A 105,273-nucleotide genomic window follows, 5' to 3' on the forward strand; every position below is an offset into this window, starting at 1 on the left:
CGAGTTTCACTAGGATTAAGTTAAATGAAATTTATCTTGATTTTGGGTGGGAAATGTTCAGTTTCCGATATACGGACAATTCGGGTTACGGATCGTTCTCGGGAACCTAACCATTCCGTAACCCGGGGACTGCCCGTGTAGGGTTGCGCGATGACGTCAACGCGTTCGAAAAGAAAGATCGACGTCGTGACGTCACCGCGGCATACGCACATCGCGGTGACGTCAGCCCGCGCACAGAATAACAACAAGAAGCGGTGTAAAATGGCGAAAGCGGGCGCTGTGATCCTGTTCGCCGTCTTCGCGAACGCGGCATTCGTTGGCGTCAGCGCAGAGGTGAGAACGCGTGAGAGGTCAGTCGTTAAAATGGATAATCATCAGCCTTGGTTTGTTTTATTTGTTTCCCTCCTCGCCCCCGCGCTGAAATGCGCTGCCGCGTACCGTTGGACCGGTTGCGGCCTAGCGAGACCACGCTCTGGCCTGAAATGTCGGCCGGGGTTGAGGGCGACCTTAGCCGGTTAAGAGCACGGAGGCACCGGGCTTTGAGGTGGTAGTTTTTTTTACCTTTTAAAATGTTGCAATTTACCGTTTAAACAATTGCGTGGTTTAAAAAAACCCCCCACTTATTAGGATTCTAACTACGCGTGCAATGTGGTATTTGCGTGGATGTGTCACTGTGTGTGTGCGTGATTTTGGGAGCGGTGGTTAGCGCTGCGCTACGAACCCGGCGACCCGAGTTCGATTCCTGCTCGTGGCCAACACCGCTGACGATTGTCTGAACCGGTCCTGGGCCTCCCCTAGGTCGACTCGGCCTCAAATGAGAAACCTGGTGTGGTGCGTCAAAACATCACTGGGGAGACAAAGGCGGCCGGGTGTGGTGCTGGCCACCCTCCCCCCTCGAGTTTGTGCCGGCCTTCATAGGTGCTCGCTAACAGCACTTGCCCCAACAGTCTGTTACAGGCTATACTGGGGGTGGGGTGAGGGGGTCTTGGTTCGTTGATGAGCGTTAAAGGATTCTACATCTCGTGCCGAAAAGCGTCAACAATGCGCCCTTGCCATCCTCGCCTCGTGCCGCAAAGCCAAGCAGGCGCTGGGTTCTTCGCAGGCTTCGTGGAGGATGCTCTGCCTGCTGTGCCTTGTACCTCGATGCCGCCCACCTGATGCTATTGCTTCATCAATCCACCCCCACTGACAGGCATTGGTATGGGTTTAAGAAAAAAAAACAATCTCTCACGGCATCAGAAGGTCTTCTCGTCCAGCAGTGAATTATGAAAGGGGATGCGGCGGCATGTGCGTGTGTTGGTGTACTGCGGGTTCTGCTCAAGCGCAATGTGCAGTGCCCGCTACGCGTTTGGTGATGTGCGCGATTCGTGTTACCGGTTGGCCATTATTTAACCATGGGGAGTGTGCACTTGTGAGATTGTCTCCTCCTTTAATCAGGCGAGTGCCCAGCCACGTTCAATTGTCTCTTGAATCTAATATTAAAGTCCTCGATTAAAACTCGCCGGAGCACATTGAGATCCTGCGTGTGGCGTTATTAACGCCCGCTACTCAACCGGCTGAGAATACATTGCAATCTTAGTGTGTTTTTTAATTCGCGTTATTTGATTGACTGGGTGGGATCACGTTGAGTTTTTGTGTTCTCTTGTGATTCATCATTCGATTTTCTTTATTATAGCCGGGTGAGTGGCATAAAGCATAGCTATCGTCGAATAATGTGTTGGTGTTATTCATGTAACCAGGTAAGATTATATTAAAATGCATTATCTTCCAGAGTTGACATCTTTATATAACCGTCTAAGAGTTTTGATGTCGTGGTCTATTGAACTGAGAGTACACGAGCAGGTCCTCATCATCATCGGCCATGGCAATCAACAGTTGGATGAACGCCTCCCCACCACGATCCTCGGAATAAATTTCCAACGAAGCGCCTGCACACAACTGATTTGACCACTCCATCTCCTCGGTGATCTTGCTCTTAGGAATCGTTCCATCCTTGGCTGTCACCGCAATTGCTTCCGAATAAATGTTCCTACTTTATTTAACCAGGTGGGCAGGTCATTGAAATTCATGAAGCTCTTACGTTGATTGACAACTTTTATTTAACCACGTGAGAAGAGCGATTTGAGATTGATTTCTGAAATCAATGGCATCCTCAATTTAATCAGAGGTATGAACCCACGCAAACTCACTCACGTGTTGTGATTGATAGCATATTAAACAGGTGAGAGGCATATGGAGATTTATCTCAATAATTTGTGGAAATAATTGGTGTGCTTTAACCAGGTAAGAGCCCAACGAGCGTCGATGTGCTCTGATATCACTGGGTGAAGACTTCATTGAGATATAAACTTAAGTAATAAATTTTTTCTCATCTCTTCGATGATTGATGACCATTATTTAACTCGATGAGAAGCCGTTATTAGTTCTGTTATGTCGTCCGTGTCCTTTGAGTTGAATTATCTCCAGGATGAATAACGGCACATTGAGATTCATTATCTCAAAAAATATTTACTTTACTTGACCATGAGACCCCATCTGGATTCGTATTTTTGCGATTGAGGTCTATTTTGTAAACAGGTGAAAGGTCATTGAGGTTAATTGTCTCTGCTGATTGAAGTCATTGATTTAGCCAGGTGAGAGATTATTGAGAAGCATTACCTCTCGTGATTCACGTCCTGCATTCAGCAATGTGAGAGGGCATTCTCTGTCTGTCGTGATATTATTTCTACAGCGTAATCACTTTTTGGGAAACTGCGGGCTTGGGCAGGACACGTCGTTAGAAGGGATGATGCGCCAGCAGGCGAGAACAATGACGGAGTGGCAGCGAAGAGAGGCAACGATGCCCCCAGGGGTGTTGTGGCGATGGAGCGATGAAATCAGCTGTTGTGTGCGGTTGCTTGGTGGGATCTCACATCACAGGGCCCCATGGCTCTCGCCTCGGGGAGCCTTCATCAAGCAGTGGATTCATCATGGCTGGTGGCCAGGAGATGTGGACTACCTCGCCTGGTACACGAGAGGTCGTGGGTTCGATCCCCACCCTGACGCCTGCTGCTGTATATTTGGAGTTTGCGTGTCTCTCTCTCTCTCATCATCATCACGGTGGCCAGGAGATGTTCATTACCTCGTCTGGTACGCAGGAGGTCGTGGGTTCGATCCTGACCCTGACGCCTGCTGCGTATATTTGGAGTTTTTTTTCCGGGTCATGTTTTTCCCTCCGCATTTAGAATCAACATGCGCTTATAGTGTTTGACTGATGTAAATTTCCGCACAATAAGCCATTTCGTTGAGCTATCATTTATAGCCAGGTTGATTCTCAAAAGAGCTATAAATCTCAGTATGTTTTAATTGGTAAATGAAAAAAAAAATTTTGTTAAAATGTTAGAACCTATTAAGAGTCAGTAGCTTTTAAATGAGTGATGGTTTTTTAGGCAGGTAATAATCCATCATCTCTTAAATAATTATAATCGGCATCCTTAATTTAACCATGCATAAGCCAATTGAGATCCATTGTCCCTTTTGCAAGCAAGGTCTGTGCAAACCCTTGATAGTGGCATAAATTGAATTCTCTCTGGTAGCTTGCAACGACTATTGTGTGCCAATGATGATGTCACATGCTCTTTAACAGCCTCATCACATCAGACTCAACAGCTGTGAACTGCGCAAATTGCCAAAATGGTTCGCTGTGTAATACTGTGCCCTCTTAATATTTTTCACGCAATGCATTGAAGTGCAAATCCTTGTTGGGCATCGTCTTAGTCCATCATCGTTGCTTTGCATTGGATAAAATGAGTCCTGTCACCAGCGAGGTCGCCATAAATGCACCCAATCTCATCAGATCTCAGACGGCAAACGGGGTTGAACCTGGTTAAGTGTGTACGTATGTCAACCCTGCTCATCGGAAGTACGGGTTGAATGTCCACCAGAGCTTGGCAAGTGTTGTAGGCTGCGAGCTTGATTGGAAGTGGTGAGAGTCTTGAGTGTTTTCCCCTCGTATGCATGGGTGTTCTTCGGCCTCGTCAAGTCTGGAAATGTATTGGGTGGATGACCACCAGTAAACATACCCGGTGTCGTAGGCGTGGGCCTGTGAGCTGATCCGAGATGGTGATCGGAGATGGCAGTCCAGCAACGAGTTTGGTCCACAGATAGATTTAGTGCACTCGCTACTGTGAGTCTGTGGATTAAATTTATCTATGGAGCTTTGAACATCGCCCCCGCCTCGTGTGTGTGGCCAGTTTCCTCCCACATGGAGCCAAACGCTCATTCATGACGTTTATCAAACGTCACAATGCTGGACTCTCTTGAGAACGAGTTTTGCGACTTAATTGGAATATATAATCAGCCTAATACTTATTATTATTACTATGAGTCTTATATAATACTTGCCATCCGATGGAAAGGCCAGCCACGTCACGTTCCCGTGACCAGCGCAGCGTTGTCAACATTGGCGCTCACGAGACTACATTTGATGACAACACTTGGAAGTGTTTGGATAAACTTGACCCACCACGGTTAATGATTACAATTTCCATTGCTGGCTCGGGATCAGCAGTGGAAAGTCAATGACACCCTGAGGTCATTCGTGGGGCATGGCGACACTGAAAAGCCTTGTTTTTTTTGCGCGTATTCATAATGCTTACGATCACATCAACTGGAATACGCCCGGTCTCATCATCGCAACAGCTCAGCAGGTTTGAGCCGCGATAGTACTTGGGATGAGCGACCACCGTACCAAAAAAAACAGAGTATTGGCTGCTGCAGGTCTCTGTTGTCAGCAGGGGATAGTGCAGAAAACAATCATTCTATTGTATCTCTTGTCCCAGCAGTGGGTTGACAGGCTGACTATACATGTAGTGGTGTACGTGCGTACGTCACCGCGTGCCTGTATTACGTATTACGCGATTGCTTTCAAATGATTTAGGTCTGTAGGAAGTTGTGCAAGTGCGTTTGTCTGCTCATTTCATGTCATGCACTTACAGGGGGCTTCAGGGTTCCTGCAATTATTCGCGAAAACAGCATTCTGTGCCAGACATGGGCTTTAGTGTGAAAATGTGTCAGCGTGTAGCCCTAATCAAATTAAGCATTATAATAAGAGAGAATACTTTGGCCCTCCTAGCTATTGAAAGTGCGCTGGGCGTTTGTTGTGGTCAGGTATGGTCAAATAATCGCCCTCTACCTGCATGGGGTTGTGAGGCCCTCGTCCATAGTGACAAAAGGGTTCAACCTGAAGGTCGTGAGTTCAAATCCCAGTTAAGGATCGGCTCAGCCCATCATCCATTCCTCCTGGATGTGTAAAATTAGAACCGCTTTGTGGGATTTCAGCAGTCGTTCTCTTATGGAGAGGCTGGTCCCTGACACGGTAATGTGTAATTTCTTCTTCTGGCTGCTTTGAGCAGGGAAACACTGACATTGATTGTGGGATGATGATGATGATAATGGTGACATTAATCAATGTGATGATGAAAATGGTTGTAAAGATTGCAGCTGATTTGATCTTGTTGATTGTGATGGTAATACCATTACTAGTGGTGGTAAGAATGATAATGCTTGTCATGTTCATGATGAAATATTTTACATTTACATGACGACAATATACATGAATGTGATGATGATAATTGTTAATAAATTAATGATGCTGATTATGAAGGCGATGGGAATGATGCAATGATGATAAAAATGGTAGGGGTTTAAAAATGATTGTATAACGTACACTGACATGATATTGACTGACGTGAAATTATGATGCTGATAATGGTAATCGTGATGCTAATTTAATGATGATTTCACTCTTGTTGTTGTTGTTACAGAGCAATGCTCAAATCAACGTGCTGGTGCAATCGCTCAACCAGTCCCGGCAGTTTGAGGTGAGACCACTCTTCATTGCGTTTCATTAACACTGGCACAGTTGGTGTGACACACTCTTCATCCACCTCCATCCCAATTAGCCAGCCACCACCCACAGGCACACGGCAAAGCAGAACAAAAATACCAAGGTGCCTCTGCTCTGCCTTCTAGACTGATGGGGGCAAGTGGTGTTAGTGTGCGTCTATTAAGTCTGGTCGAGCACGTTGGTTAGGGGTTGTGGTGTGGCCAGCAACACAACAACAATAACCACCAACAACAATAACCACAGTTGCGTGAGCTACAGGAGGCTTGAGCTGCTCGAGATGGGGATATTTGTTTTGACGATTGCTCCCAATGACTGTCACAGACACAGAACCACAGACCACTAATTCCTTGGTTCAAGCTGCCGAGTGTCTCTCTCAACCCTTTGCCGTTCCGATGACGTACGTGCACATCATAAAACTGAAACCGGAAGAAAAATCAAATAACTTTAATCGGTGCCGAGGCTCCCACAAGGCCATGCGGGAGGGCGTGTGGCACAGTTTGGCACCGGCTATCGTAGAATGGCCGCGGTCGTGTCGCTTCGGTCCTCCGTGGTGAGTGGCGTCTTAAAAAACAACGGCGCTACTATGCTTCTTGCACAGGTCTGAGAACAGGAAAGGAGTTGAGCGATTTGTAACGGCCAGGTCAGAGCCTCTAAGCCACTGGGGGACATTGCTCATTCTCATGATGACAGGCTCCATTTTATACAAAAAAAGTATATGTAGATTGACCACTACCAGTGTATGACTACTGGTCTATTGCTGTAGTCAGAAGGTTGTAGATTCAAATCCAAGTCGATGATGAAGTTGATCTATCATTCATACGTGATAATGAAAATAACTTTCAGCCCTTTGTCAATACATTGCTGAGTAAAGGCCTTCCCATGCTGTGGGAATTAAACTCGGGCTACTAGGGTTGGGGGGTGCTAACCACTGCAGCACCACTCCCTCAATCATTCCTTGGGGGTAGAAAAATATAGTACCACAATACACAGTGGGGATTGTCTTGACAAGTTATAGATTAAACAAACTTCAAGTCTGCTTCCATCCCTACTCATTTTTATTTGTTGCTCCGTAGTGAAAATTCAATATTCCTATAGCAGAGGACACGATATCAACAAAAAACCCTCGCTGACTTCCTGAAAACGGGCGCCTCCTCATATCCAACCTAAAAGGACGATGACGATGATGATTTTGAACAGCACGATGAAGGTGACGGGGTATCTTGAGTCCCCAACCAGGATTTGTCTTCTCTGCCGATTGTGAGTCAAGCTCTTTCAACTCAATCACTGTCTGGGCTGAACATTTTTTCATCACATTTGAAAAAGAAAAAAAAGGCTTCTCACGTGTTTTTGTTCCCGCAAGTCACTTAATCCAGTCAGCGTTGGTACTTGGCAGCGCCCGAGCGAACCCACTCACGTGGGGCTGTCAACTCGTTTTGAAACGTTAATACCGAATTTAAAAAATATAATTGCAGATGTATTTATTTTTCCCCCCCACCACTTGGGGCTGAGAGACAACACCTGGGGCTGTGAGGCACGTACAAAGACAAAGATCCCCCATATGGCCTTAACAGACTGTTGGGGCAAGTGCTATTAGTGAGTAGCACCGATGATGACCGGCAAGGCACACGAGGGGGTGGGTGGCCAGCACTGCACCCGGCCGCCTTTGTCTACTTCGTGGTGACGTTTACTCGTTGAAGGCCGAGTCGACCTAGGAGAGGGCCAGGACTGGTTCAGATAATCATCACTGGTGTTGGCCACAAGCGCGGCGCGCTAACCGCTACACTACCGCTCCCCACGGAGGCACACGCACGCACACGTGCATATCGCAGCTCGGAATAAGAATAGACGATGAGAAAACGGCTCCCGTTCAGCAGTGGAATGCACTTAAATATTGTCCTTGGCACAGTCAATTTGTGTCCATTAGTGTAGTTCATTGGTTATAAATTAGCAGGACATCTCATGGTGTTGGCTCACAGTGTTATGCTGAGTTTATTTACGTGTGGGGAATACCTCTTTGTGTGTGTTTGCATCTTTGTGGGTGGCCAGAAAGCCTTAGCAGCCTCCTTTAACTTGCAAACAAAAGTTTGATCCCGTTAACGGTCACTCGGTGAATGACCGAAGCGTGCAATCAGGTCGTAAGTAAGGATGTTGTTCCCAATATTTGGATTAAATCGATCAAAAAGTTTCCCGGCTTTAAAATTTCAGATAATGCAAATTTTGTATTGCTTCTGATCGAAACGGAAATGTGATGTCACGGGAAGCAATTCCACTCGAATGATGTCACTTTTTGTGCTCTTCTTGCTGATAGTTCAAGTTCATATATTAGGTATAGCCCTGTGAGCCATTCGGCTCTTGAATTGGGTGCAACCGCAACAAACAAAAAACAAAAACATGAACAAGAAAACATCTTAAAGTGACTATGTGACTAAGTGCAAACAGAAATTCCAAGAAAAGACAGCAAAATATTGCAGAAAAAGCACCGTACACCAACACTGTGTGCAAAATAGAGGAGTCACATGGCCATCACAGTTGTTCGCACGAAGATGTTCTAAACGATGGCGCAGCGAAACGTTTCAATCTCAAACTCATCCCTCGTGTAGAGAGCTTTTTATTTTTTGCGAATGCAATTTGATTCCTATCGTGCTACCAGCATCCGGTCCCGAGAAGAGGTGTTTATGTAGCAGAGCAGTGCATCACCCAAGGTTGGCGATTCACTGGAGGAAGGTGATATCACGGGAGTACTCCTCGGACCCTTTTATCCACACTTTTCATTTGGCCCATAGTAAAATACTATTTTTAGAACTTGAATTTTGCCAGGTTAACGCTTTCCCGTTCCGAAGGCGTACGTGCGCACGTACCCGCATTCGAACCCAGGCTCTCAGTAGTGCTCTCTCCGAGACTGTAATCGCTCAGCCACTTGGCCACCTCTGTACCGTTGGCTGAAAGGACCCCGTGATGTCATTAGCTAGTTTAACGAGAGAACATTGTGTGTGACTGGTGGCAGATTGTAAAATTTTGCAGCAAATTTGTAAACGGAGAACGATGGCGCAGCGGTTCACGCACTCCGCGATAAACCCAACAGCCCAAATTGGATTCCCAACCGTGACAAACATCAGCGAGGAATTATATCGAAACCATTTCCTTAACGAAGGGGGCTTCGTTAATATAGGCACTTGTGCATCATTCTTATGTCATCTGGCCGGCGGGCGCCAGTGGTCAGAGCACTCGACTCGCAATCCGAAGGTCAAAAGTTCAATTCCTGCTCGGACCCAGCTCTGCCCGACATCATAATTTTCCTTTATTTCTCATCTCTTTGATCTTGTGGGCTGTTGAGGCGTAACCATTGCCAACAACCGGATGTCTCAAACTTCTGCTCTGCCCTTTGCTTCATCTTTCAATTGCGAGACCGCTTCCATCCCATCCGGCGTTTGATGTCTGACGTCCATTTAGATTGTGGCCTTTCTCTTCCCCTGCCACCTCCCAAGTGTTGCCTGCGATCACCAGCCCTCCACACCCGCCTTCCATTCATCCCAAATATCAGCAGGCCTTGATTATTTATCTCTGTGAACGCAATTTTATTCCTATTGTGCTACCAGCATCCGTTCCCGAGAAGAGGTGTTTATTTATCAGAGCAGTGCATCACCCAACGTTTGCGATTCCCTGGAGGAAGGTGATATCACGGGAGTACTCCTCAGATCCTTTCAATTGTCGTCTTCTCTACACTTTTCATGTGGCCCATAGTAAAATACAATTTTATAACTCGAATTTTGCCAGGTTAGGCATGGACTAGCCCCCACCATAGGAACGTGGACTTGTCACAGCTGGAACAGGGCTGCTTAACGTAAGATGGCTCCATTCGAGCAGGGAGTCGGGACGAGACGCCGGTTTCGCTCGTTGCAGGCCCAGTGGACGCACGCGTGATTTCATCAGGGACTCGAGTACAGTAGTTCCCCGGTTAACGTTTCTAATCCGCTTTACACGAAAACTACTGTTCACCGAAATATCTGTTAATCGAATCTAGGAATTAGCTGTAAAACGCATTAATTCGTTCCAAGACCATTTGATACGTAGGCACTTGCGACAGATTATTCATGATAACGTTTTTTTTGGATTAGATCGCATAAATATAAATGTATCGTGAACCCACCACTACCCGACAGAACCCAATTTAGTGAGGTTTGTCACATTAACGGAATGTGCCAATCGGTTACCGATTCAACACACCGGTGTGTGTTGGAGAGTAAATCCACAACATTTACAATTTTAGTACCGTGTCATTTCGCTGGTAATTGCATCCAACGACACAGTACTCGAATTGTAAATGTTGTGGATTTACTCTCCAACACAGCGGTGGGCTGAAGTCGTCACTAATTGGCGCGCGTTGTTTACGTGACAAACCTTGTTGTAAGCGGCTGTGTCGGGTGTTGACAGGTTAACGACACGTTGATATTCACACGATCTAACCCAGATAAAAAACGTTCGAAAACGATCGTGAGTTGACCTGTTTGACCCCTAAAAAATAGTTTCTAACATTTAAACACTCATTAATAATAAATGAACATTACAAGAACATACTGACGTATTAATATTAATAGAAACATCGTTAAATAATTAATAAATAGAGCATAACAGTTACTGTCTTGGGCTAAGAAGTTGGCTGGCTTAATGGGGTTGCAGGATACATTGAGGTAGGAGAAGATGTATTTTTGGAAGGAGCGTCTCCATCCATTCGAACCTCTGGAGGTCCAGAACTGCTGGCTCCAGATGTCGATGGCTCCAATCTTGGCCTCTTTCTCAAGAAACCGTCAAGATTTGTCTGCTGTGCCTCCTTCGCTCCTCTCCATTCACAACTTTTTGAAGGAGGGCATAAATTGGCGTCGCTGATTGGCTGAGGGATTGGCCGAAATTGGCGACCCGCGTGCATAACGTAAACATTCCATTAGACAAAATGTTATCGTCAGTCGAAACCATGGGGGTTCCTATGGGAGGCGAAACGTTGACCGACAAACCATTAACCGATGTCACTCGTTAACCGAGGGACTACTGTACATTGAAGGACTTAGCAGAGCCAGCGGTGAATGTTCCAGAGATTGAATAACGGCAGCGGGGAGAAGGAAGAGGGAGGCCACAGGAGCGTCACGAGAATTTCAGTCTCGCTTCTAAAATTGGCTCTGAAAGTGCAGTTAAATTGCTCGCTCCGTCCTGGGAGTCTAAATTGTCAAAACTCAGGCTCAAGCGAGCGTGGGCTCACGTGCGCTGAGCCAAACGTTGACATTTTTACATTCTGCCAGCGGTCTTCAGCATTGCGACAAACACCAGCGTACCTTTTACAACATAACGATCACCAAGGTCATCATTGCTATCATCAACTCCCCACGAGAACATGTTAATCACCACTCTGGCCATAACGACAACGTGTTATCACCACTGCTATCATCTTCACCACTGAAAGCAGACTGGCCCTTTTCTTTGTGCACAAGGTAAGGTCTTTATTCCACGGCACGGGTCCACACTCTGGTTCTCGCTCTCTCCCGCAACGTCCCGAACTCCGCCTCCCGCTCCCTCTTTTTAACCTCCTCCTGGCTCTGCACTTCCTCGCCCTCCGTCTCCACCAATCATCCCTCTCTTACCCTCACCTGGCCTAACCGTCTCACCTGACGCTCACCCAACCCTCCAGCTCTTTTCCATTTTGAACATTCCGACCAATCCTTTTGCCGCCCGTGCCCTAACCGATGGGAGCGTGGAGTGTTTGCTCCGCCCTTCTTGATTACTCTGGTCCCAGGGATCGTGTGGGACAATCACCACACCACAACAATGCGGCAAAAAGCCATTGTCATGCTGCAATGTTATGCTTCCAAGCCTCTGCTCCCCATCTTCACCAATCCATACCAGCCTGGCGCACCGTGGGAAAATAACCCCCCGAGGCCCTCATCCAGAATTAGGGCTGTGTGCACCGCTCTCCAAAGTGTTATTCGGGTTGCACCACACTACTACGTGTTGAATTGCGCAATGCCCGACGTTTTGCCCCACGTGCTGGGAGCCTCTTCAAGATCCGTGTCTATGTGTGTACATCCCCGTGCAGCATCTGAGAACGGCACTTCTGGCTCCAGAACGCACGCAAGCATAATGAGCTCAGTGTCTTCTCGTGACAAATTACAGCGGTAAATATTTGAGCCGGTCCCGAGCCTCGCCGCGGTCGACCCAACCTTAAATGAGTACCTGGAGCGGGGTGTATAAACATCGGCGCACGGGGGAGACAAAGGCAGCAAAGGTGTGGTGTTACCACCCGCCCACGAGTGTGTCCCGTCGGCCTTCATGGGCGCTTGCTCGCAACGCTTGGCCCAACAATCTGTTAACAACGGACCTTTACCGGGGGGGATCTTTGTGTGTTTGTGTGTGCGCGCGCGCAGGTTCGTTTGGACGTGACGGTGAGCGAGGGTAAAGTCTCTGTGAACACGCATCCCGTGGGCAGCAATGTGGTGACTCGTGTGGATTGCCAGGCTGACGTGGGTATGCACGCGCACGCGCACACTCTGTGTGTGCTGAGACACCGCACTGAAGGTCGCAACGTCTCTCTTGCTGCTTATTTCCCTCGCACTTGCTCCACTTGAATTCCCTCTCCATCATCATCATCTCTTCTCCAAAGCTTCACGTTTTGGGTCTTTGGGGCTCTGCTCAGCAAATTGGTTTCACAAAACACATGCAGGCAAAGGTCCCCATGTAGCCTTCAACAGACGGTTGGGGCAAATGTATGTGCGTCTGCAAGTGGTGTTTTATGTATGTGTGTGTATTTTATCCTCTAAATATGTATGTCTCTGCTAGAGGATCTGTATGTTATAGTGTATTACATTATCCGTATGTGGGTGTCTTGTGCGAGAGGATCTTTGTGTTCTAGTTTATTACATCGTGTGTGTGTGTCTGTGATAGAGGATCTGCATGTTATAGTGTATTATATCATCTTTGTGTGTGTCTGCGACAAATTTCCAAATGATGGGCCACTTTGTTGAGCTATCATTTGTGGCCAGGTCGCTGTTGAAAAACAAGTTAATACCTCAGTAGGCTTTGTCTGGTAGGATGGGGTGAATTTCGATTTAAAGCTTTCGTGACTGCAGGGATTCATTTTCTTGGTTCTTTCGGTGAAGTCACGTAGAAGGGAAACAATAAATTCTCACGACGTTTCGACTGCAACACAAGCAATCATCATCAGGTGTGATTGCTTGTGTTGCAGTCGAAACGTCGTGAGAATTTGATTGTTTTATATTTTTATTATTTTAGTGTTTCCCTTCTACGTGACTTTACCGAAAGAACCAAGAATAGGATGGGGATGGATTAGTTTTATTTGTACGCGTTTGTTTTATTTACCTTTCTTGTACTTTGCACTCCTATCGTGTTTTTGTCCTGTTTGTTGTGACGTTCTTACTCCGTGCCCCGACTGGACATCTGTGAAAAATAACTTTATAGCTTATCGGATTCCTCCAGTATAAATACATCTTCTGATTCTGATTTATGTTATAGCTTATTATATCGTTCGTCTGTGTGTGTGTGTCTGTGTACTAGCGGAGCTGGCCACTGACGGAGTGTCGGTGCTGCAGCAGTGGTCGTCCCCCGTGAGTCTCCGTGTGCTCGTGCTCGAGTCTCCCATCTCGGGGCAGCCAGGCCGGCCGGGCATCGTGGCCCAGCTGCAGGTGACGGACATCGACTCAACGCAGGTGAGACCGTGCGTGCGTGTTTGTGTGCGTGTGTGGTAGAATAGCGGCTAGCGCGCTGCGCTACGAACCCAGCGACCCGGGTTGGATTCTCGCCCATGGCCACCAACATCACTGAGGTATATCTAAACCCGGTCCTGGTCTTCTCCTAGGTCGACTTAGCTTAAAATTAGTACCTGGTCCGGTGTGTAAACATTGCCACTGGGGAGACAAAAGCGGCCGGGCGTGGTGCTGGCCACCCGCTCCCTCGTGTGCCTTGCCGGCCTTCATAGGTGCTCGCTCATAGGACTTGTCTAGCAGTTTGTGAAGGCTACACGGGGGACCTTTGTCTTTGTATGCTCGCTCACTTTCACACTCGCACACATTCACTCACTGGCACCCCGACCCTGTTGCTCGCCTGATGGCGTCGGTCGGAACGCTGTGAGGACACCGCATCTCCTGCACGCGTCTCGACTCGCTCATTGCGGGTGACATCACCACTTTGTGTCACAGAATGACCCCCAGAACGTGACGTTACAGAACTACTTTTGAGTTTCTTACATTGACCGCTTTATCCACACGGGGTTGCCTTTCTATTGATTTCCAACGAAGGTTCGGAGTGTGAATTTCACGAGCTCTGTGTCTATCTGCGTCTTATTTGTCGGTCTAAAATAGGGGGGCACTTTCCCTGGCAAAAAAACACGAATTTTTTTCAAAGGGTTGCCCACAAACTTTGAAAACAGAAAACAGCGCTAAAAGGGCACAGACACCTACGGCACACTGCCTAACACACCGGGGAAAGGTGCGTGTGAGTATGTGGTGTGTGTGTGTGCATGCGTGGTGTGTTTACAAACCATGCCACCTGGGTCTGTCCCGTGACTTCCTGTTAACGAGCCTTCGACAATTCACGTGGCCTCAAAGTGCACCTGGCCTGGCACAAGCGCAGTGGTGACGTCACCGCCACTTAGTGGCAAATGGTGGCTGTTGTCGCGTGTGCAGTGGTTAGCGCACTGTGTTACTAACCTGGCGATCCGAGTTCGATTCCCACTTACGGCCATCACCAGTGACGAATATCTGAACCGTAAATTAACAACTCGTGGAATTTCCCTTAAGCCTAAATTAATAGTCTTAGACCAGTGGCATATTGTTATTCTTGGAAATGTTTATTACAAGTCACGTGCTTAAACCAAACAAATATGTGCTCCGGTTAATGCGAAATCCACGTGATCACCCTACAGTCCAGGAGTTGCCATATCTTTACAACAGTCGGCGGAGTTTCATTGACGTTGATTGATGTTGATTGATGTGGCTCTGCTGTCCACATAGTGGGCCGAGTCTTCTGCGTGGGAGCAGCAAAGTTGTTATCATAGAGCACGCTCATTGAGCGGTCGATCGTGAGTATTTGTTTTAAATCGAAAGGTTAACAATCGAAATCGTCAGTTGTCCTTTAAAAACACACACAAATTTACACCCTATGTTTGGCAAAGAGATCCGCGTATTTTTTTCGCGCGAGGAAACTGAAGTGCCCGGAGAAACCCGCCACACGTCGTGCTACATTCCATCTCGCCATCATCCGGCTGGCTGCGTTTATTTTTTATTTTTACGCTTTTAGATGTTTTATCCACCAGACTCGGTATGCATACAGATTTCCACGTCCCCTCTCGAGAGATGTCGCCTTCATTTATTAACGCGCCCGAGTTGGCGAACGGCAATGGGAATGAGTCAAGCGCCCCCCCACGAATTAAATTGCTTCCCCCATGAGCCATATGAAGGCTGGGAATTTAATACATTTGATCTTTTCCCTCTTTCCATTCTCGCGTGAAAAAAATAAATGCACGTCCCCCCCCCCCGACCGCGAAGCTGCCGTGATACAATAGCGAGCAGCGTGCTGAACTTGCGATCCGGTGTTCACCGATTCGATTCGATCTTCCGCCGAGGCAGTTTAAACAACGGGGGGTGAGTTTCTTAAATCTCTCCCCGCCACTGTTCGCCCAGCCGTGCGCAGTCGCCCTGCGTTTTACGCGGGTTTACGTGACGCGATTTGTTGAAATGGCGCGTTAGGTTATTTTACGCTTGTTTTTTTTGTTATGCGCGCGCTGTCATCGAAGCGACGGGCTCCAGCGTCGTGGGGCTGCGGTGTTACAGAATGCACTGCGAGCTCATCGTTAGTCGGGGCAGCAAGTTGAGTGGTGACGCTGCCTCAGGTGCAGCAGCAGTACGACAACCACCACAAGGCGCCGACAGCAGCACCAGTCCGCATCTCCTTCTCGCGCGCCATTCGCAAGATCTTGTCTTGTGCACGCATCTTGCTTGACGTGTTTAAAAAGCTTCTCGTTTTCCCAAATTGTTTTTTTAAATAGGCTGTTACTTTATTTAATATATGTATGGTAGTATTGTAAATATAATATGTTACCGTAATCAGTGAAATACGTAGGCGTAAGAGTAAGGTTCGATAGCTCTCCCTAACCCCAAGCATTTCCTTTATTTATTATGGGGAAAATTACATTTTATTTCACGCGATTTTGAGTTACGCGCCGTTTTTCAAGAAGACCTCCCGCGTAAAACGAGAGGTGGTCGTATAACTGGGTACCCCGCGGAGAGTTGATCGGCAGCTCACGGGTGGTGGGGTCAAGCGTGGGTGCATCTGGCCAGCATTGGAAGAATAGACATTTATATTCTTTGGGTCTTTCGGAAGTAGAGATTTTATTATGAGAGGCTATCTGGAACTTACGTGGTCAGCGGTGACCACAGCGAGCGACTGCAGGGATCCACCTTCGCCTACTCTCCTCCCGTTTTATATTCGCACCTCTGGGTGTGCGGCAGCGGCTGCTGCCGAGATTGTGATTCGATTGCGTTCACGTGCAGCAGGCGGTTTGTGCGGTGAATAGCCCAACCAACAATAGATATCCGTGGTAATTTATATGGATGCCTTAATCCCCCCCCCTCTCTGGTCTTTATTTGGCACGTTTTGTTCATCATCATCGTCGTTTAGTTGTCATTGTTGTCATCATCATTGTCGTCGTAGTTGTCATTGTTGTTATCGCTGTTGTTGGTGCGGGACCCAGGTGAGTTGGTTCCGGGCGCTGAGTTCGCTCTTGCACGTTCCCTGCCCCAGGCACGCTCTAGTTGGCACACACAAGACAAAGATAAAGATCCCCCGTATAGCCTTCACAGACTGTAGGGGCAAGTGCTGTTAGCGAGCACCTATGAAGGCCAGAACGGTACACGAGGGGGTGGGTGGCCAGCACCACGCCCGACCGCCTTTGTCTCCCTAGCGGCGATGTTTACACACCGCACCAGGTACTCATTTGAGGCTGAGTCGACCTAGGGGAGGCCCAGGACCGGTTCAGATAATCGTCACTGGTGTTTGCCGTGAGCGGGAATCGAACCCGGGTCGCCAGGTTCGTAGTGCAGCGCGCTAACCACTACACTACCGCTCCCCGTGTTGGCACACACACACGCGCACACACACACACACGCATGTACGTACGTACGGCCGCCTAAACAGGCACGGAACAATCTCGCGGATACGCTGAAAATGTGCTGCCAGTCTCGACTTACCTTACACCCTTTCATGAATACTCGTGCAACATTTACAACCGATGCAGCTGGAGAAACATTCCGTCTGAAGCGGCAGCGTGCACCACTTATCTGTGTGTTTGGCTGCGTGTGATTATGCGTGTCGCCCTGGCTGGCTGTCTCGTAAACGTTTGGCATTCTATGAACGTGCACTGCATGAGCCGTGTGTATTATGAACGTGTGAGTGTGTGTACAACGTGCACTGCTTGAGTCGTGTGTATTATGAACGTGTGTGTGTGTACAACGTGCACTGCATGAGTCGTGTGTATTATGAACGTGTGTGTGTGTACAACGTGCACTGCTTGAGTCGTGTGTATTATGAACGTGTGAGTGTGTGTACAACGTGCACTGCATGAGTCGTGTGTATTATGAACGTGTGTGTGTGTACAACGTGCACTGCTTGAGTCGTGTGTATTATGAACGTGTGTGTGTGTACAACGTGCACTGCATGAGTCGTGTGTATTATGAACGTGTGAGTGTGTGTACAACGTGCACTGCTTGAGTCGTGTGTATTATGAACGTGTGAGTGTGTGTACAACGTGCACTGCATGAGTCGTGTGTATTATGAACGTGTGTGTGTGTACAACGTGCACTGCTTGAGTCGTGTGTATTATGAACGTGTGAGTGTGTGTACAACGTGCACTGCATGAGTCGTGTGTATTATGAACGTGTGTGTGTGTACAACGTGCACTGCTTGAGTCGTGTGTATTATGAACGTGTGTGTGTGTACAACGTGCACTGCTTGAGCCGTGTGTATTATGAACGTGTGAGTGTGTGTACAACGTGCACTGCTTGAGTCGTGTGTATTATGAATGTGTGTGTGTGTACAACGTGCACTGCTTGAGTCGTGTGTATTATGAACGTGTGAGTGTGTACAACGTGCACTGCTTGAGTCGTGTGTATTATGAACGTGTGTGTGTGTGTGTACAACGTGCACTGCATGAGTCGTGTGTATTATGAACGTGTGAGTGTGTGTACAACGTGCACTGCTTGAGTCGTGTGTATTATGAACGTGTGTGTGTGTGTGTACAACGTGCACTGCATGAGTCGTGTGTATTATGAACGTGTGAGTGTGTGTACAACGTGCACTGCTTGAGTCGTGTGTATTATGAACGTGTGAGTGTGTGTACAACGTGCACTGCTTGAGTCGTGTGTATTATGAACGTGTGTGTGTGTGTACAACGTGCACTGCATGAGTCGTGTGTATTATGAACGTGTGAGTGTGTGTACAACGCGCACTGCTTGAGTCGTGTGTATTATGAACGTGTGAGTGTGTACAACGTGCACTGCTTGAGTTGTGTGTATTATGAATGTGTGTGTGTGTGTGTACAACGTGCACTGCTTGAGTCGTGTGTATTATGAACGTGTGTGTGTACAACGTGCACTGCTTGAGTCGTGTGTATTATGAACGTGTGTGTGTGTACAACGTGCACTGCTTGAGTCGTGTGTATTATGAACGTGTGTGTGTACAACGTGCACTGCTTGAGTCGTGTGTATTATGAACGTGTGAGTGTGTGTATACAACGTGTCACTGCGGTTTTTTTTGCGACGCGTGTCACTTGACACCCTTGTCAGTAACGAGATGATCCATCTCAAAGGATTATTATTATCCAAGTGAAATATTTGATGACAGAAAGCCACTTGGCCCTTGATCAGCATTTTATTCTAGTTTATTTCTAAAGAGTCTTGAGATGCAATTGCATTTAGATGCTGTGCACACACAAAGACACAAATCCCTCGTTCAGCCTGAACACACTGTTGGGTCAAGTGCTGTTAGCGAGCACCGATGAAGGCCGGCACGGCGCACCAGGGGGTGGGTGGCCAGCACCACGCCCAGCTTCCTTTGTCTCCCGAGTCGTGGTGTTTACACGCTGCACCAGGTACTCATTTGAGGATGAGTCGACCTAGGGGAAGCCCAGGACCGGTTCAAATAATCGTCACTTGTGTTGGCCGTGAGCGGGAATCGAACTTGGGTCGCCGGGTTCGTAGCGCAGTGTGCTAACTGCTACACGACTGCTCTCCTACGTGTGTGTATACACGTATACACTGACATTGCTGTTGTTAGTAAGCTGTGCCCGCACCTGAGCGATCAGTTGCGCAATCATTAGCCCTCAATCACTGCTCGACCAGGGCTCTAAGTGTCCTGGGACATGCAGTGTCTTTGTGCTGTTCGCCTTTTGGCGTTCTCTGGTCTGACACTGGTGCTGAGACTTGACCATCAAGAAGGCTGCTGCTGTCTCTCGTGTAGACCAATCAGTTTCAAAGACAACGCATAACATGATTATTATTGTCAGAGCATGTTTGTTTGCGTGTTTTGCCACACGTATGTGTGGTTAATGCAGACTTCATGCCTTGCAAAATGTATCTATTGGGTGTGTGAACATTTTAACACCTGTGTTATTGCCCGAAAGGGTAAAACCCATTTTTATTTTTTCATCTTTTTTGATACCGACAAAAAGGTCCCACAAATACAACTTATTCACAGCCTGCCACTGCTCTGTCACACGTCTGAGCGAGTAATCGCGAAACGAGGAAATTAAACCGACCGATCAGCCTCCTTCACGAGTGCAACACGACGTGGGGGACGAATGAAATCCGTCGCTACAGATCGCCAAGCAGACTCGGTACTCAAACACGGAGTCCGGTTCCGTTGCACGACTGCGGCCAACCGGTTGCAGAGAGAGATGTCCCTACACTTGCAACTCGGGTTGCATGCAACCAAGTTGGTCAGAGGGTGGTAGACTCGACTCGATGGATGGGATCGTGATGCGAGGGTTTCTAAGTTGAGGTTCCTGCCAAAGATGGGTGTCTCCCTCCCTCCCCGCCGCGTCGCCCAGGTGACCCAGGCGTTGGTGCCGATGCTGGAGGTGACGTTTGGAATGTCGCAGAACGAAGTGCGGCGCGCAACGTGGAGCGTGCCCATGGAGGAGAGTATGCTGTACAGCATGCCACGTGACGCGGACACCTACGGCACACTGCCCAACACGCCGGGGAAAGGTGCGTGCGAGTATGCGGTGTGCGAGCATGTGTGGTGTGCGTGCATGTGTGGTGTGCGTGCATGTGTGGTGTGCGTGCAAACCCACAGTGCCTGGGTCTGTCCCGTGACCTGTCGGCGAGCCTTGGACACTTCACGTGGCCTCAAAGTATGTATGTAGAACTTATTTCGCATTGTACGTAGAGAAACGTGCTAATCAGAGGTGCGGGGGAAGGACAACAAACTGAAGTGCACCTGAGTTTAACACGTCGGCTTTCACGACCAATCTTATCCATAATAGAGGTTTTTGGGTTAAAAGTACAGCACCTGGCCTGGCACAAGCGCCATGGTGTCTTGAGGCCGGGTGTCAGAATCGGTGTCTTGAGACTGGGTGATAAGATCAGTGTCTTGAGATGGAGTTTCAGGATCAGTGTCTTTAAAGTCTGCTCCAGACCGCCGGTCTCTCTGTATTTAAACGTACAACGTAATATTTTCACATCACCATAAATAGTCAACGGTTTAAAGTGGTGACATTTCTAATTTGATGCAGTATCGCTGTTACCGGACCGCTGAAAGAAAATGTTGACTCCAGTACGAATCTCACAAGGTTGATGCAAAATCCCGGATTAACTGTAACGACAGCAGCAAACGAAGGCAGGTGATGTGAATTAAGATTTATGAGATGATTTGTGCACTACCTTAGCCATTTGCCACGGTAGGAAGAGTCACGGCTGATTAACAGAAACACACAATCTACTGCATTACATTATTTAAACATCAAGCACCTCACCATGTTTCCATGTTTTTATGCTACGGAGGATTTGCAAAAAAGGCATACACATCGTTTAATTCAATGGAGTGGTGACTGTACGGGTGTTTTAACAAAGATTTAATTGCCTGTAAGGGGTGTGTTGATTTAAATGACATGTCTGAGATCAAACGGTGAGTTTTCTGAGCATTAGGGTGGCATGTCAATAGAAGAGTGTGTGTGCTGCAAATTTATCTCAAACATTTCGAACACAATTAGTGTGAATGCATGCACACTGCAGGTTGCACTTTGAATGTTGAAACATGGACTCCTTGAGCCGAGTCTCAAGACACTGAGCCTCGAACCAGGTCTGGAGACACCGACCCTGAGACCTGGTCTCAAGACACCGACCCTGAGACCCGGTCTCAAGATGCTGATCCTGACACCCAGTCTCAAGTCACCGACCCTGAGACCCGGTCTCAACACACCGACCCTGACACCCGGTCTCAAGATGCTGATCCTGACACCCGGTCTCAAGTCACCGACCCTGAGACCCGGTCTCAACACACCGACCCTGACACCCGGTCTCAACACACCGACCCTGACACCCGGTCTCAACACACCGACCCTGACACCCGGTCTCAACACACCGACCCTGACACCCAGTCTGGAGACACCGACCCTGAGACCCGGTCTCAAGACACTGACCCTGAGACCCGGTCTCAACACACCGACCCTGAGACCCGGTCTCAAGATGCTGATCCTGAGACCAGTCTCAAGACACCGACCCTGACACCCAGTCTCAAGATGCTGATCCTGAGACCCGGTCTCAAGACACCGACCCTGAGACCCAGTCTCAAGACACCGACCCTGAGACCCGGTCTCAAGATGCTGATCCTGAGACCTGGTCTCAAGACACCGACCCTGAGACCCGATCTCAACACACCGACCCTGAGACCCGGTCTCAACACACCGACCCTGAGACCCGGTCTCAAGATGCTGATCCTGAGACCTGGTCTCAAGACACCGACCCTGAGACCCGATCTCAACACACCGACCCTGAGACCCGGTCTCAACACACCGACCCTGAGACCTGGTCTCAAGATACTGATCTTGAGACCCGGTCTCAACACACCGACCCTGAGACCCGGTCTCAACACACCGACCCTGAGACCCGGTCTCAAGATACTGATCCTGAGACCCGGTCTCAACACACCGACCCTGAGACCCGGTCTCAAGACACTGATCCTGAGACCCGGTCTCAAGATGCTGATCCTGAGACCCGGTCTCAAGACACTGATCCTGAGACCCGGTCTCAGGACACCGACCCTGACACCCGGTCTCAAGATGCTGATCCTGAGACCCGGTTTCAAGATGCTGATCCTGAGACCCGGTCTCAAGACACCGACCGTTACACCCAGTCTCAAGACACCGACCCTGACACACGGTCTCAAGACACCGACCCTGAGACCCGGTCTCAAGATGCTGATCCTGAGACCCGGTCTCAAGATACCGACCCGGACACCGTTCCTCTGTCTCTCATCCTTCCGTAATCAAGATTCTACTTTTGTTTGTTACGCACATGGTGCCGATTGCCGGACTTGGTACAGCTGATGGAGCGGTTTTCCGGCGATGGCCGGATTACATGTACGCATGTATGTACGTTGAACTTCTTTTGCACCGTACGTAGCCAAACCCCGTGCTAATCGGAGGTGCGTGCCGGTTTCGCCGGATCGGCCCCCGGGACCGCCGGATAAATATCGGAAGCCGGGCTAAATCGACGACGGTCTACTGTGGCTCCATCGGAATCCGTGACAATTCCGCAGAACTCGGCTGCGCGTGTGCTGGGCGGCGTCACGTTGTAACTCGGGGCCCACCCTGCGCTGAAACGTAACGGAGAACTCCCCCCCCCAACCCTCGCGTGCAGAGCTGCCCGCGGGACCCCTGCAGACGACCAGCCACTACCCGATGGGTCAAGCAGAGACCACTCTGGAGGAAGCGGCCGCTCCGGGGAAGCTCCCGGAGACGCCGCTGCGCGCCGAGCCTCCTTCCTCATACAAGGTGAGAGGGGCAGGGGGGTGCGGGGGGGTGGGGGGGGGGGCGGGCAGTGCACGCAGTCCATTCCGTAAAAAAAAAATATTGGGGTTAGATCATGAAAATATGTATGTGGTCGTTATAAACCCACCACCCTCCCGACACAGCCAGTTAGTAAGGTTTGTCACTTTAACAAAACATGCCAATTCGTTACGGGAAGTGTGTTGGAGAGTATCCCCACAAAGGTTTACTATTCGAGTACGACACACACCCCGGAGTGCTGAACTAGTAACGAATTGGCACGTTTTGTTTCCGTGACAAACCTTACTAATTGGCTGTGTCGGGTGATGGTGGGTGTAACAGCAATTTATATTTACGCGATCTAACCAAAAAAACTTCTTATTATGCATCATTATCGATGATATTGATAATATTGGTCGCGAACTGACGCAGTTCACTAGCAGTTTCGGGCGCCCGTCTTCAGTGCAGTTCGTACGTTCTCTCTCCCCCCCCCCCCCACCCCGATTCTACTCAGGCTTCCTGTGGGTTCTCTCCGGTTGCCTCTCCTAGCTATAAAAATCACGTACAATGAAACTGGTACTGGCCCAAGCCTTCCAAATGCTGAAAAATTGCCTGCAAATTGCTAAATTGGCATCACGCATGGCAGCAGCAGCTGCAGCATCAACCCCGGCTTCGTGAACTTGGAATTACCCTCCTGAAATAGTCTTGAGATTCGGTGAGGTTTTGATGTGCCAGCGATTTGAGTTGCTGTGCCAGGATGTGTGTGTGTGGTTGTATACATATAGCTGGACATGTATAGTTGTGTCTGTGTAGTGTTGTGGGGAGCAGTACTGTAGTGGTGAGTTCGATGATCGCTCACGACCAGATATTTGAAGCCGTCCTGGGCCTCCCTTATGTCAACTCGACCTTAAAATGACCACCTGCTACGGTGTGTACAAACATCAGCACGAGGTGAGACAAAGATGGCGAGGCGTGGTGTTGCAATGCTCTTCTTGCCTACATAGGTGCTCGTTAAAAGCACTTGCCCAAAAGTATGTTAAGGTTATACGTGGGGAGGGGGGCGGAGGGGATCTTTGTCTTTTTTAACGAGTTGAATGTGTCACTGTGTATGCGTGGTGCAGTGGTTATCGTGCTGCGCTACGGACCCAAAGACCTGGGGTCGATTCCCGCTCACGGCTAACACCAGTGACGATTATCTGAACCAGTCCGGTGCCTCCCCTAGGTTGACTCAGCATCTAATGAGTATCTGGTGCGGTGTGTAAACATCGCCACTGGGGAGAAAGGCTGCCGGGCGTGGTGCTGGCCACCCACCCCCTCGTGTGCTGTGCCGGCCTTCACAGGTGCTGTCCCAACAGTCTGTTAAGGCTCTAAGGGGGGGGGGGGAGGGGAATCTTTATCTTTTGCGTGTGTGTGCGTGTGTGTGTGTTTCAGCTAGGTGCTCGCTAACAGCACTTTCCCCTACAGTCTGTTAAGGCTATACGGGGGAACTTTATCTTTTTCTTTGTGTTCCAGCTGGTGTGTCAGCGGGCCGAGATGCTGCGCCAGGAGGTGTGCCGCCTGTGGAGGAGCCTGTGGCAGCAGGCCTTGCCGCTGGTGTGCGGCGCGGCGCTGCTCGTGGTGGTGGGGGCGCTGGGCGGCACCGTCATCGTGCTCGGCCTCCGCGTGCTGTGCCCGCACGCGCACGACAGCAAGTACGCACGCACGGCGGAGCGCACGCTCGTGTGCAAGCACACGTACATAGCGATGTACACATAGCGACGTGTACTACACGCGCATACGACACTCGGCCACTTGTACGACACACAGCAATGCGTGAAGCATGCTCCCACTTTGATCTTTGTAAAAGACAGTGAGGTGCGGATTGCGGTCGCGTTGCCAGCGAGCAGAGTGGAAAGTTGCTCGCCGCTTCCCATCGATAACCGGGTGTGGATCTTCGGCGGACATCCAGTCGGCGAGGCCTTCGCCGTCCGCCTGGCCTCCTGCATAGCCCCACCCCCACCTAGTACGGTGGCTGTTAAAGTCACCAACGTATCGGGCAGGGATTGGTGCACATTGGTGAGCGCTGGCTGTGGCCATTTGTAATTTGGGGCTTTGTACACGTTGGTGATGTGCAGCTCCCCTTGTCTTGATGCTGGTGGTGTAGGTGGCTTCTTTGTCAGTTGGCGGGAAGGCGTAGAACTCTGCGATTGAGTTATTCGCGTGTCTATGGCCAAGCCGTGCTTTGGGTGGTAGTGGCTCATCGTCAGGTTGTTATCCGTGGCTGTGATAGCGACTGGCACATACGGGACATCCAAGACGCGGGTTTCTTGTAGCGTCAGGACACCGATACTGCTGCTGCGTGGGTTTTCATCACGTCGGTCAGATACTCGCCCTGCACACGGGAGTGTCCCTCAATGTTCAGTGGACAAAGGGCCGTTGGCGTGGCCTAGTGTTGTTGTTGCTCTGGAGACCGATGGTCCATGTTGATGGTGGTGGTGTTGATGGTGGTGATGGTGGTAGTGGGTCTGTGTTGTTACTCTGGAGACCGGGAGATCGATGGTCCATGTTGATGGTGGTGGTGTTGATGGCGGTGTTGGTGGTAGTGGGTGTGTGTTGTTGCTTTGGAGACCGGGAGATCGATGGTCCATGTTTGGTCGCCGCATTGATGGCAGTTGTCGTGATTTCTCACTTTACAGAGTGGGACCGTGATACATCCGCACAGTGACATGTATAGATTAGCGCACACAAGCACGCACGCACACACATGCACAAAGGCACACACGCACACACGGAGTAACACAGAGGTGCGTACGTCTCCAGCGGGCCCCCCCCCACCCCCGCATCGTCACGCCTGTGTGTCTCCACGTGTCTCTGCGTGTCCCAGGTTCGACTCGAAGGCGTTTTACGTGGACAACCTCCAGATGGACTTCCAGCCGCTCATCGTCGACAAGAAAGGGACACCTTGCTAGGAAGATGGGGGGAGCGCACTTTAACCCCCGAGCTGATTTCAGTGAAACCTCCCCACCACCCCCACCACTCCCCACCACCCCCACCACTCCCCCCACCCCTTGTTACTTACGCGGCCATAAGCTGCCAGCTGTCCCTCCCCCCCCATCATTGCGCGCGAGTTCTCCATGCCCCTCCCGGTTGTCCGTCTCTTCTGTCTCGCTCGCACTCTCTCGGTTTTCCTTTGAGAGCCACGCTCCTCGTCGAGAGTGGAAGTAACGATGCTGGCTCGCTGTGTATCGGAACGGTTGTGCTGTGTAACAAGAGTGATAACGATGATGATATTGACGATAATGTTTCCTTTCCTTGCGTTCAACATTGAGTCCATAGACTATGAATCCATTAGGAATTCCTAGGGCTTGTGCTCTTGATGCCTGAGGCTCGTAGAGCCAGATTATTGCAGGTTTATGGTTCATTGTTCATTACTAGGATGTAGTCTTGGGCTAGTTTTTAGAATGGATTCTTAGGGCTCCATGCTAATACCTGAGGCTCGTAGAGACGCACTAAGGTACTGCTTGGATTGTTAGGCATCACTGATTATTCCTAAGGCTCACATGGCCAGCTTTAGGATCCATTGTTAACCACTGAAATTCACAGAGCCAGGCTTCAGGACCTTTAGGGTTCTTAGAATAAAGCATTCATACCTAATACTCACCGACATAGAATAATGCACTTTAAAAGATTCTTACGGACCATTGGTAACTGCTGATATTCACACTCACAAATGAGGACACAACGAAGGCACACGTAGGGGTGGGTTTTTTTGCACGCTTATTCCTGAGGCTCGATGGAGCCAGACGAAGGCATCCATCCCCCTGAGGGTTCAAATCGGAGGAGTTCCCCTCTGCGAAGTTTTTTTCTTTTCTTCAGCCAACGCCGGTGGCTGTCACTTGCCACACCGGGGGGCGCGCGACGCGGTCAGATTGTGCAGCCTGGGGCTTTCCATTTGGCGTTGCCGCGGCCGCCGAAATAACATTGATTGCCGTTGTGGCAGGCGTTCCACCACCCCGTGGAGCGGAATTCTCCCCGAAACGCACGCCCAATCTCGTTCACGTCTCTCTAAACTGGTCGTTGTCGGTGGGGACGGGTGGGGCCGCCTTGGGATTGCCAGGGGTTGTTGCCGTCGTCGCGAGGGCCGCGACAACGGCGGGGGGAGGGTGGCCAGGAGATGGCAGCACAGCAACGGGTGCGGTCCACAGAATGAGGTCTGGCCCACTGCCTCGATTCAGTGTTGCGAGATTGAATCCACCCTCACGGAGCCTTTGAAGGGTCACCTGCCTCGTGCGGGTTGCTGGGTTTCTCCGGCTGCTCCGGGGCTTTCCTCCCAAGTGAAGCCAGAAACGATTCATCGTGCAGCTGGCCAGACATACCAGATTCACAGGACCCTCGCCGCTAAATGATTCTCGAGGCGCTGTGAGATGTTTTTTCCTGGGTAAATAAACTGGCATTATCCTTATTATAAAAATCTGCTTACTGTGAATATCAAATTACCGGCCCCTGTGATTGTCATGAACCTGGTCAGACCGTCTTAACCCAACACGGCCGTCATCCCAGCAGCACGCAGCCACTCTCGCAGCCACTCCCGCAGCGCATCGCACGACGCAGACTCTGCACTGGCTCCCTCCTCACGGTGCACACCGCACGTTGAGGTCACCGTCGCATCGGGTGCCACGGTGGCTAGGAGATTTCGATTTAAAGCTTTCGTGACTGCAGGGATTCATCTTCTTGGTTCTTTCGGTAAAGTCACGTAGATGGGAAATAATACAATAATAAAAATAAAACATAATAAAAACGTCGTGAGAATTATTTTATTCTGTTTTCTTTTCATTATTTTATTATTTCCCTTCTACGTGACTTTACTGAAATAACCAAGAAGATGGCTAGGATATGTTAACGACCTCGCCTGGTATACAGCAGGTCGTGGGTTCCATCCCGACCCGTGATGCCTGCTGCTGTATATTTGGAGTTTGTGGTGTCTCTCTTCCCTGTGGGTCGCGTGGATTTTTTTCCGGGTCCTTCGGCTTTTCCCTCCGCATTTAGAATCAACGTGCGTTCAGAGTATTTGTTTGCGTTAAATTTCCACGCGATAAGCCACTTTGTTGAGCTATCATTTGTGATAGAGCTCAGTGCGGCCTTACCCGGTAAAACTAAAATAGTTTTGGTGCAGCGCACCAGAGTGCCGGTGCCGGTCTGTGTCTCGCAGCAACAAGGGGCCTGGGTTCGAATCCCGACCTCTCTGTGTGGCGTTTGTGTGTTCCCTCTCCCCCTGTTTTGCGTGGGTTTCCCCCGGGTCCTCCTGTTTCCTCCCATCGCCAAAATAATCAGACAAGGACATTGCTGCCGGCCAAGAGCAGTCACAGTCACAGGCCCAAACGTGACCTGCACATCGCTCAATTGAGATCGCGCTGCCACATTGCCCCCGACCTGCTGAGAAAGAGTTGAGGCTGGCTGAGGCTTTCATGAACTATTTACAAACTTAACTATTATTTTATTTTTGCAGTTAAGGCCCAAATAAGCTAAATACTCCAAACACACGACGTCGATTCTTAATGTGGAGGGAATAAACCAGAGGACCTGGAGAAAAATTCACGCCTCCACGGGGAGGGAGAGACACGCAAACTTCAAATATACAGCAGCAGGCGTCAGGGTCGGGATCGAACCCACTGCCTGTATACTTGGCGAGGTAGTTAACATCTCCTAGCCACCGTGCATGAGCAAACGTCGCAATATAATGATTTGAGCGCACAGCGGAGGTGAGCGTGCAGCGTGTGTGAATGTGCCGTCTAGAACAAACAAGACCCACAGGGCCTTGTTCTTGGGCCGAGTCCCCTTCGTGACTCGTGGCCGGGAGTCTCCCAGCAGATGTCCCCGTGACCAGGCGGATTGTGCCGCGTGCATCGGCGTGACCCTTCGTGGCCCCGCTGAGGCTGCGATCGCTGCGGTTGCAGAGGTGGGCAGTGATTTTGTTGTGATCTGGCCCTCCCCCCCCCCCCCCCGTTGGTCTCGTCCCCCGTGCAGTCGTTGCTATGGATCTTTCTTTCATGTTTGTTTCGATGGTACGTAAACGCGCGCACGTGAAATCCGATTGCTTTTTTGTGTTTGATGGAAAGGAACCACTCGTTGCGCATGCTTGCGCGCGCACACACGCACACGTATACATGCGCACAGTATAGCCTCAAACAGACTGCTGGGGCAAGTTCTGTTAGCGGGCACGGCACACGAGGTGGTGCTGATGTTTACACACCACACCAGGCTGAGTTGGACTTACGGGGAGGCCCAGGACCGATTCGAATGTTTGCCGCTGTTTTTTTATGTGGTCCTGAGCGGGCATCGAACGCGAGATTTGCCACGTTCGCAGGCGCGCCAGCCGCTGCGCAAACGCACACGCACGTTCACACGCACGCTTACACGTTCACACGCTTACACGTTCACACGCTTACACGTTCACACGCTTACACGTTCACACGCTTACACGTTCACACGTGCGCGCGTGAGAATTATTATAAATCACAGCCCTTGTGTCACTTCACTCCTGCTTGTAGGCGTCCTCCGACACCCCATTGGCAATCATGGGGGGGGGGGGGGTTTTGACCATACTTCACCACGCTGGTCCGTTCGAGTTTAGTTCAGAGCTTATATCCACACACACAAATGAGTACACACAGATTCCCCAATTAGCCTTTTGATGTGTTGGGGGCAAGTGCCGATTGCCACTTTGCATGCACAAGTGTGCCCACGGACAGTATACACACACACAACAAAGCCCCCCCGTATAGCCTTAACAGACTGTTGGGGCAAGTGCTGTTAGCGAGCAGCACCTATGACGACCGCCACGGCACACGAAGGGGTGGGTGAGCAAAACCACGCCCGGCCGCCTTTGTCTCCCCAGTGGCGATGTTTACACACCACACCAATGTACTGATTTGAGGCCGAATCGACCTAGGGGAGGCCCAGGAATGGTTCATGTATTCACCACTGTTATTGATATAAGCAGGAATTGAACTCTGGTCGCCGGCTTTGCAGCGCAGCGCGCTAACCACTACGCCACCGCCCCCCCCCACACGTGTGTAGATACACAACACACAAGCACGCACACACATGTAGATACACAACACACAAGCACGCACACTCTCCTTGGGAGCTAAGATAGGCACCGAGACCCTACTAGCCTTGTGTGTGTCTTGTTTTTATTTTGTTCACCAGAATCACAGCGGTTTGTTTTAATCACCGAAATGTAATTGTTCTATCATCCGTTCACCCAAATTGGGCTTCCAGATGAATTTTGTCCCAGTCGTGGCTGTTTAACAAACGCAAGCCTTGGACCAGTTTGTGATAGCCACACTGCTATCATCATCACCATCATCATCATCCACGATCTTATCTGCTGTTGGATGAGGAGCCTGCCCCCACACAAGCATTCGCCGTGCCGCAGTCTTCACGACGCAACGACCACCGTCGTTCTGCATCGCTGACGATGCGAGCGGATCGTATCGCTTCTCATCGAGGGTGGGGGGGGGGGGCACGTGGTGGTGGGGGGGGGGGCACGTGGTGGGGGGGGGGCACGTGGTGGTGGGGCTTGGGGCAGGGCACTGCTGCCACCTCTGGGCTGCCACTGTTGTTGTGTTCGTCTCGCAGAGTCCACCGCGGCCCAGGAGATGTTTTTGTTTAGGGGGGGGGGGGGGGTTAAAGGCCCCACGCGTCCGTGGTTTGTGTGGCCCGCGTTTGTCACCGGGCGGGTGACTGGGGTGGTCGGCCACGCTCCTGGAGGCGGGTTTCTCTCTTGGCTGTGTTGTACATGAGCCGGACGATGACATTACAACGTGTTACGGTTCGCGCGTAATTGTTCTCAACAACCTAAAACAACAACAATCTCGTTTACTTCTCTCGCCTAAGTGGTGTCTGTGAAAACAAACGGCTGCGGTTTGTTGGGAATTTAAAAAATAACAAATGTAAGTGTCACACCAAACTTCCAAAAGCCAGGGGGGGGGGGGGGGGGGTCCCCTCGTGACGCCACGGAGTTGCGAGGTTTGCGCGTCCACGCGTCGCCCGGATGAAGATTGTCGAGGTGTCGGTGGTGCAACGAGGAGTCGCGTGGTCGTGTTGTGGGACAGGCAGTGAGCGGGCCTTGCCCAGGCGGTGGTTGTCTCTCATCCATGGTCGTCGTTATTATCACCACCATCGTCATCATCGTCATGATCGTCACCACCGTCGTTATCATCCAAATTATTGATACAACACAAGTTCACAACAGGCCAAGCAGCCGATGCTTCCACTTAACACTGCAGGGTCGGAGGAGGCATCGACTCGTCGGGGTTGAGACATTCGGAGAGGGCCTTCAGAGATGATCAGCCAGGGCAGTTCCTCTCCGCTGTGACGATGCGTGGTCCCATTTCACTTGCCTCACCAACATCTCTCTGGACATCACGCTTCGCCGAATCGTCGCCTGTAACTTGTGTTGTACCGTTTTTCTGAGCGAGTAGGTTTATGGGGGGGGGGGGGGGTTATTTGTTTTATCTTGGCACCGAGAAGAAACGAAGCGGCCGCGATTGTGACGAGCACTTGAGTCGCGGCTCCCTGACGAGTCGTCACACGCGGCGGAGACGACGTCTCTCGCAGCAAATCGCTGCGCAGGTGGAGGTGGGGGGGGGTCTCTTGTCTCGCCCGCTCAACTGGTTGCAGAGGCGCGTCCCCCTCCGTTGGAGCGACTCGGTTGCATGCAACCGGTCGCTTGGGTGTGAACCAGGATTGGAGCGTCTCTAAGACACGATGAGCATGTTGTATAATTTGTTTAAGTGAACGATTCTTGAGCAGGCGATCGTGAAACGAATGAGCACGAGTCGGGCTCATTTGGCGTTTTGTTTTTCCGTTTCGTAATTTAAAATTTGCGTTGCGGGAGTCGGATGTTCCACGCGTTGAGGTTGTGTATTTGTTGTTGTTGGTTTATCAATAATGATTGCACTGGGGGGAGGGGGTGGGGGGGACCGGGGTCACGTGATGAGGAGTTAGGCCCCCTTGTGCAACTTCGACAGATGTTAACGATGATGATGGTGATGCCACTCACCGTCGGCTTGCGCGGGCAGTGTTCAGAACAGCTGTTATTTTGGGTTGTCAAAGCCGCCACCACCCGACGCGGCCACTTTATCAAGGGGTTTGTCACGCAAACAGACACGTGCCAATTCGTTACTCGTTCAGCACACCCGGTGTGTCGGAGAGTAAACCCACAACATTTACAACTTGAGTACGACGTTTCGGCACGATCGCCCGATGAAGGCTGGGTGTTGTAATTACCAGAGGAACGTCGTGCTATATTGCACATGTTGTGGGTTAACGCTCCCAAACACGTCGGTGAGTGCTGAACTGGCAACTAATTGGCAGGTTTCGTTTACGTGGCAAACCTTACTGATTGGCTGTGTCGGGTGGTGGTGGGTTAACGACACATTCATGTTTACGCGATAAAACCCAAAGTAACTGTTATTGTGAATATCTCTGGGAGGCTCAACCAGGACACACGGTGGCACTAGAAGCCCCTCCCACCGTCGGTCCCTCCCACACAGACCACGCCCACTCCCACACAGGCCCCGCCCACTCCCACACAGGCCCGCCCACACAGACCACGCCCACTCATTCACAGACCACGCCCACTCACTCAGACCCCCGCCCACTTTCATACAGACCCCGCCCACTCACAGACCCCGCCCACTCCCTCACAGACCCCGCCCACTCCGATACAGACCACGCCCACTCGCTCACAGACCACGCCCACTCCCACAACAGACCACTCCCACAACAGACCACGCCCACTCACAGACCCCTCCCACACAGACCCCGCCCACTCCCTCACAAACCCCGCCCACTCCGATACAGACCACGCCCACTCGCTCACAGACCACTCCCACAACAGACCACGCCCACTCACACACAGGTCCCGCCCACTCACACACAGGCCCCGCCCACTCCCTCACAGACCCCGCCCACCCTCACAGGCCCCGCCCACTCACACAGGCCCCGCCCACTCACACAGGCCCCGCCCCCCGATGGGGGTGTGGAGGCTGGTGGTGGCGCTGTGCTGCAACAGAAGCGGACTGCCGCGGAGTCGCCGATCGTGCAAAATGTTCAGCCAATCAAAAGCGTGTCGCACGACGGCATCCCAACTGAATTGGATGTCTACATCTACGATCGATTGGCAAAGGCATCGATGTGTCGACTTTAACCCACATCGCGATCGACTTTTGAGCACGGCTTGCCGGTTCGAACGGAGCGAGAACCCATACTCGTGGAACCTCGAGAATAATTTATGGGCAAGGTCCACGTCCCCGTCGAGAGACGTCATGCCCCCGTGGGGAGACCCCACTCCCCCGTGGGGAGACACCACTCCCCCCACTCCCCCCCCCTTTGCTTGGCCAACATCGCTGGCGGCTGTGTGCGTGGTGGTGGTGGTGGTGTCCCCCACGGCGCTGTTTTGCTCCCGAGCGCATCGCTGCCAACCCCTTGTTGTTGTGGGTGCCCTCCTACCTTGATGTAAGACCAGCTCAGACCGTAATGTCGGACACCCCGTGGCCCTCATACATCTCAACGTTCATCTCACAAAGTCCCGTCACAAGGGAGAGAAACACAAACAAATAGACACAAACTCGTGTTTTGCCCGCATTGAAACGGCTGTTACTCCGTATGGATCTGCAAACTCCCTGTACAAGAATACGGGGCCAACCGATTGGGTTTACAGCTCTGCTGCTATACACCACGACGATGCACCACGATAAACCTGTCAACTCCTTATCAGTGCCCCAACCTCAGTGCAGACCAATTCAGACCTTAGTGGTCACCCCGTGCCCCTTAGAAATCCCAACGTTCATCCTACAAAGTGATATCACAAGGGAGAAAAACAGACAGTTTTTGTTGATGCCCGTATTGAAACGTCTGTACGCCGTATGGACCTGAAAACTCAATTTCCCTGCACAAGAATACGGGCTAAGCCGTGTGGGTTGACAGGTGTTCTGATGAGACACGTGTCAAATCCGGTCCAGAGTGTTGTTTTGTTGAACCAGGTGTATACAGCATGTGCACAAAATATCACTGACGCCGAGTCGAGAGATGTGGAGCCCTGGCGAACTGGGTCTTGGCCGCGTCCCAACTTTGAGCCAAGTGGCTTCGAGGGAATTCTGAGGGTTCGAGTCCTGGCTCTGGGTGTCTCCTGCAGCCTTGACGGAGCCCCCCCCCCCCCCCGTGGGTTGTGGCAACCGTCCGAATGAATTGTCAGGCACGCGATGGACGACGCGGCAGGGAGTTTCCACAGTGGCCGTGTCGTCTTCACCGAGCCGTGGTTCACTTTTCCGACTTCTGTGAACCGGTCCCCCCTCGCCCTTCAAATGTATTGCTGGAACACGCAAACGCACAAACACGCAACAACAACAACAAAAAACAACCGAGGCGTCGATATTTACACAGCACCCGGTTCTTTAATCATCATTATCCCGAAACTGTGTTTGACACAAAGATGTTTTCCTTTGCGACGTATTAAAATGTATACCTGTGTTATTATCGATGTCCGTGCTGTCGGTGGTTGAGGTGTGTTGGGTGGAGAACAGATCTTGTAGACATTGTTTACAATTCCCTTGGCTACCGCTCCGTTTTCGAACGTCGCTTAGTTTAAATGGGGGGGGGGGGGGGGGGTCAGTTCTTATAAATAGTGGCTCCCTCCTGGAGATGTGAAGACGCGTGGTGAGCATTGGCGCGAGTGAGTTGGGGGGGAGCAATGGGGTAGTGGTTAGCGCTGCGCTGCGCTACGAACCCGGCGACCCGAGTTCGGGTCCCGCTCACGGCCAACACTGGTGACGATTATCTGAACCGGTCCTGGGCCTCCCCTAGGTCGACTCGGCCTCAAATGAGTACCTGGTGCGGTGTGTAAAACATCGCCGCTGGGGAGATAAAGGCGGTCGGGCGTTGTGCTGGCCACCCACACCTCGTGTGCCGTTCCGGCCTTCATAGGTGCTCGCTAACAGCACTTGCCCCAACATTCTGTTAACGCTACACGGGGGATCTTTGTGTGGGTTTGTGTGCGTGCACACGAGACAAATATGTATAATTTGTTCACAAAAACACGCGCGCACACAAGATTACACTTGTTGGCAATATGTATACACGGCGTGCACGCATTACGTGTATACATTTAACACGTGTAAAACACAGCTGCCCGGCGCGCCATCCATCCATCGCCATTCCGACCTCAAAACACTTCTCTTGATTGGCGTGACCAACAAACACCTGGCCACGGTCAACTCTGTACAAAGCACAGGCGGGTTACGTTTGAGTTTAACATCGTTACTCTCAGCCAAAGTGACAAACAAACAAACAAACACGAAACTCGGCGCGACAAATCTCGCGACCCGTCGAGGCTGACGACATCGCCTTCAGTTTGTTTTTGTTCAATTCAAAAAAGCCTCGTTCACGCCGAACAATCTGTCACTGTCACTGCTGCTGCTGCTGTCACGTGGGGCGGTGCCCCCAGCTCCTGCCGCAGCGCAGAGGGTTCGGTCGTGGTGATGATGACCCAGCACTGATTCACTCCACTCGCTCACCGGCAGTCAGTCGCCTCATTATCACTCCTCTAGCGCTACTACCACGGCTACTTTTCCCGTGAAACTCACTCGTTGAGGACTCGGTCGATATCATACGTTTTCTAATCTCATCTACGTTATGTTCAACTACCACACCGCAAGTTGCAACAACGCTCACACATTCATTCGCCCACTCGTTTAGTCACCCACTCATTCACTCACCCACCCACTCATTCACTCACCCACTCGTTTAGTCACCGACTCACTCGACCACACGTTCAGTCATGCACTCACCCACTCATTCACTCGTTGAGTCATCCACTCACCCACTTATTTACTCATCCACTCGTTCAGTCACCCACTCGCCACGCTGCAGATCACCTCGCTTCTCTTTCTGCCCCTTCCCTCACACTGCTTCACTTTGGGATTCCCTCTCTCCGTCATCATCATCATCTCTCTTCCCAAATTATGACATTGCTCAATGCAACTTTGTGCTGATTGCACCTTCACGGCAGCGCGCGCACAGACACGTGGGGAACATCCCGTTCACGCGAGCCCAGGGGCCCATGGGCACAGGCGACGGTGGTGGCGATACAAGATCCGACTGTGGACCCCCCGTCCATTCTCCCAAACTCACTTTTACTGAAATAGCTACGGATGGTTTTTAACCCCGTATACAATAATACGTTGGGCTATAACGATACATATATATTTAGTTTAGTTACCACCATGCATTGGTTTTAGTGGAAGACAGTCTCACATCGACAGTTTTAATATAAATAAAGATGTAAAGGTTACAGTACTCGCAATTAATGTATCGTGCGTCTTGATTTCATGCCGGCCCCATCGCTCCAGGATTCCCTCGAAGGGGGAGTATCACGCCACTGTAAGCCGCTCTAATTGATACGATGGCCAGATGTCTTCATCGGTGCTTGGGCCATGGTTGACCGCAGGCCATTTTAATTAATTAGCACAAAAATCTGAATATTTGTTTTATTTATGTATCTGCTTGATTCGAGACCCCCCCCCCCCCTTGTGCCCCTACTGGACGTCTTTGACAAAGAGCTTTATAGCTTATCGGATTCTTCCAGCATAAATATGATTCGATGCGTCGCATAACGCTGCCACCCCCGCCACCCGCACGGTTGCGCCATGCGGGCACCCTTCCTCCAACCGCGTGCGCCTCCTGCTCTCCGTCGGCTTCTCATTGATCCTGCCGGCCCTGCCACATTCAACAACACCGATGACCGCGGCGGGATGTGGTTCAACAACGTCAGGAAATCAACAAGCGGACATCACTTGCCAAAAGTGATTTTTATATTTTAATCCGGTTGCCGATCAACCTTATCGGGTGTTTTCTGGCAGGAGCAATTTTTCAAGTGAAATTAATAAGTTTACCTGGCCCGGTTTCCACTTCTCGGTGTGGGGGGGGGGGGGGTCTCATCAGTAGGGTTGTGTGTCTCAGCCTCGTGACGAGCCAACGCCGTCACTTTGGCTCGTGCCCCGGGCACCGCGGCCTCGCGTGCGGCAGCGTCGGTGGCGGTGCTCTGCCTGGCACTCGCGCGCCTCACAGCAGCGCGGCAATAGGTTCGAGTGTCCAGTTCATAGTTCAGACCGGTGGTCAATCACCTTTCACTGCAGCCGTACGCCCCTTTGGTTCTCAATCGTTAAAAAAGTAGAATGTTAATAGCTACGTAGGGTTTGATGAAACAAAGTAGTTTTGTCTTCTTGGTTCTTTCGGTAAAGTCACGTAGAATAGAAATAATAAAATAATAAAAAATAAAACATAATAAAATATTTTATTATGTTTTTAAAGCTTTCGTGACTGCAGGGATTCATCTTCTTGGTTCTTTCGGTAAAGTCACGTAGAATGGAAATAATAAAATAATACAAATTAAACACAATTTTTTTATTATGTTTTATTTTTATGATTTTATTAAAACAATAAAATATTTAATGTTTTATTTTGATTATTTTATTATTTCCATTCTACGTGACTTTACCGAAAGAACTAAGAAGATGAATCCCTGCAGTCACGAAAGCTTTAAATTGAAATTTAAGTAGTTTTGCTTACGTGTCCTTGCTTAATTTGTATTGGGATGATTTTACCTTCTAAAAACATTATCGCCGTGTCTCGCACCCCCAGAAAGGTCGTCTCGCGCCCTTAGGGGTGTTGCGTGCACCCCGAGGCTCAGACCCACTGCTTTAGACCGACTGGGCCTCGTCACCAAGCTCGCTGATCCCGCCAGATCTCGCAGACGCTGAGCGGGGCTTGGGCCGGCAACAGCGCTCGAGAATGGACCATCATCACAGGCACCGCGCCGCAGAGGGCCGCTCTGCGGCAGCCAGGCGGTGGGCAGCGTAGAGGGCAGGTGCCGCACGGCCCAATGTTGTACCGCACACCTCCATGTCCCCACGCCGCCGCCCACCCAACCTGCGCTTACCGGTGCGGCGAAGCATGCATTGTTAACAACAACAACAACAAACAACTCGTGGACTGATCCACGGCTGCTGGGTGGACAGAGGCTGGAGGATTTAAGAGACTTGCTGGGTGGACAGAGGCTGGAGGATTTAAGAGACTTGCCCCTGGTTGAACATGCCGCACCCCGGGGAGTTCGATTCGAAGTGGCTATAACCATCGCAGCCGCCCTTCGGGGTACCCGCGGTGCCTCGGAGATGTTAACTACCTCGCCTGGTATGCAGGAGGTTGTAGGTTCGACCCTGACGTCTGTTGTATATTTGGAGTTTGCGTGTTTCTTTCTCTCTCCCCGTGGCCTCGTGGATTTTTCTCCGGGTCCTCCGGGGTTTCCCTCCACATTTATAATCAACATCACGGGTTAGAGTCCTGTATTTGGCTGGAGGACAGAGGACTTCTCCATAAATCTGGCTGTCGCATGATGAAGCTCATTCTAATTACTGGCGAAACGTTGTACTCAGAAGGTCAATGTTGTGGCTTGACTAGTAACGCATTGGTACGTTCTGTTTACGTGACAAACCTTACTAATTGGCTGTGTCGGATGGTGGCGGGTTTAACGACACATTTATATATTTACGCGATCTAACGCAAAACAACTATGATGTATGTATTTGGCTGCTATACATTGTCCACGTGATAAGTCACTTCTCTTGAACTATCATTTGTGATGGGCAGGTCGCTTGTGAAAAGAGCTACAGAGGCTGGGGAAATAAAATAAAAGTTTAGTCTTTTAATTTTGCAAGGTGCGCCGAGAGGAGGAGGATATTGGGGAGGAGCAGCGCCCTCTGGCTGCCCAAACCAAGCCGTGGGCATCTCGTGTCGCGTGCCACCGCGCAGTGCCACCAGGAGCCACCAGGTGGCGATGTCGCCCTCTGTGGCCTGGGGCGATGGCCATCGACCGGGGCACGGTGGCTGAGTCGCACAGGGCGGTTGGGGGAGTTTACTGTGGATGGTCTCAGTTGCTCAGCCAGGTTCACCGATGGCTCTTTGGTTTCGGTCCAGAGGTTTGGGTGTCTCTCGAAGGGGTTCATAGTGGCAGTGTCGTCACAAATATTAAGTCAGCACCGTTGAGATAATGGGATTTGAGCCCTGGGTCTGGGTATCTTATGTCCCTTGCGAGGGGGAGAGGGCTCAATAATGGCTGTGTCAGAAATATAAAAGCGCCTCATTGAGGACATGGGTTCAAGGCCTGGCTATGAGTGTCTCTCTCAAGGCTCCGTAATGGCTGGGTCATAGACGCTGAGCCAGCCCTGCTGGGAGCTCGCTGTTCCCAGTCTTCAGTTTGGGTGTCTCTAGCTCACAATGAACCTCAGCACTGCTGGGAGCTCGCTGTTCCCAGTCTTCAGTTTGGGTGTCTCTAGCTCACAATGAACCTCAGCACTGCTGGGAGCTCGCTGTTCCCAGTCTTCAGTTTGGGTGTCTCTAGCTCACAATGAACCTCAGCACTGCTGGGAGCTTGCTGTTCCCAGTCTTCAGTTTGGGTGTCTCTAGCTCGCAATGAACCTCAGCACTGCTGGGAGATTGCTGTTCCCAGTCTTGAGTTTGGGTGTCTGGCTCACAATGAACCTCAGCCCTGCTGGGAGCTCGCTGTTCCCAGTCTTCAGTTTGGGTGTCTCTGGCTCGCAATGAACCTCAGCACTGCTGGGAGCTTGCTGTTCTCAGTCTTGAGTTTGGGTGTCTCTGGCTCGCAATGAACCTCAGCCCTGCTAAGAGCTTGCTGTTCTCAGTCTTGAGTTTGGGTGTCTCTGGCTCACAATGAACCTCAGCCCTGCTAAGAGCTTGCTGTTCTCAGTCTTGAGTTTGGGTGTCTCTGGCTCGCAGTGAACCTCAGCACTGCTGGGAGCTTGCTGTTCCCAGTCTTGAGTTTGGGTGTCTCTGGCTCACAATGAACCTCAGTACTGATGGGAGCTTGCTGTTCCCAGTCTTGAGTTTGGGTGTCTCTGGCTCACAATGAACCTTAGCACTGCTGGGAGCTTGCTGTTCCCAGTCTTGAGTTTGGGTGTCTCTGGCTCACAATGAACCTTAGCACTGCTGGGAGCTTGCTGTTCTCAGTCTTGAGTTTGGGTGTCTCTGGCTCACAATGAACCTCAGCACTGCTGGGAGCTTGCTGTTCCCAGTCTTGAGTTTGGGTGTCTCTGGCTCACAATGAACCTCAGCACTGCTGGGAGCTTGCTGTTCCCAGTCTTGAGTTTGGGTGTCTCTGGCTCACAATGAACCTTAGCACTGCTGGGAGCTTGCTGTTCCCAGTCTTGAGTTTGGGTGTCTCTGGCTCACAATGAACCTTAGCACTGCTGGGAGCTTGCTGTTCCCAGTCTTGAGTTTGGGTGTCTCTGGCTCACAATGAACCTTAGCACTGCTGGGAGCTTGCTGTTCCCAGTCTTGAGTTTGGGTGTCTCTGGCTCACAATGAACCTTAGCACTGCTGGGAGCTTGCAGTTCCCAGTCTTGAGTTTGGGTGTCTCTGGCTCACAATGAACCTTAGCACTGCTGGGAGCTTGCTGTTCTCAGTCTTGAGTTTGGGTGTCTCTGGCTCACAATGAACCTCAGCACTGCTGGGAGCTTGCTGTTCCCAGTCTTCAGTTTGGGTGTCTCTGGCTCACAATGAACCTCAGCCCTGCTAAGAGCTTGCTGTTCCCAGTCTTGAGTTTGGGTGTCTCTGGTTCGCAATGAACCTCAGCACTGCTGGGAGCTTGCTGTTCCCAGTCATGAGTTTGGCTGTTCCAAGTCTTTAGTTTGGGTCTTCCTCAAAGGGTTCATTAATGGCCGTGTCAGAGGTGCAAAGCCAGCATCTCTTGAGCAACTAGATTCGATTGCCGGTCCCTCTCTGGCTCGCAATGGACCTCAGCACCGGCTTAGGTTCGAGTCCCGGGTCTGGGCATCTCTCTCTCTTTCTCAGAGAGGCTCCTTCATAATCGCCGTCTGTTTATTTCCCTTTGACACGAAGCCCAACACCGCCGGGGGATTCAAATCTCCCGGCCTTGCGACCGACCCGCGATCAGAAGAGCGATCGGTTTGGGGTGGGCGTAAGGTGCACGACAGATAATGAATTCCAGTAATCTCTCATCTGGAGCCCTCCGAACTGAACCACGCGACTGCGAGAGTACACGAAGCAGGTTGCCGTGTGTGGAGTGAGCAGCGTTGATCTAGAGCTCCACACAACTATACACAACAACTGTAGCATGAGTGTGGCCAGTGACGATGCTTGGAGTTTACGTGCAGAGGTCGCCCGCTTGACTTTCATCTCCCGTCGCGGCAATTTAAGCAACCGCGCAAGATTCTCACATCCCCACCCCCCTCACCCCCCACGGGGTCCGCTGTGCACACAGCAGCGTGGGTGGGGAGAAGTGTGGGTCACTCCCACCGACGTATCTTCAGACACCAGGCAGGGCCAGGGTGGAAGAGGAGGCCAAGTGGCAGGTTATGGGCGGGCGGCTTTAGACGCTAACTCGAGCGAGAGGGCCCTTGCCGCCGGCGTGTGCCGTGAGCGGGCCACGTGGCAGGGCCCTTGCCGCCTCTGAGCTCGGCGGCCTGTGAGTGCGCCAGAGTCGTCGTCCCTGGCCCCCGCCCCACCCCCAGTCGTGAAACACCCCGGGGGGTGCGGGGTGGGTTCAACGTCCGTCTGCAGGGCGCGGAGATGTTTCGTTTTTACCCCCCCAACCAAATACTGAGGCCAGTTTAACACGTAGCAGGGCTTTCGCGACCAATATCATCCATAATGTAGGTTTTTTTGGAGGGGGGGGGGGTTAGGTCGCGTAAATCTCAATGTGTCGTTCAACCCGCCACCACCCGACGCAGCCACTTAGTGAGGTGGGAGGTGGGAGGGGTGGGGGTGACGACGCCGAAGAGTGCGGAGGAGGTGGAGGAGCGTCCGTGGACTCGAGAAATTTCACGGAGCCCCCCCCCCCACGCCTCCAGCCCCCCGTGCGTCAAGACTGCCGTGGAGAGCCCGGCAGTTTGCGGCGTGGAGATGGAGCCGGTGACGTGGATCTCGCGTGCTGCGAGCGCACCGTGGATGTGTTGCATCGCAGTGGCAGCCCCTTGCCGGGGGGAGGGGGGGGTCATCCAGCAGTGGATCGTGGGGTGGGGTGGTGGTGGTGGGGTGGTGGGGTGGTGGAGTGGGGTTGTAGAGTGGGGTGGTGGAGTGGGGTGGTGGAGTGGGGTGGTGGGGTGGTGGAGTTGGGTGGTGGGGTGGTGGAGTTGGGTGGTGGGGTGGTGGGGTGGTGGCGTGGTGGAGTGGGGTGGTGGGGTGGTGGAGTGGGGTGGTGGAGTGGTGGAGTGGGGTGGTGGAGTGGAGTGGTGGAGTGGGGTGGTGGGGTGGGTGGTGGGGTGGTGGAGTTGGGTGGTGGAGTGGGGTGGTGGGGTGGTGGAGTGGAGTGGTGGTGGAGTGGGGTGGTGGAGTGGGGTGGTTGGGTGGTGGAGTGGGGTGGAGTGGAGTGGAGTGGTGGGGTGGAGTGGGGTGGAGTGGGGTGGTGGAGTGGTGGGGTGGAGTGGGGTGGGTCTCCACGTCTCTGTCTCTCTGGGGTTCCTCGATGTTTGTCGTGCGAGTTCTTCATTTGATCTGACACGAGTTTATCAAGAGGCGGTCTTCGCCCGGCAAAACTAGTTTTCAAGAAATGTAATACTTCACCTGGTAGGATTTTCTCTTTTACAATTTGTATCTACGATCAAACCACTCACAACTACTCCTAAATCTCTGGTTGTTTCGGTCATGTCACGTAGGTAGAAAATAAAATTAATACAATTAGAAAGAAAAAAACCCCCAAAACTCACGACGTTTCGATCGCAACACCAGCGGTCGTCATCATGTTTTATATCTACGCGACTTTAACGAAAGAACCAAAGAATTAGAATTCCGGCAGTCACGAAAGTTTTAAGTCAAAACTACTCCCAACATTTGGTATTTTTCCGCAACAAAAAAAAAACGCTTAAGTTGTTCACGATTTGATTCAACTTCTTAGTATTGAAGACGTGCCCATCGGAAAAGATTCTGTTTTCTTTATTAGAAAGAACAAAACTAATTAACGTAATACTTTGTGTGGTTCAGCTCCTATCCTTGACCGTTTTAGAGTTCAGACTTGAACATCATAAGAAGCGTATCTTTTTTTCAAAACCGCTTTAATCCGAAATATCTCACAAACAATAAAATATAGAACAGTAGTTCTCGCTTTAAGTTAATTTGCGGGTTAACGCTATATCAAACGAATTAAACCCCCGCAATTTTATACTTTAAAGGTTTCCGAATGACACCTGACACAAACATGTTTATGGGGAACTTAAAATCGAAGTTTGTGGGTTTTAAAATCAATATTCTCAGATGTTCTGATCATTCCTCTCGTGTGTGTCCTACAAGCTACCCATGTAACAAGTACCGGCCTTCTTCTACCTTGTCGGGAAGTGCCCTTAGAGGTTTATTTTCTCTCCAAACGAATGACTCCGGGCACTTCTACGGGGACCGCTGCTGCTGCTGAGCTCACGCGACACGGATCTCACGTGGAAACTAAACATAGCCGGGTAACTGGCTACAGTGGCGAGATTATTTGATGGCACGTTTGTTTAAGCTGTTTAAACCCGTTATCATTCAGATAACTGAATAATTTAAAATGATGGAACTCGACGTTCAACGTTCTAATTCAAAGATTGATATTTAAACGTAAATGTAATGCAGAAAAACACGATATTATACATTGTGATAAGGGTTATCTAACATTTAATGCATGCATACAACGTTACATACATTTATCTGAGTACCGATCTGGACATTAAAATGAAAAACAAAAGTCGTCAGAGAGTGGAGGTGTATACACTGTGTGTGTGTGTACACTGTGTGTGTGTGTACACTGTGTGTGTGTGTACACTGTGTGTGGGTGGAGGAGGGGGGAGGAGGAGGGAGGAGAAGGGGGGGAGAGGAGGAGGGGGAAGAGGGGGGGAAGGAGGGGGACGTTGAGAGGGAGGGGGACGAGGAGGGGGAGGAGGAGGACGAGGAGGGGGAGGAGGAGGGGGGGAAGGAGGAGGAGAAGGGGGGAGGGGGAGGAGCTCCCCGCCCTTGCGTGACCACGTGGCCCGCCGCGAGTCTCCACCACCCACATCATCATCATCATCGCCGCCGCTCACTCCGCTGTTGAATGGCAAACAAGCGAGTGGCAAAAAGTCTCCATCGTCGTCATCGTCACAACAACAACAACCACAACAACAACAACAACAAACTCCACCCCGTCCACCCCTCCCCCCCTGCAACTCCGCAATGGATACAAGCGAGTTTAGCGGCAGCTGTTTGTGATTGGCAAACTTCGCTTCGCTACATCAGCAGCAGCAGCACTCGCATCGGCCCCGCTTACCTGGGACGGCCTTAGCCGCCAACAACAACAACAACCACCAACAACAACAACAACCACCACCAACAACAACAACAACAAGTAAGACGCTTCGTGTGGTCGCTTGTGGGGGTCGTGTTATTTTGTCGTCGTTCTAAATACTGACGCAGAAGGGTCGTTGCCCGAAACGTCGCCGATTACATTTCCTTTCCAGGGCAGTGATGTTGAGTTGCTTTTTACTGTATCGTACTTGGAGTGTATCAGGCGTACACGTGTGTGTGTGTGTACACGTGTGTACGCACACACACACGTGTACACACACACACACGTGTACACGCACACACACACGTGTGTACACACACACGTGTACACACACACGTGTGTACACACACACGTGTGGCGCCCACCCCACAGAGTCAACTCTGCGCCAGTCGAATGCCCTGTGAGAGAGAGACAAAGACGGCCGGGCGTGCTGCGCGAACAGCGCCATGTATGGACACTCTACATGTGCGAACATAATCATATAAACAATGTGATGTGATGTGTCTGCAAATCAAACATGTGTGCATAATGATCTACATATGTATATGTGTGAATATCACCGTACACGTGCATACGTCATTGTATGTGTGTTGGACTTCTTTTGCACCATACGTAGCCAACCGTGATAGGCGTATAAAGACGAACACACGTGTACGACTTTGTACACGTGTGTTTACATACACACAGATACACAAAGATACACACACATACATACACACACATACACACACATACAACAACAACAACCGCCATTCGCCACTAAGTGGCGGTGACGTCACCACGATGCTTGTGCCAGGCCAAGTGCACCTTGAGGCCACGTGAAGTGTCGAACGCCCGCTGGCAGGAGGTCACGGGGCAGACCCAGGTGCCACGGGTCGACTGACCGAGATGACCGAGATGACTGGCTGATGCACCACCTGTGCCCCCTACTGTGCCAACTTGCTGTGCTTTAGCCACCCGGCGCTCCGCTCGTTGTTGTGAGCGTCGCTCCTCCGCCCTCCGTTGTTGTTGGAGGGCGACTGCCTCCAACTGCCCAGTAGCGTCCTTCACGAGCCTCCTCCACTGAGGCCGATCTTGACACCGCTGGTACCAGTCATCGGCAAGTCCACTCAGCTCCACGTCCTCCTGTACCACATCACTCCATCTCTTCTCCAGCCCGTGCCGCGCCCGTCTAGCCCCCTCGATCCGGCCGAACAAAAGCTGTTTGGGCATGCGGTGGCTGGGCATGCGGGCTACATGGCCCAGCCAACGCAGCCTTGCCTGCCGGAGGAGCTCACTGATGGGACTTAGCCCAGATCTTTCAAGGATTTGTGAGCTCCTCACACAATCCAGCCTGGTTAAACCCAGGATGGATCGTAGGCAGGCCAGCCTAAATGTTTCCAACCGGCGAAGATGCTCCACTAGGGGGGTCCACGTTTCGCAAGCGTAGAGAAGGGAGGGAATGACCGTGGCCGAGAAGACCTGAAGCTTCGTGCGGAGCGACAGACCAGGTAGCTTCCACACAGCGTTACGCAACCGATGAAAAGTTAACGCCGCTCGACTGCTTCAGAGTGAGACCTCTGCTGTTAAACTGGAGCCCCGATCATGAGCACGCTGCCCAGGTATGGGGAACTCTCCACTCTCTCCACTACTGCTCCATCAATGATTGGGAGTTGTGGGGGTGGAGTGTCCGATGGTACAAAATACCCAGGCAGGTGCTTAGTTTTGGTGGGGCTGATGGTAAGGCCCCACCTCTTAGTGGCACGCTCCAGTCTCAGCAGCAGCGTCTCCAACTCCTCCTCTGAATGAGCAGCTATTACTAAATCATCGGCATCCATAACGTGCTTGAGCAATAGGGAGCCATCTCTTGATCGCAACTGGGCATCGATCAGCCTCCCATTATATCTGTACCAAATGGAAATTCCCCCGGTACAGCTATTGAAGGCTTCACGAACTACGTGGTCAAAATAGATGTTAAATAATGTGGGAGCCAGATGACATCCCTGTCGCACCCCAAGGTGTACAGGGAAAGGCTCTGACTCCCGTCCACGTAGTTTACCCGGGCCCGCTCACCATCATGAAAGTCCTTAATGATCATGAGCAGAGGGTCAGGGACTCCGAAAGCACGAATAACAAACAAACACACACACACACTAACACACACACAAACAATACAAATACAGACAAACAACACTCACACACACTAACACACTCACACACAACACTAACACACACACACTTGCACAGTGCACACCAGGCTGTTAAAGTATCAAAACGTTCACATGAAAGGTTTTGTTTTACTAATGGGCATTTTTGGTAATCATTACAAATGCAATGTTTAATATCCAAAGCTATTAAAATGGTAAAATGTGGTGCGTAACAATGGAAGCAATTACAATTTAATGTACATTTAAACATGAAAAAAAAAGAATAAAACCTAACAGGCCTAAACTATCTTCAAATGCCATATCTTACAAATGTAAATCTGCAACGTATGCCTCATGTAGTCCCTCCGTCTTGTGCAGTACGTGTGTGTAGATCTCTCTCTGTGTGTGTACTGTGTCAACGTTACATTGTACATGGGTCGAGAAGAGTTGCTATGTACAAGTATTGTAATATTCATTTCTAGAGCTAAGGCGCTCTATGAAGTCAAGATAATATCTACGTGCATTAGCTTACGTGTCTGCGTAATGTTGTGCTCGTTATAAATTACATTATGATTATTATATACAATTCAACTGTATGGATTGTACGTTGAACTTCTTTCGCACCGTACGTAGCCGACCGTGCTAATCGGAGGATGGGTGAGTGTGTGGGTGAGTGACTATGTGAGTGGGTGAGTGACTGTGTGAGTGGGTGAGTGACTATGTGAGTAGGTGAGTGACTGTGTGAGTGGGTGAGTGACTGTGTGTGTGGGTGAGTGACTATGTGAGTAGGTGAGTGACTGTGTGAGTGGGTGAGTGACTGTGTGAGTGGGTGAGTGAGTGGGTGAGTGAATATGTGAGTGGGTGAGTGACTGTGTGAGTGGGTGAGTGACTGTGTGAGTGGGTGAGTGATTGTGTGGTGTCCCGTGGAAGGACAACAAACCTCCTGTTATCCACGAAACAATCACGGATAATCACGGAACAATCACGACACAATCACGGATAATGACGTAGAACTGCCTTGCCCCATCCCACGTAGCCACGGGCAAAGATTGCGGGTGAAGCATTGCGGAGCGCGGCGACGAGGTGGAGTGGCAACGAGGTGGAGGGGTCTGTGTGGAGGCCCGCAGCGACCGCGACGATGCGGCGTGGCGGGTCCCCACAGAGGTGGCGGTCGGGCTGGAGGAGATCGTCGCCACGTTCACGCTGGGGATGGACGATTTGGGGAAAATCTGTAATTTCGATGTTTCTGACAGATATTGCGATTACATTTTTTAAAGTCAAGCTTCTGTTCAATATTCACTGCGTAACAGATTTAAAACGTGTGATGGAGTGATACCACATGATACCATCAACTATGAACAGCTCTATATATTCTAATGCAAGGATGAGAACTTAAAAGATATGAATTGTTTCCAACATGTATTTATTAAAATGTTTTAATTGAAATAGAACAATCAAACATAGAACACTTGTTAAGTTAAATAAAGTGAAAATAATAAAAAATTAAACAATTCCAATAAGAAAGTAATAGGACTTTTCAAATCGCAAAGCATCGCAGCCGTTGCGATTTGCCAGTGGCATCGTTTCAAATTTCGACTTGAAATCGATTCGTCGTTCAGCCGAGTTCACGACGGGCTACGGGACGGAACTCGGCGCTGCTGCGACGGGGGGCGGCTGACCGTCGTCCCCGCCACGCTCCACCCCTACCTCGCGTTGTCCACCACCCCTGCCTCGCGTTGTCCACCACCCCTGCCTCGCGTAGTCCACCACCCCTGCTTCGCGTTGTCCACCACCCCTGCCTCGCGTTGTCCACCACCCCTGCCTCGCGTAGTCCACCACCCCTGCCCTGCGTTGTCCACCGCCACGGGCACCACCACGGGCACTGCGCCCCCCCTCTGCTCTGCGGCAGACGCCTCTCTTGGCGGCTTCGCGACCGCCCGCGTCACCCCTTGGCTCTCTTGCTCGATCCGCACGCGCACAGAGGGTGCTTGAAAAATGTGAACACTTCCATGGGACCATCGTTTTTAATGGAGAAAGAACGGACAGTGCACTGTGGCACGATAACAAGTGGATGTTAAGAGCTTCAGAAAGTCCAAGAGTCTCCGCTCGTTCGCCATCGTTGTCAACGCGTGCCTGGAATCTTCTCCAGGTGGTCTCCAGAGCCCGGAGGCACATTTCTTTGCGCTGCTGTTGCTAATTCTCGGAAGCGTTCACATTGTTTTGAAGCAGCCCCCTGCATAGCACCGTTTGCCCGCGCCTCGTTCGCTCAAACGTTTATCGCTTTGCAACTCGCAGATGGCAGTGAGGTGGTTACTCTCCGAGTGCTTCTTCACCATTCAGTGTTTTGTTGTTTTTGCCTCCCGCTCTCCGGGCGCGTTGGAAAACAGAGCCGCGTCGGTGGCCGAGCGGGAAATCGCCACGCGGGTTCCTTGGAGCGCCACCCGCCCCGGGCGCCCGCGCCGCGCTCCTTCTCGAGCTGCGTGCCGCGGACCCCCTTCCGCGTGCGTGGTCGCGTGCGCTGGAACGCGCTGGAGCGCGTGCGTGGTCGCGTGCGCTGGAGCGCGTGCGGGTTCGCGTGTGCAGAGCACGCTGCTTGCGATTCGCTTTCGCCGTTTCGCGATCCGGAGCTGCCGGTTCTCCCCCCCCCCCCCCCCCCAACAACGTCGCCGTGAGCCACGATCATCCGTCCACCGCCGGACGAAGGCCTCCCCTCCCCCGAGTCGTCCCGTCCGGCTCACTGCCCACGAGCTCGTTCCCCCCCGCTCCCATCTCCCTCCCCCCGCTCCCATCTCCTCCCCACTCCGCTCCCATTTCCACCCCCCCCGCTCCCATCTCCCCCCCCCGCTCCCCGCGCTCTTTGTCCCGCGTGCGTCTGCCGAGCTGCCCGCAAGCTCCGCGCTCCGCGTCTTCCCCTCCCGGCCTCGTCTCCGAGCGCCGACACCGCCCCCCCCCTACCTTCCACAGCGCTGGTTTGCGTGTCGCTTCGGCCGCTCTGCCGTGTCGTGAGAGCAAAGGTGGTGCAGTGAAGACCTTCGCCTCTTCTTTGCCACATTCCCACTGAATGCTGATATTCAGTATGTACGTACGTACACGTGTATAAACACACGTACTTACGTGTGTACGTACGTATGTTGAACTTCTTTGGCACCGTATGTAGCCAAACGTGATAATCGAAGGATGGGTGGAGTGTGTTGATGAGTGACTATGTGAGTGGGTGAGTGACTATGTGAGTGGGTGAGTGGGTGAGTGGCTGTGTGAGTGGGTGAGTGACTTTGTGAGTGGGTGAGTGACTATGTGTGTGGGTGAGTGACTTTGTGACTGGGTGAGTTGCTGTGTGAGTGGGTGAGTGGCTGTGTGAGTGGGTGAGTGACTATGTGAGTGGATGAGTGACTGTATGAGTGACTGTGTGAGTGGGTAAGTGACTATGTGAGTGGGTGAGTGACTATGTGAGTCTGTGTGTGGATGTTGAACTTCTTTCGCACCGTACGTAGCCAGCCGTGCTAATCGGAGGTGCGTGAGTCCCGTCTAACGACTTGCACTCCTGTGCCTCTTCATTTTGGTGCCGGTTCATTTTAATTTGTACCTCCTTACGATGTGTGCACATACATCACGTGCACGACAATGAACCTTCCGTGAAGCTGCTGGCCGTTTGAGTGCAGGTGCATGCAGAGGATGGATGCATCGGGCAAGCAGCTTGGAGTTCGAATGGCATCGATTAGGGAATGGCTGTGGATTTGTGATCAGAATGAGGAGGTAGTGATGGGTGGGATGAGTGGTGTGTAGGGTGGAGGAGGAGGTTGTGATGGGTGGGACGAGTGGTGTGCAGGGTGGAGGAGGAGGTAGTGATGGGTGGGACGAGTGGTGTGCAGGGTGGAGGAGGAGGTAGTGATGGGTGGGACGAGTGGTGTGCAGGGTGCAGGAGGAGGTGGTGATGGGTGGGACGAGTGGTGTGCAGGGTACAGGAGGAGGTTGTGATGAGTGGGACGAGTGGTGTGCAGGGTGGAGGAGGAGGTGGTGATGGGTGGGACGAGTGGTGTGCAGGGTGGAGGAGGAGGGCAGGTGACCGAGATGGGCAATGGAGTGGCGCCCAGAGTTTGGCGACTAAAAGGAAGAGAAGACCTTAAGCCAGGCCGTGGTGGATGGTGGTCGTGTTGCTGAGTGCTTCTTGGAGGTTGGGTGGTGACTTGGTGACGACTACGGGATGGATCTGGCAGAAGCGAGGATGAGAATGATGAGGTGTGATGACATCAGCAGAACTGGGCGCGTGTGTGGGTGTATGTGTGCCATTGTAAGTTTCCGTGTGCGTGTTTACGCGTGCGTGAATCTGCGTGCATGTGAGTGTCTGTGTGTGGTGCAACGTGCACGTAGCCTGGCACAAGCGCCGTGTTGTTCTTCTGGTGCAACAGTTAGCGCGCTGCGCTTTGAACCCGGTGAAAACCAGCGATGATGATCTGAACCGGCCCTGGGCCTCTCCTAGGTCGACTCGGCCTGCAATGAGTGCCTGGCGACATTTTGTAAACATCGCCACTCGGGAGACAAAGGCAGCCGAGTGTGGTGCTGGCCACCCACCCCCTCGTGCGCCGTGCCGGCCTTCACGGGTGCTGCTACTCGCTTAACGGCGCTCGCCCCAGCAGTCTGTTACAGGCTGCACGGGGGGGGGGGGGGGATCTTTGTCTTCGTGTGCGGGATCTGTAAGCGACGAGAAACACCGCAGAACAATCGTGCAGGTTGTAAATCCACGCGTTTCAAACAACGCAAGCAACGCGTTGCGTGGAAAGCACACGGCACGGCCTTCAATGCGAGAGCTGTCATCGGTTGCTTCGGGGGTGGCCCTGGACGAGCTGCTAGCAAGGGGCGTCCCGGGGGGAGGACCGCGGCACTCGGCGCCCCCCGCTGATCCCCAAACCCCGAGCGCAGGTCCAGGCTGGGACTTTTGGGTATACCAGGGAACGTTTTTGCCCCGATGTTCCGTTGAATGCTCTTCAAGCGTCGTTGTTTTAATCAGAGGCAGAATTATTCGGTTTGTCTGTCTGTCCGTCTGTTCAGCCGGTACATTCTCAGGAATGTCGAGAAATGTATAATAATTCATATTCCCTTCGTACGTGCACGGGAATTGAAATAATGACATCTTCGTTATTTTATTTGTATTTTTCCCCTCGAATATTTTGTCCCGGGTCACCATGAAAATAAGTAACCTGCCGCATTTGACTCAAATTAATTCTCATGGTGACCTTCCGCAAGACGACCATGATGCATTTCTCCAGGCACTGCTGATGTTTTTCTGCACAATGCACAAAGGCTGAATGCCCTTACCACGTTTGTGCCTTTGTGTGTATGTGAGACTGTGTGTGTGTGTGTAGTTGTGTATGTGAGACTGTGTGTGTATGTATCTGTGTATGTGAGACTGTGTGTGTGTGTATGTGAGTATTTGTGTATGAGACTGTGTGTATTTGTGTATGTGATACTGTGTGTGTGTATGTGAGACTGTGTGTGTGTGTATTTGTGTGTGTGAGGCTGTGTGTGTGTTTGGGGAACGGTGGCGTATCGATAACGAACCCGGCGACCCCGGATGTGATGATCATCTGAACCGGCCCGGGCCTCCCCTGTGTGGGACCTGGTGCGGCGTGTCAACACGTGGCCACTCGCCAGACACAGGTGGCCTGGCGTGGTGCTCGCCACACCACCCCCTTCGCGTGCCGTGCCGGCCTTCGCTAACAGCACTTGCCCCAGCAGCCTGTTAAGGCTAGACGGGGGATCTTTGTCTTTGTGTGTCTGCATGTGCGTATTGTAGGGAACTAGGGGGGTGGTTAACAAACCCCACGAACCCGGCGACCAGAGTATTGAACTTGAGCCGGTTCTGGGCCTTGCCTACGTCGACTCGGCAGAGTGCCGTGCGTCAAGTCGGCTGCTGCCAGCAGCACTTGCAGTCTTGTGGAGGCGATACGTGGGGGTCTTTGTGTTGCAGTGCATCTTGGCGTGTTTCTTGGAATTACACCGAGAGAGAGAGGAAGCGCGTGGATTAGAGAACGCACGCAAGTTGATAATGACGTCACCGTCGTCATCGTCGTCATCCGCATCGCTGTTGAGGGAAGCGATGAGGCTTGTGCAGGACGCGTCACGCCGAGGAGGGAGACGACGGTGACCGACCGTGGACACGGTCACGGAGCGGCAGCCCGGCCGCAGGGAGCGCGTCTCAGCGGACGGCCGCCCGGGGGGGAGACGGAGCGACGAAATCAGTCCGCGGGCACGCACGTGCCGGGCGGATTGTTATTCAAATCGGTGAAGGCTTTGGGAGACCTTCATTCAGCAGTGGATTGATCATGGCTGATGATGCTGATGTTACTGGCAGTCCTCGACTCACGAACACCCGCGCTCACGAACATCCTCACTTAGGAACACCACCTACACTCACTAACACCACCCACACTCACTAACACCACCCACACTCACTAACACCACCCACACTCACTAACACCACCCACACTCACTAACACCACTCGCACTTGCGAACGCGCGTGCCCCCGTGTGTGTGTGTGCGTGCAGTTGTTGGTGACTCATTGAGCCCCTTACGACAAGCGAGCCAGCATCAGGGCAATTTATGTTATTATGTTTTCTATTTATGTTATTTTATGTTTTCTATTTATGTTACTTTATTTAATGTTTTACTATGCAGTATTTATTACAGGATTGCATGCAAACGTACAATGTTTATACTTGGGAGTTTAACAAGGCTTCCCTTTATTGTTGAACCGTAACAAATGTGTCGTGAACCCAAGGAAGGGACCGCACGGATCCGTGCGGGCGTCAAAAGGGGTCGCAGGCGCAGCCCTGCAAGTGCTCGCTCACGGCACCACTGCCAGAAGGGGCCTCCACTGGAGGTCGCTCTCTAGAGCCACCTCTGGGGGGTGTTCACACTCCCACGCCATGTCCCTCTGGAGGGTGTTCACATCCCACGCCGTGTCCCTCTGGAGGGTGTTCACACTCCCACGCCGTGTCCCTCTGGGGGGTGTTCACACTCCCACGCCATGTCCCTCTGGAGGGTGTTCACATCCCACGCCGTGTCCCTCTGGAGGGTGTTCACACTCCCACGCCGTGTCCCTCTGGAGGGGTTCACACTCCCACGCCGTGTCCCTCTAGAGGGTGTTCACATCCCACGCCGTGTCCCTCTGGAGGGTGTTCACACTCCCACGCCGTGCGGGTGTTCACACTCCCACGCCGTGTCCCTCTGGGGGTTGTTCACACTCCACGCCATGCCCTCTGGAGGGTGTTACATCCCACGCCGGTCCCTTGGAGGGTGTCACACTCCACGCCGGTCCATCTGAGGGGTTCACACTGCCCCGCCGTTGTCCTCTAGAGGGTGTTCACCATTCCCACGCCGTGTCCTCTGGAGGGGTGGTGCAACTCCCAAGCCGTGTCCCTCTGGAGGGGTTCACACTCCAACGCCGTGTCCCTCTAGAGGGGGTTCAACACTCCCCACGCCGTGTTCCCTCTTGGAGGTGTTTCCCACTCCCACGCCGTTGTCCCTCTTGAGGGTGTTCACACTCCCACGCCGTGTCCCTCTAGAGGGTGTTCACACTCCCACGCCGTGTCCCTCTGGAGGGTGTTCACACTCCCACGCCGTGTCCCTCTTGAGGGTGTTCACACTCCCACGCCGTGTCCCTCTTGAGGGTGTTCACACTCCCACGCCGTGCCCCGCGGGAGGTGAGAGGGCCCACGCCGTGCCCCGCCACACGCGACCCGCCCGACCGTCGACCTGTGGTGGTGAACCCCACCACCCGCGCTCGACACGGGAGGCGGCGGCCGCTGCTGATCGGGAGTCGAACCGGCGACCTGCGGATCGCGGGTCCAGCGCGGTGCTCGCGGTCGCAGAGGCAGCGTCTCCCGTGCGCGTGTGTGTGTGGTGTGTGTACGCGTGTGTGTGTGTGTACGCGTGTGTGTGTCTATGTGGGGTGCGTTGGTGTGGCGGTCAGCGCGCCGCGCTACGAACCCGGTGACCCGAGTTGGATTCCCGCTCGCAGCCACCACCGGTGACGATTATCTGAATCGGTCGACTCGGCCTCAGCTGAGTACCTGGTGCGGTGTGTAAACATCGCCACTGGGGAGACAAAGGCGGCCGGGCGTGTAGCTGGCCACCCACCGCCTCGTGTGCCGTGCCGGCCTTCATAGGCGCTCGCTAACAGCACTTGCCCCAACAGTCTGTTAAGGCTATACGGGGGGGGGGGGGTCTTTGTCTTTTGTGTGTGTGGGTCTGTACGTACATGTGCGCGTGTGTGCGTCTGTCTCTCTGTGGCTGCAAGTTGCAATGTGCAGATGTGCGGAAGCTCCTACAGTCGTTACAGGAAGGAAGTTCTGTCTGTGTGTGTTTATGAGTGTGTCTGTGTGTGGGGAGCGGTGGGGCAGCGGTTAGCGCACTGAGATACGAACCCGACGACCCGAGTTTCGATTCCCGCTCACGACCGATAACAGTAGTGAAAATTTGAACTGGTCCCGGGCCTCTCCTAGATCGACTTAGCCTTAAAACGAGTACCTGGTGCCGTGTGTCAGTATCAGCGTTGCTGGCCACCCATCCACCCACCCTCTCGTATACCGTACCGATTTGAGGTGCTGATCATGATCAGCACTTCTGTGTCTGTGTGGGTGGGCTAGGGTTACGGTGAATATTCAGCGGCTCTTGAGTTGAGAAGGCAAGGACGATCTTATTTAACTTGTCATTCCAGTGACTGAAGTGTCGTCGTCGTCGTCATCGGCATCATGAACAGCAATAGGAATAACAACAGCATGATCAGCAGCATCATCATGAGCAGCAGCATCAGCGTCATCATTGACATCATCAGCAGATCCTTCATCACCAGCAGCATCGGCTTCATCGGAACCGCTTTTCGTGTTTAGTTTGTTGTCCTTCCCCCGCACCCCCGATACACGCGGTTGCCTACGTACGGTGCGAAGGAGGATCAACACACGTGCGTACGTCAGTGTCATTTGCAGCAGTGGTGGCATAACAGCCTTTAGCTTCATCATTAACGTAATCATCAGTGGCAACAGCAGTATCAGCAGCAGCATCATCATCAACTCCTCCATTCGTCCCTTGTAAAAATTGGCCTCTGGTGTGGGAATGTGGAATTTCCACCGCATTGGCCTCTAGCTAAGAGACATGAGTCCTCCTCCATCCTGCCTCCACCCTCTTCCTCCATCCTCCTCTCTCCCCCCCTCCTCCCTCCCTCCTCCTCTTCCTCCTCCCCCTCCTCTTCCTCTACGGTCAGGGGAGCTCCTGTGGCCGGCCCTCTCGTGCGGCAGCGATGACCCATGCGGTGTCGCCGGGGTGAGGTGATCAACCACGTGGTTACATCAGGGACGTGGCTTGAATTGACGATGAACGAAATTCGATGAAAGCCGATTGTGTAATTGTTGAGCATTAGTCGGTGGCACATGCATGGCTGAAAAAACTAAGGTTTTAACGACTTTATTCCATCACCATCATGTGATGATGATGGAAATTGTGACATCGGATGGTGGGAGGCTGATAGGGTGGATGTATGGGTCTTTGTGTGAGTCTATGAATCTCTGTGTATGTGGGTCCCTATGTGATTCTATGGATCTCTGTGTTAGTCTGTGGGTCTCTGTGCGAGTCGATCCAGTGCTGCTGGAAATATCGCACTCCCAAGAAGGCTGTAAAAACACAAAGGAACGTACTTGGGGTTTGGTTTTTTTGTGGACAGACAGATACGGGACGGATACCGGACTACAGAGGTGGGGTTGGTCTTCCTGGGGACATTGGGACATTGGGGGCTGTTGGGGCTATTGGGGCTATTGGGCCAAAAGCCCCAATAACTAAACAAATGGGAGTGCAGGTGAACTCTGCGATGCGATGAGAAGTGTGAAGGCTGCTGCTGTGTTTGTTTTGCGAGCGTGGGTGTCCTGGGCTCGGCGGAGAAACAACAACAACAACAAGCGGTAGCGGTGCTACCTCTGCCCACGCCGCTATCGACGCAGCGGCCGAAGTGAACCGGGGTGGCACCGCCCGCAGCTCGTTAATGTCACCGAGATAACGGCGCCAGTGCTGGCAGCGCTGCGGTGCCGTAAACATCTCGGCCGTGGGTGCGTGTACGCGTGTGTGTGTGCGTGTGTGTGTGCGCGTGTGTGTGTGCGTGTGTGTGTGCGTGCAGGAGGGAGGAAGGGCTGGGGGCGCGGTGGCACTTATCGTGCGTGTGTGTTGCACTTCTTTCTCACCGTACGTAGCCGACCGTGCGCGTTCGGTGGCGCAGCGGTTTACGGCGATGGTGAACATCAGTGGCGAGTCTGTGAGTTCGTGTGTGGTGGGGAGCGGTGGCGCATCGGTTTACGGCGATGGTGAACATCAGTGGCGAGTCTGTGAGTTCGTGTGTGGTGGGGAGCGGTGGCGCATCGGTTTACGGCGATGGTGAACATCAGTGGCGAGTCTGTGAGTTCGTGTGTGGTGGGGAGCGGTGGCGCATCGGTTTACGGCGATGGTGAACATCAGTGGCGAGTCTGTGAGTTCGTGTGTGGTGGGGAGCGGTGGCGCATCGGTTTACGGCGATGGTGAACATCAGTGGCGAGTCTGTGAGTTCGTGTGTGGTGGGGAGCGGTGGCGCAGCGGTTTACGGCGATGGTGAACATCAGTGGCGAGTCTGTGAGTTCGTGTGTGGTGGGGAGCGGTGGCGCATCGGTTTACGGCGATGGTGAACATCAGTGGCGAGTCTGTGAGTTCGTGTGTGGTGGGGAGCGGTGGCGCATCGGTTTACGGCGATGGTGAACATCAGTGGCGAGTCTGTGAGTTCGTGTGTGGTGGGGAGCGGTGGCGCATCGGTTTACGGGGATGGTGAACATCAGTGGCGAGTCTGTGAGTTCGTGTGTGGTGGGGAGCGGTGGTGCAGCGGTTTACGGGGATGGTGAACGTCAGTGGTGAGTCTGTGAGTTCGTGTGTGGTGGGGAGCGGTGGTGCAGCGGTTTACGGGGATGGTGAACATCAGTGGTGAGTCTGTGAGTTCGTGTGTGGTGGGGAGCGGTGGCGCAGCGGTTTACGGGGATGGTGAACATCAGTGGCGAGTTTTGTGAGTTAGTGTGTGGTGGGGAGCGGTGGCGCATCGGTTTACGGGGATGGTGAACATCAGTGGCGAGTCTGTGAGTTCGTGTGTGGTGGGGAGTGGTGGCGCATCGGTTTACGGGGATGGTGAACATCAGTGGTGAGTCTGTGAGTTCGTGTGTGGTGGGGAGCGGTGGCGCAGCGGTTTACGGGGATGGTGAACATCAGTGGCGAGTCTGTGAGTTCGTGTGTGGTGGGGAGCGGTGGCGCATCGGTTTACGGGGATGGTGAACATCAGTGGCGAGTCTGTGAGTTCGTGTGTGGTGGGGAGCGGTGGTGCATCGGTTTACGGGGATGGTGAACATCAGTGGCGAGTCTGTGAGTTCGTGTGTGGTGGGGAGCGGTGGTGCATCGGTTTACGGGGATGGTGAACGTCAGTGGTGAGTCTGTGAGTTCGTGTGTGGTGGGGAGCGGTGGCGCAGCGGTTAGCGCGCTGTGCAACGACTCGAGTTCAATTTCCCACTCATAGCCACCACGATCATCATCTGAACTGGTCATGGGCCTCCCCTGGGTCGACTCCTTAATACTTGATGCAAAATAAAACATCTTTGGGGAGACAAAGGCGGCCTGGCGTGGTCCTTGCCACGCCACCCCCTCGTGTGGCGTTCCGGCCTTCACAGGCGCTCGAGAACAGCACTTGCCCCAGCAGTCTTGTTGAGGCTACACGGGGGATCTTTGTCTTTGTACTCTGTGTTACGTGCATTTGTATACACGGTTAGAACCCTTCTTAAAGATGGTCATTGGTCGTTAAGCTTAATCAGTTCCAATATCATCGAAAGTTACCGCTTCTCACCCTAATAATTAGCTTTCTAAGATTTAAACAATGCATATGAATGCGTAAAGATACTAACAACATTATAAGCACGTAATACTAAAACACGGTTAATCAGTGCAATAATTAATATTCACTGTACCTATAACAGCCCGTCGTTAACAGGGGGATGATAGTCTTGGTTGTTTCGGTAAAGTCACGTAGAAAGGAAATAATAAAACAATAAAAATGTAAAACAATAAAACAGGGGAATGGTTGGTAAGCGAGCACATTGGGCTCTATGGATTGATTACACTACACTATTCACTGCATTACTATACACTACTATATGTTACTATACACTACACTACTATACACTACACTATACACTACTATACGTTACACTACTATACGCTACACTACTATACACTATACTACTATACACTACACTACTATACGCTACACTACTATACACTACAGTACTATAAACTGCACTATACACTACACTACTATACACTACACTACTATACACTGCACTATACGCTACACTACTATACGCTACACTACTATACGCTACACTACTACACCACTAAACTACACTATACACTACACTACTATACACTACACTATAAACTACACTACTATACACTACACTACTATACACTACACTACTACACTACACTATACACTACACTATACACTACTCTACTATACACTACACTACTATACACTACACTATACACTACACTACTATACACTACACCACTATACACTACACTATACACTGGGCTCTATGGAGGCCGAGCGATTAGTCGTGATCAAGGGTAGACAGGTGTGTGTGTGTACGCGTGTACAGATAAACACGTACACATTTCTATGTGTTTGCGTGTCCTGTGTATGTAGCCTGTGCACGTGCAGTTGCGTGCGTGCATGTGTTCACGCGCGTGTGTGTTCACACACGCGCGCGCACACATGCGCGCGTGCTCGTGTGTACGTGTGTATGCTTGGGCGTGTGTGCGCATGTGTATGTTTGCGAGTGTGCACCTGTGTGTTTGTGCGTGTGCGCGTGTATATTTGTGCGTGCGTGTATGTATGGTTTCGCGTGTGCGCGTGTGTACGCGCGTGTATGTACGTTTGTACGTGTGTGCGCGTGTATGTATGTTGCGTGCGCGTGTGTGTGTGCCCACACACAAACCCCTAGCCCGCGAAGCGTTTGTAGCGGTCGGACAATTTGAGCCAAATTTGGCTTTCTGAACAGAAATAGCAGCGCAGATGACAGATCTCGGGTTGCGTTCGTGTTGTGCAAGTGAGCGGTGGAGAAAATGTGACTGTTCTCGAATGCAATCTGCCTATTTGCGTTCGTCGTTGTTAAGGCTCCCCTTGCGGTCTGCCGACCGAGCGAGTCGCTTTGTGCAAGTTGTTTTTTATTCCACGGCTGGTTTTTTTCCCCACTCCGTGGAAAAAAAATGAAAAACGACCGGGCCGCGCTTTTATTTTGACGCCGATTTTTTTTTGTTTCAAACGCCGCTGCAGTTTGCTCGCTTTGAGCTTCGAGCGAATCGGCCCCCGGGAGGAAATCTGACAAATTGGCCAAAGGGGAGGTGGGCTGGATTCAATACCTGGCGCAAAAGAAAAAGAATAACCGGAGCTAAAAAGGACTCGCCTTGCGGGCAGTGACGTCGCAACAATCCCGTCGGGTGGTGGAGGGTCCACGAAAAATAATGGTTGGCATTAAAACCACCGCCGCCGCCACCGCTACGTTTCCCAACTCAAACTCAGACACACTCGTTGTAGTTTAACACCTAGTAGCAGTAGTAGGAGGAGGCTTTCGCGACCAATCTCATCCATAATGCAGGATTTTTGGGTTAGAGCGCGTAAATATATAAATGTGTCGTTAAACCCGCCACCGTCCGACACAGCCAATTAGTGAGGTTTGTCACCTTCTTGGTTCTTTCGGTAAAGTCACGTGACTTTACCGAAAGAACCAAGAAGATGAATCCCTGCAGTCACGAAAGCTTTAAATCGAGGTTTGCCACGTCAACAACGCGTGCCAATTCGTTACCGCTTGAGCACCCAGAACAATTCCAGTGCGAATGTTGTGGGTTCACTCTCCAACACACCGGTGTGCTGAACTAGTAACGAATTGGCACGTTCTGTTTACGTGGCAAACCTCACTAATTGTCTGTGCCGGGCAGTGACGGGTTTAATGACACATTTTACATTCACGCCGATTTAACCCGTAACAAAACCTCTCATCGTAGCGACGGCTACAGAAACCTGCGTTTTAAGTTTAAAACCCGCAAGATCTGTAATGTGCGTATTTTGGGTCAAATTGCGTGAGTAAAGTACCAGCGTCGCGAACGTATTGTTGTTGTCGTCGTCATGCGCCCGACGACCCGGCCGCACGAGTGAAGACGTCACGCGAACCAACGTGGCCATCGCAGTGGCGAGCGCATTGGCGGCGCCGCCGCTGCGATGCCGGGGAGCGACCCACCGTGCCGGCAGCGCGGCGGCGCCATCGGGGGGCTCCCGCCGGAGTCGTGCGGCGCCGTCGGGGGGTGGAGGAGGGCCCGACGATACGGCGTGAGCATCGCACTTGTGTGGCCATCAGGGGTGTGTTGTCTACGTTTGTTGTTGTTGTGCGTGTTTTGTTGTGTTTATTGGGGAGCGGTGGTTGTCGCTGTTGGCGCGTCGCTATACGAATCCTGGCGATCCGAGTTCCTTTCTCACGGCCACCAACTACCAGTGGCGATTGTCTGAACCGGTCCTGGGCCTCCCCTAGGTCGACTCAGCCTCAAATGAGTACCCGGTGCGATGTGTGAACATTGCCACTGGGGAGACAAAGGCGGCCGGGCATGGCGCTGGCCACCCACCCCGTCGTGTGCCATCCCGGCCTTCGTAGGTGGTGCTCGCACCGATGAAGGCCGGCACCGCACTTGCCCCGAAGGTCTGTTGAGGCTACGGTGGGGGGGGGGGGAATCTTTGTCTTTGGTGTACGTGCGGTGTGTTGTGACGTGAATCGCATCGATCTCGAGAGCCACACGGTTCAATGTCTGAATCACCGTGGGTGGCAATAGGCGCACGCAGCATGTGAGCACACACTTCCGGCGCCGTGGTGTCGTAATCCGTCCAGATCAAGGCCGACTGAGTCCGCAGGACTCGTACTCACGAGGGTCCTGCACCGGATTGTTTGACCTGTTCCTTTTAAATGGAAACACCCCCCCCAACCCCCGCTGGTATTCCTGATGAACATGAAACAATGCCAAAGGGGCCGGTACCTGGCTAAATACACAGGGGCCGCATTCGTGAAAGACACATGCAATAGCCTGCATGTCCACAAGCGCATGCGTGTGTATCTGTACACGTGTGTGTGCATCTGTACACGTGTGTGTGCATCTGTACACGTGTGTGTGCATCTGTACACGTGTGTGTGCATCTGTACACGTGTGTGTGCATCTGTACGCGTGTGTGCGAATCTGTGACCGTGGTGACGCGGGGAGCGGCGGTGCAGCGGTCGGCGCGCCGCGCTGTGAACCCGCATGTCCGAGTTTGAGCCCCGCTCACGGCCACCAACACCGGTGACCAATATCTGAACCGGTCTTGGGCGTCCACTAGGTCGACTCAGACTAAAACGAGTACCTGCTTTGGTATGTGAACATCGCCACTCGGGAGACAAAGGCGGCCGGGCGTGGTACTGGTCACCCACCCCCTCGTGTGCCACAGCGCCGGCCTTCATAGGCGCTACTCGCTAACAGCATTTGTCCCAACAGTCCGTTAAAGGCTACACGAGAGATATTTATCTTTGTTGTATATGTGTATGTATCGTACACAATACTGCTGGCGTGTGTTTGTGTGTGTATTAACACGCTTGCGCATGTTCTGCCCTTTTATTTGAGTCTAGCAGCTGATAGAACCTGATCAAGGAAGGCATGTGGGAATGTGTGTGTGGGAGGGCTGAGTCATCAGATTAATATCACGGAAAAACTTAGCACTTAAAAAACATTTTTCATTTTAATTCATTTCCCCTCTCCACTTTGTGTACAGGCATGTGTCGAATGCTTGTGTGTGAGCGAGCACGCGTGTTTGTTTTTCCTCTAAGTGCACCTAGCCTGGCACTAAACAACCGCCTTCCATCGCCGCCACTCCTCCAGCGATTGACCCCTTTCACTTTTGTGGGAGTTGATGAACTACGAATTCAGGAAGGCTGGGTTCTCAACCCCTGCCTGTGACTGGTATCGCCACGGCTAATAGGACGGGTTGCATATCTGAACTTGGTCTGGACCTCCACGAGGTTAACTCAGCCCAAAAACGATCATAGCACCCCAAAGGGACATGTCTCATTATCTCGATAGATCTCCAAAGCTAAGCGGGGCTGGCCTGCCTGGTGCTGGATTGGCCAACTGCCTGGGAGAATACCCAAGGATGCTTGGGTTGCGAGCTGGCGCAGGAGATGGCCGGACAAGGAATGGATTCTTGAATCCATCTGTGCGGAGCGTTGAGCGTGACCCCCTTATTCGCGATGCGAGAGTTTGTCCTGGGTCTTGTCGGGGGGCCTCGTGAGAGCTGAGCGCTGAGACTCGCTTGAGGGCTTCCCGGACGAATTAAGGGGACGAGAGTCACGAGATCCGACGCGCCCAAATGGGCTCTCACCTGCTCAAGCAAAGGGACGTCGGCACGCTAAATGTACGTCGAACGTTGCCGGAAGCTCTTACCGTGCGCCTGGCACGAACTCTTTCCACGTGTTGGGCCATTTATTTCTGTGCATTTTTCGTAATCGTTACTTAACCTAACCGGGACCGAGACACGTACAGGCCCGACTTCCTCTTTCAGACGGCGACACGCTTCCCAACACTGTTGAAATCGGAGCGAAATTACGCAGAGAAGTCTCATCGAGCGCAGATGCACATCGAGCGGGGAGACGGCGCCGTCTGTACGGAACTGGCCGAGTCACAGCGGGAACAGGAGAATGGGCCGCGAGCCGAGCACAGGACGCGTGCGCTCCTCTTCACACGCGGGGGGCGGGGTGGCGACACAAAGCATTGCGCTGTCTGCGATTCGTGTGTACCTCCCACGCAATGCTGCCTCGCGGTGAAATTGTGTCGACAAGTGGGCCGCGCGCGTGTGTGTGTTCGTGTGTTCAGTGTGCGGGGAGCGTAGTGTAGCGGGTTGGCGCGCTACGCTACGACCCGGGTTCGATTCCCGCTCACCGCCACCGCCAGTGACGATTATCTGAACCGGTCCGGGGTCTTCCCCTTGGTCGACTCGGCCTCAAATGAGGGCCTGGTGCGGTGTGTAAGCGGGCGGGCGGGCGTGGTGCTGGCCACCCACCCCTGTGTGCCGTGCCGGCCTTCATCGGTGCTCGCTCACAGCACTTGCCCCCACAGTCTATTACAAGCAATGTGTGGGGGGGGGGGGGGGTCTTTGTGTTGTGGAAGTTGAAACTCCCAGTGGGTGACGTCTAAAATGTCCGGATTGTAAGATGAGGAACGTACACGTGTGTGTGTGCGTGGATCTGTACGCGTGTGTGCGTGTGTGCGGGTGTGTGTGCGTGGATCTGTACACGTGTGTGCGTGTGCGGGTGTGTCCGGGTGTGTGCATGTGTATGTACGTGATAGCAGTGTAGCAGTTGGCACACTGCGCTACTGAACCCGGCGACCCGAGTTCAATTACCGCTCACTGCCAACACCAGTAACGATTATCTAAACCGGTCATGGACCTCTCCTAGGTCGACTCAGCCTCAAATGAGTACCTGGTGTGGTGTGTAAGCATCCCCACTAGGGAGACAAAGGCGGCCTGGCGTGGTGCTGGCCACCCCACCCCCTCGTGTGCCGTGCCGGCCTTCATCGGTGCTGCTCTCTAATAGCACTTGCCCCAAACAGTCCGTGAAGGCTAGATGGGGGATCTTTGTTTTGAGATGATGGCAGTGGGTCAGCAGTCACTGAGTCCTGCAGGGACAATTTTTTCCCATCAGTGTCAACAACTCAGCTCCCAGAGGATGCGTTTGTGAATCAATGTCCTAAGACCGGGTCTCAGGATCAGTGTCTGGAGTTGAGACCGGGTCTCATGGTCAGTGTCTAGAGTAGAGACCGGGTCTCAGGGTCTCAGAGTCTAGAGTAGAGACCGGGTCTCAGGGTCTCAGAGTCTAGAGTAGAGACCGGGTCTCAGGGTCAGTGTCTGGAGTAGAGACCGGGTCTCATGGTCAGTGTCTAGAGTAGAGACCGGGTCTCAGGGTCTCAGAGTCTAGAGTAGAGACCGGGTCTCAGGGTCTCAGAGTCTAGAGTAGAGACCGGGTCTCAGGGTCAGTGTCTGGAGTAGAGACCGGGTCTCATGGTCAGTGTCTGTAGTTGAGACCGGGTCTCAGGGTCTCAGAGTCTAGAGTAGAGACCGGGTCTCAGGGTCAGTGTCTGGAGTAGAGACCGGGTCTCATGGTCAGTGTCTGTAGTTGAGACCGGGTCTCAGGGTCTCAGAGTCTAGAGTAGAGACCGGGTCTCAGGGTCAGTGTCTGGAGTAGAGACCGGGTCTCATGGTCAGTGTCTGTAGTTGAGACCGGGTCTCAGGGTCTCAGAGTCTAGAGTAGAGACCGGGTCTCAGGGTCTCAGAGTCTAGAGTAGAGACCGGGTCTCAGGGTCAGTGTCTGGAGTAGAGACCGGGTCTCATGGTCAGTGTCTGTAGTTGAGACCGGGTCTCAGGGTCTCAGAGTCTAGAGTAGAGACCGGGTCTCAGGGTCAGTGTCTGGAGTAGAGACCGGGTCTCATGGTCAGTGTCTGTAGTTGAGACCGGGTCTCAGGGTCTCAGAGTCTAGAGTAGAGACCGGGTCTCATGGTCAGTGTCTGTAGTTGAGACCGGGTCTCAGGGTCTCAGAGTCTAGAGTAGAGACCGGGTCTCAGGGTCTCAGTGTCTAGAGTGGAGACCGGGTCTCAGGGTTAGAGTCTAGAGTAGAGACCGGGTCTCAGGGTCAGTGTCTAGAGTGGAGACCGGGTCTCAGGGTCAGAGTCTAGAGTAGAGACCGGGTCTCAGGGTCAGTGTCTAGAGTGGAGACCGGGTCTCAGGGTCAGAGTCTAGAGTGGAGACTGGGTCTCAGGGTCAGAGTCTAGAGTGGAGACCGGGTCTCAGGGTCAGAGTCTAGAGTAGAGACCGGGTCTCAGGGTCAGAGTCTAGAGTAGAGACCGGGTCTCAGGGTCAGAGTCTAGAGTGGAGACCGGGTCTCAGGGTCAGAGTCTAGAGTAGAGACCGGGTCTCAGGGTCAGAGTCTAGAGTTGAGACCGGGTCTCAGGGTCTCAGTGTCTGGAGTTGAGACCAGGTCTCATGGTCAGTGTCTGGAGTTGGGACGGGGTCTCAGGATCTGTGTCTAGAGATCAACTATCAATCACAGCTTTTAAAAAAATGTACAGCCCTTGGTGAATCTACTGTTGGATGGAGACCTCTCACTCGGCCTGTCAGGGCCGGCGCAGCCTGCAGCTTGGATACCGTGCAGGAGAATGTTTCGATGTGCATGGGGAACTTTGGCGTCACGTGTGTGCAGTCACTCGATGGTCTGCTGCTGGCCACGACGAGAGGGCTTCAGCAGGGAGGGAGTTCATGGCGGTTCTCCTCTTCCTCCTCCTCTTCCTCCTATACAGTTGAATGGGCGCAGACAACAGCGGGTTTACTGTGCGGGCCGTAGTTTGGGTTTCATGGCCACAATCCCACTACGGTGGATCGTCTTTAATGTAACGCTTTAATTGTCTACGCCTATCTCCGTTGGTCTCTGTGGGTTTACTTCATGGGTCCGTAGTTTTGGTTGCATGGCCACAGTTGCACTACTGTGGCTTGTATCTTTAACTTTCCATTTACGGAGGAGATGTGCGCGCAAATGGCCTGGCGGCGATTTATTCATTAATTCGATGGTTTTTTTTTGTGAAAAAAAACTCACCCCCGCTAAAGAGGGCAGCGCAATACTTCAACAGTGTTAATTAAACGAAGGTAGTCCTCCCTATAAAATCAAGACACACGTAAAAAATATATCAACATGAAAAGCTAAAAAGAAAAAACGAGTCTTGTAGAGTTTCCTGAACTGTTTGGTGCTCGGAGCCAATCTGAAGAGAGCTCCACATCTGATGCTCCACACTCGAGAACTGTTCACCATCCCGGAGAACCTCGGCAGGGCCAGTTTCCCCGCGGCGACGTAACTCTCTTTCCTTCGCCGATAGCCGAGAGTCGAGAGCCGAGAGCCGCGCCGCGTGTGTAGCCCGTTAACAGGCTCGTGGAGGTTGTTCGATCATCATCGAGCCGAGACCTGCACCAGCATCGTTCCGTTTTCCTAAGTTTGTACTTTTGACGAACCCTGACTACCAGGGGGGGAGGGGGGGGGGGGGTGCTCGTGATAACTTGAGCACAAAGACGGCGGCGAGGAACGAGGTGAGAGAGAGCAGAGCGGAGCACTGAATTGTGCTCGTCAGCTCTTTCATTGGTGGCACCGCTGTCACGGTCCGAGGAGTTACGGGCCGATAAGGCTTCATGAAATCCAGAAAGGGGTCGTGAGCGTTTTGGACTTCCCCCCCCCCGCCTCCCTGAAGGCGCCTAGACCGTCAGAGAGGGATGGGGAGACCCTGGATCTCGGCATGAGTTGCCCTGTGATCAATACAACAGGAGCTGCTAAGATGTTAAAACACCAAAGTGAAACCTTTTGCAAGGAATCATGTCTGCATTAACCACAGATACTTGTGGTGAACATGCAAACAGACCCGTGCTCTGGTAGTATATGATGAAGCATTGTCTTTGAAACTGACTGGTCCACACCGGAGAAAGCTTTCTATAGTTTGAGACTCGGCTCTGAAGTAAGCTGTCTCTGGTGTGGACCAGTCGGTTTCAAAGACAATGCTTCATCATTTACTACCAGAGCACGGTGTGTTTTGTTTGCATGTTCACCACAAGTCCTGTGTGTGGTTAATGCAGACAGGATTCCTTGCAAAAGGTTTCAGTTTGGTGTTTTAACATCTTGACACAACTCCTGTTTTATTTCTACTGGCAAGAGAGGTCCCATGATGAAAATTTGATGGCCCCAACTGAGACCCCCTGGGTGAATGCCTGGTCGATCGTGTGGCCGCGATTATGGATTGCACCCCGAATAAGCTGAGTAGTTCCCACGGAGCCCACGGTATCCAAAGGATCTGCAGCCAAACTATCAGATGGGCCATCCACCCCACGAGTTGATAATCTCCCGGCGCATTTGTGCGAGGGAATTCCAGGCACGAAGGGAGAGGTCACCCCAGACGGCCGAGATGTAAAGTCCCCCCTTGCTCCCGGACGCTCTATCACCAAGGGTGAGGTACAGGCCCTCGCTCTCATTCGGGGCATGACGCACGACCGCGCGTCTTCAGACGACCCAACTTTGGGAGCCAGGGCACATGGCGCAGATGGGACCGGCCTGAACGATCACCGCCAGCCCCGCCACGTCTCTCTCTACCTGGTGTGGGAGCGTGCAACGTTGAACACCAACCTGGGACCCAATCGGACCCAAGCTTGGTCGACTCCAGGTCGAAGCCGGTCATAGAAGCGTTGCTCCACCCTGTGTTCACCAGCGACGTTGCTCCACCCTTTGTTCACCAGCCGCGTTGCTCCGGGTCTGGATGAGAGAGTCTAGGATGGTGATAGCAGCAGCAGCAGCAGCAGCGTGATCCCAGACGGGTAACATCGTGTGTGTGTATATATAATATCTAAATATACAAGTGAACACCACTTAGACATGTATTTCCGATGACAACAGAGGGGGGGTGTATGACTGCGTGGAGCGCGGAGTGCGTTGCGCTGGATATCCGGACGTGCTCCGGTGGGCAGATGCAGGCCGGGCGGCAGGCGAGGTGGCTCCTGGAATCGCGTTGAGCAAATTTTCTCCAAAAAAAAAACAACTTCCATTTATCGTGAAATGTGATTTTTTGTTTTACTCTGCTGGCGAATTTCTTGCGAAACGCGACCTCAGATAGGGAATTGGAGGTTTTTTTTTTTTACCCTAAGTTGTGTGAGCAGCTGGCTGTGAAACTGACACACGCACACACGCACACGCGCACGCACACACGCACACACACGCGCACACACACACACGTGTGCACCCACGGCATACGCACAGAGACAAAGCTCCCCTCTCACCTCTCCCAACGTGTGAGCCCACGCAGGCTGTTGGGGCAAGCGCCGTTCGCGAGTAGCTCCCAGGAAGGCGAGAACGGCGCACGTGGCGGTGTTGTGGCCAGCTCCCGCGTCCCGCCTGCCCGCCTTTGTCTCCCCGGCGGTGACGGGGCGGTGCTCTTGATCGTACTGAAACGAATTGAAATCCACTGCTCCGGTCCCGCTGAATCACGCGGAGTGTTTCGCAACGTTGCATCTCGAGATTAGCGCCCCGCAGCGAACAGCTCTTGGCGAAGCGGAGGGACGAGGCCGAGCGGTCAACTTGATATTAACTTAAAAACGAGTTCCTTATTCACCAGGTTAAGCCCACTGTGTTGTCGACTCTTGTTCAGAGGCAACCTGGCCACACGTGACAATAGCTCATCATCGAAGTGGCTGAGCCCATCACCTTCATCACAGTGGCTGATATCATTATCACACGTGGGAATTTATAGCGGCAGCCAAATAATCTGAGCGTCGCGTGACGATTCTCAATGCGGAGATGGGGGGAGGGGGGACCCAAGAGAACAATCCACGCGACGACCACCGCGGGGGGGGGGGGGGGAGAGAGAACTCGCAAACTCCAATTCGAGAACAGGCACCGCCAGGGCCCCGGATGGAACCCACCTCCCTCCCTCCTGGCGCAGCAGGCGAGGGGAGCTGCAGGCGGCGTCTCCTCGCCGCTGCGGTGCCCACGTGGGACGGGCCCTCCGGAGCGCGCGGCGTTCCGTCGTCTTCCGGAGCCCCGTTCCTTAACAAGGTTGTGGAGGGGGTGGGAGGGAGGGGGCAGCAGGGGGGGGGGAGGTCACCGCAGTCGCCCGCTGGGAAGGGTGAAGGGTCACCGGCCTCGTCCTCCACGCTGGCCGGGCGTCTCCGTGGGGGGGGGCGACGTCACCCACGCTTCACCACGACGCTTCACCCCACGACGCTTCACCCCACGACGCTTCACCCCACGACGCTTCACCACGACGCGGTCCCGCGGGTGTTGCCCCCCGCTCACGCTGGCTTGGGTGGAGCGGGGAGCGAGGGAGCGTTTTAAGAAACCTGCGCAGTTTGTTTCCACTTTGCCTCTCCGCGGAGATGGGGTTGAACGGGCGGCGTGAGCGACACCCAACCCTGGCAGCGCCGGGGCGCTGTCAGGGTTGGGTGTGGGGGGGGCTGCAATCAAGCAAGGGGGGCAAGAGATATGCAAAGGGAATGTTCAACATTATGCAAATGAGGGCTTATTTGTGGACACACTCTGGGGGCGTTGGGGGGCGTAGAGAGACCCGGCGATTGGTTCTCTCCCATCAAAGGGAACTTTTCCTCTCCTTGCGCCAGCGCGTGCCACCGCGCGACCCTGAACTTCTCCGCAGGCAAATCGCGGACAATTGCGGTGTTTAATTTTGGGGCGTTCGTTACAATCGCAGAAAACAATCGGCGGTTGTACGAGGGATCGTGGGTGTAGAGGGCGGCTGCCCCGTGTGTCTGACGCATGCAAGCCGTGCAATTACAAAAAATTGTTAGCAACTATTTTTTTATTGTACCCAGGTAAGGGCCCACTGAGCGATGTAGCTCTTTTTCGGAAGCGACCCTGGCCATCGCAAATGATAAGTCGACGGAAGTGGCTTATGATCTCGTGGAAATCCATCGCAGCGGCCAAACACTCTGAACGCACGATGTTGTTTCTAAATGTGGAGGGAAAAACCGGAGGACCCGGAAAAAAATCCACGCGACCACGGGGAGAGAGAGAGACACGCAAACTCCAAATATACAGCAGCAGCAGGCATCGTCAGGGTCGGGATCGAACCCACGACCTCCTGTATACCAGGCGAGGTAGATAACATCTCCTGGCCACCGTGGGTGTGTGTGTGTGAGTGGGAAGACACCTTGACTTTTGACGTTGTTTTCCACTGTTTTAGCAGTGCCTCGTGTGGGTGGAAGCCACCAAGGTTATCGGTGGCACAGCCGGTTGGGAACCCGCAGACAGAGGTACCCAGATATCACCTGGGGCTAGTAGGCAGCAGTCTCTGTCGTTCTGGCTTCGTGTCAGTGACGTGTCAGTGACGTGACCGTGATGAACCCTCTGAGAGAGAGAGAAGAGCGACATCCAAAACTCGAGAGGGGATTTTTTTTTTATGAAACGAAAACCGCAAAGCGAGCGGCTGCACCGAAGTGAGTTTCACTTCTCGTGGAAAGCGGGGAAAAAATGGAATCTAAATCTGTGCCGGCGTGGATTTCTGCGGATTTTATCTCTGAGCGCGGGAGCGGGAAAAAACTGTGACGTCGCCCGTGACGTCTTCCCCACGGGCCTCCGGCCCCGACGCCTCCGGCCCCGACGCCGATCATGGCGAGGAAGGGAGTCCCCGAGGTGCCACCGTTCCATCCTCGCCTGGCTGACAGAGTAACGGCCGGCGAATTAGACCCAATCATTCGACGCGTCCCATTGTTCGGCGGTTAAGTTTGCGGGCGTTCATTTATCGCCGAGGGGGTTCAGCGCTTCGCGACGGCCGTGCCAGACGTGTTAAGCAAAGCACCGCTGGCACGCACGGGTCAAGCCCTGCATCCGCGTGGGTCTCTGAGTGATGTCACAAAGACCGTGTTCGGGACACTGCATCAGCAATGTGGAGTTTGTGGGTTCAAGCCCTGGCTCTGGGTGTCGCTCCAAGGGGTTAATAATGGCCGTGTCGGAGACACTGAGCCAGCAACACCGAGATCCTAGGTCTGGCTCAGTGTCTCTTTCTCCCTGGTTACACAGTTGACACATCCGTCAAGGACCACTCTCTCAGTCTCATCAACATCACCGCCACCCCCGCCGCCTGGCTTGAGGTCTTCTCTTCTCAGCGCCACTCCTTGGCCCATCTCGGTCACCTGCCCTCTTTCTCCACCCTGCACACCACTCGTCCCACCCATCACCACCACCTCCTCCACCCTGCACACCACTCGTCCCACCCATCACCACCTCCTTCTCCACCCTGCACACCACTCGTCCCACCCATCACCACCTCCTCCTCCCCCCTCCTGCCACGAGTCTTGCCACGGCATCGCCTCTCTCAGCCTCTCAGCGGCGACTCCGCCGTGGCGAAACGCTCGCTCCAGACGGCAAGTTGGTGAATACGTTGGTTGATTGTGATTGTTTACACACCACAGGCTGAGCGCAGTTTGTTTTACTTGCGTACTTGATGGACGCTACTGTCGTAATTTGCCCTTTATTCGAGTGTGAGTAATTCCTTTGTAATTTGATCCCCCCCCCCCCCGCCACCACCATACGAGGACGAGGTTTTGTGTTGCTTTGACGCTAACTCTGGCCGACATCCAGAGCTGATGCCAATCGATTTGGGATAATTGCCAGCGGGAGCACACAAAGACAAAGAGACCCCGTATAGCCTGCGGCAGACCGTTGGGGCAGGGGATGGCACCGCACACGAGGGGGTGGGTGGCCAGCACCACGCCCGACCGCCTTTGTCTCCCCAGTGGCGATGTTTACACACCGCACCAGGTACTCAGCTGAGGCTGAGTCGACCTAGGGGAGGCCCAAGACCGGTTCACATAAGTGGGAATCTAACTCGAGGTCCCAGGTTCGCAGTGCAGCGCGCTGTTCGCTACGCACACACGCACATACACAGACACAGCCACATAGACACACACATAGACACACACACGTAGCCACATATACACACACACTCAGACACATAGACACACACACGCAGCCACATAGACATACACACACAGCCACATAGACACATAGACACACACACACGCATACACACATAGACACATAGACTCACACACAAAGCCGCATAGCCATACACACACAGCCACATAGACACACACACACACAGCCACATACACACACACAGCCACATAGCCACACACAGCCACACACACAGCCACACACAGCCACATAGACACACACGCACAGCCACATAGCCATACACACACATACTTAGCCACATACACACACGTAGCCGTTTACACACACACACAAGCACACTTAGCCACATACGCACACGCACGTGCACGCACATACCCACGCAGATGTGTGTGTGTGCGTGTAAATGGACACACGACCACATACACGCATACACACAAACACACTATTACCCAAACATGGGTCAACAGTGTTTAACTCATACCATACACACAAACACATGTAAACACACACATGCAAATACCCACACCAACACACACCCACGCATAAATAGCCACACAGATCAATACACACAACAACAACAGCCGCCATTCGTCACCGAGTGGCGGCGATGTCACCACGGCGCCTGTGCCAGGCTAGGTGCACCTTGGAGCCACCACTTGCAGTGTTGAAGGCTCGCTGTCGACAGGTTATGGGACAGACCCAGGGATCTTGGGTTGACTGAGATGACTGCAAAGACACACACACATACCGACCCGCACAGACACACACACAGACACACACACGCAGACACACGCACGCAGACACACGCACGCAGACACATATACAGACACTCGCAGACACACACGCAGACACACGCACACAGACACACGCACACAGACACACGCACACAGACACACGCACACAGACACTCACACACGCAGACACACACACACGCAGACACACATACGCAGACACACACACAGACATCCAATTCCAGATATTTCCCGAATTCGCCATGAGTTGCCCAAACGTCCCCGGGACTTCATTGCGAAAAGGAAAGTGTGGAAATGCGGGGGGGGGGGGGGGTGACGCAAGACGCTCGCGTTTCTCCGTGGGACACCAACCAAGTGGAGTGAGATCCAGAGTGGAGTGAGATCCAGAGTGGAGTGAGATCCAGAGTGGAGTGAGATCCAGAGTGGAGTGAGATCTAAAGTGGAGTGAGATCTAGAGTGGAGATCCAGAGTGGAGTGAGATCTAGAGTGGAGTGAGATCTAGAGTGGAGTGAGATCTAGAGTGGAGTGAGATCCAGAGTGGAGTGAGATCTAGAGTGGAGTGAGATCCAGAGTGGAGTGAGATCCAGAGTGGAGTGAGATCCAGAGTGGAGTGAGATCCAGAGTGGAGTGAGATCCAGAGTGGAGTGAGATCCAGAGTGGAGTGAGATCCAGAGTGGAGTGAGATCCAGAGTGGAGTGAGATCCAGAGTGGAGTGAGATCCAGAGTGGAGTGAGATCCAGAGTGGAGTGAGATCCAGAGTGGAGTGAGATCCAGAGTGGAGTGAGATCCAGAGTGGAGTGAGATCCAGAGTGGAGTGAGATCCAGAGTGGAGTGAGATCCAGAGTGGAGTGAGATCCAGAGTGGAGTGAGATCCAGAGTGGAGTGCAGGAGTGGAGCGACATCTCGACTGTCTCTGGCCAGACCCAGGGGGGACGCGTTGTGGCCCTGTGCAGGTGAGTGGTGGCGTCAGCACGTCGCGTGGCTGTGCGTGGGTGCCCACAGCTCGCCTTGAGCCGCGATTGCTCCGTTGGGGGGGAGGAGGTGGGGGGTAATTTAATCTTCAGCTTCTGGTTTTGACGCCGATTTTACCCTCGCAGTATTTTCTATTCCTCGTGTGAGATTGCGTTTTTTTAAATATATATTTTTTCGCTCGTAGCTGCGCTCTTATTTTTAATATTTGTTTTGCGTCTGTCGCTTTCTTTTGGTGGCGACCCCTGGGTCCAAACGGCTCATCCCGGTCTCCTTGCGAGTCTGCCCCGCGCCGTGCCCGTGGGGAGCCTGCTTGTTTTGGCCATGCTTCACGCCGGTCGGTGCTTGTTTGCCGAAAATGTCGGGCGACGTAGACGGACGTGGGAGCGTACGAGTACGGTGCCACGGCGGATTTTTGGCTGCGCCGCGAGGCCAATATCAACAACAACAGCAGCAGCAGGAGCAGTCATATTGAACGCCACCTGTTTACCCGGAAGACTGTCGGGAATTTCGTGGCAGGATGAGGGTGGGAGGTTGGCACGCAGAATGCGTGGGGCTGGAAAGTGCTGCAGGTGAGGATGGGAAGAGGCAGCGACGGAGGTTGGGACGGGTGGAGGGGCGCGGACAGGTGACCAAGCGGGTGTGGGAGTGGCACCCAGAGGTTGGCTACCAAGCGGGGGGAGAGCTTTAGCCAGGTGGTGGTGGCGGTGGCACCGCGAGGTCGTTGCTGGTGACTGAGTAATCTGCCGCCAACTCGGCAAGTGAATCATTCACGGGCTCGGTGCCCCGAGGCGCTGCGCCGCTACGCATCGCCGAGCGAGCGCCGCCGCGGCGGCCGCTCCCAGCCCCGCGGCCGCCCTGGTCAATAACCGCGGTTGTACAATGGCCACGGCTGACGGCGGACGCTGCGAGAAACGGCACGGCAGCCTGCGTAGCCGCGATGCATCCGTGAGGCACGGCAGCGCCTTCACGGTAGCGCTGGCGCCCTGGGATCAGCCGCTCGAGTACTCGTGGTGATCGGATGTGAATGGGGTGTGGGTGTGTAAATTGGGAACCGTAGAGTTTACATTGAGGTCGTCGACTTAAGACAGGGCCCGTATGTACGTTGAACAACTTTAGCACCTTCTTGGTTCTTTCGGCTGCTTGCGTTGTGGCCGAAACGTCGTGAGAATTGTATTTTATTATGTTTTATTTTTATTGTTTTAATATTTCCCTTCTACGTGACTTTACCGAAAGAACCAAGAAGATGAATCCCTACAGTCACGAAAGCTTTAAATCGAAACTTTAGCACCGTACGTAGCCAACCGTGCCAATCGGAGGATGGCTGAGTGTGTGGGCGAGTGACTGCGTGAATGGGTTAGTGACGACGTGAGTCTATGTGTGTCTGTTGGACTTTTTTCGCACCGTACGTAGCCAACCGTGCTAATCGGAGGTGCAGGGAAGGACAACAAACTAAACGTGCATGGGCTTACGTCGAGATCGAGCGCTTACACATCACCAGCATTGTTGTGATCATCGGCTTGCATAAGGCCAATAGGGTTACATAGGGATCATAGATTTTCACATAACACACAGTCTACTAGAACGCAACAGCTGTGCGAAATGGTTAATGGACTCATTCAAATTGCATTGGATCGTTTGATTGTAGCGGTCAACTTGCTCGTGTTGTTGTATGAGGATCCCGACCTGCAGCCGGTGTGTCGTGGACTCGTCGCGTTGCGAATCCAGGAACCCTCCAGCCTCCGCGGGGCACCAAGCCTTTGGCTCGTGCCGCTCACGGCCAGCTTCGCCACCAGTGGAAATTCCACATTCCCATGGCGGTGACCACCCCCCACGTGCGCCGCGCCAAACCGTGGGGTATGGCGGCCGACGTGACGTCGATTAACTGATTGTTATTTATTCCAGGTAAAGCCCACTGAGCTCCGTCGCTCTCTTTCAGAAGCGACCCGGACACAGACGATAGCTCAACGAAGCGGCTTGTCATCGTGTGGACATTTTATAGCAGCCTTATCCCACTAGTCAGGGTTTTCACGTAAACAGAACGTGCCAATTCGTCACTAGTACAGCACGCCGGTGTGTTGGAGAGCCAAGCCACGACATTTACAATCTGAGTACGACGTTTCGCCAGTAATTACAACCAGCTTCATCAGGCGACAGCCAGATTTGTGGAGAAGTCCACCTGATTATACAGCAGGCGTCAGGGTCGGGAACGAACCCACGACCTCCTGTATACCAGGCGAGGTAGTTAACATCTCCTAGCCACCGTGGCGCCCCCTAATGTGGGTTATGGGGTGGGGGGTGGGAGGTGGGGGGTGGGGGTAAAAAGGGAATTGTGGGGTCCCTCCGAACGGGCGATTGGGGTTTGGGTGCGAGCGGCGATAGTGGCGAGATCAGTTAAACGTTGGGGCCTTGCAGTGTCGCGATAAAATGAACACGCGCGCACACGCACATCTGCAGCTTGGGGGAGGGGGCTGAGGGTGGGGGTCACGCAGCTCCGCAGACCCCGGCAGAAGTCGCGGAGAGATCCCCACCCCCGCGGCGTCGCGCTCGTTGGCCGCCACGCCGCCGGGGTCGGGGTCCTCTCCGCCGCCCGCGCCCGCTACGCTCTCGTCCGCGAGTGCCAGCTGCCCGGCCGCTGCGAGCTCCGGCTGCGTTCGGTCGGATGGCCGTCAGGGGGGGGGGGGAGGTATTGAACGCCGGACAACCACTCACTAGCCCAACCACTCCCTCACCCAACCACTCGTTCGCCTAACCAATCGCTAGCCAAACCACTTGCTCGCCAAACCACTCGCTAGCCAAACCACTCGCTAGCCAAACCACTCCCTCGCCCAACCACTCGCTCGCCAACCACTTGCTAGCCAAACCACTCGCGAGCCAAACCACTCGCTAGCCCAACCACTCGCTAGCCCAACCACTCGCTCGCCCAACCACTCGCTCGCCAAACCACTCGCTCGCCCAACCACTCGCTCGCCCAACCACTCACTAGCCCAACCACTCGCTAGCCCAACCACTCGCTAGCCCAACCACTCCCTCACCCAACCACTCGTTCGCCCAACCACTCGCTAGCCAAACCACTTGCTCGCCAAACCACTCGCTAGCCAAACCACTCCCTCGCCCAACCACTCGCTCGCCCAACCACTCGCTAGCCAAACCACTCGCTAGCCAAACCACTCGCTAGCCAAACCACTCGCTAGCCAAACCACTCGCTCGCCCAACCACTCGCTAGCCCAACCACTCGCTAGCCCAACCACTCGCTAGCCCAACCACTCGCTAGCCCAACCACTCGTTCGCCCAACCACTCGCTAGCCAAACCACTTGCTCGCCAAACCACTCGCTAGCCAAACCACTCCCTCGCCCAACCACTCGCTCGCCCAACCACTCGCTAGCCAAACCACTCGCTAGCCAAACCACTCGCTAGCCAAACCACTCGCTAGCCCAACCACTCGCTCGCCCAACCACTCGCTAGCCCAACCACTCGCTCTTTCAACCACTCGCTCGCCCAACCACTCGCTAGCCCAACCACTCGCTCGCCCAATCACTCGCTCGCCAAACCACTCGCTAGCCCAACCACTCACTAGCCCAACCACTCGCTCGCCCAACCACTCGCTAGCCAAACCACTCGCTAGCCCAACCACTCGCTCGCCAAACCACCCACTCAGCCAAATATCTCTCACCCACCCACCCAACCATTCATTCACCCCCCCCCCCCCACTGCCACCAACTGACCCACCAAACACTCACTTACTCATTCACCCACTCGGTCATCCACTCCAACCACCCCACCGCTCGCTTGCTCGCTCACAATCATCGTAATCATTGATTGCCGTCGCGATGCCGCGCCCTCTGCGCGCAGTCCGTAAGCGAGCCCGAGACAATAACCCGGCAGGGGAAGTTGACTGTGGAGCAAATGGAAGCGTTAGCGAGCGACTCGGGTGGGAGACCAGGCCCATAGCAACAAGACAGGAGGACGGCGCTGAGCAGCCCCTTGTGTGCCCTGTCCGCTTCGCTCGAGCTCGGGCAGCACAAAAGGCGCGCAAACGAATATTGGCAACCGAATTTGTCAATGGGAATCCTCCAATGGTCCACGTTTGTTGTCACGGTAAACGCTTGGATTGGCGTTGGAGTGGACGCGTCACAGCGACTAGGGCCACTGGTCGAGAATGACCACGGAGCGGCGGCCGAGGCACGGAAGGCGTCCTGGAGGAGAAGGGGCTGTGACAGTCGGCTCCCAGTCAGCTCCCAGTCAGCTCCCAGTCAGCTCCCAGTCAACTCCCAGTCAACTCCCAGTCAGCTCCCAGTCAGCTCCCCAGTCAGCTCCAGCTCCCAGTCAGCTCCCAGTCAGCTCCCCAGTCAGCTCCCAGTCAGCTCCCAGTCAGCTCCCAGTCAGCTCCCAGTCAGCTCCCAGTCAACTCCCAGTCAGCTCCCAGTCAGCTCCCCAGTCAGCTCCAGCTCCCAGTCAGCTCCCCAGTCAGCTCCCCAGTCAGCTCCCCAGTCAGCTCCCCAGTCAGCTCTCCAGTCGGCTCCCCGTGCGTAGGGGAAAGTGACGGGGTGGAGGATCGTCGCGTCGCAGGATCGCGAGGGGCAGCGGCGGTGGTGGCTTGGGGCGGAGGCCTTCGTCCAGCAGAGGATTGACCATGGCTTGCTGCTGGTGGTGGTGGTGAGGTGGGGAGCGGCAGCGTAGCGGTCGATCGCTGTAACGTAGACCTGCCTGCGCGGGACTCGCCTGGGTAGCAATGTATAATTGTGTTACTTTACCGCAACCGGTAAAACATTTACAACTTACACTTTTTTTAAAAGACGTCTGGCACGCGTTCCCTCGGAGTCAGCGCCCGCGAGTGAGCGGGGCCGTAACCTCGCTGCATTCCTAGTTCCCGCTGGCACCAGCGGAGGCGGAGACGGTGGCGCTGCGTCCGGGACGTCGCGAGCACTGAAGGCAGCAGTTTCTCGGTTAACGGGTTTTTTTAATCCGCTCCACGAAAACTATTGTCAACCGAAATAACTGCTCATCGAATATAGGAATTATCCGTTAAAATCATTAATCCGTGACATAAAGAGACCCTCATAAATGGGCGTTGCTGATTGGCTGAGGGCATGGCTCAGCCCCAACTATGAGCGCTCGGAATGGCCGAAATTGACGCCCCGCGTGCATAACGTCCACACGGCACGAAACCACGGGCTTCTACGGGAGGCGAAACGTTAACCGAAAAACCGTGAACCGAGGGCCTGCTGTAATGTGTCGGTGCTGAGGAGGCGCACCTGGACCCAGGGTCCCCGGGCCCTGCGGGCTCCGCCGCCATCGTCGGGCCGGGCCTGGGGTCGGCAGCCTGCGGCCTCCAGAATAAAAACAAATTTACTTCAATCGCTCCGTTACAGTCTGCGGCACAGGCGCCCCTCCCCCCCCCAGTGCGTTCCTAGAAACCCCGACGACGACATCGTCCCTCCCCCCCCCCCCCACAGGTGCGACGTTACCGCCTCTCGGTGTTCAACGAAATGTACGGCGATCCAAACCCCATTGTGTGAGAATCTATGGGACCATTTTTCTTCTTCGTTCTTTCGGTAAAGACCTGTTCTTCACCTGAGGACGGCTGCTTGCGTTGTGGCCGAAACGTCGTGAGAATTATTTTATTATGTTTTATTTGTATTATTTTTTTACATCTATGACCTATGTTGTTTAAGTCAGAATGTGTGTTATCAGAATCTGCTGCAAAGCCCACTGCTGTGTGTGTGTCTGTGCAAAAGTAGATCCGTGTGTGTGATTGGCTGTCTTGTCTCTTGAAAGGTTGCCGACTCCTGGGTTAGGCCTATTAGGCAAGGTTAGGACTATGGGTAGGGTCAGTGTTGTAGGACTATGGGTAGGGTCAGTGTTGTAGGACTATGAGTAGGGTCAGTGTTGTAGGACTATGGGTAGGGTCAGGGTTGTAGGACTATGAGTAGGGTCAGTGTTGTAGGGCTATGGGTAGGGTCAGTGTTGTAGGGCTATGGGTAGGGTCAGTGCTGTAGGGCTATGGGTAGGGTTAGTGTTGTAGGGCTATGGGTAGGGTCAGTGTTGTAGGACTATGGGTAGGGTCAGTGTTGTAGGACTATGGGTAGGGTCAGTGTTGTAGGACTATGAGTAGGGTCAGTGATTGTAGGGCTATGGGTAGGGTCAGTGTTGTAGGGCTATGGGTAGGGTCAGTGTTGTAGGGCTATGGGTAGGGTCAGTGTTGTAGGGCTATGGGTAGGGTCAGTGTTGTAGGGCTATGGGTAGGGTCAGTGTTGTAGGACTATGGGTAGGGTCAGTGTTGTAGGGCTATGGGTAGGGTTAGTGTTGTAGGGCTATGGGTAGGGTCAGTGTTGTAGGGCTATGGGTAGGGTCAGTGTTGTAAGGCTATGGGTAGGGTCAGTGTTGTAGGACTATGGGTAGGGTCAGTGTTGTAGGGCTATGGGTAGGGTCAGTTTTGTAGGGCTATGGGTAGGGTCAGTGTTGTAGGGCTATGAGTAGGGTCAGTGTTGTAGGACTATGGGTAGGGTCAGTGTTATAGGGCTATGGGTAGGGTCAGTGTTGTAGGACTATGGGTAGGGTCAGTGTTGTAGGACTATGGGTAGGGTCAGTGTTGTAGGACTATGGGTAGGGTCAGTGTTGTAGGGCTATGGGTAGGGTCAGTGTTGTAGGGCTATGGGTATGGTTAGTGTTGTAGGACTATGGGTAGGGTCAATGTTGTAGGGCTATGGGTAGGGTCAGTGTTGTAGGACTATGGGTAGGGTCAGTGTTGTACGGCTATGGGTAGGGTCAGTGTTGTAGGGCTATGGGTAGGGTCAGTGTTGTAGGACTATGGGTAGGGTCAGTGTTGTAGGGCTATGGGTAGGGTCAGTGTTGTAGGGCTATGGTTAAGGTTATGGCTGGGGTTAGGTTTAGTGGTAGGGTTAGATAATGTTTGGGTTATGGCATAGGAACGTGGAATTTCCGCCGCTATCTCAAGGCTTGACGGATTCCCCTCCCGCCGCTGCCACTGGCCGTGTAACGCCGGTGATCGTGGCCCGAGTCGGGAGGCGTTCCCCACGCGCCTTGCCGGAGAGAGAACGTGTTTGAGCGGGGCGGTAGTCGAGCCAAGCCGCGTTGGTGTCGTGCGGCCACGGTGACATCTCAAGGGATCAGCATCGAGGAGTGGCAGGCGCGGGAGACCTGGGTCAGGCATGATATTTTCTCGGACGATTTTTTTCTTGCGTCGCACCAAACTGAGTGACGAGAACCACCATTGATGGAGGCGGAAGCGCCCACGGTTTACCCCACCGCGCACGTGACCTGCCGGTCGAACGTTGTCCACCCGTTCGCGCCGCCGGGTGGACAGAGGCGGCGGTGGGTCGTGGAGGGATTCCAGAACCTCGCCCCCCACCGTGTCGATGTAGTCGAGCCGGCGACCTCCGGATCGCGAGTCCGGTGTGGTGGAAAGCCGCCCCCCTGGCTTGACATTCACCCACAATGACAACATTGAACCACGTTGCCGTCTCTTTTAGCCGAACCCTCCTGGCTGACCAGGACACCCAGGGGCAACCGGGCCGAGACCCTCTGGGGAACCCGCGTGTGTAACCATCGCAGCAGGTGAAACCCGGATTCAAACCCAGCCTCTCGGCGACCGCGGCGGCGCTCTGACCCCCGGGTGACCCTCGGCCGGTGTCTTCATTTGGGAGGCCGCTTCTCTTAAGACCACGCAGCTGGCCTGGAACGCGGAAGGTCGGGAGAGAGAGATTCTCGGCGTGAGTTGGCAGTTTGTTGCGTGCGCGTGTGTGCGTGTGTGTGTGCGTGTGTGTGTGTGCGTGTGTGCTCGCACGGAGCCACAAAAAACACACGGTCATCCCAACTCGGATGTCCCAAGGTGGGGTCACGGCTGACTGATTAACTTGCCTCTATAATCGAACTCGGGAGACAAAGTCACCGGGGCTGTCTGTCCAAACAAACTATCAGAAGTATGTTTTGTTTTACCAGGTGAGGGCCCACTGAGCTGTATCGCCATCACAAATGATAGCTGAACACAGTGGCTCGTCAGCACGTGGGAATGTATAGCAGCAGCCAAATAACTCCAAAATGCGTGACGTCCATTCTAAATGTGGAGGGAAAAAACGGAGGACCCGGAGGAAAAATCTACGCGGCCACGGGGAGACCGCGCAAAATACAAATATACAGCAGCAGCAGCAGGCGTCAGGGTCGGAATCGAACCCACGACCTCCTGCATACCAGGCGAGGTAGTTAACATCTCACCACTCGTGGCACCCCACATCGTGAGGAGGATAAGAAGGAGATAAAGATATCTCACAATATCACCAGAGGAGGGGTGTCATCACGATTAAACGTCTCGATGAGGCAACAGACAGAACAATCTTGCGACGTCCAAGGAAGAGTTCTCTAGAAAGTTCTCGGGGCGACGGGAGCTGCTGCCCCCGTCCTCACCCAGAGGAGGGCCCCCAGGGGCCGCCAGGACGGGTGCCCCCCCCCCCCTGCCTGCCACCCGTGCCACTTGAGGCGGTCGGGACGGTTTCCACTGCACCCACAGGAATCCATCAGGGCGAGAGGACAACCCGACGTGAAACCCAATCCCTTTCAGATTGTGGTTTTGGTTTCACACCGGCGATAGCGATCCCTGTGTCACCCACTCATCCTCAACACCACCCCCACTGCCTCCGCCACCACCACCGCCATCACCACCCCCACCGCCACCCCCACCATCGTCACCGCCACCACCGCCACCACCCCCACCATTGCCAACAAGGGACAGCAAACAACGCTTCTGACAAGTCATGCTGAGAATCCCCACACCACGTGACTGGGGGGCTCACGGTGGGCAGGCCGATCCGGGCGTGACTGGGCACAATGCGGGGAATGTCTCCCCCCCCCCGCCAACCCCTTGGCTTGGCAGCGCTCACAATGCACGCCCTACTGTACTGCACGGTCACCGACTAACTTTCACTACCCCCCCCCCCCTCTGTTAGGTCAGGTTGTTGTTGTTGCTGCAGGTTAGTCTGCTGTTTCCTAATAGCGTGCACTGTTGGCCAATAGGATGCACTGTTTGCAAATAGTGTGCACTGTGTGCATATAGTTTTGTGCTGTTTGCTAATAGGGTGTGCTGTTTGCTAATAGGATGTGCTGTTTGCATATAGTGGTGTGCTGTTTGCATATAGGGGTGTGCTGTTTGCATATAGGGGTGTGCTGTTTACTAATAGGATTGTGCTGTTTACTAATATGATTGTGCTGTTTGCTAAGAGGGTGTGCTATTTGCTAATAGTGTGTGCTGTTTGCATATAGGGGTGTGCTGTTTGCTAATATGATTGTGCTGTTTGCTAAGAGGGTGTGATATTTGCTAATAGTGTGTGCTGTTTGCATATAGGGGTGTGCTGTTTGCTAATATGATTGTGCTGTTTGCTAAGAGGGTGTGCTATTTGCTAATAGTGTGTGCTGTTTGCATATAGGGGTGTGCTGTTTGCTAATAGGATTGTGCTGTTTGCTAAGAGGGTGTGCTCTTTGCTAATAGGATTGTGCTGTTTGCTAAGAGGGTGTGCTGTTTGCTAATAGGATTGTGCTGTTTGCTAAGAGGGTGTGCTCTTTGCTAATAGGATTGTGCTGTTTGCTAAGAGGGTGTGCTCTTTGCTAATAGGATTGTGCTGTTTGCTAAGAGGGTGTGCTGTTTGCTAATAGGATTGTGCTCTTTGCTAATAGGATTGTGCTGTTATTTGCACTAATCGCTGAACAAGTTTTTGTTATTCCGCTTACTTCGGGATGGCCTCACACCGAGCCTCACGACTCGTTTTCAGGAGGGCCCTGCCCAGATTTCCCAGTAAGGGTGGCAACGTTGCTGCTTCTGCTGCTGTTGCTGCTTCTGCTGTTGCTGCTTCTGCTGCTGCTGCTACGGTTGCTTCTGCTGCTGCTCTGTGTGATACCAACCGAGTAACCTGCAGGGAATTTTAACACGTAGGCTTTCGCGACCAATATTATTCATAATAAAGTTTTTGGGTTAGATCGCGTCGCGTTATCTATAAATGTGTCGTAACCCTCCACCACCCGACACGGCCAATCAGTAAAAAGTGTCACGTTGACAAAAGACAAATAGTTCACTACTTTAGCCCACCGGTGTGTTGAAGAGTGAATCCACAACTATTTGTCTTTTGTCAACGTGACACTTTTTTACTGATTAGCCGTGTCGGGTGGTGGAGGGTTACGACACATTTATAGATAACGCGATCTAACCCAAAAACGTTTATTATGAACTGCAGGGAATTGTTCAGCGTTGGCGATGTTTTTGGGGGTCAGCACCAGGCCACGTATCAGAACCGGGAGAGAATCCCGACGCAGACAGTCGCCCGCGACGAGAGTCCAACCGGCGCTTCTTGTCGCGCGGCGCGAGAGCGGCCGCTGCAGCACCCCCCCCCCACCCCCCGCTGGGGTCGCCCGCTCGAGGCGTTGCGGACGGAGCGGTCGCGTATGGCCAGCGTTTATCTGAACCGTTGCGCTGCCGCGTTGACGTGATTGGACTCAAATATATCCGCGGCTCCATTGTGGATGGGCTACAGCGCTGCGCTGTTGCAGTGCGATCAACCTGCGCCCGGAACGCACCACACTGTGCCCCATCTCCATCTCGCCACATCTCGGAAGCCAAAGCAGCGTTGAGCCACGGATAGCGGCGCTTCGATGGGCGACCACCACGCCTGACGGGGCACTAGCGGCTTGCGGCGCTGGTGGGGCTACGCGGCGGGCAGCAGAGTCTGTTGGCCTGTACTTCTACGCTTCCCACGTCTGTGCTCCCCCTGCCGTCGCCAATCCTGCGCTGGCCGGCTCGGTTAAGTTGTGCTCAACTAACCCCTCAACCGGGCCCTCATCCAGCAGTGGATTTTGACAGACAGGGGGGGGGGACACGCGATGGCAAATGTACGCTGGGTAACCACGGCACCGGGAAACCGCCCAGAGCTCCCCTGTCGAATGCGGCAACGTCGCGTATCCGACTCGCTGGGGGGGAGGGTGGGGAGATGCATGTTGAACTTCTTTCGCACCGTACGTAGCCAGCCGTGCTGATCGGAGGTGCGGGGGAAGGACACCAAACTAAACAAGAAAAGCAGTTGTAAAGAAATGAGTTTCCAATCTCGATTAAAAAGTGCGTAGCTCCAGTGGCTTGCTAATATCGGAAGGAAGAGCATTCCAGATGGCCACACAAACGCATCTGAAAGCGCCGCGCGATGCGGTGACCACCGCCTTCGTTCGATTGCTGAGCCAAAAGCCGCCGCTGCGAGGATGGCCGGAGTCACGTGATGGTTGATGCTCGTTGACGAGATCCTCGAGGTGTTGTGGTTCATTTGTGGCGAGCGCTTTGTGTGTAATGAGTGCCACCTTATAACGTATTCGCTCGGCAACCGGAAGCCGACGCGGCTCAGCGAGCACTGGACAGTCGGATACGCGAACGCGTCTCACGAAGTGACCGTTGACACCCCCAGCGCGTGTTGCGGATACCGGGGCGTGCGGGGCAGTTACGCTGATCGGTTTGGGGGCTTGGGGGTGGTGGGCGAGCACGCGACAGGTTCAGATGGGCGATGGTGTTCCGTGAAGGGGATGCCACAGCGGCCTGTTCTCGAGGTTAAAGTCGAGAGCATTTTCTCAGTTGTTGGGTCCTCAAGAGGGAGATGGAGCCGCATGGATGGAGAGGGCGTGCCGGTCTCTCTCGCCGCTCATTCCCTCGCTCCCTCTCTCTCCGCGCCAAGCGCCGGCGCTTTTGGAACTTCCGAGTAGTTCTGCGGCCGAGAGAATGATTCAGCGTGAGTCATATACATCTTTTAAATGCCTCGTGGTTTGTATAGGAACCCGAAAACATCCCACGCGAAAAGAAAAAAAACAACACACAACGACCGGCGGCCGCTTCCCGGGCAGTTATAGAAACGTGTGGGGCACAGCGCAGAAGACGAGTACACGCGCACACGCGCACGCACACACGCACACGCGCACACACGCGCACACACGCGCACGTGCACACACACACGCATACGCACACACGCACGTGCGTACACGCACCAGCGCCAGTGGGGGGTGGCGTGGGGCGCACCGCTTCCTCGTCGCCTCCGTTGTCATTGCGCCTGCGAAGGAACTCGCTGAGCATGCGCGATCCCAACCGTGTCGGATGTGGAGAGCCAAGCCGGGTCGAGCCCTGTGGATGATGGTGCTTTGGATGGATCCAGTGTGGGGGTGCTGTCCCCGAGTGGGATAACAGAAGAGACGTGGACGAGAGATGGAGGTGTAAACAACTGAAAACGAAAACTGTTTTTCTTTTTTTACCGGGCAAGGCCTCACTGAGCTATGCAGCTTCTTTTTCAGCAGCGACCCGGCCACCACAAACGATAGCCTGACGAAGTGGCTCATCGTCACGTGGACATTTCCAACAGTCAAATATCCTAGATGCGTGATGTTGAGTCTACATGTGGGGGGGGAAACCAGAGGACCCGGAGAAAAATCCACGTGACCACGGGGAGGGAGAGACACGCAAACTCCAAATATACAGCAGCAAGCGTCGTCAGGGTCGGGATCGAACCCACAACCTCCTGTTTACCAGGCGAGGTAGTTAACATCTCCCAACCACCCCAGCACCCTTGACCTTTAGGATCACAATCTTAAAAGAGCCGCGTACTACTTGGGCCCTCGTTTCTTTAGCCACTTGGCCATCCTAGACAATGTGCGGTGTGATTCAGGGAAGTTTAGCAATGCAAGGGTGAGCGCACAGACTCCCAATATACAGCAGCAGGAGTCAGGTTCGGGATTGAACCCACGAGCTCTTGTATGCCAGGCGAGGTAGTTAACATCTCCTCGCCACCGTGATGAGATGATGAGAGAGATGTGGAACAAAGATAGCGATGTAGAGAAATAGCAGATGAGAGATGGAGACAAGACAGGGGTGAGAGAGATGCATTAGGGGTTTGTGGTTGGGTGTTTTATTGGTTAGGATTTCAATTTGAGCTGATATCTGCTTTTTCCAATGCTTTTTCCATGAATCCGGGGGGGGGGGGGCCTGAGCTACTTGGGGCCCTGAACTTTAGCTTCATCTGCGTGCGGGGGCGTGCGGTCACCATGCACGCCAGGCTGCTGCTGTCGGCTGCTGCTCAGTGCCGGATTAAGCTAGTGCGGGCCTGTAGCGTATGTAGCTACTTTTGCTACTAGGATAATCCGGCACTGCTGCTGCTGCTGCTCCGGCTTTAGCTACGTGGAATGCAGCAGACCAATAATGCAGCAAAGCCCACTGCTGTGCCGTACTTCTATGCCCCCCCACTGCCCACGCTCCCTGCGTCCACGAACCCTCGTGTGTTGAAGTACGGTCAGACGACCTTGACGTGCTGCACGGCGTTAGGGAGGCCCTCATCCAGCAGTGGATTGGCAGAATCGCTCTGCCTGTAGCATAGGTGCATGAAATACCAGAGCGTGCAGGAAGTATCACGGTTGATTACGTATGGTGCGAAAGAAGTTCAACATGCATAAACTACACCTTACATACTACTCTGAACTACCCACTACACTACACGACACTACTATACACTACACCACTATACACTACACCACTATACCGATTTGAAAACAAATTTCTTTAAAACTGCTTTTTGGTGGTTAGTTTGTTGTCCTTCCTCCGTGCGTCCGATTTGCACGGTTGGTTCCGTACGGTACGAAAGAAGTTCCACATACACACCTTCATACTGTGCGGTGGAGTGTACTTCAGAAAGCCTGTGATGTCCAGTGTAAGGGTTCGCCCATTGATGTGCTTGTGTCAGAGTGAGAATCGGGATCTTTGTCAGCCAGTTTAAGATGTACGTTGAACTTTTTTCGCACCGTACGTAGCCAACCGTGCTCCACTCGTGCCGGCGAATAGCAGGTTGGATACGTATGGTGCAAAAGGAGTCCCAACGTACGTCAGAGGTAGGAGGCCAAACACCCTCCACGAGAGGCGGCCTCTTGTCCGTGGAGGCCCCTTGGGCAGCCGCAGCGCGAGCGGAGCGGCCGCAGCGCTGCGCCGCCTGCACCAAGTCGCGCCCCTCGGGTCGCTGCCGCCCCCCCGCCTGACCGCGTTCTCCCCCCATGCGTGGCGCCAGCAGGGCACGGGAGCGACGTCATGTCGTCGCCGGCGCCGGCGCCGCCCGCCTTCGTGTACGAGTGCCCCGGCCACGCGGCCGACGTGCTGCGGCAGCTGGACGAGCAGCGGCGCGACGCGGCCAGCGCCGGCTCCTCCGCCGGCGGCCTGTGCGACGCCAGCGTCGCCGCGGGAGGCGGCCGCTTCCCCGCGCACTGCGCCGTCCTGGCGGCGTGCAGCGACTTCTTCCGCGCGGCGCTGGCGCTCCCGCCCGCCGCCGCCGCCGCCTCTCCCGCCGGCTCCGGCGCGACGACGACGGAGCGGCCGCCCGACGTGCGCACGTTCAACCTCCCCGCCGAGGTACGCGGGAGGGTGGAGGGGAGTCGAGGTGACTGTAATTGTGGCATCCAGGTCTCTTCTGCAAATCAAAAAGTTATCAAATCGTTTTTACATTTGGCTATCAGGAAGGCGCTGTGTTGCGCACGCGCAGCCTGGAGTAGTTTCACGGCAGGGGACCATGTTGCTAATTGCCGTAACCCAATTAGGAATTTAAGAGTTGTTTATTTTCAATCGGCAGATTTGGACGATGACGCTGGCTTGCAAACGTGGGGCCTCCTCTTAGAACAACGCCACGGGGGGGCTTTGTGACGTCCACTGGCGTCGTAACACCGTGCACCCGCCGGCATGAAGCCAGGGCCGGCCTGCCGGGCTGAGACTGGCGAATCTTCGCCCTTAAGTGGCAAAAAAAAACCTCAAGTTTAATTGAATTATTATACAGGGCAGGTAATTAACGGAAGTTTTAATTTTAGTGAACAAGAACCTATTCGGTGGGGGGATGGCAAACGACCCAAGAAAAGTAAACAAAACCGATTTGGAGTCATTAAAACGCGTGAGATGGGAATCGAAGGTTGCTTCAAACAATGCGACTTTAGGCGTTGCAATGAGATTTGAACTTAAATAAAAAACACTTTTTGTTTTAAAGGGTATAAACACAAAAATACGGAAATACATCTGGGAGGGAAAACCGGCATGAGAAACGGCGAATGTGGAGGGGGGGGGGTGGGTGGAGTGGGGGGGGCCGTGGCGGTAGCGGCCTCGCGAGTGTGGGAGTTGGGCGGCCTGTGAGTCAGGCTTCCTGAGGCCACCGCTGCCACCGCTGGCTTTGGCCTCCCGCCAGGTTTAACCCCAAACCTCCCCCCCCCCGCCCCCTTGCAAGCGTCGACAACGGAACAGTTGGCCGACTGCACGCACAGCGCCCTCGGCCCCCTTCATCCAGCAGTGGATCTCTCCGCAGAGTCGATCGGGGAGCCCGCCTCGTGGAGATTCGCCGGAATCTCCCGCGCGGCGCTCGAATTCGAGAATGAAGTGCGTACGAAACGTACAAATCTGGTGACTGTTTCACTTGCATCAGAGAGTTGGACGACGTCGCCTAAATAGTCACCCAGACCACCTTCAGTCACCGCCGCCGCTTGAAGTTACTGCCGCGATCCGGGAAGTCGTCGAGTTTGTTGTTGTTGTTGCTGCGCCATTCTTTAAACCGTCCTGTGGCGAGCGAGGTGTTTGTCTTAACGGATTCACGCCACGCGCCCCCCCCCCCCCCCCCGACCTCGCGATTCGAGGAGGGAAATTGTCCCACCGATTCCGTGGGGAATTGTCCACGATTCTGGAAAACACGGCTCGACGTTTCCCGTTCAGGAACGGAATCTGTTCGACCGCTTTTCTTTTTAAATCCTTTATGTTAAGTTCGCGTGCTTGCTTGCTTGCTTGCGTGCTTGCTTGCTTGCTTAGGACCGTGCAAATCTTTCGGTCGTTTTTTAACCCACTTCCCGTGATCCAATCGAGCTGACATTTTCCACACAGACTCGTTGTGCCAGACAATTATTGTTCGTGAAAAAAAATTCCCAAAATTTTACACTTTTTAGGCAAAAAAAATTTATTTTACATATATTCAAATAGAACGCATTCATGGCTTTGGCTGAACGTCAGAGTGTAAGAGCCCAGAGCGTAACCCCTCCACAGGCCGTGGCGGAGTAGCGCAGTTGGTAGCGCCCTCGCTTCCCATGCCAAAGGTCGCGGGATCGATCCCCGCGTCCTCCACAGGCGAATATATTTTTAAATCCTTTATATTAAGTTCGCTGCCACGCATATAAAGGATTTTTAGTGAAAAACTTTGTTTTTACGGTATATACTTATTACCGCCGAATCTCTTTGCACCCTCCGATTCGCTCCGTGAGTGAAACTGAAGGCACGTCGTCAGACTTTTACGGCTACGTATGTGTGCACGTATGTTGAACTTCTTCCGCACCATACGTAGCCAACCGTGCAGCATTAATCGGCGGGCGGCCGATTCCAACCACGAACCTCCACGGCGAGCGGTGAACCCGCTCCCGTTGGGCAGTGCGGCCGTCCGCGGAGCGGTTGGCGCTTGTCGCAGGGGCTCGTTGTTCGAGGCCATGCGGCCGCCCTGGTTGGTGCCGAGGGGCGACGTGCTGTCCGCTTCGCAGCAAGCATCCCGTGCTGCCGCTTGACAGACGTAAAGCCACGTGTGGCAGCGTCACGGGCAAGATTTGCTCAATTCTAAGAGATTGAAGGCCGCAGAAATGACTGGATTGGTTAAAATCACATCGCGACATCGCCCTCTGCCGTGAACCCGTCTGTCAAACACAGCAGCGCCTTCCTTGTGATGATAGCTTGTTTTTCCAAAATAAATATTAGCGAAAAAACAGATTATTAGCATTATTATTACGTGAATGGCCATTGTTGTATTTGACAACAACAAAAATCTGGCAAATGTTTGGTGAGACCTGGTCTGCGAGCTGCCGCGGATTTTTCTGCGATGGCGCGGGTTTTGCCGCCGGGGGGGCGGGCGGGGGAGAGGAAAATCGGGGCTGAGAATTTGGCAAAGATGCAAAACACCGCGGCGTGTCTCATCCTCACGGACGCGGGATGCTCCATCCATCTCGCACGTCATCACCGCACGGAACACAAACTTCACGCCCGTGGGTTGCCGAGCTGAGGTCACCATGTTCAAGCCCCGGGGCTGGGTGGTTCTCTTAGGGGGGGGGGTTCATAATGGCCGTGTCGGAGATACTGAGCCAGCCCTCTCCAAAGGGCCTGGGTTCAAGGTTCAAGGCCTGGGTCTGGGTGTCTCTCTCTCAAGGGGTTCACAAAGGCCAAGTTGGAAACATTGAGCCAGCACTGCCACCAAGTGGCCTGGGTTCAAGGTTCAAGTCCTGGGTCTGTTGTCGTCTCTGTTTCTGTATCAGATGACACGAACATTTACTCTCATATCGGGAGCCCGTGGTTATCTGCTGCCCTCTATCGTGTGGTCCAGGCTACGCTGTGGCATTGTAGAAGTTTTGTGCCACCTTAGGACCCTTTCATGAGTGAAAGTGTCCTTTGCCGATTGAACAGCTGGCGGTCAAACCAACGTCGCTTCAAGAAAGACCGATTCTGCCGGTGATACGCCAAATGTCAAAAAACCCGGTCCAGAGCTTTCGCGTGTTCAACGCGGCGGCGCCGCCAATGAGTTGCTTTCTCAGCAGGCCATGTGGCTAATGGAGATGTAAAAGTAAAAAAAACAGACAAAACTTGCATTATCTTGTGGAGAGACATATATTGGAAAGTGAGGGGGTGTTCTTTCTTTTTTGCGTGGACCAAAGGTCATTTGGAGTTGCCTCGGGAGGCAGTTCTGCGACATCCGCTTCTGCGGGATGACCTCTTAACACGAAGAAGGGGTTTTGCGAATAGGAGAGTCACAAGAGACACAACGCCCGGCAGTGCGATCGGAAGTAAAATTGCGTGGACAAATGACAAAAAAAAGCACATATATTTTTATTTTACGAGGTGTAAAGGGCCCACTGAGCTACGTAGCTATTTTTCAGAAGCGACAGGGCTTTCACAAATGATAGCTCAATGAAGTGGCTTATAATTCAACAAAGTGAATAATTATTGTTTGGAAATTTATAGCAGCCAAATACCCTAAACGGCCATAATGTTAATTGTGGAGGGGAAAAACCAGATGACCCGGATACACAGCAGCAGGCGTCTGGGTTGGGATCGAACCCACGACCTCCTGTATACCAGGCGAGGTAGTTAACATCTCCAAGCCACCGTGATGATGAGGAGAGAGAGACACGCAAACTCCAAATATACAGCAGGCGTCAGGGTCGGGATCGAACCCACGACCTTCTGTATACCAGGCGAGGGAGTTAACATCTCAGAGCCACCGTGGGGCCCTAGAAGAAATGTACCGTGAGTGTAAATCCCCTCTCGCCCCCCCTCGCCCCCCCCCTCACCTCCCCACCCACTCCCACTTGGCTCTTGGCAGTTTTCCCCTTCGTTGCTCCACAGGCCTGGAATGGGGTGGGGGGGGTCACACGTCTGGAAAGGCAGCACGGAGTAAAACTTCGTAAGCAGCAGAGACTTAAGACAAAGAGCCCCCGTGTAGCCTTAACAGACCGTTGGGGCAAGTGCTGTTATCGAGCACCTGTGAAGGCTGGAACGGCTCACGAGAGGGGTGGGTGGCCAGCACCACGCCCGGCCGCCTTTGTCTCCACAGCGGCGATATTTTCACGCACCGCACCAGGTGCTCATTTGAGGCCGAGTCGACCTAAAGGAGGCGCTCGCCGCTGCACCACCACTCCCACACACACACAGACACACATCCTGTTTTGAAGGCAGCCATGGTGATGGGTAGCCGAAGCAGGAAATTCTTCGCAGTCTCCCGGTGCCGCCCACCGCCTCACGTCCTCGCCGAGCTGCGCGTCTCAAACGATGCGGCCGCCCCCCCTCGGCGCGGAGGGCGGCGGCGGTGGAGGTGGTGGTGAGCGGTGGTGCAGCGGTTAGCGCGCTGTGCTTCAAACCCGGCGAGCCGAGTTGGATTCCCGCTCGCGGCCAACATCGGTGACGGTTATCCGAACCGGTCCCAGGCCCCCCCTCGGTCGACTCGGCCTCAAATGAGTACCTGGTGCGGTGTGTAAACATCGCCACTGGGGGAGACAAAGGCGGCCGGGCGTGGTGCTGGCCACCCACCCCCTCGTGTGCCACAGTGCCGGCCTTCATAGGTGCTGCTGCTCGTTAACGGCACTTGCCCCAACAGTCTGTTAAGGCTACATGGAGGATCTTTGTCTTTGTTTTTTGGTGCCGCCCCAGCGGTGGTGTCACGTGGGGGGGGGGGGGGGGGGATTCGATTCGTTGTCGTTCGATTTCACCTCCTGACGTGATGACTTGAAAAGGTTGTGTGAAATGACAATAAATAACGACACGTTAAACACAAAACTACAAGGGTCTGTTTTGGATGACATCCGCAGCACCCTTGCAAGCGGGGGGGGGGGGGGGGGCACCTCACGTGCACGGTGGGGCGAGTCTCTTGGATCTCGCTTCAGCCTCTGTCCACCCAGCTGCGCCTAGCGGGCTCAATCTCGGCCTATGTATACGTGTGCGTTGGACTTCTTTCGCACCGTACGTTGCCAACCGTGCTAATCGGAGGTGCGGAGGAAGGACAACAAACTAAACACGAAAAGCAATTTGAAAGAAATAAGTTTGTCAACCTAGATGATGATTTAAAAGTGCCATAGCTCCCAGTAGCTTCATAATATCGGGAGGAAGAGCGTTCCAGACGGCTGCAGAAGCGCATCTGAAAGCGCCGCACGATGCGGTGACCACCGCCTTTGTTCGAGGGCAAAGCCAAAAGCCGCTGCTACTGCTGCGAGGATGACCGGAGGATGACCGGAGCTCGTGTGATGCTTGATGTTCCCTGACGAGATCATCGAGCTGTTGTATTCACAGAGACCCATAGACTCACACAGACACCCACAGACTCACACAGAGACCCATAGACTCACACAGAGACCCACAGACTCACACAGAGACGCATAGACCCACACTGAGACCCATAGACTCACACAGAGACCCATAGTCCCACACAGAGACTCATAGACTCACACAGAGACCCACAGACTCACACAGACACCCACAGACTCACACAGAGACCAACAGACTCACACAGAGACCCATAGTCCCACACAGAGACCCATAGACTCACACAGAGACCCATAGACTCACATATAGACCCACAGACTCACACACAGACCCACAGACTCACACAGACATCCACAGACTCACACAGAGACCAACAGACTCACACAAAGACCCACAGACTCGCACAGAGACCGACAGACTCAAACAGAGACCCATAGACCCACACAGAGACCCACATACTCACATAGAGACCTGTAGACTCTCTGCTCCTGAACAGGCTCCACACCTTCTCCTCTGCCCATTACCGACTGAACACGTCCTGAGATTCACTCAAGTTTTACTGGGAAAGAAAAGGGCACGCTTCAGGTGTTGTTACATTTCATTTGGCTGAGGTGATCGGATGACCCCGAGGTGATAACGCTGAACCAGCAATGCTGAGAGCCTGGGTTCAAACCCGGGCTACAGCCCCTCAGCTGCGATTAAACCAGGCGCTCAGGTGCGGAGAGTCGCTGGTTGGAGCCCGGTCACCACTGACGACCGCACAAAAAAAGCATTGCATTGAAAAAACAAAAATTAGCTTTACATTTAAAAAACTAATTACACTTCAGTTTGCCTCCCAGTGTGTGGATGGAAGAGGTGACATGGGTAGCTCTGAGATCAGCGGCTCTGTGGGCTTTCTCTAACCCAGAGGGACGCACTGCTCTGCGAGATTTCTAATAAAATGTAACGCTCGGGATGAAAATTGGGGGTAACAAAAAAATATAAAAAAACACGTAACAGAGGATTTTCTACCCCCACAGTGTTGTGTGAGAGCAAGGAAGTCACCTTTACCTTCCACCAGGGGGTGAGAATTCGAGAGAGCCGGATCCTCCCGTCTCATTTGAAAGGAGCGAGAAACGGCCTTGACGTTTGCGTCCATTGAAACCTGCGATCGTTCCCCCCCCCCCCCCACGACCTCTGCGTTTCCGTCAGGTCACCGTCAAAGGCCTGGAGCAGATCCTGCACTTTGCCTACACGGGGAAGCTGTACCTGAGCCAGGACAGCTACGAGGACATCCACCGCACGGCCTCCGTGCTGCGCATCCGCACCCTGGAGGAGGCTTGCTTCCGCTTTCTGCAGCAGAAGCTGGGGGGGAGGACTGACGGGCAGGAGCCCGGCAAGGCCCACGCCTGCGGCCCAGCCGAGCCCTTTCAAGCCTCTCGCCTCCCCTGCTTTCTTCCGGAGAAAGTTGCGAGCAGCAGTAGCAGCAGTGGTGGCAGCAACAGCAGCAGAGACGGCAAAGTTTGTAGCGGAGGCCTGAGGCACATGGATGACGGAGAGCCGAGCAAGGCCCAAGCCTGCGGCTTAGCCAGGCCCGCTCGGGCTGCTTTCGACCCCTGCTCTGCTCCAGGTGACGGCAGCAGCGGCGGCGGCGTTTTTAGCCGAGGCTGGAGGCGACCGGCCGATGTCTCCCCGCAAAGCTCCGGCCCGTTTGAGCGCTGGAACGAGGGGCGCTCGAAGCGAGCGGAGACGGTCACCGCGGGCCGCTGGTCTCCGCCGGAGACGGCTCACGCCTTTGACCCCCCGCGGGGGCCTCTGCCCCTCCTCCGCTGCCCGCTGCGTGACATGGACACCTCTTGCCGCGTCATCGTCAGCACCATTCGCACCGGCGGCGGCGGCGGCCGCCTTGGGAGAGATGATAAAGCGTCCGCAGCGGAGTTACGCAGCGACGTGGAGGTGTTCGAGGTGGAGCCCGGGGCGCGGCTCGTCACCGCCAGCAGCAACCTCCGTCGTCGCCGCGGCCCCCTCACCGAGCAGCATGGCTGGCCCAGCAGAGGCCGAGTCGCCGCACTGGGCCAGCGACAAACGGCGCCGGGATGTGGATGCCGCTCCCGGCCCGCTGCTCAAACGCGGCTGGGGTTCACGCGAGTTCGGTGATTTCGGCGGCGGCGACGACGGCGGCTTCGGCGGCTTCGGCGGCGCGGCCCCGTGGAACGACGACCGCCGGACGGCCGCCCCCCTCGCCGCGGACGACCGCCGGCCGCCTCCGGCATGCCCAAAGTACCGGCGCTACCAGGTGGCCTGCAGCAACCAGGACGGCGCGGCGTACAGGGGCGTCATGTCGGGGTGGTGGGCCCCGAGCGAAGAGACGAGGAAGGGGGTGGCGGGCGACCGCGCGGCCGCGGCGCCGAGGGACGTCGCGCCGTGCCGAGAGGAGGGCGCCGGCTTCCGGGCGTCGCCTCCGGCGCCCGCCCGCGACTCCGCGCCGTGCCGCCCCGACCCGCCGTTGACCCCGGCGTGGACCGGCGTCGTCGGGGAGGTGGCGCCGGCGGCGGCTCTCGACCGAGGCGAGATGCGGTTCCCGGCTCGTTGCGGCGGTTCCCGGCGCGGCCCGGCGCTCGCAAGCAGAGCCGTGTGCGGACGCGGATTTGTCGGGCGTCTGGACATGAAGCGCGTGGAGGAGACTGAGAGAGAGGGGGGGAACGACGCATGGGAGGAGGAGGAGGAGGAAGAGGAAGAAGAGGAGGAGAGGAGGAACGAGCAGGAATGTGAAGGAGAGAGAGGAGAGCGTCGGGGTGGCGGGATCGGCTTTGGCAGCGACGTGGGAGGAGGGGCGCGGGCGGAGAGTGGCACGAGGAGCGAGGGTCGCCCGAGCGCGCTCACCGCTGACGCGAGCTCCTCTCCCGTGAATCTCTCCACGTCCTGCCGGTGAGCGAATTCGGTTTCATTCGTTCGCTTCCTGAAGAAGCTCCCTGGCACGATGCCTCGTTCCACGTGTCACGGTGTCGGTGTGTACCAGATGATGACTGTTTAATCCACGCCGTGCGCACTCACCACACTGCAGGTCATAACAACTCACTCACCCACCCACTCACTCACCCACCCACTCACTCACTCACCCACCCACCCACCCACTCACCACCCAACCAGCCACCCACTCGCCACACTGCAGGTCGCTCCACTTCTCTTTCTGCTTCCTCCCTCGCACGTCACCCAACCTCCTACGGTATTCACCTCACACTCTTATCTATTACATCTTCAGTTAGTGCTGTTGGTTGCTGGCCGCTTCGCGGTTTGGGCCCTTGGGCCTGCTTCACTTGGCAAACGTGGCTCACGGAGAGCCGACGATGGCGTGGGTGTTTGTGCGAGCGCCGTGTCACCGCCCGTCTCCCGTGTTGGGTCTCAGGCTGCCCGCCCGCCACGCCAGCGGCAGCACCGCCCCGGCCTCCTCCTCCTCGCCGCTCCCCGCGTCTCTGTCCCCGCGTCTCCCCGCGGCCACCCCCATCGCCTCGTGCCCCGTGCTGGGCCCACAAATGGAAGCGGCCGCCGTCTTCCTCCAACGCTCGCTGGGCCTCCGCGTCAGCTCCACGGCGACCTCCTCCCTCGCTCCGGCGTGGCTACCGACACAACCGACGCCGCAACTTTCTCCGCTGCCGCCGTCGCTGCTGCTGCAACCGCAGCCGCCGCACGCGCCGACGACGGCGATAGCGGCGGCATTGGGCGGTGGCTGTGCGGTGCACGGGGACAGCGCGGCCTTCAGTTCGTCCGGCGAGGACTCGTACTCGGACGACAGTGACTCGTGCGCATCCAAACCCGACTGCCCGGAGGTGAGCCTGCGCCCTGCTTGCTGTGCTGCCAGCCCTGGTCCCCAAACTTCACCCGCACACTGTGTACCTTGAACTCCTTTCGCGCCGTATGTGGCCGACCGTGCTAATCGGAGGATGGGTGAGTGTATGAGTGGGTGAGTGACTGTGTGAGTGGGTGAGTGACTGTGTGAGTGGGTGAGTGATTGTGTGAGTGGGTGAGTGACTGTGTGAGTGGGTGAGTGACTGTGTGAGTGGGTGAGTGATTATGTGAGTGGGTGAGTGACTGTGTGAGTGGGTGAGTGACTGTGTGAGTGGGTGAGTGACTGTGTGAGTGGGTGAGTGACTATGTGAGTGGGTGAGTGACTATGTGAGTGGGTGACTGTGTGAGTGGGTGAGTGACTATGCGTGTGGGTGAGTGACTATGTGAGTCTGTGTGTACGTTAAACTGCTTTCGCACCGCGCGTAGCCAACCGTGCTAATCAGAGGTACGGGGGGAAGGACAACAAACTAAACACTAAAAGCCGTTTTAAAGAAATCAGTTTGTCAATCTAGATGATGACGATTTAAAAGTGCGTAGCTCCGAGTGGCTTCCTAACATCGGAAGGAAGAGCATTCCAGACGGCCGCAGAAGCGCATCTGAAAGCGCCACGCGATGTGGTGACCGTCTGATAACCCTGAGCCACCCCAAAGCCTGAGCCCAACCCCGACTGTGACCGTGAAACGAACAAGAGCACAAACCCTGACGCCAACCGTGCACCGACACGTGTAACCCTTCATGGCTGCAATCCCTCGTCATGCGCTTGATGCCGACACGAACACCGACTCGGATCTCAACACCAGCCCTATGTAACTCGAATGCTACCCGTGACCTTAACCCCAACGCTAACCCCGACTCCAGACGCTGTGCTAACAGCAGCCCTGCGGTTAATCCTCCTGCACCGTGAACCCTGACCCTTGCGCTAACACCTCGCCCTCACCTGTCAACCCGTACGGTTCACCTCGCATTCTTGTACAGGGAAATTGAGGTTAGCGCCACGCTGCCCTACGAACCCGACGACCCCGGTTGGATTCTCGCTCACGGCCAACTCCGCCGGCGGTTATCTGAACCGGTCCTGGGCCTCCCCTAGGCCGACACTCAGCCTCAAATGAGTAACCTGGCGCGGCGTGTAAAAAAAACCATCGGCACCGGAGAGACAAAGGCGGCCGGGCGTGGTGCTGTCCACCCACCCCCCTCGTGCGCCCCGTGCCGGCCTTCATCGGTGGCTGCTCCACGCTAACAGCACTTGTCCCAACAGTCTGTTAAAGCCACACGTGGTGTGCATGTGTGCTTGCGTGCGTGTGTGTGTGCTTGCGTGTGCGTGTGTGCGTGCGTCAGGTGTCGCTGCCGTTCCCCGTGGCGGGCGTGCCCGAGATGTCGCGAAACGAATTCCAGGCGCTGCTGCGGCGCCACGCTCTGTCGGCGGCGCAGCTGGAGCTGGTGCACGACGTACGCCGGCGCAGCAAGAACCGCATGGCGGCGCGGCGCTGCCGCAAGCGCAAGCTGGACTGCATCAACGGCCTCGAGGGGGACATCCGCAAGCTGGTGCGTCTGTTTGTGTGTGTGCTGTGTAGGTGTGTGTCGGTGTAGGTGTAGGTGTGTGTGCTGTGTAGGTGTGTAGGTGTATGTTTAGGTGTGTGTGTGTAGGTGTGTGTGTGTGTAGGTTTGTGTGCTGTAGGTGTGTGTAGGTGTGTGTAAGTGTGTTTGTATAGGTGTGTGTGCTGTAGGTGTGTGTGCTGTAGGTGTGTGTGTGCTGTGTGGGGTGTGTGTAGGTGTGTGTATAGGTGTGTGTAGGTGTGTGTGTAGGCGTGTGTAGGTGTGTGTAGGTGTGTAGGTGTGGTGTGTAGGTGTGTGTGTGTGGTGTGTGTGTGTAGGTACACCATAGACCCAATACTGCCCCTGCACATTAAGCAGTTTCCTTCCCTTAGCCTCCTTCCCTTCCTCTCTTAAATCCTCGCCTCTTCTCTATCGCCCCTTCCCTCGCCCCTCCCCTCGCCCCTCCCCTCGCCCCTCCACTCCTTCCCGTCCCTCCCCTATCGCCCTTCCGTGGTCCCTGAGTCGCCCCCTCTACCCTTGCACGCCCCTGCCAACTAAACTATTCTCCTGTGCTGCCACCGTCTTTTGAAACGACGTTCAGCACCTTGAGTGAAGGCTCTCTGTAAACATCACATAAGATGAAGTGTAAAAAATTGGACCGTTCTGCCAGTATCAAAGTATGAACAAAACAAGAATAATGTATTCTTTACCCTTTCTGGCAATTAAAGAGGAGGTGTTAAGATGTTCGACAATATTCGATGCGCTGTCTTTGAAACTGACCGCCCTACACCACAGACAGCAGCAGCCTTCTTGATGGCCAAGTCTCACCGCCAGTGTCAGAGCAGAGAACGCCAAAAGGCGAACGGCACAAAGACACTGCACTATCAGGGCAAAGATCAGCTGTGTGCGTGTGTGTGGCAGAGTAGGGGGCACAGGTGGTGCATCAGCCAGTCATCTCAGTCATCTTAGTCAGTCGACCCGTAGCACCTGCTGGGTCTGCCCCGTGACCTGCCAGCGGGCGTTCGACACTTCACATGGCCTCAAGGTGCACATGGCCTGGCACAAGCGTCGTAGGGGTGTCACCGCCGCTTAGTGGCGAATGGCAGTTGTTGTTGTTGTGTGTGTGGGGGAGCGGCAGTGTATCAAGAACAAACGTCGGTGCCGCTCGCTATCCGCACTTGCGCCAACAGTCTGTCAAGGCTGCACGGGGGAACTTCGTCACATTTCACCATCGCCATCCTCGCCGCTTCCCCCTCACCCCTCCCAGGTGTCGGAGCGCGAGCGCGCGATCCGCGAGCGCGAACTCCTCACCGTGGAGATGGCCGCGGTGAGACAGAGCTGCGCCGGACTCTACCAGACCATATGCAGGGAGGTGCGCAGCTGCCCCGAGCACATGCGCCTTCTCGGGCCGTACCTCCCCGCCGCGCTGGACCGGCTCGTTCCGGACGCCCCCCTCCCCAACTCCACCGCCGCCGCCGCCTCCGGCCGTGCCCCGCTACCCGAGGTGGCGGTGCCCGTCGCGCTCCGCCCCGACCCCCCCCGCCCCGTCGCGACGGGCGAAGTGCCGCGGCCCGGCGAGAGGAGGAGGGGGGGCGGCGGCGGCGGCGGGGACGGCGGGGACGGCGGGGTGGCGACGGTGGTGGTGCAGATGCGAGCGATGGAATGGTCCACGCCGTCGGGAGGGGGTCGTGGTGGGCGCGCTCGCCCCGGGGATGGTGGGAAGGTGGCGCAGTCCGACGTGGAGAAGGACGCACAGGATCATGGGAAGGGAAATGGCGATGGTTTTGCAAGATTGCAGATTAGCGCTTCGTAGGTTGATTTACCCGAAATCGCGATGCTTCAGGCTGAAGAGCGTTGAATCGGTGGTTTTAAATTGCCATGTTCATCTTCACGTTTTATGAGCATATTTTTATATGGTGGGATGAGACTTTTGGACCAAACTGGCACGTGAAAGACACATTTTTTGTAAAAAAAAAATTTTTGTAAAAAAAATGTATTAATGGGGTGCAAAAAAAAACACGTGGCAAAGAATCATCGTGCTTAAAACATGACAGGCGTTGGACACACCCCCATATCTGCTTACAGCCCTGAACCAGCAGTTCCAATTCAATGTTCCTGTGACGGGGGTCAGTCAAAGACTGTTACTGAATTTTGTTGACCCTCGAGGGATGATGATGATGATGGGCTTAGTCAACCTCCAACTGGAATTCTGCGATTCATGACCTGCTGAATTTAACTTTTTTTTATCAACGGTGTTAGCAACGCTTACACGCAAGAGCTCAAAAGGAACATTAATGATCTTGGGCCACTGGGGGCAACATTCCTCATTCCTATGGAAGGGCCCAGTTTGTCCGTGTTTAAAGGAACTCGTCAACTCAAGCACTCACCCCCTGCAGCCTCTTACTGGACTAACGCTGCTGACGACGACGACGATGATGATGATGGTGATTAAGAAGCCTCGTCCTGTATGGGAATTGAACTTATTTTCCTCACAGTTGCGAGGTGAAGAGGAGGACGTTGCTGCCACAGAGGTTCCGTCACGTTGAGCAGCACAGTGGAGGTCCGCTGGTTCTCTCCGGCATGGCAGCTAAAACTCTCTAAACTAAAAAAAAGATGTTGTATTTGACCAGGTGAGGCCCACAACAGCAACCTGGCCACAAATGATAGCTCAACGAAATGGCAAATGTGGAAATCCATAGCAGCCAAATACTCTAAACGTGTGATGTTGGTTTTAAATATGGAGGGAAAAACCAGAGGTCCCAGTAAAAAATCCACAGGGAGAGAGAACACGCAAACTCCAAATATACAGCAGGCGTCTGGGTTGAGATGGAACCCACAATCTCCTGTATACCAGGCGAGGTAATGAACATCTCCTAGCCGGTGTGCAGCACATGGGCTGCGCCACAGTTGTGAGGTGGGCAGGTGGATCGTGCCGGGTGGAGTGAAGCGTGGGTCACTCCTCGCCTCTTCCCAGAAGGCCTCGCCAGTGTGCAAGAGTAGGCCAAAATACCCTCGAGGGTGGCGCTATTCTTCTGCGATGCACTATGGGTATCGATTAAAGTATTAAAGGTATTTTTTAAAAGTATGTTTTGATGTTTTTTTATTTTTGTGTGGTAATGTACGTGATAATGGACCAGCCATATGCATTCTTGTGTAAATTCCGTTATAAGTTATTCATCAAATCCACACACACAGAGCCATACTACCTACAGACGCTGCACATCAACGGAATTGATTTCTATTTCACCTTGTGGGGCGAGAAGCGTGGAAGAGTAGGCCAAATACCCTCCACGAGAGGGCCTCTGGAGCTCCCTCCAGCCGAGGCCCTCCTGCCAGCGGTGGCGTGAGCCAGCGGTTGCGGGGCAGCGCCTTTACTCCTACACGGACTAAAAAGGGCTGGGCGGCTGAGCAGCAGAGGTTGGACTGCACTTCTATGCGTTCCCCGCCTTCATCAACCCGCACTCACCGGCGTGGTGAGGTGTGGTGACCACTCCGGTGAGTGTGGGGGGGCCATCGTTCATCATTGCATCGACAGAATGGGCTCTGTGCACGTGCGTGTGGCCTTCAGCGTTAGCCAGTGGTGAAAATTCCACATTCCTATGGCGAGGATCAAAAAAATAGAGCGAGAAGTGTAGAGATTGCAATAAATGCTATGCCAGTATTACAATGATGAACGTTACGTATTTTGTTTTGAATCGAGGGATTGAAGCCAGCGTTGTAAGTTCTGCTGCATTGCCACTCGATCGGTAATGTAACACACGGGCCCACTCACCGTTGCGTTATTTGCAGCTGCCTCTTTGTGTTCCGTTTGGTTGTCGTTTCCCGCCTGCACCTCTTCCGTTCAGCACGGTCGGCTACGTGCGGTGCGAAAAAGAAGTTCAACATACGTCGACTTACTCTGTGCGAAGCGAGCGGTCATTCCACGTTATCACTGACGGGTGTCCGGTCCATCCACAGGACGACCCATTCTCAACTCCCCACGAACTTGGTGCTAATAATTTTATCGACACTGGATGGCGACAACGACGACGGTGTTATGATGATCGATAATGGTGAAGGCGATGATGATGACAGTGACGACGATGTCGATCATTATAATGATTAATTATAATGATTGTTTAATTATAATGATTGTTTAATTATAATGATTGTTAAATTGATAACAATCGCGGTGGGCTGCATCCACAACTCACCTGGATTTGAACTCCACGACCTCCCAGTGGTTGAGTGACGTCTCTCCGACGCCGGTGGCATTTCCCCCTCCCCCCCGATCCCTTGTGGACCCTGGAAGTTGTTTTGTCTAGAATATGGAATCACTGAAATGCTTGCACTATAGTATCACGGGGCTTTAGCACGCGTGATGCCCTTCCGAAATACGTTGCTCAAAAGATTCGAGTTGCCTTTAGCAGTGCACTAACACACACACAGATCCCTTTAGCAGTGCACTAACACACACAGATCCCTTTAGCACTGCACTAACACACAGATCCCTTTAGCAGTGCACTAACACACACAGATCCCTTTAACAGTGCACTAACACACACACACAGATCCCTTTAGCAGTGCACTAACACACACAGATCCCTTTAACAGTGCACTAACACACACACAGATCCCTTTAGCAGTGCACTAACACACACACAGATCCCTTTAACAGTGCACTAACACACACACAGATCCCTTTAGCAGTGCACTAACACACACACAGATCCCTTTAACAGTGCACTAACACACACAGATCCCTTTAACAGTGCACTAACACACAGATCCCTTTAACAGTGCACTAACACACACACACAGATCCCTTTAGCAGTGCACTAACACACACACAGATCCCTTTAGCAGTGCACTAACACACACACAGATCCCTTTAACAGTGCACTAACACACACACAGATCCCTTTAGCAGTGCACTAACACACACACACAGATCCCTTTAGCAGTGCACTAACACACACACACAGATCCCTTTAACACTGCACTAACACACACAGATCCCTTTAACAGTGCACTAACACACACACATCCCTTAAGCAGTGCACTAACACAGATCCCTTAAGCAGTGCACTAACACACACACACACATCCCTTTCGCAATGCACTAACACACACACACAGATCCCTTTAGCAGTGCACTAACACACACACAGATCCCTTAAGCAGTGCACTAACACACACAGATCCCTTTAGCAGTGCACTAACACACACGCACACAGATCCCGCGTCTAGTGTAAAGCTCCACTCGGTATATGCTGCCGAGGGTTGGACTGGAGTTACCCACCTTATCTTCACTTACACACAATGCACGCGCATGCACATCGTCACAAAGTGGCGGTGATGTCCCCGCGGCGGCGCTTGTGCCAGGCTAGGTGCACGCGTAGACACTCGCCGCACGCTCAAAGATGTTGTTACTGGTAGCTGCAAGCATTACGCGACCGTGTTGTAATTGTTGATAGGGCGGCAGCTACGACGTGGAAGGGGAGCAATGTCGAGGAGGTTTCTGAGTGACTTTGCTGTTTGTGTTGGTGCAGAAGTGACGTTTGTAGCGAAGATCTGAAACCGCAGGGCGCTTGACTCGCCTGCTCTTGCCTCTCATCCCATATAGAACCCTCATCCCATATAGAACCCTCGTCCCATACAGAACCCTCGTCCCATACAGAACCCTCGTCCCATACAGAACCCTCGTCCCATACAGAACCCTCGTCCCATACAGAACCTCATCTCATACAGAACCCTCATCCCATACAGAACCCTCGTCCCATACAGAACCCTCGTCCCATACAGAACCCTCGTCCCATACAGAACCCTCGTCCCATACAGAACCTCATCCCATACAGAACCTCATCCCATACAGAACCCTCGTCTCGTCCGCCACGGCACCCTCACAGTCGCGCCCTATCCTGCCCCCCTGTAGTCTGGCTCTCTGGTGTGGGCTGTGTGGGCGGTGTGGGTGATGTGGGTGGTGTGTGCGGTGTGTGCGGTGTGGGTGGTGTGTGCGGTGTGTGCGGTGTGGGCTGTGTGGGTGGTGTGTGCGGTGTGGGCTGTGTGGGTGGTGTGGGTGGTGTGGGTTGTGTGGGTGGTGTGGGTGGTGTGGGTGGTGTGGGTGATGTGGGTGGTGTGTGCGGTGTGGGTGGTGTGTGCGGTGTGTGCGGTGTGGGCTGTGTGGGTGGTGTGTGCGGTGTGTGCGGTGTGGGCTGTGTGGGTGGTGTGGGTGGTGTGGGTTGTGTGGGTGGTGTGGGTGGTGTGGGTGGTGTGGGCGGTGTGGGTGATGTGGGTGATGTGGGTGGTGTGTGCGGTGTGTGCGGTGTGTGCGGTGTGTGCGGT

General features: G+C 53.6%; 3 protein-coding genes across 6 annotated transcripts; all 3 read left to right on the top strand.

The window, feature by feature from the left end:
- Positions 1-211: 211 nt before the first annotated feature.
- Positions 212-34,451, top strand: GINM1 (glycosylated integral membrane protein 1). Its single transcript, XM_061574913.1, has 8 exons — positions 212-333; positions 5,805-5,861; positions 12,298-12,397; positions 13,445-13,596; positions 19,989-20,148; positions 22,801-22,934; positions 24,441-24,619; positions 25,792-34,451. Exons 1-8 carry the CDS (start codon positions 262-264, stop codon positions 25,874-25,876), a joined length of 939 nt encoding a protein of 312 aa, XP_061430897.1. The 5' UTR covers positions 212-261; the 3' UTR covers positions 25,877-34,451.
- Positions 34,452-44,007: 9,556 nt separating this feature from the next.
- LOC133357049 (zinc finger and BTB domain-containing protein 7A-like) lies at positions 44,008-95,727 on the top strand. 4 transcript variants are annotated; one of them, XM_061574790.1, is made up of 3 exons: positions 44,008-44,355; positions 87,851-88,188; positions 94,783-95,727. In XM_061574790.1, exons 2-3 carry the CDS (start codon positions 87,871-87,873, stop codon positions 95,725-95,727), a joined length of 1,263 nt encoding a protein of 420 aa, XP_061430774.1. In that variant the 5' UTR covers positions 44,008-44,355; positions 87,851-87,870. The 4 variants fall into 4 exon arrangements, with proteins under 4 accessions (XP_061430774.1, XP_061430776.1, XP_061430775.1 ...); XM_061574792.1 differs by lacking the exon at positions 44,008-44,355 and adding an exon at positions 73,239-73,752; XM_061574791.1 differs by lacking the exon at positions 44,008-44,355 and adding an exon at positions 73,239-73,752 and having other exon boundaries at positions 87,854-88,188.
- LOC133357048 (uncharacterized) lies at positions 95,619-104,944 on the top strand. Its single transcript, XM_061574789.1, has 4 exons — positions 95,619-96,498; positions 96,977-97,397; positions 98,752-98,958; positions 100,217-104,944. The coding sequence occupies exons 1-4, from the start codon at positions 95,909-95,911 to the stop codon at positions 100,760-100,762; spliced, it is 1,764 nt and encodes a 587-aa protein (XP_061430773.1). The 5' UTR covers positions 95,619-95,908; the 3' UTR covers positions 100,763-104,944.
- Positions 104,945-105,273: the final 329 nt, after the last annotated feature.

Source organism: Lethenteron reissneri, chromosome 56, assembly GCF_015708825.2.
Source record: "Lethenteron reissneri isolate LAM-NWPU_2019-01 chromosome 56, ASM1570882v1, whole genome shotgun sequence".
NCBI lineage: Eukaryota > Metazoa > Chordata > Hyperoartia > Petromyzontiformes > Petromyzontidae > Lethenteron > Lethenteron reissneri.

Bases quoted from the DNA above. Each gene is read 5' to 3' on its own strand.
- GINM1 (XM_061574913.1), top strand. From the start codon at position 262: ATGGCGAAAGCGGGCGCTGTGATCCTGTTCGCCGTCTTCGCGAACGCG. The intron at 20,149-22,800 runs GTGCGTGCGAGT...CCTCGCGTGCAG, and splicing joins GCCCAACACGCCGGGGAAAG to AGCTGCCCGCGGGACCCCTG. The intron at 22,935-24,440 runs GTGAGAGGGGCA...TTTGTGTTCCAG, and splicing joins AGCCTCCTTCCTCATACAAG to CTGGTGTGTCAGCGGGCCGA.
- LOC133357049 (XM_061574790.1), top strand. From the start codon at position 87,871: ATGTCGTCGCCGGCGCCGGCGCCGCCCGCCTTCGTGTACGAGTGCCCC. The intron at 88,189-94,782 runs GTACGCGGGAGG...CGTTTCCGTCAG, and splicing joins CGTTCAACCTCCCCGCCGAG to GTCACCGTCAAAGGCCTGGA.
- LOC133357048 (XM_061574789.1), top strand. From the start codon at position 95,909: ATGTCGGGGTGGTGGGCCCCGAGCGAAGAGACGAGGAAGGGGGTGGCG. The intron at 96,499-96,976 runs GTGAGCGAATTC...GTTGGGTCTCAG, and splicing joins AATCTCTCCACGTCCTGCCG to GCTGCCCGCCCGCCACGCCA. The intron at 97,398-98,751 runs GTGAGCCTGCGC...TGCGTGCGTCAG, and splicing joins CCAAACCCGACTGCCCGGAG to GTGTCGCTGCCGTTCCCCGT.